The sequence below is a fragment of the Silurus aristotelis genome (genome assembly GCF_946808225.1).
Source record: "Silurus aristotelis genome assembly, chromosome: 21".
Lineage (NCBI taxonomy): Eukaryota > Metazoa > Chordata > Actinopteri > Siluriformes > Siluridae > Silurus > Silurus aristotelis.
The window spans coordinates 5,969,570-6,113,748 of NC_139594.1; the positions used below are offsets into that span (position 1 = coordinate 5,969,570).

General features: G+C 38.9%; 4 protein-coding genes across 23 annotated transcripts in view; 3 read left to right on the plus strand and 1 right to left on the minus strand.

The window, feature by feature from the left end:
• Nucleotides 1-435: 435 nt before the first annotated feature.
• Nucleotides 436-73,100, plus strand: pde4a (phosphodiesterase 4A, cAMP-specific). 2 transcript variants are annotated; one of them, XM_083524423.1, is made up of 15 exons: nucleotides 436-2,096; nucleotides 43,152-43,337; nucleotides 43,632-43,668; nucleotides 43,789-43,859; nucleotides 44,783-44,832; nucleotides 50,276-50,388; nucleotides 55,669-55,762; nucleotides 55,918-56,081; nucleotides 56,174-56,272; nucleotides 56,385-56,549; nucleotides 56,696-56,795; nucleotides 57,867-58,021; nucleotides 58,126-58,248; nucleotides 61,738-61,920; nucleotides 69,396-73,100. In XM_083524423.1, exons 1-15 carry the CDS (start codon nucleotides 1,804-1,806, stop codon nucleotides 69,876-69,878), a joined length of 2,316 nt encoding a protein of 771 aa, XP_083380549.1. In that variant the 5' UTR covers nucleotides 436-1,803; the 3' UTR covers nucleotides 69,879-73,100. The 2 variants fall into 2 exon arrangements, with proteins under 2 accessions (XP_083380549.1, XP_083380550.1); XM_083524424.1 differs by lacking the exons at nucleotides 436-2,096; nucleotides 43,152-43,337; nucleotides 43,632-43,668; ... (1 more) ...; nucleotides 44,783-44,832; nucleotides 50,276-50,388 and adding an exon at nucleotides 51,613-52,926.
• Nucleotides 73,101-76,189: 3,089 nt separating this feature from the next.
• On the plus strand, nucleotides 76,190-86,461 carry prkcsh (PRKCSH beta subunit of glucosidase II). 7 transcript variants are annotated; one of them, XM_083524496.1, is made up of 18 exons: nucleotides 76,190-76,333; nucleotides 76,666-76,804; nucleotides 77,870-77,986; nucleotides 78,100-78,195; nucleotides 78,514-78,571; nucleotides 79,070-79,187; nucleotides 79,431-79,560; nucleotides 79,850-79,934; nucleotides 80,031-80,109; nucleotides 80,192-80,272; nucleotides 80,607-80,780; nucleotides 80,889-80,976; nucleotides 81,151-81,220; nucleotides 81,324-81,413; nucleotides 81,914-81,988; nucleotides 82,096-82,195; nucleotides 84,826-84,990; nucleotides 86,270-86,461. In XM_083524496.1, exons 2-17 carry the CDS (start codon nucleotides 76,705-76,707, stop codon nucleotides 84,970-84,972), a joined length of 1,608 nt encoding a protein of 535 aa, XP_083380622.1. In that variant the 5' UTR covers nucleotides 76,190-76,333; nucleotides 76,666-76,704; the 3' UTR covers nucleotides 84,973-84,990; nucleotides 86,270-86,461. The 7 variants fall into 7 exon arrangements, with proteins under 7 accessions (XP_083380622.1, XP_083380618.1, XP_083380620.1 ...); XM_083524492.1 differs by having other exon boundaries at nucleotides 76,194-76,333; nucleotides 80,607-80,789; XM_083524494.1 differs by having other exon boundaries at nucleotides 76,201-76,243; nucleotides 80,607-80,789.
• A 238-nt stretch (nucleotides 86,462-86,699) lies between these two features.
• Nucleotides 86,700-103,216, minus strand: elavl3 (ELAV like neuron-specific RNA binding protein 3). 4 transcript variants are annotated; one of them, XM_083524573.1, is made up of 7 exons: nucleotides 102,767-103,216; nucleotides 97,175-97,391; nucleotides 96,639-96,742; nucleotides 93,857-94,010; nucleotides 93,414-93,639; nucleotides 93,015-93,053; nucleotides 86,700-92,276 (listed from the first exon to the last, which is right to left on the minus strand). In XM_083524573.1, exons 1-7 carry the CDS (start codon nucleotides 102,773-102,775, stop codon nucleotides 91,928-91,930), a joined length of 1,098 nt encoding a protein of 365 aa, XP_083380699.1. In that variant the 5' UTR covers nucleotides 102,776-103,216; the 3' UTR covers nucleotides 86,700-91,927. The 4 variants fall into 4 exon arrangements, with proteins under 4 accessions (XP_083380699.1, XP_083380700.1, XP_083380701.1 ...); XM_083524574.1 differs by having other exon boundaries at nucleotides 86,700-92,255; nucleotides 102,767-103,215; XM_083524575.1 differs by lacking the exon at nucleotides 93,015-93,053 and having other exon boundaries at nucleotides 102,767-103,215.
• Nucleotides 103,217-129,359: 26,143 nt separating this feature from the next.
• The window catches only part of dock6 (dedicator of cytokinesis 6), a 55,005-nt gene continuing 40,185 nt past the window's right edge, over nucleotides 129,360-144,179 (plus strand). For 8 of the 10 annotated variants that reach the window (XM_083524254.1, XM_083524257.1, XM_083524258.1 and 5 more), the window contains exons 1-5: nucleotides 129,361-129,597; nucleotides 136,160-136,247; nucleotides 140,525-140,700; nucleotides 140,868-140,936; nucleotides 143,561-143,687. In XM_083524254.1, coding sequence (XP_083380380.1) covers nucleotides 129,548-129,597; nucleotides 136,160-136,247; nucleotides 140,525-140,700; nucleotides 140,868-140,936; nucleotides 143,561-143,687 — 510 coding nt within the window. In that variant the 5' untranslated portion in view covers nucleotides 129,361-129,547. Of the gene's footprint in view, nucleotides 129,598-136,159; nucleotides 136,248-140,524; nucleotides 140,701-140,867; nucleotides 140,937-143,560; nucleotides 143,688-144,179 lie in introns of all 10 variants that reach the window. The other 2 variants (XM_083524259.1, XM_083524256.1) reach the window with 1 other exon arrangement.

Here is a 144,179-nt window from a genome sequence, read left to right on the forward strand (position 1 = left end):
TCGGTACTGGGAAAGGAACCCTGATATTTAGTGCACCTCTATAAATATGTAATTATGTTAATCTCCTGGTTTCTTTGTGAATGCAGAATGCAGATGCGACAGCTGTTTGCTGTAATAAAGATGGAATGTTGATCGTGCTGAGAGACGAGGAGGCGAAGCAGCAGATCGCGTTACTGTACAACACTGCGACAAAACCAACAACATGGCAACACGCTGGGCTTTTACTCCTGACCTTCAGATATGATCCAGTCATTTCCCATCACTATCTGTTTCAGCAAAGCGTCTCTAAGGCTTCGGGCAAATTCCAAGTGATCAATAATATATAATCACTCTTAATCTACGATAAACTGCAGAGTGCACACCTGGGAGGGAGAGAGAGAGAGAGAGAGAGAGAGAGAGAGAGAGAGAGAGAGAGAGAGAGAGAGAGAGCACAAATCCCCCTGGTAGTGGACTTCATCCTAACCCTGGAAAATCCAAAATGCATAGATGGCACGTCCTAATGTATGCTCAATTTCACTCAAGTAGGCGGAGACACACTCATACACACATGCACAAAGAGAGAGGGAGAGAGAGAGAGAGAGAGAGAGAGAGAGAGAGAGAGAGACACACACACACACACACACACACACACACACACACACACACACACACACACACACACACACACACAGAGGGAGAGACTGAATCCTGAACGAAAAGCTCGAGATAGCCACAGAAGTGAGAAGTGCACGAGCTGGCATCATGCTTCATTTTCACCAAACCTTCAGATGTTTTGTCTTTTTTTAAATCTTAAATTCAAGAAACAATAATTGAAAAAAACAAAAAAACACAACAACAACAACAAGGCGTTGATGGATTTGCACATCCCACGCTGAACATCTCGAGTCGCTCATGACACGAACCTGCGCGCGCGGAGCTTTCGCGCGGAGGTGCACGGAGAGCGTGCGGAGCGCGAGCGCCCCTCTTAATCTCGCCACTTTTATTCTCGTTTCCGCTCCAAACAGAATTTGTATTTATTTATTTTGTATAATATTTTTCCTTCTTTTTTCTTTTTTTTGTAACGTCCTCACTTGATGGAGTGATTCGGCGCAGACGTGTTCTGTGAGCAGCAATAAAACCGGAGCCGGCGGAGCAGCGCGAGCGCGCTGACTGCGAGTCTGCAATAACCAACATTTAGTACAAAAAAAAAAGAAGCAATAAAAAAAATATTCTGCGCCGTGAATGAACGAGATTCGTCGCTCCAGGACACAAACTTGAGTGGAGATATCGTGTGTGTGTGTGTGTGTGCGTGTGTGTGGGTGAGTGGGTGTGCGTGTGCGTGCATGCGAGAGCTCTGGTGTCCGTGCGCGCGCGCCTACATGTAAATGACCGTGGCCGCGTCTTCGTCTTGCCCCGGCGCTCGTGAGAGGGGCTTCTTTTCTACCCCCGAATCCGCAACTTCTGAATATCCGACCCCGTGCACATGTTCAGGAGTCAGGAGTCGGGAGAGCAGATCGTGTTCACCTGTTGTCCGCACACTGTGATGAGTTCCAGCATTTATTAGACTGAATACGTCTGTGTGATTTTTTGATGCTGTCTCTTGTTTATTTATTTATTTATTTTTTAAAAGAAAGAAGAAAGCACATAATATTATCCAAACTGCCTTGGACATTAGTTACTGAGAATATATTTCCACTGCCGCACATGGAGAAGAGCCAGCCATGGACCGGAACCGGTTTTATTTTTTGACTATTTAGGTCATAAATGAATTGCTTTTCTTACAGACCCTAGATTTGGAACAGGTCTTTTTTTATTTGCACTATCATGGAAGTGCCGCCGTGCTCTAAGAAGAGCCTGTCTCTCTCGTTGCCGGTGCCTCGGGAAGGTCAGGCGACCCTGAAGCCTCCTCAACACCTCTGGAGACAACCACGAACTCCGATCCGGATCAAGCACCGCGGCTACTCCGACACGGATCGCCATCATCACCCGCACATGGAGCGCGCCGACGCCATGGACACGAGCGACCGGCCCGGTCTCAAGAAGTCCCGCATGTCCTGGCCATCTTCTTTCCATGGTACCACAAGCACATCAACCGGGAACTGTGCTGGGAACAAACGGTAAGGGAAGACACGGCTCACGGGTTTGCGTGTTACCTGCTTTCGGGTTCTCCCCGGAACGCGTAACGGGGCCGGAACGGTTCTAAAGAGTGATGCGCACTGAGAACCGAGAGCGCACAGAGTGACTGACACTCCAGCTTTAGCTTTACATACCCGACTCCCCCCCTGTCAGTTCAACTTTCAGTCCTTAGTCATACACAAATATGTGGGACATCATCTGGTTCTCATCAGATCCCTGAACTAGAAAAGATTTAATGATGATGCAACTCTACACAACTCTATAGAGAAAAAGCCTTATCTCCTCAAGATCAAGTTTTTATCAGTATATGTAGATGAAAAACTGAAATCTTTCTTGCTTGGGAATCCACCTCTGAGTCACTGTTTTTTTCTCCAAGTTTATTCGCCCCACTTTGTAGCTGAAATGCCAAGAGAATGAATATGATGTAATTCCGAGCTCCTTCTTTCCAAGTTGAAAAATAACATTAAGTCGCCAAAAGCTACAAAATCCAATCATTCAGGATCTGACATTTTCTTACACATACAATTAAAATACAAAACAGGAGGCTCCCAAAAACCTGATCAAATCATATTTAGGAGACTGTGTATTTCAGTTTTTAACTTAATAGTTAAAAAAGAAATCAATTATCTTAAATTTACTCATGTATTTAACTCTTTATTTATTAAATTAGATGTTTATTTAAAGTACATTGTTGTTTTTTTTTTTTTTTTTACTAAATTACATGTATACTCGCATTAGTTATTTAACATTTATAGCATTTGGCAGACACATTTGAGCAGCGATGGGGTAGGGGCCTTGCTCAAGGGCCCAAGAATGTCAGCATGGTATGGCTGGGATTTGAACTCATGACCTCCACAGCCAAAGTCCAATGCCTTAACAATTAAGCTACCACCTTCCCCTGTACAGTTTATCACAATAACATTGCACATCATTATTGCACAACACTATCATCACGACAAAATTGAATTTGTTCAGTTTTTTATTACTCAAACAAATGCATTCAGTTGATCCAAAAAAGGGTCTGTGGGCAAACGCACAAGATGTTTTGAGAAATCCTTTCAAGACCTTTTTGAAAGTAAAGTGAATCGTTTTGAATCTAGCTAACAGCATGCTACATTAAGCTTTGAGCCCACTATATTTGATAAACTACACAATTGTAAGATAGGGTGAGTTCCCTTTTGAGTCTGGTTCCTCTTCAGGTTTCTTCGTTAGACCATCTCAGGGATCTTGCCACTCTCGCTCAATAGAGATCAACTTATGGGCACTGAACTCATAAATTCACACTTCATAGCATTTGTTCACTGTAAAGCTGCTTTTGGACGATTTCCATTGTTAAAACCGCTAAACAAATAGAAGTCCAGTTTTTTTTAGAAGTCCAGTACAGCTTTTTACAACAGACGTTGTCTTAAAGCAGCTTTACAGAATTTAACAGTTAAGGTGAATGGTGTGCATGTATCCCTAATGAGCAGCCGTGGCGACTGTGGCGAGGAAAAACTCCCTTAGATGTTATGAGGAAGAAACCTTGAGAGGAACCAGACTCAAAAGGGAAACCCATTCTCATTTGGGTGACATCAAGAGTTTGATTTTAGACTTTAACCAATACAGAACACTGGAGAGTGAGAACTAACATGAGCACTGGAGTGTAAGATCATAAGTAATGTTCTTTCTACAGTCTTATACAGTCATTGTGGTTTAAAAACTAGGAGCTACTGAGCAACTCATAAAATAACTCAACATTTGCGATCATCACAGATCCAACACCAGCTTCTCCATGCCAGAGCCTTTAAACACTCAAGGAGGTCTAATGTCAAAACTCCACACATGAAGTGGGATCCAATTGGCACTGGTACATCTCTAGATGGTTCGGGATGGTCGGCATCTACTTCTATAAAGGTCCATAATCTTCATGAGGTGGGAAGTGACTGGGGTTGGAGCAACCTCAGGATTCCTCAGGATGGGTAGAGAAAGAGAAGCAGTGGAGGGAAATTAGCGTAGCTGCTGTTCATGCTATTAACAGAACACGTTGATAATGTGCATTTGATCAGATGTTCTGGAGCACAAGGTTATGATATGTGTGTTATGTGTAGACTTTGCTAAAAAGAAACGATAATAGAACTGGATTGAATCGAATTTAGATAATTAATTCAGTGTGATGCTAATATGTTATCATGCAGTCTTTTATGTTAACATTCAGATCGATTGCTGAGTGGTTATCACATGCCAACACTGATGGATGGTTTGAATTCTGTTGAATTGCCTACAAATTCAGTTCTCACAACTCAGCTCTGGGCACAAGCCAGACATCCGTATACATTTCTACAGCTTCTCACACTTATTTAAATATCACTTCTAAATATCGTGTGCTCTTGTTCTCTTAGAGGAATGAGTGTGGGTGTAGTGTCTTGCGTTTGCATGTCGCTGTTGTACGGTGCACATACTGTACATCTCCACAGACACACCAGCTGTAGGCATAGAGGGGAGTAATACAGTAACACAGTAATAAAGGAACACAGTGAGAGGCCAGTTGGAGGTGAAGGGCCCAGAGCCTGGCTTATTTCCTGCCAGGTTGTGCACAGACGGCACACACAGCCGGCTTATGAGAGTGTGCCCAACTCCAGGCTTACTGGATTCAGGATACTGTTTCTTATACCAGGCTGCAGGCCACAGGCCACACGTACAGGTGTTACGGTTCAGATATTAGTGCAGCTGTGGTGACTCTACTTGCCCTGCTCTTTCTGAAGGCAACCCATCGGAGGAAGAATGAAGTGTGGATGTCGCAGCAAGCAGAATATTATGTCAGTAGCTGCTTTGCTCAAGTCATTGCACATCCATATGGTGTGTGTATTTGAGTGCATTCACTTGAAAAGAACCATGGGTGAGTCTGCTTTTAGAAGGTTTACTAGGTGTACTTGGTATGTGGTAGCTCAGTGGTTAAGGAATTAGATCAGAAGGTCACAGGTTCAAATCCCACCAACAACAAGTTGCTACTGCTGGGCCCTTGAGCAAGGCCCTTATCCATTAACTGCTCAAATGTAAGTTGCTCTGGATAATGGTGTTTGGCAAATGCCATACATGTAAATGTACCGTTTAACTAAGCAGCACTGTACCCCAATTATCTCAGAATTTATAGCCTAGTTTATATGCTGCATTTGATTAAATATAGTAATTCGACCTCAAACAAGGAAAAAAACAATGTGCCTCCTCAACTCGGAATTCCTACTCGGAAGCTCTTGACGGTCTTATCAACCCTGAGTTCAGCAAGTGGAGTCAAACCAACATGGCTACTTAAAACATATCCGACATTCCAGTGACTTATACTGTATTTATAAGCATTAGCTTCCACTACGCCATCATACAGATGGATTGGTTTGTCCCATTTAGCTTGCCAACTTGTTCATGTTTTTTTTTCCCCAACATTTCATACCTAAGATGCACAGAGAATGAATATGTTGTAGTTCGGAGTTCCTTCTATCAAGGGATATATATATATATTTACAATTAATACATATGAACAGAAAGCTCATCATAATTAGGGAGCCGTATTGTGAATTTTAAATAAACTTGTATTTAACCTTTAAGTTAAATTGAGTTCAATTAGATTTTTATCACTACAATTCTAAAGTGTTTTCCCCAAATACAGTTTAATGCAATAAAGTTGAACAATATCACTATCATTCATACGAAATTGAATTTGTTCAATTTTTCAAAACAGTCTACAGTATGAAGAGTAGATGAGATTAACAGACACTCCTTGCACAAATCCTTGCAGTAAGCAAAAAATACGGTTTTCTGAATGAAACGAGTCGTACACAGGAGCTCGAGGGAATCTATTTCTGTTACATTGAGGTAAAGTACAAATCCCTGAATATGATAGTTAAGTGTAGTAATAAAGGACATGGCCACCTCCGGGTAAAGGATATTGCAGATTGATCCTAAATTTGAATCATTGTTTCACAATCAATCTTTCTGACCGAGTGACTGATGTGTATCACGTTTGCGCTGCCATATTTGTTTATGGTATCTGTCAATTCTGTGCAAATTATTAAGAGGAGGCATTTTCAAGCCTATTATGATCTGATCTATGATGATATTGTGAAGAGCGAAAGGATTTTTTTTCTTGCCCCCAGTGCTGACACTTTCTGTTCTGCTCATGTTGTGCAACTGTACAATTTGCGTGTGTGTGTGTGTGTGTGTGTTTGTGTGTGTCTGTGTGTGTGTGTGTGTGTGTGTGTGTGTGTGTGCCTTCATTTACATGTAACGTGTATTTAGCATTAGAGTTTGAGTGTACATGTGTGGGTGTGTGACTGGAGGGTGCTGCATAGCAGAGGATGCTAATCAGCACCATCACCTCTATGCTCACATACAGGGTGGGTGGAGGGAGAACTTCTATTGTGCAGGTTCATTTTTTTGTTCTTGTTGTTGTCCATCTTCTGCATTTTATTAAGAGGTTGCTGGATGTCTGAGCTGCATAGTGAAGCCTGACTAACATGCAGGTCGAGATCGGCACATCCTCAGAGTGTCATCTGCTGCTTAAAGCCCGGGGCGACTCAAAGACTGCTCAAGAGTGATGCCGCCTCTCACACATCTGCTTCCTCGATGTTGACCGTTCAAGGCCCTTTCAGATGCACGAGGCAATGTCAAAAAAAAAAAAATCTTTCCTCAGGATTACCATCATAGCTCAGAATTTTTGTATTTAATTAATTAATTAATTAATTAATTATTATTATTTTTTTCATTTTTACAAATCTGGTGGAAATGAAAGCCTCAGGAGTGTCTAGTCACAGTGCAATCAGGAGGACCGATCTAAGCCAATCTGAAACAATCAGAGTACTCTCTCTCTCTCTCTCTCTCTCTCTCTCTCTCTCTCTCTCTCTCTCGCTCTCTCTCTCTCTCTCTCTCTCTCTCCCTCTCTCTCTCTCTCTCTCTCTCTCTCCCTCTCTCTCTCTCTCTCTCTCTCTCTCTCTCTCTCTCTCTCTCTCTCCCTCTCTCTCTTTCTGTAATGCCAACACACAGACTTGGCCACTAAATTCTAAATGATTTTTTCCCCACTCAACTCATCACTAGTGTGTGAAGCCTGATTTATCATACTTGTGCAAGCCTATGTTTCCATTGAATTATCCCTGAGCACAATGATTTCCAAAAACTTATCATACATCACTGTTTTATGTACCTACTCTAGAAGATGTACCTACTCTTCTTGGATATATAGTATATTTTAGTAATAATTGTGACTAAGTTATTCCAGTAGTTTCCATCATTCATAATTCATGACTCCTTACTTTTACTGCTTGTTTTCATTGATGCTCTAACAGTAGGACAAGACTTCTTTTTTATTACTATAATAATAATAATAATAAAAATTATTATTATTATTTATTTTTATTTTTTTCCTTAGAGTTGATTTGTTAGAAGCAGGAAAAATAGGCACGTGTCGGGATTTAAATAGAAAAGGGCTAAATTGTGATGGCTAGACGACTGGGTCAGAGCATCTCCAAAACTCAAAAAACAGAACATCTCAAACTACTAAAGAAGTTGATGCTGTTAATGATCGATGGGTCAGAACTGTTACGGCAGCAAAAGGGGGACCAACACAATATTAGGCCGATGGTCATAATGTTATGCCTGATCTGTGTATACTAAAATGTGATAGAAGGGTGAATGTGATAGATCTGCTAGAGTGAAAGGAAACGTGAAAGGAAAAATTTATTAGCCCACTGTGGGTCCTGCAATGTCGATACTCTAAACTTTTAAAGTTTGAACTCTGAACTAACCAACATTGCAGGTCTCACTACAGTCTTTAAACCTTAGAGAGAGTAGCATTGACACAAACACAGGAGATGGTTTGGTGTATATCGGGAGAGGAACGCTGAGGTTGGAGGAAAAGAGGAAGGCCAAGAAGGAGGTTTATGGATGTGGTGAGGGAAGACATGCAGGTGATTTGTTCTATATAGACGGAGTGTTCAGAAGCTGGTGTATGTGCAAACCTGTGTGTATCATTCTAGTGGAAGCACGGTGACAGATTTCAATTAAATTCTGGAGGTCCATAGTGGCGTTCGGGCAACCCGGGGCTCAAACCTTCTTCTTCTTCCATTGGTTTCTGTCGGATGTGTTTGTTTCTCAGTTAGCAATTTCTGTTGTATTTATAGCAGCCCCTGAGTCCTGAACCTGGACAAGGTATTGCCTTGGCAGTGCAGACGCTTTATTTTTTATATCCTATGTGTTCTGTGTGTGATCAGAATCCAGGGGAGAATACAACTGGCTCATTAATTTTTATTATTATTTTTTTTTGTAACACCAGGAGAAAAAGATGGCAGCAGAACACACAAAGCCACATGCCAACAAATGAAGTGGTTCCATGATTATGTAGCAGAATCGAGTACTTCAACGCAGAACACACTGAAAAACTTTGACATCGCTATGTAGGCAGCGGTTAAAAGCAGGAACAAGTTTCAGATATACATGTGTGGGTGACTTTCTAAACTGGATCCTCGCTATCATTAAATCATGATCGAAAAAAATTTGATTCTGTCAGACAGGCATTCAGAAGTTCTGTTTCATGTTTAGGTTGTCACCCACGTTAAGTGTTCCATGAATTTTCCTAACCAGTAGCATAATACACCCCGTTTACTGAGGCATAAAGTTCTGCATCTGCTGTATTCTGAAATGAATTGTTTCATATCACTTTTTTTTTTAAAAGGGACATCACTATACTTCTCATGATAACATACACATAAGAAAAGTATTGGAGCATAAATGAGAGAAAGAGCAGAAACAGAGTGAAGGAGATGGAAAGAGAGGAGATAGACAGAGAGAAAAAGAAGAATAGAAAGAATGAGAACAACAGGAAGGAGTGGGATAGAAAGAAGGAGAACAGAGTGAAGGATAAAATCAGGAAGGAGACAAACAGAAAGAATGAGAAGAACAGGAAGGAAAAGGGGAAGTGCAGATGGAATGACAGGGAGAAGAAGAACAGGAAGAAAGAGAACAACAGGAAGGAGAAGAATGGAGAAGAGGAAAAGAACAGGAAGGAGAAGAACAGAAAGCAGGCGAAAACCAGGAAGGAGACGTCCAGAGAGGAGGAGAAGAACAAGAAGGAGCAGAACAGACACAAGAAGAAGATCAGAAAGGAGAAGGACAAAGAGAACAAGAAGAGCAGAAAGGAGAATGACAGAGAGAATGGGAAAGAACAGAAGGAAGGAGAAGAACAGGAAGGAGAAGAACAAAAAACAGAAGAAGAATAAAAAGGATAGGAAGGAATAGAACCGAGAAACTGGTCTATAAGAGAAAAGAAGTAGAACATAGAGAACGGTAGAACAGATAGTAAAAGTAGGACAGAAAGAAGTAGAACAGAGAAAAAAGTCTAGTATCAAAATAAGGAACAGAAAACAAATAAGGAGGAAAGAGAGTGGATGAAATGAGCAGAAAAAAGAGACAGAGTAGAGAAAAGTATTCAGTCTTTAGAAACGCAGAACGATGATGGAGATAAAGATTCAGGCACAACGTCTGATTCAGTGTCCAAATCAATACTCTGGTACGAGAAAAAGAGAGCTGTTAATTGTACTTGGTGTGTCTGGCCCAAGAGAAGCTGCAATCTGCGTTTATGGCTTTATACAAAAGCTGTCAAACATCACTTCGTATCCTAGGCCGGTTCCAGATATCATTTTTCAGTGAAGAAAAGTACAGAGACAACAAGCCTTCACTTAATCAGCAAGCACATCCATAACACAAAGTCCAGAGAGATTAGAATCATAGCCATGAAATGGATATACCATACAATATACTGCCTATGACATGTGCATTATACACACAATAATACATAGACTATAGACTATACATACACAATAGAAGAAGGATCAGTTAAATAATAGAAGGTTGGGTAATAAAAAAAACAAAACGAATTGCCTTTCAGCTGAGCAAAGTGAGTACAATAGAGCAGTTGCACACACACAGAGAAACACACACACAGAGAAACACACACACACACACACACACACACACACACACACACACAAAAATGTCAAGAGCAGGGTAACAATGGTGTAAACAACACACACAATAGTGTAGCTGTAGGCTGTAAGATATTATTAATGAATGCGCTTCAAAAGAGTGTGACAGATAAAATGATCGATATCAATATACCGCTCGGTAAGCTCATTAATAACAGCATGCAGATTATTAGTATGGCCGGACACACACATATACAAATCCTGTTATTAAGCGTAATTTGAATGCAAAGGCTTTCGCATGTGGTGTGAGGGTGTGAGCCGTGTGCGACCTTGTGGGTGATGGTATTTACGGTGTCCTTTTGCTCTGTAAAATCTGTAAGGTGATAGCATCGACCAAGCACAAAGGTCAACAAATCTGACATGACATTTCTCCTTCAAGACTTTGTATATCCCCGGGGTATGTCATTTTTTTTTTTTTTTCGTCTAACAGCCTGGCCATATCCTTACCACCAATCCTTACAGATGGACACGCGCTGCCAGGGCTTAAACGTTACCCTGTTATTAGAGGTTGCTACGATTGTTTTCAGCTCTGTGCCACAATTTGTACTGCAGCTGGTCATTGTAGAATTCATGACATTCATGGCTTGTTAAAAATACTCTCAACTGGGCATTTTCATACATTTTTGCAGCCTCGTGAGATAATATGATGTAATCGGATCAATCGGACATTAAAAGTAAAGTATACTTTTATTCCATGTAACAATAAATTCCATTAACATGTAGAGTAATATGTATTATTGTGTAGATACAGTTGCACGTTTCTATATACTTTTCTGAGACACAAAAGCTCGACCATGTTATTATGATTTGGTCTGTATCTCTATATCATCCCCCCCACTGCTTTGATATCCACCGATCAGGCATAACAGTATGACATTATAACATTATGAGCGGTGAAGTGAATAACACTGATTATCTCTTCATCATGGCACCTGTTAGTGGGTGGTGTATATTAGGCAGTAAATAAACATTTTGTTCTTAAAGTTGATGTGCTGAAAGCAGGAAAAATGGGCGAGCGTTAGGATTTGCGCGAGTTTGACAAGAGCCAAATTGTGATGTCTAGACGACTGGGTCAGAGCTTCTCCAAAATTGCAGCTCTTGTGGGCTGTTCCCAGTCCGCAGTGGTCAGTATCTATCAAAAGTGCTTCAAGGAAGGAACAGTGGTGAAACGGCGACATGGTTGTGGGCAGCCGAGGCTCATTGATGCACGTGGGGAGGCTGGACAGTGCGGTCCGATCCGATCCAACAGATGAGCTCCTGTAGCTCAAACTGCTGAAGATGTTAATGCTGTTAATGCTGTTAATGCTGTTAATGATTGATGGGTCAGAACTGTTTTAGCAGCAAAAGTGGGACCAACACAATATTAGGCAGGTGGTCATAATGTTATGTCTGATCTGTGTATACTGTATATTATGCTGCTTATATGCTAGATAGATAGATAGATAGATAGATAGATAGATAGATAGATAGATAGATAGATAGATAGATAGATAGATAGATAGATAGATAGATAGATAGATAGATAGATAGATTATTTGTTAATCATACGAAGCTTTTATAACCATTAAAAGCTTCATATTCTGCCATTTTTGGCCCATTATCTTGGCCAGGAGTTTGCATTTGTGTGTGCATTTGTCTGTGCGTGTGTGTGTGTGTGTGTGTGTGTGTGTCTGTGAGCGTGTGCATGTGTTACTGAATAGGTGCTATTGATCATAAAAAAAGGCAGACCTGGGTACACCCTGCACTTGTGAACATTACATAAGCTGCGAATTCTTTGACTAGACGTTTTATTAATCACATTATAAATTCTCCTTCGTATTTGTGTGTCTGAATTCATGTGTACATGTGTACGGGAAAAATTATTCATGGCCTATGACCCAGTGTAATCTGAGTACTTACTGGTATTAATAAATTAAAGAAAATAAAGATTAAAAAAGGGAAAAAATTTAAAAGAATGACCGACAGTGAACAGAAGAACCGCTCAGCCTGCAGTTCTGTTGCTATGGTTACTCATTTTGTGAACGTGTAAAATAAATACATTTCCCCAAAAAGGCAAAATGAAGTCTTAATTCCTGATGTACAATGTGTTGTCATGACACATCAAGCCAAACGCATTTTATTAGCTGTTCGGAGTGAAGCCGATTTATATTTGCGATGTCTCACAGAGCCTAGAGGTGATATGTCACAGGATATAAGTTGGAATCTTTCATCTAATGTACGTTGCTATTATCAGTGTGGCATTTTAAAAAATAGAACTGTCTGTGGCTTTCAATAAAAAAAGCCCATCATGCGAAAAGAAAATAGGAACCATTATGGATTTCCATCAACTAGTGTTATGCAAATATTTTGAAGAGGATGCAGCAAAGATTAGATAATCAAAAGAGCACCAGCCGAACACGCTCCAGTCACCAACAAAGTGGAACACGGAGCAAATAGCATTTGTTGATTCCACCTCGGCCCAGAATCAAACATTATTCAAGTTTAACCTTTACCTAAAGACAAAACGTAGTTCATTTGAAATGCTCAGCAGCGTGTTAGCACCTTATCAGATTTGTGTGAGCAGTTGTACACACCTGTGAATAATTAGCTCGGAACTTGTAATTCGCATGTTGTTCGCAGGTGCAAGAAAATCCCGGGCCCATTAACTATAACCTAATGTTCGTGTCAGCAGGATAATTGCTCTGACAAATGCCTCTTTCACACAGCTTTGTCTTCTCTCGTCAGGATGCGGATATTCGTTTTTAAAGCCTCTTCGGGAACCTTTTACCCTTTTATCACCTTGGGCAAAGGTTAAAGGTTTATGCATCACCGTAGGCTGTTTGCATTATCTCCATTCTCAGAACTCACCTTGTACACACTTTCTTGTGCATTAGGGCAGACGGTGCTGTTTCTTTTGCTGTCTGTTCCCCCTGTCTTATTATTGGTAGCATATCTATTACTCCCTCAACTCTCATTCGTCAGGATGTCACTTGTGTACATGCGGTCAGGATCGGAGGCTGCTTGTTCCTCATTGAACATCTTTGCTGCCTCTTTTCATCTCCTTGTTTTCTAATTACACACCCTATAGGAGTCTTTGTTCTCCGTAATTACTGACTTCAATCTCTGTCGTAATCCTTCACTGCATTTCTCTTCTCCTTCTTGTGCAATTTTGTCTGATTTCCCTTTTCACCAGCCTTCAATTCCCTCTCGCTCTTCTTTTGTCATCACTTTTTCTGCTATTCTTCTCGACCCGTCCGAGTTACATTGTGGCTTATGCTCTTTCTCTTTCTCTTTCTCTCTCTCTCTCTCACTCTCTTTCTCTCTCTCTCTCTCTCTCTCTCTCTCTCTCTCTCTCTCTCTCTCTCTCTCTCTCTCTCTCTCTCTCTCTCTCTCTTGGAGCTGTCTCCTGTATTTACCACTGAGTTAATAACACATCTCGAAGTCTATCTTCTATTTTTTGTCCATTGTTGTTTGAAATCCTCACAGACCACCACTCCTCCCTTTCCATCATTTGTGAATAAGCCCTCATTCTCCTTCGTTTCACCAGTGTCTGAATAAGCTGGCTGCCGTTCGAAAATTCACTTATTGCTTTTCAATGGTCCCCTTGGGCACATCCAGCTAATGGTACCAGCACTGTACACAATGTTTCATCCTGCTCTTCGCCATCCATCAAAGGCCACAACAGCACTTTTAAGATAAAGTCAGCAGCCATGCAAACCCCGAGACAGAAATATAGCAGTCAATGGCTCTCACGCAACCCCCCTGTTGCAAACAGCCTGTTTAGATGCTTTGTTTAATTAGCAGAGCTATTTGAAATGTGTACAATTTCCAGTTCAGAGCCCCTGCCTCCAGTAAACAAAAATAATTCCAGACCTTCAGTTCAGACAGATCTCATGTGGCTTGCTGGGAAAAAGCATTGGAAATCTTATTAGCTGTGCCATGATGAGGAATCCTTGGTGTTTGCTCTTGGCTGCTATGACAAGGACAGGGGTTGGGTCATGGCGGTCATTTAATTGTCTTTTCGAATTGATTCATCCAGAGAGCTACAATGTCTTCCAGCAAACCAAGAGATTATTGTTCTGACAATGCATACTATAAGGTGTAGGATTTACCTTAGAGCATAAAATCAGATTTATAGCTTAACAAAACTTATTACACACCTTCCTGGAGTGGTTCCCAAACATTCTTTGTCAACACATAAACATATAGACAACATACAGTACAGACCAAAAGTTTGGACACACCTTCTCATTCAAAGAGTTTTCTTTATTTTCATGACTATGAAAATTGTAGATTCACACTGAAGGCATCAAAACTATGAATTAACACATGTGGAATTATATATGGAATTATATACATAACAAAAAAGTGTGAAACAACTGAAAAATGTCATATTCTAGGTTCTTCAAAGTAGCCACCTTTTGCTTTGATTACTGCTTTGCACACTCTTGGCATTCTCTTGATGAGCTTCAAGAGGTAGTCACCTAAAATGGTCTTCCAACAGTCTTGAAGGAGTTCCCCGAGAGATGCTTGGCACTTGTTGGCCCTTTTGCCTTCACTCTGTGGTCCAGCTCACCCCTAAACATCTCGATTGGGTTCAGGTCCGGTGACTGTGGAGGCCAGGTCATCTGGCGCAGCACCCCATCACTCTCCTTCTTGGTCAAATAGCCCTTGATGCCTTCGGTGTGACTCTACAATTTTTATAGTCATGAAAATAAAGAAAACTCTTTGAATGAGAAGGTGTGTCCAAACTTTTGGTCTGTACTGTAGATATAGAGGATATAGACAGAACCGTTTCTAGGCATAGGCAAACTAGGCGGTCGCCAGGGGCGCAACCAGCTGAGGGGGTGCCAGTGAGCTGCCCCACCACCACCTTCGCCCATTTATATACCTAGTATATAAATAGTATTATATACCTATATAATAGTTTTATAGTTATATATATATATATATATATATAAAGCTCAAATACCACTGATCGACTCACTCACTCATCACGAAATCTCAAAAATCACTGAACGGATTGCAATGAAATTTGGAACATACCTTCCTCTTGGGTCTTAGGTGCTCACTAAGAAAGGGTTTTAAAAAATTCGCCCTGGATCCCGGCTAACACGCGAAAAACGCGATTTCTCACGCATTGTAAATTCTTCGAAATAACATTACGGATCCTAATGAAACTTAGTACATTGTTTCTTATTAGATGTTAGATGCACGATAAAAATGATTTTCAAAGTAGTTCGCCCTGTATCCGTACTACAAAGGGGTAGTACATTATTTGTTGACGTTACGTTCTGATCTCTGATCATCCAGTCCTGCTCAGTGCTTACTGCTTATTGCCATATTGCTTAGCGTTCTGCCTTCCGTAGCGAAGCACGGGTACTTTCCGCTAGTATATATATATATATATATATATATATATATATATATATATATATATATATATATATATATATATATATATATATATCAATGTATATTTTATTTTTTATTTCTTATATTATACACAATTTTTTTTTGTAATTTGTGAGCAACTGCAACCTAACAATTTCCTTGTGGGATCAATGAAGTATTCTTATTATTTATGAATCTGATCCCCAACCCCCAACCCCAAAACCCTTAATTCCCCTAATTCCCAACATTTTCTCTACAAAGGAAGACTTATAGCTAATGTTGTCTAATGAAAGAACATTTAGAGAGTAGAACATTAATCCCACTACGGTGGCATGGGGGTTTCCAAGTGGTTCGATAGAAACGATCCTGCCCCGTCATCCATTCTCCATTAAGGGGCAAATATCCAAGAATGGTTTATTACTGTGTATGTTGTTTTTCTTGTTGTTGTTGTGTTCAAACGCTTCTTGTGGTCTTTTTTTTTTCACACCACTGTCCCATGGCTTTGTATGACAGATGTGAAGTGAGAGTTAGCGTTAGGTGAATTTAAGGAAAATAGCTGGCAGAGCAGGCATGGCGAAATGACGTCAGACACAATCCACACCTGTCATCTTTGTACAGTACTAAACGGAGTGCCACTGGTTGTGCAGAGAGCAGTTGTGTGAAAGTTATTCGAATTGATATATCTAAAATAATACATTATTAAAATGTTATTAAAAAAAATATATAAAAAAAGACTGAAAGATAATTTGAAACGAAATACAATTCTTACCAGATGCTGCTGAACATATCATACTGTGCTACACACAGAGAATATTTAGGTTTGAGAGCAAAAGATGAATACAGTCTTATCTTTATGATCTTATCTATGTCTATATTAACATTTCTTTATATTTAAACATTCCTTATATGTTAAACAGTTAGATGTGTTGAATGAGTTTCCTTTTGCGTTTTATCCCTTCCATTTGCCATGTGATTAAATATATTGACTATTGAAATATATCATGTTGAAACATGTGATTGGCAGGTGTTGTTCGCAGCCCTGGTGCTGCCCTGTTAAACCAATTGTTTAAACATAAACATGAATATAGCTTTTAATGTCTTCTCTTGGGTTTAAATGCTGGGTTTCTGGTTTTCAACTGTAAAGACTGCATTTGTTGTTAAAAAGCTGTCTATGGGACAAAAGGCAAGCCAGTGAAGCAAGCCTTTAAGCTGAATAAAGAGACCAAATCTGGAAAAAAGGGACAACTGGAGCCATAGAAAAGCATTAGGTATAGCCAAAAGAACAATCTAAATGTCTTGAAAAAGAAAGAAACCACTGGTGTACTAACATTGAACAGGTCAGCCTGAAATACCATGAAAATACCATTTTCAACCATGAAAATAACAGCAATTGACGCCAGAAATATTGTGAGAGCTGTAAAGAAAAATCCAAAAATAACAGCCAGTGGCATCACCAACAACCTCCAGTGGACACATGTGAAGATATTGCAATCCATCTTTTGGGGAAAACTTTCAAAGCAGAAATGTAGAGACAGACCACATACTGTTTAAATTCACATACTGTATGTGGGAAAAACACAATGTTTTAGAAACATGAATATAAACCACCTTCTTTAAGAAACATCTCCATGTGTGTGTATGCATGTGTGTGTTCTGGACCAATCCCTCAGTGCTTTCTCACAGGGTTGTCAGTATAATTTCAGCTGCACATCCTCCCTTCCATAAAGTCGGGAAGAAACAGAAATGCAACAACAACAGCAAGGCAGACCTCCTCCGGAAATGCTGTGTTACTCAGCTCATGGGGAAAAAGCTACTCCAGATCACAACCTTAACAAATCCGAAGCCAGCTGCATACTGTAGTATTACTTGGGGCTAGACAGGGGTTGGCCATGGAAGATATAAAATACCTCTGAATTGCTTTGCCCATGCCGGGTTTCCTCCAGGCCCAAAATCTTAGTGTTTCATAATTCACTGAGTGGCTGGCAGGAGCCCAATAACTTCAGTGTACTGGATTATTATGAGAAAGTGGCAGCCTTGCTTGGTAGAATAGGACAGATGGCTGGATGCTGCAGTATCAGCAGAATATGTTACTGCCTGTTATAACGGGTTTTTTTATCCATCACAATACAGTATTTATTTCAAATTTTCCCCTGTGCAGTTTAATAAATTAGTTTGGCATCACACTGCAGAACTTTGATCACATAATGGAACATCAATTGCAGCTAAGAGATTTTATATATCGATGTTTATAGACCTGGTTGAGTATGACAAAGCTTTCTGATAGGGTGTACTTATTGATTAGATGGGAAATCTTAGCCCACACTCTCACCAACATTTAATTGATTAGTTTGACATAACAACGTACAATATTTGTAATGGCGTTTGCTTTGCTAAAGTCTCTAAAATGATAGTTATCACATGTAGCTTCACAAATCCATTCAATGTTCTTCTAAATCTTAATTAGCACTGATAAAAAATATAAATAAAAGATGACCTAAAATGGATATATTTGGGAAGCATGATGACTGATAACAACATAGTCAAACCAATTTAAATTCATACTTCATATATCATATAATATCACAATTAATTTGCTATATCGCGTTATAAAGTAGCGTTCCTTCAGAAAGGTTCCCATAGTCCTTGAAAAACAGATGACTCCAGTTAGAGAGTAAGAGCTCAGAGAGTTATATCCACACAAACTTAATTGCTATGTTGGGTACAGATGTAGGTAGGTATTAATGTATATGGGTGTGGTGTGTAGGTAAGTGAGTGTAGTCAGACTGGTGTTGTTTTTTTTGCAGTGGATGAAATAGATCGCTGTTGTTTGCGTGATCGAGAAATTTAATCATCGATGTGTGGTCGTACATCTTCTCCTTTTCTGAGGGCTGCTGTTTGCTGTTCTGGCTTTTAAGCACATGACCATGAGCGGCCCACTGTGACATCACAGGGATTACGCACTGTGACATCACAGAGATAATTTATCATGACTTCACTGTAAAAATGTCCTCTAGTGGTGAAGCATGGAAATACAATTAAAGGGAAAGGCTTTCCTACACTGGTGAATTTTTTTTTATAGTCTAACAGCTATATTAAAGGTAATATCATTAAATTATTATCTGGGAAGTTTTAGCTCAATTTTCTTTAAAGCTACATTTCAGTAAACCCATAAAAACGTATGGGCAATTTAAGAAATTTCATGCAAATTTCTCATATACAGATAATCCGCCTTTCCCTCTCTCAATCTTTCTAACAATATAAATAATGATAGATACACTGTCTGCAAATTAGATCTCATTTTCTTTCGGATTTTATTCTGAAAATTTGCTATAAAACAAGACCGATTGGATGACACAGGCATTTACAGTAATGTCATGTTGTTCAAGGGGTAGGATAAATCCTGCCCCAGTGGGCCTCTTGTTGCAGCTCCTATTTTGAATACAGGGTGCAATAATAGCAGTACGGAGAATCTAAGAGGCAGGTGAATATATATGTTTTAATATATGTTCACTAACAAGAGGTCATTAATATAGAAATAAAGTTATATGGAGTTATGAATGAGGATTTTATGACATTTCTCTGTACTGTATGTAATACTTGGACCCAAAAAATTAAAATCGCTGCAGTCAAGCCTGCATTCTTTTGAGCAAACAAGGTCCTAATAACACAGCAGACAAGCTCTGAAATTTTCAAGGTCTTTCTGTGAAAGAATAAAGCACTTTTGCTGATGCACTTTCACTGTTCTCTTCAATTCATAGTCATTATACTGTAGTTAGCAGAGGACTGTGGACACGGTAAAGCACTTTCTTATTCACTAAGGCAGATCATGCCATTTGCTCGTTTGCCCTGAATGTGTGTGAACACTAATCTATCTCATGGCCCGGATCCTACCATGTGCCACCTCCCAACTTTGATACCTCACAGTTTGCGTCACTCTGTTTCACCTCACTGTATTGGGGTTTAATTCATCATCCACACTTCCAGTTGGTGCTGACTCTTGGGAAATGGATGACTGAGCTGGAGGTTTGATCAAAATACAGTCACATTCTGCTGCACTCCGGCTGGTGACAACAAAGCCAAGAGAATGCTCCTTTGATGACAGCAGGGAGTCCAGCACTGGATAATAACTCTTGGCTAATTTGTTTGTGCTGCTCTCGAATCTGATTTCATTTCATACTTGAAATTCATTTTATTATAGGCTCAGGAGCTTATCAGAAATTTTTATTTATCATAAAATAAATCAATGCAATTATTAAACGACCCCAGGCCTTGGCCTACATTACTTTATAATAATGCATAATTATTTATAATATGATTTATATAATCGTGTATGTTTTGGATTAAAGGACTACTGCAACATTTAAACATTTTGTTACGTCAGTTACAGAGATATACTTGTCTGTATAGAGGTATACTTCCACTGACTAGTCTAGTGGAAATTATTTCATGCCAGTGTGGGGTGAAACAAAGGAGCCTGCTTTATACTTTGACGGCGCTACGTGAGCGACATTGTTCACACACTCGCTATATATTTTATGTAGATTCAGAACATTTCAAAGCAACATTCCCTGGAATGCATGACAGATACTAATCATCTGTGTCCATCAGGTTTCCAAGTGGAACTGTAAAATGTTTTGACATTTTATACACTGATGCGCTTTGTGTCCTTTAAAGTTTCCTGCCGTCGTTGTCATTGTTATGAGCAAAAACTTACAAATTCTTACTTTACACGTAAGAATTTGCTACTCTAAAAAAAAAATACGTAGGACTGATTAACAAAGCAGAGATTTCTGTAAGGTTTTGAAGATGATATCATTTTTTTCCCAAAATTCAAACGCTTGCTATAATAGGCAAACCTGATTACTGTTTTATTACTGATTACTAATTAAGTCTGATTACTCCATAACAGTCTATAATAGTAGATTATTATAACGCTGGTTTGCTTAGATGGAACGTGAGCGGATAAATGTGTCTGTTTCTAATCCTGAGCTCCTTCCGCAATGTATTGTGTCAGGAGAGAGATGTACACTCTTACCTTAAATGAGGCATGTCTGAATGTGACTCCGAAAAGCAATTTTTAAATATAAGCACATACAGTCTTTAATAGCTCTAACATTCAATGAATAAAATAAAAGAGGAGAGTTTGTATGTCAAGTGACCCCCATATATTTGTAAAAAGAAAGGCCAATGGCTACATTCATCTTTGAAATGGCAGTAAACTCAGCTCTTTCTTGACTGTTCAGAATCACAGCAGAGCGTTACGCAATGTCTTGGTATAATTAATTATCAATTATAACAAAAATGCACAAGAACTGGTTTATCATTATTTGGTGACCAGAAAGCTACAAATTCTGCTAGTAGGCACATTTGTATTAAATTTTTTATGTGAAACAGACAATACGAACAGAGGTCATTCATATTATTAGAGCTTCTTCATGGAAATTTGTTAATTTGATGAAAATAAATTAAGCATGTAAACTGAATTTGGAACGCTTCTGGCAATTAATTGTATTGGACCACAGCAGTTTGCTTTCACTTTTCTTTTAATCAACTCTATTTTTCTTTGATTTTTGCGTAGTTTTGATAATGAGGCCTGAAGCAGCTTGACTCGGATCTTGGTTATCTTCATGCACCAGATGTTTTCCAATTATACCTGCATGATACAGCAGCCCAATTTTTCTTGTCCTAAAACAGAAGTGATTAAATACCGTGGTTGGCGACGGTGACACATGGAACAGTGGTACTCACCTCGGCCGCACACTTTCTGCTGATAAAAGGAGCTTATCAGGCGTGGTAGTGCAGGGCACTTGTCACTCGCTATGTTTAAGCCATGTTTACCGTGATGAGCTGCCAAAGGACAGTCTGGGTCTTTGTCGAGGGAGGCGTAGGGCTGAGGATAGCACAAATACCTTAAGTGTGAATAAAGACTGGGACAGAGAGAGCAAGAGACAGAGAAAGAGAAAGAGGAATGGAATTGTAGAAGTGAGGGTTTTGAAATGACAATGAATATTGCCATGAGCAATTAACAACAATCACCTACTTGGCCAAATCAAACCAGTACACAGCAATAGTTACGATTGGTCCACTGCACTGTCACTCAGGTCATTACAGAAGAGTGGTGCATTTGCGTAGGATGGCTTGCCTTCCTGTCAACGTACTATAAATAAACAGAAAAAAGGCCCAAGGCTTCCATTGGAATGACATTAAACCCAGCCAGCCTGAGCACTCAAAGTGTTTTGATATGACTTCAGATTTCTTGGTGTATTCTGCAACTTATGAATATAGCAGCAAGGGTACTTAGTCTTGGCATGTTTTTTTTTTCTTTTCTCTCTCTCAGCATGGGTGTATTTTTTATTTGGACGCTGGCTAGATGTACATTGGAAAAGAGACCAACAAATCCTGACTCAATTACCAATTTTATCTTCATACAAATACTGGAATTCTTTCATCTTGTCCACACACAGTGCAAGTTCCAAATCATTTCCAGTTGCACCAACCTTTTTATTGACGCAAGAGGGTGGCATCTAGATTTTCCCCGCATTTTGTCACGTACAAATTTCGAAACCGATTGATGTTTCCCAAATTTCAACATCCGAGAGTGTGTCAATGTGTATGTGAGAGACATGGTGAGTATTTGCATGTGCCTGGGGACAGAGTGGGAGACATCCAGTCTGCTTGGCCATACTGCAGCATCTTCATTTGTGATTACATACTGGAACAGCTTGCTGCGGAGAGTGTGCCTTTTTATTACGCAGTCAGCCAGGACTCGTTAGCCAATCGCTTAGCACTATACACCGCCATCAGCCAACTACAGATTTTTAACACACATTTTTCCCCCCAAGTCTATTTTTGTTTTACTACTGATAAAGTAGTGATGGATGCCCAGTGTAATAGGCACCGCCAATCTGGTAGGTCAAAAACCACACAGTGCATGTACAACTCGCTTCTGCGTCATGCTGTGAGAATGCTAGACTCTGTGCTAGACTCTGCCATATGATTGAGCGAACCTTCAACTGGCTCTGACTATTTTATTGTGACTCGAGGACAGAGAATGCTCTGTCTCATAATGTGCGTTATTCTTTTGATTTGCCACTGTGTCAATAAATCAGCTCTTTATCTTGGTTCAGAGTCTGTTGGCATTTTGCAGTATGTCTTTGGAAAGAAAAACATCAAAATGCGTGGAGTTCAACTGCTGATTTTCTTTTTAGCTTAAGTAAATATAAAAAATGCTAATGAGGTAATAATGAATGAAAGACAGTAAGGGATCGCTCAGGATTATGCAAATTAAATCATGCTATCTGGCATGCACTGGCTTTTAGTGTGAGCAAAATTAACATTGAGCAAGTAAAAAAAATATATTCCTTTTAAACTTTTACAGTGTCTCCCTGGGGGGATTTTTATTTATTTATTTAAATATAGTCTTCCAAACCTTTCTTTTATATTTCTCTTCCTTTACTGACAGATCTTCTTCTTCCAGAGGGCTGCAACTGTCACCAGAGAGGAATGGCACCGAATGTTTTAGGTGGATGATGCTCACATAATGTAACCTACATTGTGAAGCTTGGCTAATTGCCAATTGTTGAACCTAATGATCCGAGTTCACTGAAACCCTGAAAAATGCAGATTGGTGAGCATGGATTGATGCATTCTCTTTGCTAACATACCTTAAAGCAGTGCAATCACCCCATATTTTACCCAAATAAATCCCCCACTGGAAAAACAGTAGATGGCTGGGATTCACCCTACCAACCAGGAGGTTAGGGAAATTACAATTTCCATGCATAACAGAAAAGCATGCCTGTCTATCTCTCCCCAAAAAAGAATGTTAGTAGTTGTGTACAGGAGACTGCCAGCTACAGGAGGCTTTAACATTTGACACTCATCCAAAGCTCCGTTTTGTTTGAACTTGCTTTGTTTCTAGTCTTTGATCATTTGAAAGCTTTGTGAATGAAAGCGTCAGAGTAGCCTCTCCTATTCATCCACAGGCTAGCTCCGAATCAAGAGGTCTTTCACACTGTGTTACCTCACAGCTCTCTTTTGATGAATATCACAATGTATATTAGTATTAATGCAGCGCTTAGCTGTGCTCTCTCATATACGCTCATCAGTCAGCAATGAGTGAGCGATATGTATGCCTAAGCGAGACGCAGCAGCTGAATGACTGCGGATTGACAAATGACTGAGCAATTTGTGAAGATAGAGAGCAAAGGAATACACTCAGCAAAGGACAAACAAAAGGGAGAAAAGGGAGGGAGAAAAAAGGGGTGAACAAGATAAAACTGAAGTCTATAAATAGATCAGCCATTTTTTTGTTTGGCTATAGGTGTAGATTTATAGATGTATAGATTCCATAGATTCAGCATTTCATTAATATAGCTTCATATCCATGCACAACCAACCAGAGAAATGTGTAACCTACATTACCCTTTATCTAAGCGACTTTTTATAAGGTTCACTTCCTATATAAAGTCGACGCACTATCTATCTACTTCATTCATCGCCCGAAAAAGGCCACCAGTGATCAGATATAATTTGGGTGACGGACCGTTCTCGGTGTAGCAGCTAACACTGTAAAGTGAATGCTAAGGTAGACTGCATAGATCTTTACAGATTGATTTTGACATCATTCAATTCACCAGATACAGAAGATGAAATCTCTGCATGATGAAACATGGCTTTCTGAAAAGGTTCAGTGTGTGCATTTTTACAGGCACTCACTCCATATCAGCAGTTCCTGCCTGAAGGCCAGTAGAAGCCATGCTGCTTTTAACGACAAAACAATCCGCTCGGGAAACCTTTCCTTTCTTTCACTAATGACTATTTTTACTTCTTCTATTACTCTGTGTAATTTCGATGCCATTATGCTTCCTTTATTCACACATAGTTTTATATTTAAATATGTAGGTGTTAAAGTCTTGTGCCACAGACTTAAAAAAAAATAAAGTCTTTTTCATTGCACTCATGGCCATTTTGGGGCAACTTTCATTGTAGAGTCAAAGTAAATGAATTCTCCTACCTAGCAGGTTCTTCATCCTGTAATTGGATGGAACAAAATCAAATACGCCAAATCTAAATGATTCCCCAATTATTTTCTTGTATTTTCCATATTCAGCTCATATCCACTCGAGCATCCTTAATGTGCTGTAATACCCGGGAACCATATCAGGGAACCTCTAAATCTGCCGTGACAAATGAATTTTGAAGGTTGCCAAATAAGATACAACTCATTAATAAATTATTCATCACTGAGGAGAAACACAAATTTGGAAAAAGATGTATACCGGGGAGCTGCACCAGGTGTTTACAGAGTAGAGAGTAAAATCTTTAGACAATTGTTTTGTTGGATCTTGTTCTTGGCATGTCAAACAAGATGAATATAAAATGATCAGCATTTTCACATATTTGATCTGTTGACTCTCAAGTTTTTTGTTCATCAGCTACGATTAATAGTGTTCATTTGCGACGCATGCATACAAACACTGCATGCACTACACTGTGGAACAGTATTGTAATATGTTATCGATATCTGATATGAGATTTTGGAAACTATGTATTGAAAATGTATTATATTTATTATACTTGTTATTTTGAAACATAATTTCAAAAACCAAATAAATGTCAATATTTCAACAGAAATTTAAATAAATTACATTTTATTTGTACAGTTGTTTTTTCGATCGACATTTCACAAAAGGCAGTTTTACAGAAATCCAGATATATATTTTATTTCCTAATGAACAAGCAAAAGAAAACCGCTTTCTGAAGCACCTTCAGAGGAACCAGACCCCAAAGAAAGCTACCATTACTCTTATACTTCTTCTTCTTCTTCTTTTTCTTTCGGCTGCTCCCATTAGGGGTCGCCACAGCGGATCATCCGTCTCCATACCACCCTGTCCTCTATATCTGCCTCTTTTACACCAACTACCTGCATGTCTTCCCTCACCACATCCATGAACCTCCTCCTTGGCCTTCCTCTTTTCCTCCTACCTGGTGGCTCCATCTTCAGCATTTTTCTACCAATATAATTCATGTCCCTTCTCTGCACATGTCCAAACCATCTCAATCTCGCCTCCCTCACCTTGTCACCACAACATCCTACCTGTGCTGTCCCTCTAATAAACTCATTTCTAATCTTGTCCATCCTCGTCACTCCCAACGAAAACCTCAACATCTTCAGCTCTGCTACCTCCAGCTCCACCTCCTGTCTTTTACTCAATGCCACTGTCTCTAATCCATACAACATCGCAGGTCTCACCACAGTCCTATAAACTTTCCCTTTCATTCTTGCAGATACTCTTCTATCACAAATCACTCCTGTCACTCTTCTCCACCCACTCCACCCTGCCTGCACTCTTTTCTTTACTTCCCTAACACACTCTCCATTACTTTGCACTGTTGACCCTAGGTACCTGAACTCCTCCACCTTCTTCACCTCTTCACCCTGCAACCACATCACTCCACTGCCCTCCCTCTCATTCACACACATGTACTCTGTCTTACTCCTACTGACTTTCATTCCCCTTCTCTCCAGCGCATATCTCCACCTCTCCAGGCTCTTCTCAACCTGCTCTCTACTCTCACCACAAATCACAATATCATCTGCAAACATCATAGTCCAGGGAGACTCCTGTCTGACCTCGTCCGTCAACCTGTCCATCACCACTGCAAACAGGAAAGGGCTCAGGGCCGATCCTTGATGTAGTCCAACCTTCACCCTGAACCAGTCTGTCGTACCTACTGCACACTTTACTGCCGTCACACTGTCCTCATACATGTCCTACACCACCCTCAAATACTTCTCTGACACACCTGACTTCCTCATACAATACCACAACTCCTCTCTCGGCACCCTGTCGTACGCTTTCTCTAAATCCACAAATACACAATGCAGCTCCTTCTGTCCTTCTCTATACTTCTCCATCAACATCCTCAAAGCAAATAAGGCATCTGTGGTGCTCTTCCTCGGCATGAAACCATACTGTTGCTCACAGATGGTCACCTCTTCTCTCAGCCTGGCTTCCACTACTCTTTCCCATAACTTCATGGTGTGACTGATCAACTTAATTCCCCTGTAGTTACTGCAGGTTTGCACATCTCCCTTATGCTTAAAGATCGGTACCAGCACACTCCTTCTCCATTCCTCAGGCATCCTCTCCCCTTCCAGAATCCTGTTAAACAATCTGGTTAAAAACTCCACTGCCATCTCTCCTAAACATCTCCACGCTTCTACCGGTATGTCATCTGGTCCAACCGACTTTCCATTCTTCATCCTCTTAATCGCTGCTCTCACTTCCTCCTTACTAATCCTATCTACATCCTGCTTCACCAACTCCACATCCTCCAACCTTCTCTCTCTCTGATTTTCCTCATTCATCAGCTGCTCAAAATACTCCCTCCATCTTCTCAACACACTCTCCTCACTAGTCAACACATTTCCCTCTCCATCCTTTATTGCTCTAACTTGCAGTACATCCTTCCCAGCTCGGTCCCTCTGCTTGGCCAATCGGTATAAATCCTTTTCCCCTTCCTTAGTGTCCAACCTCTTATACAGTTCCTCATATGCCTTTTCCTTGGCTTTCGCCACATCCCTTTTAACCTGCTGCCGCATCTCCTTGTACTCCTGCCTACTTTTCTCATCACTCTGTCGATCCCACTTCTGTTTTGCCAATCTCTTTCCCCTAATGCTCTCCTGCACTTCCTCATTCCACCACCACGTCTCCTTGTCTTGCTTTCTATTTCCAGATGTCACACCAAGTACTTTTCTAGCTGCCTCCCTCATCACTCCTGCGGTAGTTGCCCAATCATCCGGCACCTCTTCACCACCACCAAGCCCCTGTCTGACCTCTTCCCTGAACCTCACACTACACTCTTCCTCCTTCAGTTTCCACCATCTTATTCTTCTTTCAAACCTTACTTTCCTCCTCTTCTTCTTCGCCTCCAAAACCATCCTACAGACCACCGATCGATGCTGTCTAGCTACACTGTCCCCCGCCAACACCTTACAGTCTCCAATCTCCTTCAGGTTGCATCTCCTACACAGAAGATAATCCACCTGTGTGCACCTTCCTCCACTCTTATACGTCACCCTATGATCCTCCTTCTTCTTAAAATACGTGTTCACCACTGCCATTTCCATCCTTTTAGCAAAATCTACCACCATCTGCCCTTCCACATTCCTCTCCTTAAAACCATACCTACCCATCACCTCCTCATCACCTCTGTTCCCTTCACCTACATGCCCATTAAAGTCTGCCCCAATCACCAATCGTTCTTTCCTAGGTACACCATCGACCACTTCATCTAATTCACTCCAGAATCTTTCCTTCTCCTCCATCTCACAGCCAACTTGTGGAGCATAGGCACTGATGACATTTATCATCATCCCTTCAACTTCCACCTTCACGATCATCACCCTATCAGAAACTCTCTTCACCTCCACTACACTCTTACTGTACTCTTCCTTCAGAATCACACCTACACCATTTCTCTTCCCATCCACACCATGATAAAACAGTTTAAACCCACCTCCAATGTTCCTGGCCTTACTCCCTTTCCACTTGGTCTCCTGAACACACAACACATCTACCTTTCTCCTCTCCATCATATCAGCTATCTCTCTCCCTTTACCCGTCATAGTACCAACATTTAAAGTACCAACCCGAACCTCTACTCTCCTACACTGCTCCTTTTCCTGCCGTCTCTGTAGACGCCTTCCTCCTCTCCTTCTCCTCCTTCGGCCAACAGTAGCCCAATTTCCACCGGTACCCTGTCGGCTAACGATACCTGTGGCGGTCGTTGTTAACCCGGGCCTCGACCGATCCGGTATGAAATTCTCATTTGTGATCCGCATATTTGATTTGGCACATGTTTTACGCTGGATGCCCTTCCTAACGCAACCCTCCCCATTTACCCGGGCTTGGGACCGGCACTAAGAGTACACTGGCTTGTGCCCCCCTAATGGCTGGGTTCCATTACTCTTATACAATTTTGGTAAATATGAAAAAAATAAATAATAATTATCTCGAAACCTGACTTTTCCAGCCATATGTGCTTATTGTGCATATTGTTACCATTAAGTTGGAGGCACACAATTGTATAGTATGTCTTTGTGTGTGTTAGCATTAGATTTTTTCTTAACTTGAACTAGAAAACCCAAACCTGTTCCAGCATGATAACACAACTGTGCACAAAGCCAGCTCTATGAGCATATGGTTCACATGGGTTGGAGTGAAAGATGGTAGAGGTTGTAGCTTTGTTATAAAGGGATTGAACTTTGGATCTTGAGAAAGGTCATGAGTTTGAGTTTAAATCCCAGCTACAGCAAGCTGCCACTCCTGGGCCCCTAAGAAAGGCCCTTAACCCCAAAGCTGCTCAGTTGTTTGCACAAGATAAATGTAAGGGCATCTGCCAAATGCTATAAAATATAAAGGTAAAATGTAAATCTTGAATGGCCTGCTTATAGAGCTCTGACCTCAACCTTATTGAGCACCCTACATCAGTGATTAACTTTACTAATGCCCTTGCAGCGAAATAAACAAACCTCCACAAGCACAATCCATAATCTTCTAGAGTGAAGGTTATAACAGCAAATGGAGACTAAATGTGGGATGAGATGTTCAGAAAGCAAACGTTTGTCCATATAATGTAATATAAAGTCAAATGTAATTAGTTTAAAATTTGTGTGTCACAGTCTTTATGATTTCAGCTTTCAGTTCGAGATAAATCTACATTTTTTGGGAAGTAAAAATATCAGGGATGTCCAAAGTCTAGTTCCATGGCCAAATGCAGTCCTTGGACAGATGTCAATTGGCCCCTGGCTTCTCTATTAGAATCTGAAATAGTTGGCCAACGGATGTAATCATTATAATTTTTGCTTTCTCCTGATAGTCACAGCAGACTGTGTTAGCTAAAATAAAAGAGCTTTTTTGGTCCTCTGACTACACATTTAAATAAATGGACATGTAGCTTGATATTTAGTCATGGGAGTAAACATAATGCTCAAAAGGAAAAGAGAGAACAGGGGAAATCATTCATTAAATTATTATTTACATTTCGTTTAGTGTAGTCAGGATAAGATTATAGAGCTTTGAGTCATGACTGACTGAACTACAGTTTGCAAGCTGACATTTTTCATTCTTTAAACCCGTGTATAAGTAGCAACTGAACCTATACAAATGAACGCAGCCAGCGTTTGTCGTCAACAAAACATATATTTTTGATTTTTTTTTCATAGTTTTTAATCTAAATCCTAATTTGCACATCTAAATTATGAAGCGCTAAATCAAATTTTATGCACCACTTGTTTTGTTAGTCCTGTTAGCCAGTGACTGAATAAACTTTCGATGAAACTCTGAGGGTTCGTTAGTCATATCATCAACAAATTGCTATTAAATGTAGATAGATGTGGCTGCCTTGGTTTATTTCGTCACTTTATTAATTCATGCTGGTTTGTTAGTTATAATACCAGTACAATAGCTTTGACACAAAAACAAGTCATTCGAAAAGAAAAAAAAACAGCCGAGGGTCTGTTAGAACAGTGTTCAGCAGATCAACACGTGGCCTTGCTACAGAACCCTTAAGAGTTCCATGTGCATGTTGGAAAGTGTATATATATCACCACCTGTGCCATCAGTGATGCACTTTTCTTTGGAAAAATCCTGCGGGAAATGATTTTGTGAAAAAATAAAAATAAGGATGCCCACCTTTAGATACAATCACTGATTTAGTCACAAGACATCCACTGAGGTAACTATCGAGGCTGTTTTGATCAGCCATCAAAATGGTGAATCAGGTTTTTCCTGATGTTTCAGTTACTTATTCAAATAACTATGGGAGAATATAAAAAAGATTTCTTTATAAAATTACAATTTCTGATGCTTGATTTGATGCTTTATTAGCTGTAAGCCATTTACTGTGAACTGAATTCAGCATACTCGGTACAGTACGTGCCTGTATTATTACATAATAAAGTGAATCAATAATTTACTTGGGACTGAGTGTCCTTTTCTCTAAATACTTAGCCTCGCATTTCAAACTAGTTTTCTCTTTGAATATATTTCGCCATTATTTTGCATTAAAAAAATAACTGTGAGGTAATCTCTCTTAATCAAAATGAATATGTCTGCAATAAACATAGTAACAATGTAGTGTATTTGAATGAAAACCTGATTAACTTGTGAGTGGAATAGAGCTCTCTACTCAAGAGGAGATCATTTCTAAGATTGCTAAGGTCTTTTCTTTTTTGACTCAAGCAATATTTCATTTCCAGTATTTCATTGTTGTCGAGGAGAAAACTATCGCGTAAATAAAAAGACTCCGAATACTATAAATATCATGTTACTTCTAATGGGTGTTTATAAATTTAACAGGAAATACAGAGATTCTGGTCTAATTTCAGTACTGAGTTTGAATTATAGCAAAAATCTGACCAAATGTGACTCATCTTAGTACCAAGACACAAAGAACACACTCCTGGCAAAGTAGTTCAGCCAAAAAGTGGAACAGTTCTATTCTAATGCTTTTCTAAACCCAACCTTCGTCTCAAATACTGAAACCGAGAATCCAAAATGCTAAAAAAGAGAAATAAATTGGTAGCAAAGAGAATGGCAGGCACCTGATATGCGTCTGGTTGCCGTGGCATGTAAAAAACATTGCTACTAAACAGGCCATTCATATTTAAACACAATATGTTAAGTATTAAAACTGTTCAACCGTTCAGGGTTTTTTCTGCTAAGGATAAAAATGGCATATCTGAGACACTGGAAAACATGGAGAGGTAGTGGTGGAGGGGAAGGCAGCTCTACAGTGAGACAAAGGTAGCTCTTGATGACTCACTCCCTCTCTCCTTCTCTCTCTCTCTCTCTCTCTCTCTCTCTCTCTCTCTCTCTCTCTCTCTCTCTCTCTCTCTCTCTCTCTCTTTCTCTCTCTCTCTCTCTCTCTCTCCAGTCTGGATTAAAATAACAGAACCTCAGCAGTCTCAGCCCGCAGAGAGGGAGTTACGCATTCCATCTCAGAGATAGGGTGATCGTCTAAAAATACCTCTTCATGTGTGGGTTGTACTTGGAGATCAGGATCGGGTGGAACTTGAGGAGATGCGTTCCAAATTACCATCTGACATAAAGTGCATGTAGCAGCGCCAGCACTAAAAGTCATTTACTGTGACTCCAAGGCACAGAAAATAAATCTATATTAACGGACTTCTCGTTACTGAGCTTGGGATTTTATCTGAGCCACTTTATTAGGCCATGTTGAATGTAGAAGTCAATAATCGATCAATAAGAAACATTTCACGTACCGCAGATGGATGGGTGTTATTGGAGGGCTTGCATGATGGAATGCCGTTCAGCATGCGTCTGTATTTATTTTGATTCAGACCACCTGGTTATGTGGCTCATGTTGTCACATTTTCATAAATGTATTCTGGAGGAAAAAACCTTGTATTTTTTTTATTGAAAAATGCTTGGCAGTCTGGGTTTTTTTTCTTCATTACAATTGTTTTATTTGCCAGTTAATCAATATATCTTAATATCGTATTTAGAAACGTTTTGCAAAGAGAGAGAAAAGCTAAATAGAAAAACATTATTTTGTTTGTAAAATACAGACACAAAATACCAAAGAATTAATAATCAAAACCTTTAAAAAAAAGGTTGTTGGTCAGAAGTCATCGTATTATTTCAATTTCCTTCTCTAAAGGACCTCTAGTGCTGCAGAAAGAATTTAAATGACCGGGTTTGGGAAGTCGGGGTGGGGAGTGGGGGGTGTTCATGTGAAATGTGAGAGCAAGAGGGAGGGAGACAGTGGGAGAAGTAGGAGTCTTTAGTATGCTGTTGAGCGTGTCACGAGCAATTAGTCAGGCTGCAATTGAAGATGCGAAATGGGTAACTGGTGGGACTGGTGGGAATCAGGTCGATGGCTTGTTGATGGAGCAGACACATACACAGTGATGCGAAAACATAGAGAGAGACGGTTTGAGAACAGCATGGGTCTGGGTGCAATATGATTTACAGTGAGCAAGTTTCTATAATGAGGTTATGGCCCAGTGGTATCTCTTCAGACTAGTGTTTTAGTATAGGACGATGCCGCACACCACATCCATCATAATACAAGCGTATAAGGAAAGGCTTCCTGCTGTGGAGGTTCAGGTGATGTTTTGAGGTTAGGGATTGATTGCAATGATGGGCTGTGCTTGATGTGGAGCCAAGTTTCAGCTATTGGAAGAGTTCTCTGAAAAGATTGATTTAATGTGAAATGATGGGTGTCTCTAGCGGCTTTCGCAATAATATAACGAAACACTGAGGGAATGGCAAACAGGTATTTGAGTGGGAATGGCAAAACGCTTGTCTGGGGAAGCCAGGCAGACACAGCCAAATGTCTGCTTGCTTTAAAATCCTTTTGAGGGCTTTATGGATTTCTTGAAAAACACAGGACAGAGCCTCTCGCATATTATGTCTTGAGAATGTCCAGAATGAATGATTTTACATATGAAGCAAAACAGCATGGCGATTTTGTGAGCTGCTGCTGGGTTTATGGTGCTGGGCTGCTTTTATTATGCAATCTCTTAACCTATATGCCACATAATCTGCTTTAATCCTGGCCAGCCGGTAATATAACAATGTGGCCATGCTGCCTGACTCTGTCCTGTACACTGTGTCTGAGGCAGGAGTCAGGGAAGGTCTCTAGACTTAGATCATGACCTTTGGCACTCATATGTCTGGGGAGGGAGGCAGTGCAGGTGGGCAGGTGGATGAGTGGGCTGGCAATACACATCATGTGCAGTTCATATGCGGCTTTAATGATGCTCTGGAGGCTAGAGAGAGTGGGGGAAAGAATGCACTTCTATGTCTTTCCTAAAATATACCAGTGAGTCACCATCGAGGCTGTCGAGCTGTGGCCTCGCTGTAATGTGCACTCGGAGTGGCAGTGCAACTAAATAGACCATTTCCCCCACTGCTCTAGATCAGCTGCAGCTCAGAACAGGGAGGCGGTAGACGGGGTGTAGGGGGCTTTGGTGCATACTTGGAAATCAGCATCTGTGCTTAGCTGTTGGAGGAAGCGGAGCTAGGAAATAACTGTCACACTCCATTCAGCTGCATGTTTGTGTGTGAGAGGTTAAGCACCAACTCGGATGAGAAAAATGAAAGGATTTCATTTTTTAAATGGCCAGGTTTTTAAAGCAGAAAAGTAGGCTTTTTATAAAACTATATCCTTTATATCCCTATTCTTTTTTTTGTTGTTGTTGTTAGGACATCACAAAAACACTTAAGAGCTCTATTATAAGTTGTGGCCAAGCTGTTTTTTTTTAGCAAAGCCTGTGGGCACTATGTTTTTTTAATGAACAATTAGTTAGGAAGTCATCTGAAAAAAAAAAGAATGTATAAAATAGTAAAGACGCTCCAAGGTTGAATTAATTTCCGTCAGCTCATTCAGTCCAGCTTCAAAGCATTAATATGTGGGATCAAATAAAATCCATTTCAATTTGCTGGATAAAATGTGAGTCCCTGTGGAGTTTCCCAGGCATTTTAAATAGCATCTAGAGATTTTATAGCCATGTTCAGTTTGTGAGATGATTATTATCCGGTGGTTGTGACTGTAATGATCAAAGGGGACAAATTTTCACAGTGGTTAGGGCATGTATGCTTGCTAGATGGTGAAGTATTATGTGGCATTTATGAATTAATGGATTCATAAACTAAACAAACATCCAAAAGTAAACCTTTGGGATGAACTGGAACACTGACTGGAACCCCAGACCTTCTCACCCAACATCAGTGCCTGATCCTACCTAATGCTCTTGTAGCTGAATGATCAAATCAAATTTTATTTGTCACATACACATACAGTACATACAGAGTACAACATGCAGTGAAATGATTTGTACGACCAGCATTTAAACATAATAAGGAATAAAATAAGAATAAAAAAAGGTAGATAAATAAAAATGATAAACTATATAAAATATATGAAAATATATGTATATACATGAATTAGTATGGCAGGTATTGGAAGTACAAATTAAAGTGATCCATGTGCAGTATTGTGTGATATAAAGTGGCACTGTGCTGTTCAAGTCCAGAGTTGAAGTGACAGTCCAGAGTTAAAGTGTCATAGTGCAAAAAAAGTGCAGAAACGAGTGACGATAAAGAGAGGAAGGTCCAGTACTGGATCCTGGGTGTTTCCTGGTTTGAACTCAGAATGGCCTGCTATCGTTAATTCCTCACAGCCACACTCCAGAATCTAGTGGAAACCCTTCCCTGAAACATGGGATCTTATAATATTCAACAAGCACATGTGCATGTGTTGGTCAGGTGTCCACATACTTTTGGCCACAAAGTGTAGTTCCAATGATATAGTGGTCTTCAAAGATCATGCCTAACTTAGAAAACAAAATACAGACATAAACTAATAAATAATATATATTTTTAAATGAAATACAAAAAGCAATGAATGCAATGGAAAGTGTTGAAAAGCTGAAGACATTTCAATAGAAAAGGATAATTTATGTGGGTCATAGATGCAGGTGTTTATTTTAGAACAAAAGGAGAGTCTTGCAGTCGGGAAAGGAAGAGGGAAAAAAGGAAGCACTGTGTTATACTTAAGATGAGATGATGTGTAGTGGCCTTAAATTTCCTCCATTTTCTCTCAGCACTGTTCAGTCAGAATGCAGAAGGTCAGACCGCCAGGAGCTGGAAGATGTCAGTCTGAGGACCTGCTGCAGGTCAGAGAGCAGAATGAGTACCGAGATGTTCTGACGGTAGAAGTGGCTATGTCAACAGGCAAATCTCAAAAAGAAGGAGTGGGCAGGATGACGGCTTAGTATAACAGAATAAGGATATAACAAAATAGGAATATAGCGGAATAAGGATGAAGACAGGCTTTTTTATTATTATTATTTCTGAAGACCAAAAGTGGTTGAGGATCAGTGGAAAAGAAAATGTCTTGGATACACAAAGAGTATGAGGTTTGATGTAGTTAAGATCGTAGATATCACAGATATGGTAATATATAGAAATAAGGATTTTAAAAAATATGGTAAATATGGTATTTAAAATAAATGCAAACCAATTGATATTCTGGAAATCATTTATATTATAATTATATTCATTATATAAACGTGCTATATGTTTTCCTTATTTGCTCTTAGTCCCCATTTTGAGTTTTACGGTGGAATATTAGGTCGTGCACATAAAACCTCTGTTTTTTATGTTATTAACATGAAGAAAGAAAATGAGAACACTATTCAGAAGCTATTTAGTTTTATTGCAAAACCAAATGTTCCAAAAATAACCTCCACTTTTCTGGGAAAAAGTTTCACTATATTTTGGAGATTTGTGCTCATTCAGCCACAAGGGTGGTAGTAAAGTCAGGTACTGATGTAGGTGAGGTGAGAAGGGCCTGGGGTGCAGTCAGTGTTTCAATTAATCCCAAAAAGATGTTCAATAGGCTTGAAGTCAGATCTCTACAGCAGGACACTCCAGATCTTCCATTGAAAAACCATGTAAAGCATATCTTCATGGAGCTGGCTTTGTCATTTATATCAATTAGTACATACTAGAAGAAAGGAGAACTATCTGCCAATAGAGCAAGACTATGAAAAGGTCTAGAAAAGGTTTAATAAACTAGAAAAGGTTCTTATATTTGCTTATTATAATCTTATAATAGGAATTACTAGATACAGTACGAAATTTTCTAAAATGTCCTGACCTACACAAACCAAGTAATGAATATAATACAAACCCATAGTGAGTTAGAATAATATTAAGCACAAGGAGGGCCATAATTAAAAGGTTTCACTTTACATTTCTGAAAGAGATTCCAGCAGGTAGCACAAACTCCTCACAGCTCCAGGGTTCCCAGTCCCATCAAGAGCTCGTGTTACAGACTGTGCTGAGTTTTATCGTTTCTGTACAATCTGCACATCATTACTCCCATGTCTGTGTGGGTTTCCTGAAGGTTCTTCAGTTTCTCTACATCCCTATGTGTGACTGAGTGGAGAATTCTTTTTTTTTTGGTTTTTGTCGTAACCACTTTATGGAGTCTGTGAGGAACAATTTGCAAACGTAACTTTTCAAGAAATATGAGAAGCTTTCTGAAACTGAAATTAATTTTGTGGCAAAAATTAACCATAGATAAGGTCTGTTCTTTGGCTTTTTGTTTTGAAATTGAAAACTATAATTGAAACTATAATAGTATAATACAAAAAATATACTTTTGTTAAAAAATGTAAAATATTTTAAATACGCCTCATTTAGAATTTCTCGTCATCCATTGTTTGACTTTGAGTTATTTAGTTTTGTGGTACTCATGAACAACACAGATGTAAAATAACCTTCAGCACATAAACTATCAGTGACTTCATACAAAATGATGACTTTGCTCTGAGAAGTTAATATCAGTCACTTAATACTTTTTAAAAGCAGCAAGAGAAGAGCAATAAATGTCCTCTTCTCACAATGTAATGCTGTGTTCAATATCTTCAGACATCTCATTACAGAACAACCCCCTTCCCACCATTCCCCTCCCCTGCCCCACACCATGTTCTACTAAATTGTATGCGATCCCTGAATTTTTGTATCACATAATGTACAATTTGAATAATCTTTGAGGGTCAGTAAAATTTACTATTACTTTCAGGTTCGGATTGTTAGATTAGAAATATTGTGCACTCTTGCCATTCTATTGTGAGACTTTGATTACTACAATTTGTGTAATTAAAAAAAACAGCGAAAAAATAATGACTTTTTTCTTTTGTGTATGTGTGAATTTAGAAACAATAAAAAAGCTGTTCTCTTCCTTTTTGCTTTTGATATTAGAAAGCATCATAATTCACATTTAGTTTTTCAGTTGCAAGTCAGTAAACAAAATGAACCCATTGTGCACAGACTAATAAACAGCATTCTAAATGAAAAATTATACTGATAAATGTACTGCCTGAGTTTTATTATTATTTTTAAAGTTTACATTCACTATTCTGACACAAACCTCTTGCGGGGGTGGGGCCTAACAGTGCTATACTCTCATTGGCTAGTGAGTTTTGGATTGACAGCTCCCAGAAGTAATTCAATTCAATATATTTTTCTGAATTCTGGATACGCTTCTTTCTATAGTTGCTGTGTTTGTATTTTGTAGTGTGTATCTGCAGTCATTAAAAAGTACTTATTTACTTTCTTTTTTGCAAACAAATTTCTAATCACTAGTCCAGGTGGGAGGAAACCAGAGAACCCAGAAAGAAAATGTGCCAACAATTGGAGAGCATTTAGAACTCACTGCAGGTAGTAACCTGAGCTCAGGATTGATCTAGCACTATGGGGCTCCAAGGCAGCAATGTTTCAGTTTTATCTCATTTTCTTGGTGCAAATAATTCGGCAGGGTTCTGTCCATGATCTAAAAAACAGTGATGCTGCCATACCTGCTAATGAACTAGGTAGTAACACTAATAATGAATGAATAGCTAAACAACTTGAACAAGTGCTGTGGTTTGGTTTGAGGAACCAAATACTTATACGCCTTATGGCATTAATAATACTGAATCAAAGCACCAGAATTGTGCACTACTGTCTTCAATGCAAGAAAAAATATCTATAAGCCAGTAAGATTATTTTAGATATACTCTAGTTCCATTAACCTGGTGAGACCTGAGATGTTGTATGGTTTAGAGACAGTGGCATTGAGTAAAAGACAGGAGGTGGAGCTGAAGGTAGCAGAGCTCAAGATGTTGAGGTTTTCGTTAGAAGTGACGATACTGAACAGGATTAGAAATGAGTTTATTAGAGGGACAGCGCATGTAGGACATTTTGGAGACAAGGTGAGGGAGGTGAGATTGAGATGGTTTGGACATGTGCAAAGGAGGGACATGGGGTATATCAGTAGGAGAATGCTGAGGATGGAGCCACCAGGAAGAAGGAATAGAGGAAGACCAAGGAGGAGGTTTATGGATGTGGTGAGGGAAGACATGCAGGTAGTTGGTTTGAAAGAGGCAGATGTAGAGGACGGGGGGTGTGGAGACGGATAATCCGCTGTGGAGACCCCTAATGGGAGAAGCCGAAAGAAGAGGAACACACTAGTTGTGTTAACTATTATATTAGTTTTGTTCGATTTTCATTGTTCAGCTAATCTTGATCAGAAAATATAGCCCTTTATCCTACTAAATTCATCCTGCTGCTCCTGACAACAGTCACATTGTCAGTAAATAAATGGGACCCAGTTTGGATAAGGTGGCATGCTCTGGATCATGAGAGTTCCTTTCCTTCTCTGTATTCTTTTATTTTTTTCCCCCATCATTATGGTACCAGTTGCTATTTGTCTCATTTGTCCTGTGGATGTTGCACAGGCTTTTTAGATGTTATTGGCACATTCTGATCTGGTCTTCCTGTTTTCGGGGTTAATCCGTGAATTACATTCTGTGGTGAATCCTTTGGTGAAGTCTTCTCTTGATTATTGACTTTGACACTGATACACCTACCCCCTGGAGGGTGTTAATGATGTGGCCAATTGTTGTGAAGGGGTTTTATCTTCCCCAAGGAAAGAATTCTTATTCTATTCATATTGATTTGGTTTGTTTGGATGTAAATACACTTAAATTGAAGCTTAATGTATGCACATTGAATGTATACTCATACAGTGGTATGGCAGAAGAAATAACAATACCTTAGTGTAAAAATATGCCTAATGGTTGTATATTGTTAGTTAATTATCTCACATTGAGAAATGTTGTTAAATTGTCAAGATTCCTTCCCCCCAGTGAATTCACACCTCACTTTCAAGGTATAAAGTATGTAAAAATACAAACGAACAACTGTCTTGAGTGAACGTGCAGTTTTAACTCGTTACGCCTTTCAGCAATTCTACTTTACGCTGTGCCCTTTCATGTACCACATGTCGAAGGTCTTATGAATCTTAACAAACCCTTCAGTTAGTCATCTCGTGTGGGATTTTTTTCTAGGGTTTTTTGTTTTGTTTTTCCCTTTCCACACATCAGTAGGACCACTCATCAGCCTGGTTGTCTGCTGCAATTATTGTCAGTTTCAAGACTTTCTGTAGTCACTCCAAGGTTAGTAATTCAGAGAGGCAGGCCAGGTACATTAAGCGAGGCAATCAATGTGCAAAGGTTTGTTTTCTGGGGCGGAAGGAAGCGCAGAGGTTAGCATGTTATCTTTCATAGGGAAAGATATCCAGCTGGCAGAAATCCTTTCCTCTGCGCACCCTCTGATCATCATGTCATTGTCCAGAGATCTGCTCTCCAGGGGTTGTCTTATCACTGAGTGAAAACGAGAGCTGCCAGCCTATAATCATTGTGTGCCTGTGTGTGTTTGAGTATGTGTGTGCGCATTCATGAGACACACAGGAGTGTGTGTGTGTGTTTTTCTACATACTGTTTTCCCCAATCATTGACTACTGGTGCATATAAATGACTATCTGTCAGGTGTATTCATTTGTGCCATTTGATTAAGCAGCAAATATATATATCCTGTGCCTACTTATTGTTGGCCTAGTTTAGTAAGGTGTGAATATATTTCTCTCACACACACACACACACAAACACACACACACAATGAATTGCGGCAATGCTATTCTGTTTTAAGCATCTACATAGACACTGTTGGACACAGTAGCTCATGCTTCATATTTAAGAATGTCATTTTTCTGTGGCTCGTGAGTATGATCCATGAATCTTCTCCAACCTACAAACAAACCAAAGCTGCAGTGTAGCAACACACGCTTGGCTCCTGCTTCTTTTTTTTCACCACTGAGTCATAGCGACAGAGGCAAAATTACAAACAAAGAGAAAGCGAGAAAGATGTAGAGAGACGTGAGCTGAAACAGATAGAGGTAAAGAGACACCAGAAATGGGGGGTGGGGGGCATGAGGATGCTGGAAACCAAGTTTGACAATATATATATATATATATATATATATATATATATATATATATATATATATATATATATATATATATATATATATATATATATATATATATATATATACACACACACACTGGCTGAGTGATGCTCAGTTTTTTTCACATGACTTCACTTCAGAAAGCATTAACATGGGACATAGGAAAGAAGGAGCACTTGTTTGTACCCACTCATTCTACCCCAGCCCCCCCCCCCCCCTCCCTCCCTCCCTCTCTCTCTCTCTCTCTCTCTCTCTCTCTCTCTCTCTCTCTCTCTCTCTCTCTCTCTCTCTCTTTCTCCCTCTCTCTCTCATAGTGTATGTGTGCAACTGATGTGAGTGATAAATGCAATTCGATCCCCAAAAAAAAGCAAAATAATTAGTTGCATTTAGGAAACTAAACTTTAAACTTCAACTTTTATATACACAGCGAAGGAAATCGCTTCGGCAAGTGGAAATATTGTGAATATACCCACATTTTCACTTGCAATAAGATTCCAGTAAACCGATAAGAATAAGAATATTAAACCGTATAAAAATATTTTGAGACTCCGCCCAATCCTTATCGAGCTTGTTTCATTGCCAGATAATTTTGCTAATTTTACTCATTTATTTCTAGAAAGAAGCAACATGATCTGCCGATAATATGAGACTATTTCATGGTTGATTTTAGTGGGAAAAAGGCTAGAAATAGGTTTCGTCATGGTTTAATCTGATGTCTAATCTCTAATATGAGATAAAAATGGTTTATATTGAAGATATTTCTTCCAGATAAAATATACATTTCTGCAGTGCGTTTGCTTTTCGAGTGTATGGAATAGCAAATCCAATCCATATCTCAGAAACGGCGTGTTCCTGACCTTGCCACAGTTCTTGTCAGAGAAAAAAAAACATTTCATGCTCCAGGTTTTTACGGTATGTAAATGTTTAGAGGCCTAAATCAACCCCAGCCCTCTTCTGTGGTGCCTTTAGTCTATTTCTCATGGAGATATGTTTTCTTGTTGCACGGATTGGAACCCTGTTTGCCACAGATAAGAAGAAGGGAAGCGAGAATGCAGAAAGAAAAGAATTTCTTTAGTGAGAAAGTAGAAATCAGACGCATGTCTGGAAGAAGAGGAGAGAGTGAGGAATGATGGATTGCTCTGGACTGGAGTGTGTCCATGTGGCGAGTGATGGAGTGAGCACCTAGCTTCTTTGGAGAGATAATAATAACACAGAAGTCAGAGACAGGCTTTTGATTGTTTGGTCTCTTTTTATCAACAGGAAAACAATAAACAAGTAAAGAAAATGGGTGGATCTGTAGTGCATTTCAGGTAGCACCAGTGCTCACTAGAATGACCCAGACTAGTGCATTTTTCAATGCATGAAATGAGTGGCCAGACTTTCCCTACTGCATCTGCCCTGTTTTTGTGTGTCTGTGAGTGTGTGTGTGTGTGTGTGTGTGTGTGTGTGTGTGTGTGTGTGTGTGTGTGTGTGTGTGTGTGTGTGTGTGGGAACAGGGTTATTAGACTCCTAGAGAGAGAAAAGGAGTGAGGGGGAGGAAGTCTGACTGACAGAAACAGAGAAAAAGACAGCAGGTGAAAAAAAAAAAAAATCTTGGCATGTTTCGAGCTCTGACACGAAATCTTCTGGCGTATGTGAGCGTGTGTTTGAAATTCTGAGTGCTGCAGCGTCCCCAGAATTCCCAGAGATGACTCAAAGCGGATCAGCATGCGCCAGCAAACCTTCCCACTTTACGCACTTCCTCCTACTCGTCTTAGGCCCTGACCCCCTGACACACCGGTCCATGCGGCTCAGCTGCAGCTTTTACAATTTAGCACTGAATAATACAACTCTGAATTATAGCTTCTGAAATGATATCTTGTGGTGAGCTTGCGTTCGTCTACCCGCCACACCAATCTGCCTGTTTTCCTTTATAGGACATCATGCTTGGCTGATAGCAGCCCTAATGTGTACGTGTGTGTGTGTGTGTGTGTGTGTGTGTGTGTGTGTGTGTGTGTGTGTGTGTGTGTGTGTGTGTGTGTGTGTGTGTGTGTGGAGAGATGGCGTGGAGGTGATTTGACAGTGGGAAGCTTATGGGCCATAAACACCTCAGCAATCATGGATGCCAATCAGCTCTCTTTATGTCTTCTGCTCACATTAGCACTGTAGCATGACTAAACAAACATACTTTGGAACCGGAAAGTGAACACCTTGTGCTTATCATTAGTATTTTTCCATTCACAGCTCTATAGCTGTTGTAGGTGTGTGTGTGTGTGTGTGTGTGTGTGTGTGTGTGTGTGTGTGTGTGTGTGTGTGTGTGTGTGTGTGTGTGTGTGTGTGTGCGCGTGTGTGCGTGTGTGTGTGTGTGTGTTCTGTGGACATCACTATTGTTTACAGTCAGGATAATGGCTGCATGTACCAGTGATTATTCTAAACAAGGCGAATCAGACTGAAGATCTTTTCCCATTAGGGTGCTGATGGTTATGCTAATGGGGAACACCGGATGGCTCTGAATCTGTCTGTCTCAGCGCTTTAAATGCTCGAATAATGTCTTCTATATGTGAGCAAAGAGAGTGAGAGAAAGGCAATCATGACTATCTTTGCTCACGACTCTCTTTGACCTGTCTCAAAGTAGGAGGCTAATACTGCCTGAAGTAAAGGAATCTGCACGATTGATCTAAATGGCAAGATGTGACAGGATTACCTCTTTCTCATTGTCTATCTTTAATCTTTTGTCGTTGTCTGTCTCATTGTCATCCTCATCCACCCTTTTTGCCTCAGTTTTGAAAGTGAAAATGGACCGTCTCCTGGCCGCAGCCCTATGGATTTGCAGGCGAGTCCGGGGCTTGTGCTCCATCCGTCCTTCCCCCAAAGCGGCAGGAGGGAATCTTTCCTCTATCGCTCCGACTCAGACTATGACATGTCACCTAAGACCATGTCCCGCAACTCGTCCATCAACAGTGAGGGGTAAGCAGCCTCGTCCACAAACCCATTCGCCCGACATGTCACACACATTTCCCTGCTCATTTTGCTCTCAAACACTGTGCAGTGTTACACATTTACCCCAAACAACCAAGTCTAACACTCGGTGTGTACACAACACAACACAACATCAAATGATGGTAATATACATCTGGATCTGAGTTTGTTTCTCCTCAAGTCCTCAAGACATGTCCATTCTACTGTATTGTTTCCACTGGATAAAGATAAAGGCCTTTAACTATGTATTTCATAAATGTCTCTTTCTTTGTTTCTCTCCAGCCATGCTGAGGACCTCATAGTCACCCCTTTTGCTCAGGTAAGATGTGTTCTAGTCTCCATATGAGACTGCATTTTGAATTTTCCTCAAGATTTACCACAAAGACCATGTTTGTGATATTGACCCCGCCCTCTCGTTACTCCCCTTTCTCTCTCCTAGGTGTTGGCCAGTCTCCGAACTGTCAGAAGCAACTTCACCATCCTAGCCAATGTCACGTCACCTACTGACAAGTTAGTGCAATGTCTAGAAAGTAGTCTATGTCGTTTTTCACGCACAACCGCCGCTCTGCATTCTCATGACTATCCAGGATGATGGGCAATCATTTCTCAGCACGAGCAGGCAGCCTAACAGGACGTTTTATGATTTAAAGCACATTTCGTAAAGGCACTTCGACGACATGCAGTAGGAATTATAGACCTTTGTCCTAAAAACGAGCCATAATTCTATTTTATAGCAACTCTTCCTGTCTCAGTGCATTGTTAATGAATCGCACTTACAGTAATTGTTGCTTATAAGCAATTCCAAGCGAACATAGAAAATATGAAGCTGTAAGCTCAAATCTTGCATTTCTTTTCAATGTATTTCATAGAAAATCTCACAGGAAATTACATTGTTATACACCAAATATTTGTGCACACACACCCACACACTCACACACACACACACACACACACACACACACACACACACACACACACACACTCAAACACACACACACACACACACACACACACACACACACACACACACACACACACACACACACACATACATATATATATATATAAACTATGGCGTATTTAAAATGTATAAATGCAGGATTTTTCTTGAAAAAAAAAATCTGCATTGACCTCGAAATATGAAAAATTTCGACAATCCAAAACTTGACTCCGCTGTGTCACATGTTTTAGACAATGTCAGTACACTTATGTAATATTCCAAAAATAAGATATTAATGCTTAATTGCGTATATTTTGCAACTTTCTGGATTGATATAATTTGGATTGTCAACAGACAAAGCAATAATACCTTATTAAAGTGTTCTCACATCGATCACTCCCCTGTTTTAGCAGAGATGACTATTGGGTTTATCACCAGCAGAGGGCACTATTCAGCCATGAAGTTGACTACAAGTTTCTTCTTTTGTCCACAGGAGGTCGCCAGTTACAAGCCAATCAACAGTTCCACCAGCAACGCTCTCTGGTATGTTTACTGTAATAAATATTAGTCACTGAAGAGTCTCTCTCTCTGGAGAGTCTCTCTCTCTCTCTCTCTCTCTCTCTCTCTCTCTCTCTCCCACACACTAGCGCTCTTCCCACGCACTGTCTCTCACATTTACTTGCACCACGCTTCCTGTTGTAGGCACTGCTGCCAGGACAAAATGAATTATATCACCGGACGCAGTGGAACCATATGGGCAACAAGGGCTGGAGGCCTACCAGACTCCTTAATCAGACTAAAACAGCCCTGGGTGGCTTGCCCCGATGATGTAAATAAATTACAAATTATTTGGTGCCTGCTCTGTTTTGCTGTGGCGAAGATAAACGCAAGCACATTTTCTTGAAGGCAACAATCAATATACCAACTCCCCATTTCCTTGATGCCACTCCTAGGGGTTAAAGTGGCATCTCAGTATGCTGAGGGATCCACACTTCTTTCACTAGTAGTAATAAGTCCTAATAATAGGGCTGAACAGTGTAAATAAAACACACTGTTATATCTGTGGGGGTTTTTTTACTAATCATTGCTGCCTAATTAAGAATTCTGAGGTTTATTATGTAGGGATTTTTTTGCCTATTGACCTCTGACTTTCATTCAGCATGTTCTCCAGCTACATGCTGTATGTAATGTGTTGTATAATGTAATACTGTATAATGTAAATATGATGTACGAGTGTCTTTTGAGTGCATCTATCAGCAGCCTCTTAAAGGTCCCCTGGTGGTCTAGTGGTTAAGATGCAGCGCTCCCACCGCTGCGACCCGGGTTCGATTCCCAGTCAGGGAACCATCCCCAGCCACTCTTAGTGCCAGTCCCAAGCCCGGATAAATTGGGGAGGGTTGCGTTAGGAAGGGCATCCAGCGTAAAACGTGCCAAATCAAACGTGCGGAGGATCCGCTTTGGCGACGCCTAACGGGAAAAGCCGAAAAGAAAGTTTTTTTTAGTTTATCAGCAGCCTCTTGTCAAAATAGTAACCATCAACCGTTACCTTGCAAAGCATTCGCCTCTTAAACGTGTAATCTTGCAATCTGGAATCTAAATAAATTTAATTGGTATTTTTCACTCTTGATTTACACAATATTTTTCTTGTGACTAATGGGTAATTGCCATCATAAGAACTGCTACTAGCTGCAGGTAGAGTAAGTTGTTTTGGTATATGACTCCATCTGTTTTGCACAATTCGTTATTTTTGCCTTTTTTTATTTATTTCTGTCTCAGACTGGATAGAGACTGAACAGCATTCTTACCAGTGATTCTCAATCAGGCTGAGATCTGGGCTTTGAGTGGGCCATGCTAACACATTTAGTTTATTTGTTTGGAAGTATTCCAGTGTAGCTCTCACAGCATTCTGAGGGGGTTATTATTGGAAGGTGAACATCTGCACCAGCCTTAAATCTGCAGACTAAAACAATTTTTATTAGGGTTGATCATGTTTAGTTCAATTTATTGTGCTGTCAACCAAAATATTTTCTCATTCCCTGCTGCTTCTGTCAGGATGAAGTGCTACCAGCACCATGCTTCACTGTGTAGATACTGATTCTCAGTTTATTGAGAATAGATATAACAAATATAACACTTTGTGCCAAGTCCAAATCTAAAAAGTTCAATGTTGTTGTCACCAGGCCAAGAGAAGTTTATTTTTAGATGTTTGGTGAATCAACATTCATTGTGCCATTGGCACACATCTCTTATGTCTCTTTCATTACCACACATTTTTTTTCCCATTTCCACACAGTTCCTATTGCATTTTCCCATTTCCACAAATTTCCTGTGGCTTCGTCCAATTCTTACACAGCTTTTTCTAAAATATTCCAAATATTGCTTGTGGCTTTTTTTTTTTATTCACACATTTTTAATGGCCTTTTTTTATTTCCACTCACTGCTTATTGCTTTTCTTCCATTTTCCACACATTTCTTATGGCTTTTTTCTTATTTCCACACATTTCGTATAACTTTTTTCCTATTCCCATGCTGTTTGTTCTGGCTTTTCCCCCATTTTCACACAGTTTGTATGCATTTTTTCCCATTTCTAAACAGTTTCTATGGATTTTCCAATTTCCACCCAGTTCTTTTGGCTTATTCCCCCCCCATTTCCACTCATTTCTCATGGCTTTTTTTTTCCACATTTCCATTTTTTTATGCCTATTTTTAAATGGTATCTTTCTCATGGAACATTCATTGTCTGATTTTTTTCTTCACAAGACATATAGCAAGAAAATAAATCAAGCAATATTCCAACATACCACTTTGCCTGCTGTTTACACTGGGATCATTATATTTTGATTCTGTTTATTTTGCCTCAGACCCACAAGCTGTAATATCAGATTACAACCAGGCCACAAATAGGTTATGAAAATATTTCAATCCTTGATCAGTTCTCATATTTCAGATAGATGGGATAACTTAAGGGTCATAGACTCAATGTAACTGTAAGGACACCATAATACTGTGCTCCTTTTAGGTACACAACTACGGTAATGTTATTTCAGCCACTACAATATCAGAATTTTAAAGACAACTTTAGAGAACACTTGAAAAACTGTGAGATTGTATACAGTGGTTTTAAATAATCTCATGGTCACTACTTTAGTGTGTTGTATGTACATCGCTCAGCCATAGCATTAAAAACAATATAGTGTAGTTCTCTTTATACTAAAGTCTATACACTATACTACACTACACTATAGTTTATAGTGTAGTTCTCCTTGTATAACCAAAACAGCTTTGACGTGCTGGGACATGAGCTCCACAAGATCTCTGAAGGTGTGCTGTTGTATCTGGCATCAACACAATTCCTTTAAATCCTATAAATTTAACTTACAAGGTGAAGCCTCCATGTTTTAGATTTGTTTGTCTAGCACATCTTTCAGATGCCCATTGTAGGAGTTTTTTGTGGTGTTGAACACGGGTTGGCATGGGCAATCTGTCAAGGCTGTATGTTTGGACACCCTTTTATCATAGCCACTGTTAATTCTATTTAATTTTGTATTAGAAATTTGTATTGCATACCAGAAACACTTGACATGACCTGATGTTTTGAAGATGATTATTTTCACTCCCACTAAATTCTTAGGGCCTTTTTTCCCACATTTTCACATATTTTCCTGTTGCTCTTTCCCATTTCCACACAGTTCGTATTGCATTTTTCCAATTTTCACACAGTTCTTGTTGCTTTTTTTTTTAAGATTTCCACATATTTCATATAGCGTTTTCATATTCCTGCACATTTGTTATAGAGCCCAGACTCAGTCAACTAGATATTAGCTCTATATATTTGCCCATTAATCTTGCTTCCAACACATTACCTTTGTGAACTTAATGTTCACCTGCTGAAATGTATTTATTGCACCCTGGACCCATTGTAAAGAGATTTCATTCACTTCACCTGCCAGTGGTCTAAATGTTATGGCTGATCTGCATACATAAAAGAGTAAAGAATCCACAGGAATAAAATGCTTTCCTCCCAGTGTGCCTGATACATGCATGCAGTGTCCTGGAAAAAAAAAGCATTACCGTATTTTTCGGACTATAAGCCGCTACTTTTTTCCTACTTTTTGAACCCCGCGGCTTAAACAACGAAGCAGCTAATTTATGTATTTTCCCTGGGTTTTTCCCAGTTTCACAAACTTTTTTTTAAACGCACGACGATGCCAAAAGATAAACTCCCGAGAGAAATAATTGTGAAAGGAAGGAGGAAGACAGTGAACAATGATTTTCTTGGTAGGCTACTGTTTAGATACAAGCCGTTATAGCACGTTGAGTCTGGGTGAAGGGAGAGCGCGCTAACTCCAGTTGCAACAGAAATCATATAAGCACAGACAGGTTTCCAAAACTCATGCTTTTTTATTTTTCTTGGCAACAGCGTTACGGTTTAGTCAAAGAAACTTAGAAATGAGCATCAGAAAATAATAAGGACATATTCCTCGGCCTTGCACACATGCAGTAATAGCGGAAAAATGAAGTTCGTTAAAGCCTGTGTAAAGTACACACCTGTAGACACCTGCGGCTTATAGACAGGTGCGGTTTAGTTATGTTAAAAATATAAATATTTGTAAAATTCAGTGGCTTATATAAGGGTGCGCTTTATAGTCCGGAAATGTTATTTTTGTTGTTAAAATATCTGTAAGTCATAATTACAAGAGCACCAGGGATGGCAAAAGTGCCCACCTCCTTCACTCAAATAGAAGTACAGATACTCATGTTTTAAAAAACTACACTACACTTTTTTATGCAAGTTAAAGTAAAGACGTTTGGGTTCTGACATGTATTCAAGAAAAAAAGTAGTCATTACTACTACCTTTTTTAGTGTCTATTATATTAATATAATAATATAATATATTAATACAAAATAATTTAAAATTTTATTACGTAATGAATGTATCCAGGCTGAACATCAACCATATAGAACACATGAACAGATGATGATCAGGTGATCAGGAAAGTCTCTGTTCTCCGTCATACTGACATCACTGAATCCCTCTATCTCATCCACGGTAACCCCATACTTCTTGTTGCTTTCTGTCTTGCTCATTGTTTACTTCGTAGGCTAGTTTATGTATGTGGTGTGTAAGAGCCAGGAAATTATAAAAAAAAACAAAAGCCGCACGATGACCAGAAATAGGTTGATGGGCTGGAAGTGGAGCGCAGTGAAAAGAAAAAACATTGATCATGTCACCAAATAGATTAAAACTAAAGTAACAGGCCTGGTTTAAAAATGTAAGAAGTAGAAAGTACAGATATTTATGTAAAAAATTAAATAAGTGAAAGTAAAAAGTTGTCCGAAAAAGTACTGATACCAGAAAAGTCTACTTACATAACAAAGTATTTGTACTTTATTACTTCCCACCTCTGAAAAACAGTAATTTCTTGAATAAATCCCAGCAGGTTTTCTTTGACCGTGAAAACTTTATATGTATTGTTGGATTTGGTAGCTTAGTGGTTAAGGCATTGGATCATGAGTTCAAATCCCAGCCACACCAAACTGCCCCTCCTGGGGCCCTAAGTGGCCGAGGCCCTCAACCCCATAGCTGCTTAGTTGTATGAATGAGATAAATGTAAGTCACTCTAGATATGGGTGTCTGCGAAATGCTGTAAATGTAAATTGTAAATGCATTAGAGGTCCAAATGAATGTGGTTATTAGGCTTTACTTGCAGTTGTTTATCAGCATTGTAACAATACTGTATTGACCTCAGTATTTCTGATCAGAAAAAAAAAGTTATACCTTGTTATGGTGTATAAAACAAAAATATCATAGACTTTCAGGCATAGAATTATAGCTAACCAATAAGAGCAAATTACCTGGGAAGGTAATGCCTATTGTTTTGATAATGCTGATTATAATGCTGATGCCGTGTGTTATAACATGGTTCTAATGTGTGAGTAAAACTTTGCTAATGGTGTTACTATTCCTGTGTCTCTACAATACAGAAGAGACATACCAACAGCTGGCACGGGAGACCCTGGAGGAGCTGGACTGGTGTTTGGACCAGCTGGAGACCATCCAGACACATCGCTCTGTCAGCGAAATGGCCTCCAACAAGGTGCACTTTCACGTTTATTTCTGCAGTATTGCCACTATTGCCACTTATTTTTCCCACAATTTGTACCATCCCTTCTCCCGTTTGTCACAGTTTATTGTTTATCTGGGATCAACTTGTATATCTAAATGTATATGATCTTTCCTGTTCAGGGTTACCTGCTTACAATGAAGTAACAGGGTTTTGTATAGCTATGACTCAATAATATGGCTTTAATATTTTCTGCACATAAGATCAGATGTTTGGAACCAGTGTTGTCTCGGTGTAGTGTTTTTATTTTTTAAGAGAGATAATCTCATTTTAATCCGAGTTGGGTTTTGTGTGTAGGTGGAACTAAGGAGCTGATTTAATATATATTTTACAACTGAATACTCTCTCTCTCTCTCTCTCTCTCTCTCTCTCTCTCTCTCTCTCTCTCTCTCTCTCTCTCTCTCTCTCTCTCTCTTTCTCCCTCTCTCTCTACTGCAATGTTTGAACATGATACAATATGTGCAACCAAATGTTCATTTGTGTGAATGTCAGGCAGCCTTGTCATAGACACTGGCTCCTCAGTTACAGAGAAAGATGGAGGGGAGAGTTAAAGGGAATGAACGAAAGATGAAGAAAGAGAGGTAGGCTTGAAAGAGTGAGAGAGAGAGAGAGAGAGAGAGAGAGAGAGAGAGAGAGAGAGAGAGAGAGAGAGAGAGAGATTGAGAAGGGGTGAGAACAGGGCACTTGGGTCCTGATGCTGTCTATGCTTTAACCTTGGTTGCTACGGAACTGCAGTAGGGTCTGCCCATCCTGCGTTATTATTGGCTGTTTGCAGCGACCACAGAAAATCCACTCTGTATATTAACCAATGGCATATCAGTGCTTCTCTTTGCTACCTTTTTTTCTTAAAGAAATAGGAACATTTTCAAATTTCTTTTGCTTATTGCCCTAAAAAGGGGTGCAATATACTGTGCTTTTTAGTGTTCTTTATTTTCATTATATTTCTCTTTAATTGTACACTGTGTACATAGCCATAAGAAGGAACAAAGGAAGACTTGTATACAGGAATATATTTTTGTGATGTGACCGAGACAGAGAGTGCTGATGTATTTTCGTATGGGAATAACGCAAGAATATTCTCACAAAGCCATTTATGGTGAAATCAGCAATAAACCACTGAGTCCTTTACACATGCACACTGACATACACATTCCCCCCTGACACACACACACACACACTAGCATGCCCTCTGCTGCGCATGCGCAATCAAGAGTGCACGCTCACACACTCACCCCACACAAACACACACATGCACGCTCCCGTCAGAAGAGGCTGATTAGCTTGCAAGAGCTGTCTACAGCATCCAGGGAGTCAGAGCTCAAGCCACAGAAACAGGCAGCAGTGGATTCGATAGCCAGGCACATCTGTGTAAGGATTCAAGCAATTGGTGCTGTGAAGGAAAGCAGCAGTTCTGGACAGACAGAAGCTGCAGCTTAAGCTTTTTGCTGGAACAGGATCGGTGCACACAGTGACAACGTGGGGCCCGGCTTAAAGCTCTGCTGTGGGGGAGGGGCATCAGACCCAAGGACAGCAAGCAAAAAACAAGCTGTTTTTCCAGACCCCTGCTTGAATAGGATTGCTAAAGGCCCTGGCTCTATTTCTGTTTCCTTGTTTTCTCCATTTCTATTGCTCATTTGTTTTCGGTGTACATTTTGGATCAAGTGATCCTGTTAGTAGCCAGCTGGCTGTGTTGTTTTGTTTCATTCTAGCCTGTCATCACATTCACTCTTTCCGTCTCATCCATCGTCGTCATTCTGGTCTCACTCATCTTTCGGTCATCCCACACCTCCCTTCACAGACTTTTCATCCTTTCACTACGCTGTCTCTATCCTGCTCTCCACTGCCTTCTCCTCCCCGTGCCCTTCAGACGGTCTGCCTTTTCCGGAATTCTCCATCTTGGTCCACTCCACTCCTCTCCCCCCTCCTCACACGGCTGGATTTGGGTCAGCTCGGCTCTTTTGCCTGGATGCAATGTAGCCCTCTTAGACTGCGGATCCAGGCGGCTCCTGGAGAGCCGTTTACAACCCTGTCCCACATCTAACACCTGCATGTAAAGTGCCAGGGAACAGGAAGAAAAGGAAGAACGTTTGGGTGTCTGGATTCTTGCCAATCCACACTCTGGAGTGGCCTGGCAGGGCTGGCTGTGGCCTCAGCAAGCACACCCTGACTGAGCCCGCATGCCGCTGGGGTACAAGTGCTGCACCTGCCCCGCTGCACTACTGTGCCTCCTGCCTGTGTCAGCGGCCCGTGCCACCAGTCTCACTCAGCATGGGTGTAGTGGAGGCAATCGAGCCAGCTACCTCACCTGGACCTTCACCTGGCCCTGCAGCCTACCGGCTGCCCCACTCCTCCAGCTACAGCAGCCTGCAGGGGAGGGGAGGGGCAGAGCTGGAGCTGGGGGCGGTTGGAGGGCTGGAAGGAGGAGGTCAGGCTGCTGATCGCAGGAGCCCCTTGATGGACCTGTTCTGTGAGACCTGCTCCAAACCCTGGCTCATTGGCTGGTGGGACCAGGTAGGGACAGGAAGCAGAGGCTTGCCAGACCAAATGCAAAGGAGTGTTTGTCGTGAGTGATTGTGAAAGTGGTCATTAAAAGGGTTTAAAAGCATAAGGTGAGGGCAGCTGGGTATACTGGGAAAAATCTTGTAAGACACCTGACAGGAAAGTTCAAAGGCAAAAGAAAAGTTTCTAACAATGACATATAATACTAACAATATTAGGCGAGATTTAGGCAGATATATTCTTTTATATATTTTATGAAAACGCTTTGTTTTCCACATTAGGAGGTCAGTAGGAAATGTGTCCAAACGTAACCAACAAATAAATATTAGAACATAAATGAATAAAATTTAAAGAAAAAAAAGAACAAACAACAAATAGAAAGACAAAAATTTAGAGGTGATTTTGTTGTTAGATATAAATATATTAGGCAATAGACCGCTTATGAAATAGAACTATCCTTAAAGCAGGTAAAACAGCCATAGACAAATTGTTTAAGATGCTTAGAACAACCTACTAACAAATTTCATAATAAAGTATTAACCTTATAAGCTGATGATGATCAAATAAAAATAGAAGCATTTTAAAAGCAAAGATAAACAAAGCAGTCACAACAATTTCTCTTATTTTTTAGTAATTAATTTGATATACAGAATGATCTGATATTTTTATTTAGAATTGAAAGCATCATATGTTTTACAAGACAGGGATTTTAAACAGTTGGCTTCTTTGCTTTGAGCTTCAAATCAGGTTTGAACTCTGAACCTGATCACTAACTTTAGCAGCATGTCAGAGCCATGTAAAAAACTGCCATTTTCAAGTGCATGTCTTTCTTTTGGCATACAGTATTTGCTCTGTTGTTTAGAGGTTGTCTCACTCTCACACTCTCAACTGCACTGCTCTTATCCCTTACTCCATCTTGTACATCCTATAAACACTCACACTATACCAGTAAATATCTAGTTCTCAACTTCTTAAAAACTCTCCCAGCATTTTAACCTAAAGACTTTGGCTTCAGACCATATGTGTGCATTAAAGTCGTTGTGGCCTGAACTGAACCTTATTTCGTTTTTCCAAGGTATAGTGTAATGGTAATGCAGAAGAAACATACTAAAAACAACTGTCACAGAATAAGTGCTGTAGCTTGACTTCTCATCATGCATCGCATTTGGGATTCTATGTGACTTAATGAATTCTAAATGAGTGTGAAAGCCATTGGAACCCACTGATCGCATTCCTTGTAATATTAGGTAAATAAGGGACTTTTGGTCAAAGGAATATCATCACTACTTGTACACAGTCTGATCTTTACCTATCAGGTTTCTAAAACTGTATTTGTTGATGTCTTTCTATTTGGTATAGTTATTTAAGCAATGATAATGTAATTCGGTAGAGCATTATGATCCATATAAATGGAAACATATCAGTCATTGGCAGAGGATAAAGAAGACAACAGGCAGAGTAAGTAAAGGCAGGCAACATGGCAGCTTTGTGCAGGGATGCAGCAGCGTAAAGAAAAAAAGAGACAGAATAGCACACGGAAATACATGATGTGGAAAAAGATTCGAGGTAGAAAGCGAGAGAGCAGGGGACATTAAGGAAGAGTGAGTTTCCGTATAGAGCGATGACCTTGGACGAGGTCAAAGACAGACACCTGCCTACTCTCTCTGACTGTCACCCAACCGGTTGACTCGCTCCTGTAATGCCGCAGGAGGGAGTGTGAGGAGACAGTTGCTAAGGAAACCTGCTGGTTGCCATGGAGATTGTAATGTGTGAAGGACCAGTCAGTGGGACCGCACTGGGGTCTCATCCGAATCCCACAGAGAGTCTGCCGGGTCTAGTTATGTCCTATGCTGTGTTTAGATAATTTTATCTAACCCTCGCAGTTATTTACGAATGTATTAACATATCCCTCTGGGTTTGAAAGATGTCACAAATATCTGCTTCTGCCGCGGCTTCTGTTGCGTAATTTTCTGCCCGGACTGTATGATCGGCCTGCATTTAATTAAAGTTTCAATAACTAGAAATGTTATTGACTCGATGCTAACACTCACAGAATAGTAAATGACACAGAATAGTACATGATGAGTTGTTTTTTTGACAGACTCTTTCTTTGTTTCATTTTTGCCTGAATTTATTTATTTTTAGATTTTTCTGATGAACACAATAATCCAGCTATCAGCTACAGGGCACAGGTCAAGGGTTGTCGGCTGGAAAGCTATTTCCCATCTTAAATTATTGATACATTAAACTACAGATGTATGAAATGTTATCCCTTGCCTCTTGTTGAGACTCTTGTTAGCAAAAGTTTGGTAGAATTCCTGCAACAAGATGAGCTCAATAGATTTTTGAATATATCCAAACAGGGTCAAGGTCAAAGCGAGGTTAAAAATTCCAAATAGTTATTCTTCAAAAGCTTTCTTACAGTTCGAGGTATATTCCAAATATATTTTTGTCTTACAAATTAGAAACATGCAGGACAGGACGTGTTTATTATTTGTTATCAAAGTCATTTAATGAATACATAAGAATAAATGCAGCAACATGGAATACACACCAGAAATCTCACAACCTGCTGTATTCACCCTCGAGCATGTTTACTCCCTGATTGTATCAAGGGTATATAGTCATGTGCGGTTTTCATATATTTTTGTACACTATTGCAAACCAAGTATTATATGTACTGTAATATCATCCAACACTCCTATATTATCTTTCATCAGAGGCATTACACATTCTCCTTTCTCTGTCCTTCAGTTTAAGAGGATGCTAAACAGGGAGCTGTCTCATCTGTCTGAGATGAGCCGTTCAGGGAACCAGGTGTCTGAGTACATCTCCACTACCTTCCTTGGTGAGTGAACTCGCTTGTTTGGTTGTACAGCATCTAGGCCAATTTTGCTTCTATTTTTAACCCCACGGAGCTCCAGCTTTATAGCAGCGAAAATGTCGCCCTGTTCCCTACATCTTTGTCGATTTAAACTTTGCTGGTCTGGGTATCTTCCTCAGACAAACAAAACGATGTGGAGATCCCATCCCCCACCCTGCGGGAGCGTGAGAAGCCTATGTGCCATATTAGTGGCGTGAAGAAGCTGACACACAGCTCCAGTCTGACCAGTACGGCCCTGCCACGATTTGGAATCAAAACAGAGCATGAGGACGCACTGGCCAGGGTACTGACTGGCTTCCTTAACACACAAAAATGTCTTTAAGTGAGAATAGCCAGGTGGTCTCATTAAAATAAATATTTGTATGCTTTCTGCAGGAGCTGGATGACTTGAATAAGTGGGGCCTTAATATATTCCAAGTGGCTGAGTTTTCCAATAACAGACCTCTGAGTTGCATCATGTTTGCCATCTTCCAGGTACCTAATGAATTTCTGGATTCTATGCTACTCCCCTGAATGGTTCCATAATAACATGCTAGAAGAAGCTATGTGCACCACAGTACATGCTATTTTGTTGGTCTCTTCCAAGGAGCGTGATCTGTTGAAAACTTTTCGTATCCCTGTGGATACATTTATCACCTATGTGATGACGCTAGAGGATCATTACCACGCCAATGTGGCCTACCACAACAGCCTGCATGCAGCCGACGTCACACAGTCAACACATGTGCTGTTATCCACGCCAGCACTGGACGTAAGTACAGCTTCCTTCCACGTAAGTACGGCTTTTCTTACACAGTTACTTCTCTGGGTTCATAGAAACTATACAATCCACCCGATCTGTTTACCGGCATTAGTCACGGTGCATTGTGATTAGATTCTATTATGTCTATTCAACAGGCTGTCTTCACTGATCTCGAAATTCTGGCTGCATTGTTTGCTGCTGCCATCCATGATGTGGACCATCCTGGAGTTTCCAATCAATTTCTTATTAATACCAGTAAGCACTCACAATAGAAAATAGAACAATTAAAGAAGGACACACATGACTATCAATATGATCAGTTTGAATGAGATCTTGAGTTTAACAATTATCAATATTCATTATTTAATAATTTAATATTCTATTGATACTGTAGGTTGTACAATTACCCTTGTAGCATCCTTGAGTTTTAACATCTTATGGTCAGAATTTAACTAATAAAGAAACACATAATTAAAACAAATTGTGCATACCAAGATGATCTACGATCTATAGACAGTATTGAGACATCTGACTTTTCTAGCCATATGTGGTTCTTCTCTAAACTGTTACCACAAAGGACACCCAATTTTATACAATATTTTGGATGTGGAAAAAAATCTTTCCTTCACTTGAGCTAGCAAACCCACACCTGTTCCAGCATGACAATACCCCTGTGCATAAAGCCAGGGGCATGAATATTTACTATACATCGATTGGACTAAAAGATCTCGATTGGCCTGCTACAGAGCTCTGACCTCATTACTATTGAACACGTTTGGAATGAATGGGAACACTGACTGCACTCCAGACCTCCTCACCTCACCTTCATCAGAAATTCACTTTACTTAAACACTTGTTTCTGAATGAAAGCACAATCCAAAATATTGTGGAACATCTTCCCAGAATAGGTGAGGTTATTAGAACAGCAAATTGGGACTGAACGTGGAATGAGATGTTTCTGTCTCTAAAAACATCACCTACCGCCAAACCTACATATGCAATATGGGTGCATTTAGTGTTAGGGCTCTTTGCAGGACACCAAAATTCATATCAGTTTATACATATCAGTTTGTACATAACCAATATATGACCTAAATTTTCTGCATCCAATAATATTTTTTGTGACTGTCATGTCTTCTCTAAAGACCCACACTGTAACTGTGGGACTTTACCTTGTAACTGTAGAATTTTTTTATGTGATTTATCACACAAACAACAATCTTTACAACGAGTGACAGATTCATAATTATGTGTGTATAGATTTATAATTATTTGCTGGAAAAACAGCATCACACATGCTTGACCTGCCCTTTGTTGTCTTTGTAGACTCGGAGCTGGCTCTGATGTATAATGATGAGTCAGTTCTAGAAAACCATCACCTCGCTGTGGGTTTCAAGCTCCTCCATGAAGACAACTGTGACATTTTCCAGAACCTGACCAAGCGGCAGCGCCAGAGTCTGCGCAAGTTGGTTATCGACATGGTAAGGCAGCGATGTGTGGTGCGTTTCAATATAATTAAGATCCTAATTCTAATTTCAGTTTCTTTTGATGTACATTGTGGTTGTTTTTTGGTTTGTCATCTAAGGTACTGGCAACAGACATGTCCAAGCATATGAGTTTGCTGGCGGATCTGAAGACCATGGTAGAGACGAAGAAAGTGACTAGCTCAGGAGTGCTTCTGCTTGATCATTACACTGATCGCATACAGGTAACCCAAGCCTTTCTGAAGTAATGCTGCTTTAATCATGACTGAAACCAAAAGCATGAGAGATATTGTTACCTTTATATATGAACGTATTATATTTTATCGTATTTGATCATTCCCACCCATTAGGCGGTTCTATTTTGTCCTGTCCCATGTCCTTCTTGAATCATATCTTCTATCAGGAAAAGTGTCCTGAGAAATGTTCAGAACTCATGTGACATCATAGGTATGGTGCTAAACAAGAATCTGAGTGTTTGCATGACTAAGTCCGGTTTGTGATATGAGACAGGAAGGGCAGTTTGTTGACGAAGCATTTCATGAGGCTGAATGTCAGATGGTGTGAGCTGAATGTTGTCCAGAGAGAGCACAAAGTCTTGACATGGAGATGCATCTTCAGGTTCATACAGCAGTCTAGACAGGGATTTTGTTTCAGCTAGTTAAATGCTTTGCATGATATGATGTCCACCCATCGTGTGGAGATCCGAGCAAGGAGTGGATGAATTGAGTGGCATCAGCAGAGCAGGGGTATGAAACCCATGTAAGGATAGGTCTTCACTGAAAGGAGGCTTAGATGGGGAACAGCATTGTGGTATGGAGTTTCTGCCAGACACTTAAGATTGTGTTTATTGTATTTTCTCCCACCTTCTAAAAACATGCTAATAGTTTAACCTTTGGTGAAAATAAGTGTGGAAATTGCCAATTATGTGATGTAAGTCAATGAATCCCATCCAGGGTTTCTCAGGCCTTGTGTCCAGAGTTCCTGAATGTGTCTACTGGGAACCTGACCAGGATAAAATGATTACTAAAAATCATTGAATGAATTTGATGTTGCGTGTATTCCAAGCATGACTACTCAGAGGATGATAACACCAGCAAGGCGTTGGTGTACTAGATCTGTTATACTGCTTTTGGAAGAGTCCAGAGACTTCTCTGTTAAGAATGTTTAAGCATGGAGGTGTTCAAATGCTTCTGCTGCTACTGTGAATGGTGGACTACGTGTTACCCCTATAGCAGATCTATACAGGTTGTGCTGGGGAAGTTGAGACTGAAATGGAAGTGCATAAAGTGTGCAGAGATTTTTTTCCCAGCTAATTTAGTCAGCACAGTAAGTGTTACGTAGATGGAGAAGTGCTCCAGAAGAGTCTCTCTGGTATAGGAGAGCCAAATCATTGCACGGCTAGAGTTTCATAGAGTTTCCTTAATCAAATACTACAATGCTAAAAACTACTGCAATAGCATTAAACCAAAATCTGATGAGTGAATGATTATGATGGAAATCTGAACAGGCATTTATGAACAAATTGGGATAAATTACTGCCGAAAAATATATAGTGGTCCTGTGCATCATATTATAATAAGTAGAAATGAATAGCTAATTATAGAATCTAAAAAAATTTTTAAATACTGTTTTTTTCTTACAATAATAAAAACATTGGCTACATATTATATCTATATGAAGCCTTTCCTTGGAGAGAGCTCTTTTATATGCTTTGGTTTTAATGTGTGGACTCCTTCAATTCTGACCACAGCCTAGTCATACTGTTTATTAAGATGTCATAGCAATACAATACTTTTGTGCTCCTGCAAACATTAATGTGTTGGTTTGTCAGTACATTTGGTGCCATTATCTTATTGAAATATCCATTTATAGCCTAAGTCATAACCTCTAAGTAGAGGCAGTCAGAGTTTGTTCTAAAATGTCCTGATATTAAAATAAATGTATTTCTAGATGAGAGAAGCAAAATATCCCAAGAGCAGCAATAACTCACCACCATGTTTACATTGAGAACAGACTTCTTTAAGCAATTTTGTTCTAAAATGGTTGATTTTGTCATCATCAGACCACAACACCAAAAAAAAGAAAAAAAAAGAAAAGTAGTGCTGCATTTAATAGGTTGCGCTCAGGAAATGCATATTCTGTCAGACTATCTGAATACTTGATTATAATATATATAATATATAATCTCAAACATCAAAGCATTTTTGGATCACTATTTTCCATTATTTACACAGTCCTTGTCATCCCATTTTATTTACATTTTATTTTAAGTTGTGTGCGAGATCTCATATTTATTGCCTGAGAGCATAAAAAATATTGAATAAATGCATAGAGTGTTGGAGCTTTCTTTCTCATGGTCATTTCATTTTTAGCATCTGTGAAACAAGAGACTGACATGACCCTGTTACGCTGTATCAGGTGCCGGTCTGTAGCAGTGATGGAGGAAGTACACAAAGCATGAACTTGAGTAAAAGTAGAGATACAGTAGGTAGAATATTACTCCAGTAAAAGCTGCACTGGAGATTCCCCCTTACTGAACTCAGTTCAGGACCTTTTCAGTACAATCACAGAAAACCTTTATGACATCACCTCAATTAAAGGTAACCAAATCTATAAGTGCTGTTTTACTACAATCCAACTAGACTGGTCAGGCTGTACTTGTTTTTTTGCTTCACACATTAAAATCATCTACATACTATAAATTATATTGTTATGCAGCAAAAAGAAATGTTGCTCTATATGTTAAAGCAAAGCAACACAACATAAAATAAAATAATTGCTATACAGTTATTAGCTTATTTCATTAAATGCATTGAATTAAATTACACCTTTATCTTTTGCTTTTCTCTTTTTTAAAATTGTATCCATTCCATTCTTCATGCCATTTCAGGGAGTTTTTCCCTCCCACAGCTGCAACTGGCTCACTCATTACGGGTAAACTAACAACTTTATAACTGCTTTATCTTTATAAAGCTGCTTTGAGACAGTGTTCATTGTTAAAAGCATTATACAAGTAAAACTGAATTGAACTGAATTGAAAAGTTTGGCTGGAAAAGTCGTGTCCCAATACCTTTGTCCATAAAATGTGTGTGGCCTTTAATCATCCTTTTTTAACCTTTCATGACCAGTGATGTCAAAGCTCAAAATCTGTAGCCAGCTTTAATGGAAAGAAAAAATCTTTTTGAAGATTGGTGAATTGAAAAGCAATATGTGGATCTGGCTGTAGTTTTGGTTTATTTCCTAGTAATAAAAAAATAAATATAAGTGAATGTTAGATTTTTATCATGCCCAAACGAAACTTAATTCTTGGAGAGGTTTTCCAAAAGACCTGCGATGCCCGTAGTGCCTTTCTGATCAGGGAAGAATCACACAGCACACAGCAAATGTTCTTCTTCGGTTTATTGCAGGCAGCAGACACGTATATATACACACATTGGAGAGAAAGCTGACCTAAAGTTGTTTCCTGTTTAGACAAGAGGATATACTAGCCCAGATAAAGACTCCCTGTATACCTTACATACTAACATCGTAAATATTTTATAGACACTGAACAGACAAAGAAATGTGTGCAAAGCAGTGTGAAAACCGTCTTAACACTAACAGTGAACAATGTTTTTTATGAATAATCACAATAACTTGTTGTACCTTGAGGCCTTTTATTTAAAAAAAGGAACCTCATATTTAAATATTCATATGTATGTGCTTGTGTGTAGGTTCTGAGAAACATGGTGCACTGTGCTGACCTCAGCAACCCCACTAAGCCCCTGGCAGTGTACCGGCAATGGACAGAGCGCATCATGGAGGAGTTTTTCCGGCAGGGAGACAAGGAGCGTGAACGTGGGATGGAGATCAGCCCCATGTGCGATAAACACACCGCATCTGTAGAAAAGAGTCAGGTACATACAGAATACACAAACACACACTCCAGGGATGTAACCAAATGTTATATGGGTTAAATGGAGAATGTTTAAAAAAAAAAATACAACTATGTATATAAATAACTGAAAATAGGCGGTGCTATACTTTTTTTTTAAGAATGCCCGGCAGAAGGCTTAGCTTGAGACTATATGTGCATTTCAGGCTAAAAAAAAAAAAGCCATGTGATGCACAAGGTTGAAAGAAACTTCAATGTTGCTTTAAAGGCAAGTGATAGTATGGAGTGTGTGGAGCTAGAGGTGCATGTGCATTATTGATTCATGTTGTAGTGCAGTCACTGCACACAGACAGCACATTCTGCACCGGAAATAGAACGCAACAACCTTCTAGAGAAAATGCCTCTAGAATGTTGTTGCGACTTGATAGAAATATATTATGGCCCAGTGTTTTGTGACTAAAGGGTTATGGATTTCTGCTTTACATAGAAAAATTTAGTTACTCAGGACATCTGTTAAATTCTATCATAATATGCTGTTATAATTACTTAAAGAAATATTTCTTTGGTGCACATTCAGCTAATAAAGTTCACTAGAGACCTTCTTTCACTTTAAATAACAATTTAAATAAAAAATATTTGGAGTATTTAACATATATATTCAATGGAAATAAGTTATCCCCAAACACCACACACATCTTTTTCTTCTTCCTCTTCTTCTTTTTTCGGCTGCTCCTGTTAGGGGTCGCCATAGCAGATCACCTGTCTCCAAATAACTCTATCCTCTATATCTGCCTCTTACAAATTAACCACCTGCATGTCTTCTCTCACCACATCCATAAACCCCCTCCTTGGCCTTCTTCTTTTCCTCCTTTCTGGTGGCTCGATGCCTCTTCTCTAGACATAAACAAATCAATTCAATCATGGCTCTCTCACCTTGTGTCCAAAATGCCCTATGGTCCCTCTAATAAACTCATTTCTAATCCTGTCCATCCTTGTCACTCCCGAATTAAATTGCAGCATCTTTAACTCGGCCGCCTCCAGTGCCGACTCCTGTCTTTTTGTCAATGCCACATACATCACATAGATTTACGCCACAGATTTGGATCCTGTGTATTGGCAAATTCAAATTCTGAGACTGAAACATGAATAATTGTTGATGTTCATGAATAACTAGGAATAATAATTATTATTTAAATTCATTTATTTATTACTAAATATTACTTTGTACTTTTCATGGTAAATCTGTTGGAAAATCAAAATGTTTCTTTCTTGCTTTTCAAACTCAGACATCACACATATTAATAGTAAGCAAAATTTAACTAAATTTTCATTAAATATTAATAGTTTTATGCAAGTTTTTTCAGCATTTTAACATGTATTATGTCCTATGTAAAATTGTTCCCTGGTGGTCTAGTAGTTAGGATGCGGTGCTCTCACCGCTGTGACCCGGGTTCGATCCCCGGTCAGGGAACCGACCCCAGCCATTAGGGTTGCACAAGCCTTAGTGCCGGTCCCAAGCCCGGATAAATGGGGAGGGTTGTGTTAGGAAGGGCATCCAGCGTAAAAACGTGGCAAATCAAACATGTGGATCCGCTGTGGCGCCCCCTAATGGAAGAAGCCGAAAGAATGTTTTATGTCCTATGTAAAATTACATACATATAATGAAAAGCACAGCCCATGTCAAAACTACATCACCATTTAAAGGAAAAGCTATTTAATTGTGTAACTGTGGTTCTAGGAATAATAATAATTAAATGCACACATACTGAGACTTCCATCAATGTCACCTAGTGACATAATATGGAATATTTGCTATAAATATGGCTACAGTGTCATTTGTGTCGCCTTTATTCTTAAAATTTTATGATATGGATTGTTGGGAATCTCCATATTAAACCAAAATAAACAGTCATTTAGCCAAAACCATGTGCAAGGCATACTTATCCCCAGGGCAAGCGATTCTCCCACTTTGCTAGCAAAAAAGACAGCTTTAAGAGACACCCATTAGAGTTTGGTGTTTTGCCTAGGCTTGTAAAGTGGAGCCTTCAGGGACTACAACAGAAGAGGGAGATCCCACGCCAAGTTCTTAGGGAACTGTGGTGGTTGTAAAAGTTTTGTTTATTTCAGAAAAAACTGTAATAATTTTGAGCACTCAGAGAAATGCTGTGCCTGGTGCTGTGGTACGCAGTGATGACTACCATATATACACCTATTAAGAAGGTGAGAGCTTTGCAGTCTCTGGAGAAAAAGTTTTTGGAATTTAAGAAATGATTTGGATCCAGCGAACATCCACCTGTGAACATGTAAACTACCGGTGAACTACCGTTTCTCCTTTTCAAAAGTGCTTCCTAAAATGCTGGATTACAGTAAACAAGTCTCCCAAACCACAGTGCCATTGGTAATGGATTTAATACCATTTCCTCTGAGATCATCTAATTAGAGCTGCTCCTTATTAAGTAAAGGGTGTGTCCAAGATTTTAGCCTGTTTTTTTTTAACCAGTATCAATAAAAAAATAAAAGCAAAACAAAAATCAGAAAACAGAACAATATAGAAAAATATATAATATGGCCTGTAAAAAATGATTTGATATTGACGTGTGTAATTTAAGACTGAAAGTGTATGTGTGTGTGTGTGTGTGTGTGTGTGTGTGTGTGTGTGTGTGTGTGTTTATATTGTTAATTTCTTCTGACTCAAATTCCATTTATGTTCATGACAAGAAGCAATTTTTGTTTATGCAGCAGTATAAGCATTAATAAAAGGCAGACACGAGAGTGTAACTCAACAACTTTTATATACTCCAGAACAGCCCAAACTCGCCCCAAACCAACAACAAGGCATGAGCAATCGACCGTCGATCGCATGATCCATTACATCCTGTAACATCCCCCTTTACAAATATGAACAAAGGGAATCCCCTTTTTTACACTAAATAAGAACAAAATACTATATGACTTTGGGCAGATATTTTTTTTTACTAACTGCCCTACTTTGCTTTAAGTAAACTGCCACAATAACATTTATAACATATTAAATATCCAGCCTTTTAGGTGGCTTGGACAATCGGCCAGCCCTAGTATACGTGTGTCCATCTGATGGTGAGAGTTTGACAAGGTCAGGTAAAGCCTGTGGCAAGGGCTTCACAAGAGATGAATCAGCAAGGGCTCCTGCAACGCTACTCTCCGGCATAAAAGGCATCTCGGGTTCACTTGTGTCCAATGCTTGTGTGGCGGTTGACTCTGCCACTCTCAAGTGCACTCTGTTTCGTCTATATATGGATCCATCCACATTACCAAGATAAGATCGTGGTGAGAAGATCGTGGATCTTCTCACCAATGTTCAGTTCTGGCAGATCACAAGCTGACCTGTCATAATAGGATTTTGCCTGCTGCTTTCGGTGTTAAAGCCTCTCAACAACCCCAGTGACCACAGATGGCTCCAGAAGCTTGTTTGTTACTGGAAGAGACGTTTACTGTCCATATTTTTAGTTGGGGTGTTTCTCCAATGAAGTATTGCTTTCCAAGGGTCAGTTCTGTCGTGCATGGCTTTGCGCAGAAGGTTTTTTGCAATCTTGACAGCTGACTCAGCCTTTCCATTTGATTTAGGATGTCTTGGTGAAGAAGTGACATGCTCAAATTCCCAGTTGGAGGCGAAGCGCTTAAACAGAGCACCGAACTGAGGGCCATTATCTGTGATAACTCTATCTGGCTGACCATGTCGAGCAAACTGAGCCTTGCAGCGCTTGATGACTGTCTCTGCAGATAGGTCAGGAAGATGTTCAATCTCCCAAAAGTCTGAGAAATGGTCCACAATTATAAGATAGTCCTTTTGTCTGTGACTGAATAAGTCCATGCTGACAATCTGCCATGGCCTGCTGGGGATGTCGTGAGATAGCATGGTTTCCTTCTGTTGGTTGTGTGCAAATTCATTGCAAGTTGAACAGTTACTCACAAAGTCTTTGATTTCTGCTTGCATACTAGGCCAATACAGTGTGTCACGGGCCTGACGATAACATGCGTCGCCTCCTATATGGCTTGAATGTATGCGTTTGAGCCTCTCTGGACGTAGTGATTTGGGAATGATGACTTTCTGACCACGGTACAAAATACCATCTTGCGCACTTATCTCATCTCTATAAGGCCAGTATTCTCGGATGATGTGTGTTGTCCTTTCTTTCTCATCAGGCCAGCCTGCCAGGACAATGGTTTTGAGAGCCTTTAACGCTTCATCCCTTTCAGTATGCTCCATGATTGTCCTCAACCGCTGGTCCGTCACATTCAAGTATTCTGCTTGGTTGATGAGTTGTACCTTTTCCTGCTCATTTTGCAAATGACATATGGCATGCCTCTGGTAAATGGCTCCCTTGCCTGTACAGTCAGCAGCTGCTCTGCTCAACATGTCACTGATGAACATTTTAGGCCCTGGCTTGTAGACAACTTTGAGACTGTAGTTTTGAAGTGTCATGAGCATGCTTTGAAGCCACTTGGGTGCGCTGAAAAGTGGTTTGCTGATTATAGTGATCAAGGGTTTGTGGTCTGTCTCTGCTGTGACCAACTCTTGTCCGTACAGGTAATGGTGAAACCTTTGACATGCGAAGACTATACTGAGACACTCTTTTTCGATTTGTGCGTAATTTTTTTCGGTGGGAGACAGTGCTCTCGATGCAAAGGCGACAGGCTGTCCTTCTTGCATAAGGCAGCACCCAAGACCGCTTTGGATGGAATCACTTTGTACTGTGACAGGCTTGGCAACATCATAATAGCGTAGCACAGGCATTGATGTGGCCATGGCTTTTAGCTTGCAGACTGAATCTTCATGTTTGGGTAGCCAGTGCCATGGGGTGTCTTTGTCGAGCAAACGCCGCAGTGGTTTGCAAACAGTAGACAAGTGGGGCATGAATTTGGCTTAATAATTAGCAAAGCCAATGAGATGCTGTACACCTTTAGCATCTGTAGGGTTGGGCATGTCCATGATAGCCCTCACCTTTTCTGGGTCAGGCTTCAAGCCCATGGATGAAAGAATATGACCATGGAACTTCACCTTGTTTACTTTAAATTGCAACTTTTTTAAGCTAAGTCGTAGCTTGACCTCCCTGCAACGCTCCAACAGGGCCTGCAGCTTGTGATCATGATCATTTTCAGCTTGCTGGTCCGTGTCACCGCAATCAACAACAAGAATATCATCTGCGATGGGCTCAATGCCCTTTAGACCTGCTAAGAGTTCATGCTGTTTCCGTTGATAGACCTCAGGTGCCACTGAGACACCAAATGGTAGCTTTAGCCACCTTTTCCTGCCCCATGGGGTCCAGAATGTGGTCATGAAGCTGCTCTCTTGGTCGAGCTTGCACTGTAAGAATGCATGTTTGGCATCAACCAACGTGAAGATCCTTGCTTTAGGCAATTTGTATAAAACATCCTCCAGGGTTGGCATGATATAATGAGAGCGTTTTAGAGCTTTGTTCAGAAACTTTGGGTCTAAGCAAATTCTCAGCTTGTCTGGTTGTTTTACTATCACCATGTTGCTGATCCAATCTTTTGGCTCTGTAACATCTGTAATATGACCCTCAGCCTGATATGCGTCCAGTTGGGCTTTGACTGTTGCTTTCATAGCAATTGGAACATTTCGTGGGGCACACTGTATCGGTGTACCACTGGGATCCAGCTCAAAATGGACCTCACCAGGCAGTGATTCCACAGGCAAGTTGAACACATCACTGTATTTATCAATTAACTGTTCCTTAGTCAGAGGCTCAGACCATTCATATCCAATTTTGAGCACGTCATCTGGTATTGTGATCTGCATCAGACCTAGCTGTTCACAAGTTGAGCCTGAGAGAAGTGGATTTTGATTCTACTATCTCAAAAGACAGCTGATATTTCTCTCCTTTGACCACACATTCTGTATCAAAAACGCCCATGGAGTCCAGCGACTCGCCTGAGTACAGCCGTAGTTTGGCGCTACTAGGGCGGAGTGGTGTGTGTGGAGCCACCTTTACTTTGTCCTTGCTTTGTCAAACATCACATTGCATGTTGCTCCTGAATCTAACTGACAACGCAGTGACTTGCTATGTAATTGCAGAGAAACAAACCATTTCTTTCCTTTCATGTGCACCGTGCTAATGGACTCAACTACGTAAATATCATCATCACTGTCCCCAACCGGCTCCTTAGAATGTTCAATGCAGTGAAGCTTCCCCTCCGTAGATCTGCTTTTACTCTTAAGGCATACTTTAGCAAAGTGATTGTCAGTTCCACAAAGTCTACATGTTTTGCCATATGCTGGACAGTAATCCCGGCCTCTTGAATGCACATTACCACAGTATCGGCATGTCTTGCTTGTGTCCAAGAGTCTTGGCGAATTTCTCTGCATCCGCTGATTAGGCCTGAATGGTTTTCTAGCAACAGTGTGAACCGTTTCGGCTACAGTAGGCATGAATGCTGCATCCATCGCTCTCATATGCATAGCGGTCTGTTCAGCTGTGCGACACATCGCAATGGCTGTGAGCAGTGTTGAATTTTTTTTACTTAACAACCTGCGTCTGGTTCCTTCATTTATAATGCCCAGTACAATTTTGTCACGAATCATTTAATTCTTTAATCCACCATAATCACAAGTCGTTGCTTTTTTTCTCAATCTGGTCACAAAATTTTCTATGGATTCCCCTTCCTCCTGTTTACAACAGCCGAACACATACCTCTCATAAATGACATTTCTGGCATGTTTGAAGTATGCTTCCATTGCATCTAGGATGGTTTTAATGTCTCTTTGTTGTTCATCTGTGAGATTCAGATTGTGCCGGTAAACATGTCTGCATCCAGATCCCATCACGCTTCTCAATGTAGCAGCTTGTACTTTCCTGGTCTTTTCAGCCAGGCCAGTGACCAGCGCATAATCCTAGAACTCGGCTCTGAATAAGTCCCAGTTAGCGCTCCAGTCTCCGTTCATGTTCATCGGTAATGGCGGAGGTATATTAGCCGGTACGCCGCTCGGCGGGCGAAGCCGACACGAGAGTGTAACTCAACAACTTTTATATACACCAGAACAGCCCAAACTCGCCCCAAACCAACAACAAGGCATGAGCAATCGACGCATGATCCATTACATCCTGTAACAGTTTTTTTCTATTTTTCATTGATTTTCGTTAGATATTACCCAGGAGACACTCTACTTTGCCTAAGATTATAATGTTAGCATGCAGCTAAGTCATCCTGTGCATTAGTACTACAGGGTGGGCTGTTAGTATGAACATCAAGCATTGTCATCAAGCAATTCAAGGGTTAGGGTTAGGAGTTTTCAATTCAAGGAGTTTTCTGACAGCTTCATTTTCTTAGCCATTTTGAAATCCAGATTTTACCTTACATTTAATGATTAGACCTAATATATTTTAACCTCAGTCTGAGTTCTCTTAGGGTTAGGATGACAGTAGATGTCATGTCCATTTTACTTACACTAACCAAGAACAGAACCTCATACCCTTACTTTTTTGCTATCTCTTTTAGGTGGGTTTTATTGACTACATTGTGCACCCTCTGTGGGAGACTTGGGGCGACCTCGTACACCCTGATGCTCAGGAAATCCTGGACACCCTTGAGGACAACCGGGACTGGTACCAGAGCACTATCCCCCAGAGTCCCTCGCCCCCACCAATCACCGACAAAGAGCTTGACTCCTGCACAGACAAGTTTCAATTTCAGCTTACCTTGGAAGGTGAGCCAGTTCAGGATCCTGGGCCCAATCACAATCATATAGATTGCATTGAACAGGAGGTGCCAAATGAGCTGAAGGTAGGCGAGAATCCTGGGGGAGAACAGGACGATGATGTTGAAGGGGAGGTTGTGGCAGTAGAGAGGGGCGGGAGGAGGCGACTGCAGGTTCAGTCAGTGGTCGAGGAAGAGGATGAGGAAAGACATTCAGATGGGAGTCCAATAGAGGAGGCAGAAGATGAAGAGGAGTCATCCTTCTCCCCCGGTGACGATACGTGAGACTCCGTAGCCGTCAGGAATGTCACAGGAGTGCAGGTGGTCCCATGAGAACTATCTCTTTTTTTTTCCTCTACCTTACCCTCTACTTCATGGTCATACCATGAACAAAATAATATTTCTGCACCAACTCAATAAAATTTTTCATTTTATTTTTCATATAAAGGGAAGACAATAATATTATCAGAGAAGTAATTCACACAGCAACTGTAGATTTGGTTTGGGTGCTGGGCCCCTTTTTAGCAGAATGTAAGAGTTTGCATGGAGGAATACAGTTTTAGTGGTGTTTCAAATGGGCCATTTACACCATGTAGCACTCTGGATTTTTTGGTAGGTCCCCATACACATGTGCATTTATACCAACATGTAGATGCACACTTGCATACCCACACATCCACAAAACCATTTCAGTTTAATCTATTCGAAAGTGCACACACCTGGGGGAACTTTGAAGTGATTTGGGATCTCTTTGGAAAAAGCCATCTTAAAAGGAATACCAATTACTTTCCATCTCAGTAGTTGTCTTGAAGCTCAAGAAACAGCGTTTAATGCGTTATTAACAGAGACTGAATTCCACAGAAGTTACACGATTGGTTCAATCAGACTGACTTATTTTCCATTTCTGGTGGAAAGAAACCCATAAGGACACCTGCTGCTTTGGCTGCTGCTGTGGAGGCGGGAGGATGGGTGTGTGTGTGGCACAAGACTGGATCTGTGACACAGGTCCAGCCCCCTTTTTTCCCTTTACCAGGAGTGCTACCAGTGCGAGATGGCCACGTGCCTTTCCGAACCATCAGCTTCAGCTCTGGAGCTGCCGTGAAGCAATGCATCGTGGGATAGTGGTTTAATTTTGTCTTCATTTCTTAATTGTTGCTTGTTTCAATTTCTCTCTCTCTCTCTCTCTCTCTCTCTCTCTCTCTCTCTCTCTCTCTCTCTCTCTCTCTCTCTCTTTCTCTCTCTTTCTCTCTCTCTGTCTCTGTCTCTCTCTCTCTCTCTCTGTTGTGCATAATTAGTGTGTATGTTGGAAGCCTTTCTGTTATTGTGTTAAAAACCTCATTTTATTATGTAAGGTCTTCCTTGGTTGCTTCCGTTCTCGTAGAACATTTTGGGGACCGAATTAAGGAACTAGCCATGGGAGTTTGCTCATGGTCTACTGTCTCCTGTCAAGTTTAATGCAAACAAGGATAGTCACTCTTTTGAGAATAAGCCATGTTATTCTTCGGAATTTATGATTTTTTGCCTTCTTTTTTGAATTACATTTCAGGATGGTCCTGTGAGAACAGCGGAAATCACAGAATCCTTTCAATAGCAGCACAGATTCACTTTCATCCGCTCATATAATGCAGCCATTGCTCCATCGCAGCCAATAATATTTTCCATTTTGGCTTACCAAAGGAATGGGTGGTAACTAATACCTTGACTGAGGGGTGTGATTAGTGGACAGTTGCAACTTGAACCAGTGGAACTGAGCGCAGGGAGTCACATGCAGCCATTATTAAGTTCGATGTTTTTATGCCTTAACACTGCAGGGTTTTTTTGTATGTGGCACTATGCTGACTGTCCTGAGGCTCATGAGAGATCCCAGAAAATCTGTGTTTTGTCTGTACACCTTCAATAAATGTCAAATTGTTTTGTCTGTACTAATAGTAATAGGTACTTAATTGAATAGCCCATAATTATCGGAATACATCCATCTTCTCACCAATGTCAATGAGAACGGATCATATTTCTGTTTTCCAGGGTCTTTAAATCTAGGTTGCAGTAAGCTGCATCAAAATAATGGGTTGTCTGTGACTCTGAATGTAAGTGTTGACTGGGAAATTGTGGGTATTTTGTGAGAAAACGTCTCTTCTGTGTATATGGTGATAAGCTGGTTTCTGCTGGTCAGTGCCCTAGCTTCAAGTGTGTGCCTGTTGCAACAGAACTTTGAGGTTATATCAATACAAATATGGTATCAAAGGTCTGAGAGGTTATGGCTTTGGTACCTTGGTGGATGGTTTGTATCAGAGTTAGATGTTAAACTGGCATCTAATTGGTGGATTTTAGACTTGTAACCCCAAGGGAGGTTGATCTGTTGTATGAACCGATGACATCCCTACGTACATTTGCATACGTTACCCAAGAAAATGCTTCTGTTTGTGGCTTTTTTGTTAATGAGGCAAGCACTTAAGCAAACAAATACTTCTTGCCATTTTAACACAATACTGTAGCAATCGTTTTTCTTATAAAGAAATGAATTACTTGCTGCCATTCTTTTTGAATATCAAAAAGAAAAGTTTTCTCTTTTTTCTTTTTCTTTTGGACAGTTTGTGTACAGTTTTTATTTTTGTATCATGCTGGTTGGTGATTGTGATTTTGAGGAAATGATTGCAAGACTATAAATATTAGACTTATCACTGCTTATTTTGTATATATTGTAATGTCAGTCTGTACATTTAAAATCACTTAGAATTTCTCATTCTCAGCTGACAGCTTATTATATTTAGTTGTAATAAATTGTACATGAATGGTTGAAATTTGCAGGAAAAAAACCTCTACACTCTTTTTTCCTGACCCTTCTGTTTTTTAAAATTAGAAATAGACAAATCGCACAACTGTTTTATATTTGAGTTTTGTTTGAAGGCAGCCTAATAATTTGTGAAATCTTAAAAACCTGCACTTTATTTTGGGTTGTGGGCTGGTTAGTCTAGGTTAAACAGTGTATAGATTTATTGTTTTTTATAGAATACAATAAGACTTGCACCAGGGAAGCACTACTCTTGGCTTGATCCCAAACCTTATGACCATGTCGGCTTTCCCTCCCTGCAACCTGACAAAAAAAATAATAAAATAAACGACTCTGCAGTAATACGCCACCTTGCAGAGGCTGGTTGTCATGAGATTCACAATAGTTTGACTGAAGATGTGTTTCAAGGCAGAGTCTGTGACAGAAATATTTGATAAAGATTGTGGCTGAAGTAGTCAAGGATTTATTTGTACTTTGTCACTTTCTTCTCATGAGAATCCTTTACGGAATGACTCTCTGGGCTTTAAATAATATGTTACTTGTTAATATATGATGATCATATAAAGAGAAAAAAAAAAACACAACAAAATGATTGTAATATTTGTAAATGATGTTGCTGTAATGTGTATAATGTGTCCAAGTTATTTTATATTATATTATTTTTATGAAAGTATGTCCTCTGAGAAAACATTTTGTGAATACAATGCTTTTAATAAGCAAATGACTATATATATATATATATATATATATATATATATATATATATATATATATATATATATATATATATATATATATATGTATGTATGTATGTATGTATATATATATATATATATATATATATATATATATATATATATATATATATATATATATATATGTATGAAACAAATATATAAATATATATCAGTATATTTTTCTTTTGTTTCACTGTTCAGTACTGTAAAGTGTGTTCAAAATACAAATAAAGGATGATTTTTAATAAATATGAAAAAATAAATGGTTAATTTTTCTGACAAGTTCCAGAGAAGAAATGTACACTTGTGTGAATTCTATTATTTCTGTTGCCATATCCTCCATGAATGGCTCAGTATTACTCCATATATTTAGAGAAACCATGTGCCTACTGACAAGGGCTAAGTTTTGATTTGAACTTCGTATATTAATCTACTATAGTAAACCATCATTTAATGCATTGTTTCTTACATCATTCACTATTTTGCCAAAGATAAGCATTAAATGTTTACATTCTATGGTTAAACTTAAATAATAAAAATAACAAACTTTTCTGTAAATCATTATAACATCTATTTGTAGTTGCCCTTTTGGCCTATATTGAGCTCAGATGCATCCTGTTTCACCTTCAAGTGATTGGAAATTATTTAGAATTGCAGAGGTGGGAAGTAACAAAGTACAAATATTTTGTTACTTTACTTAAGTAGATTTTACCTTTGGTTTTTTTTGGGGTTTTTTTTCTTCTCATTACGCGCTGTTTTTAGCCCATCAAACTATTTCTTGTCCTTGCGTGGCTTTTTTAACCTGCTGCTGGTGTAACATTTCCTGGCAATCGCACACCACAGAAGTAGGCTACTTTACAAAGCTAACAATGAGCAAGACCGTAGGCAATAAGAAGTCTGGGGATAATGTGGAAGAGACGGATGGAGTCAGCAGAGGTAGCAAAAGTTCCCACATCATTCACTTAAATATAAGTGCAGATACTCATGTTTTAAAAGACTTTGGTAAAAGTTGAAGTACTGACTATACCTTTTTACTCGAGTTAAAGTATAGTGGTTTGGGCTCTGACATGTCCTTAAGTAAAAAGTAGCCTTTACTGCTAACTGTTTTCGTGTCACACTGGTAACTGGACCTCACGTTATATTGTTAGGGCTGTCAATTAAAATATTTAATCACGATTAATCGCGTGTTTGTCGTGATTAACCCCCAATTAATTGTGCCTTAACTGCACATTTTTATCTGTTATAAATGTGACTTTAATTAATACTTTTCATGTGTTTAATACTCTAATAACCCTGGGCATGGACAAATATTAATGCTTTATGCAAATGTATGCTTATTATTAGTGAATCCATACCCAACATAGAGCATGAAGACAAAATATTCTTGGTAATATTTGAAAGTAATTATGGTGTTTTAAATTGCATAAATCATCTGGACACCAAACGGAACCTTTGCTGCGTCCACATAGACGGTTAATGAGGTGATACCAGAGAAACTACCTCTTCTAACTTTCATACGGATTACATAAGCAGAGAATATTTGTTTTTGATGTGTGGTTTATTTGAAATTGGAATTTCGATATTTCTATACATACATTTATTATGTCTGGGTTGTCTATGTTGGTTGTTTTATTTATGTGTCCGTGAAGAGAGATGACAGCGAAATCAGAGTGTCCCTTGTCTATTTTCTTGATATTACAAAAAATCTTTTGTAAACATTTGTATTGACGTGGTAATTTTGACATGCCTAATTAATATGTATGTGTGTATATATATATATATATATATATATATATATATATATATATATATATATATATATATATATATATATATATATATATATATGTTAATAATTAATATATAAATATAAAAAAGGAGGTGGAGCTGGAGGTGGCAGAGATGAAGATGAGATTTTTATTAGAAGTGACGAGGACAGACAGGATTAGAAACAAGTTTAATAGAGGGACAGGGCATGTAGGACGTTTTGGAGACAAGGTGAGGGAGGCGAGATTGAGATGGTTTGGACATGTGCAGGGGAGGGACATGGGGTATATCAGTAGGAGAATGCTGAGGATGGAGACACCAGGAAGGAGGAAAAGAGGAAGGCCAAGGAGGAGGTTTATGGATGTGGTGAGGGAAGACATGCAGGTAGTTAGTGTGAAAGAGGCAGATGTAGAGGACAGGGGGGTATGGAAACGGATGATCCGCTGTGGCGACCCCTAATGGGAGAAGCCGAAAGAAGGAGAAGAAGAAGAATACAAAGCGAATTTTACATTTTGTTATCTAATGAATATGACCAGGCTGAACATCCACCATATAGAGCACAAGCAAAGAAAAGATGATGACCAGGAATGTTTACATCACTGACTCCCTCTGTCTCCTCCACATTAACCCCATAATTCTTGTTGCCCTCTGACTTGCTCATTGTTTGCTTTGTAAACTAGACTAGATCTATGTGTAATAACCAGAAAATGTTACACCAGTGGTAGATTGAAAAAGCCGTGCAATGACAGGTAATAGGTTCATGGGCTAAAAGAATAAGAAAAAATGTTAACAAATAGATTAAAACTAAAGTAACGAGCCTGGTTTGTACATTTGTAATAAACTTTAACCTTGAAAATTAATTTTTCTTAAAATCTCGATTTACAACTTAAAAATTAAGTTTTTTTGAACTCGGAAATTCCCTGCCCCTCCCCTTCTAATGTTTTATTTTATTTTATTTTACTTTATTTATTTTTTTATTTTATTTTTTATCCCAAATTTGCCATAATACGCCGTCATAGGTTTAAAAATGTAAGAAGTAGAAACTACAGATATTTGTTAAAAAAATAATTAAATACATTACTTCGTACCTCTGCAAAGCAAGTACAAAAAATAATAATAAAAATAAAAATAAAAGAAGAAATAAAATTAAAATAAAAACACCCAAATAAAATACTAATATTTAAAAAAATTTAAATAATAAAAGTGTATACACTGCACATAATAAGAACAATAAACAACATGAAGACCATCTTTCACTCTCTCCTCTTCGCTCCGCCCCCATGTCGCTTTCCACCAATCAGAACAGAACACCGCAATGCACGTCACACGTCAGCGCGTGCGGGCCTCTCATCCCGGAAGTAGGTAATGAATGATTAGCTCGGGTCGTAATTTTGTGCACTTTCATAAGCTCTGGTGCAAAACTCCGGTTTATACAAACCACAGACACTGTGAGTAGAATAATTAGGTGATATTTTTTAATTTAATAATAATAATTATTATTTTTTCATGATCACAAGCCGAGAACTGGGTTTTACTTCTGCTAAGCCTGTCAGTGTTTTGCTAGGTGCAGCAGTTTAGCTAACCTGTTAGCTTTAAAGCCAAACGTATTATCCGAGCACAGAGGACGGAATTAACTAGATTAGGTGTTTAATTGGTGATTAATTAATTAATATATTAGTTTGTTTATTTGAGTGGTCGGTAATGTGTGTGCTGTACAGCTGAGATCTATACAGGCCAGTTAGACTCCTGTTTCAATGCCAGTGTTTGCTGTTTCTTTTAGGATATTCTCTGTCTTCACGTCCTGCATTCAGACTTCCTCATGAGTTCCACACATCTGCTCCTGATGGTGAGCCTGGGCCTGGCTGTGGGCTCAGCTGCTGCTGTGGAGGTCCAGAAGCCTCGGGGAGTCCCGCTGTCCAGTAAGTGAGTCAAGACATTTCCCCTAAACCCCATCATTACCTCCAGAGTGACGCCAGATGACGACATTGAGTTATTTGCATGATTATTTGCGTTTTAAATTAGGATGAATAAATTTTTTTTTTTCAAATAATAAAATAGAATAAAGGTTTATTGTAGAAATTGGTTATGACTCATTAAAAAAAATCTTTGATCACCTTAAATGAGTTTGAAAGGAAGAGCAAAAAAGCGTGACATCATTATGGCGATAAAGAAGCGTGACATCATTATGGCCATGAATAGGCGTGACATCATTGTGGCGATGAAGAGGCGTGACATCATTATGGCGAGGAAAAGCGTGACATCATTGTGGCGATGAAGAAGCGTGACATCATTTTCACTATGAAGAAGTATGAGGATAAGACAAACAGTGGTGAACAGTGATTGGTTGTTGGGAACATTCTGATCATACGATTGGTTGCAATCACACAAGAAGACATAACAGGTTGATCAAAAAAGTTACTTGGTTTGTTGCTAGTCTTTTTTTTATTTTATTTCCGTCTCGCCCTCTAGCATTAACAACGGCATATGTGGCGAGAGGATTTACTTCACATTCAGGTCTAACGTTACACAAAGGAGGGCACTCGATCAGAACCAAACATCGCTTCAAATATCACAGCGACTGAAATACGCCTTAAATATTAAACTCTGGACTAGAATATTTAACTATCATGAGCGCTGATAAAATAATTGTTATTTTTTTAGTGAGCTAAGCATTTACATGTTCTGCATTATAATTGGAGATGGCCAATGGTGATGAAGCTTGAAGGTGGGACAAACAGTGCTGATTGGTTGTGGGGAAACAGTGCTGATTATGTGTTTGGCTACACATTCAAGTCAGATGTTACACATTGATTAGGAAGTTCGTTGCTAGCCTTTTTTTGTTTATTTGTTTTAATTAAAAATAGTCACCAAATCTAGTGATGCACTTTCTTAATTCGGCAACAGAGCATAACAATTCTACGGTATAACTAACTAAGACATTCTGTTACATTCTCACCCATTTCCTTCTGCTTTAATTTCCACAGGACGACATTTCTATGACGAGAAAATCCCGTTCACTTGTCTGGATGGCTCCCGTACCATTCCTTTTGACAGAGTGAACGACGACTACTGTGACTGCAAAGATGGCTCTGATGAGCCAGGTAAAACTAAAAGACTTGCTCTGAATTTGTGCAAAGAATTAAACTGTTCTGTTTTTTATATATAATGCATAACACAGAGACGTTTTCATCATATACCTTTATTCGACCTCTAGGCACTTCTGCTTGTCCCAACGGAGTCTTTCACTGCACTAATGCCGGCTACCGACCCACCTCCATCCCATCTTCCCGCATTAACGACGGCATATGTGGTGAGAGCCTCCACCTCACAATCAGGTCTAACGTTACACACCGTCTCACAAGAATACGGACATTAACATCACTTCAAATCTCACTGCAACTGCGATATGCCTTACGTATTACCCCATTAAACATATTGATGAAGCTCATGAGTGTGTGTGAATACCAGCTAGTGTTGTTTGAGCCAAATGTTTGATTATTGGGTCATGTAAATTTAGCCATTTATTCCATGAGCCAAACATTTGTTTACATGTTATGTAATATCATTATGGCGATTGCTAATGTGTACTAGTTGTATACAAAAAAGATTATATATTTTTTAATCATAGATTGCTGTGACACCACCGATGAGTACAACAGTGGGGCCAAATGTGAAAACACCTGCAGGTCAGTATTTGGTGTGGCATCTTTTATTAAAAAGTTTATTCTTTTCTGTGTAAATTTCATGGTAATTATACAGTAAATGTAGTCTGTAGGAGAATACCAGGGCTTTATATTATTAGATGTTTTTTCATTATTGAATACTGTTGTATGCGTATTAAGTGCATGTTAGTTTAAAGTAAGTGAATGACACTAATAGCGGCTTTTATTATCCAATTCCAATCAGTGTTCCTTCAGGTAAATAATTACAAAATAAGCAAACATGAATGGCACTATGATGTCATAATTACCACTCGGGAACTTATATTTCCTGTGGGGCCAAGTTCTGTCAATAACATATGTAAATAAAAACAAAATCAGTCGAACTCTATTGTGCACCACTTGTTTTGTGCATTGCTACTGGATTATGCTGTTACAGAGCATGTAATTGTACAGATTGTTGGGTATTTCTCACCATGGATGATGTTTGATGTTCAGTTGTTGTAAAACTCTGCTGATTTTCAGGGAGATGGGCCGAACGGAAAGGGAGGTTCTGCAGAAAATGGCTGAGATCACCAAAGAAGGTTTTCTCCTCAAACAGCAGCTCATTCAAGAAACTAAGAAAACCCATCAAGAAAAACAGGTTTTAAAAACTTTTATTTATTTGTTTACTCTTTTCTTTTTTTATTGATTCAGCTTGAATTCCACTCCGATCATTTTTATTCTTTATGTATTATTTATTAAAAAAAAATTCTTATGCCTTTCATTTAGTAAAATTGTTGCTAACATAGTCGAGCTGTCCATATTTAATTTTTTTTTTACAGGCAATCGAGATGATTTTAAAATATTTAGTGATGCTGGAAACTCTCTGTTTTGTCTTTTACAGAAAAAGCTGACAGACCTGCAGACCAATAAAAAGGAGGTGGAGGAAAAAGTGGAGGCTATAAGGACCATTAAAGAGACCGCGGAACAGCCAGAGAAAGAAGCCAAGGAGCGCCATCTTAAGGCCTGGGAAGGTAAGTGTGTTTTTTTTCTTCTTCAATATTTTTCACATGATTACATTTTTACTTTAAATATTTTTTCCCCATGATCTTTGAATTTGATTTATGCAGAGCTAATCATTCTAAGAAAAAAAATAGTATTTTGATTACACATATTTGATTACATATAATATAATAATATAAAATTATATTACTTACCAAGCACCAAAATTCTAGTGAATCACTTAAGAATCAGTCCTGCTGATTGGCTTTTCTATCAGCTGGCCCATGTGACTCTGAGCTTCCTTCCTTGCCATTATTACAGAACAAAAAGCAGTGATTCGTATGGAGAAGGACAAAGTTAAAATGGCAGAAGCTTTTCTTGAGCTAGATGATGATGCAGATGGATTGTAAGTGCAGCTGTGTGTGAGTGTGTCGTTCTATGAAGTGGAGTTTTTTATTTATTTATTTTTTTTGCCCAGTTGCTAATTTTTGCCGTCTTTCAGTGTTTCTGTTGCCGAGCTGCAGACACATGCAGAGCTAGATTCAGATGCAGATGGCACTTTTTCTGAGACTGAGGCCCAGGTATATATTTTGAATTAATTTTTTTTATTTCATCCTTTGCACCTTTTATTTATGATTAACTTCAGTATGATTTCTTCACCAGGGGTTGCTTGGAGGAGTCCAGGCAGACACAGCAGCTTTTGAAAGTGTTTGGAACAACATTAAGGAGAAGTATGTCTCAGAGGTCAGTGAATGTCAGTCTAATAAGCACGAGAGGCACATTGAGCATGGGTTAGATATTTCCTGCCTTTTCCTGTATAGTGCTACTTTTTCAGGCACATGGTGAATGGTTCACGAGTGTCTTTTACAATATAGGCAATTAAAAATAGGGTTGTCTCTACCCATCAGTATTTTATATGAACTGCTTTATATAAGATCTGCATAACAAATATAACATTTTATTGAACACTATTCATTGAAAATGTTTAGCAGAACTTACATTCTTTTATTATTAGGTGATCAGGTAATATTTCCCCTCATTGCTCTGCATTTATAGTTCATTTTATGCTTTGTTGTAGTCTCAGCCTAAAGAGCCGACACCAGTGGACACTCCAGCAGAAGAAAGCAAGGAACCTGTTGTGGACAACGACCCTGAGCCATACCCCGAAGATGATGACATTCCAGAAGATGAGGATGAGGATGTTGATGATGATGATGATGATGATGATTATCCAGAGGAAGATCTTGATAAGGTAAGGAAGGTGAGCAGTATATCCGTCTCCACAGTCAAGTGACTGAACTGTCCGGCTGTTCTGTGCTTTGCATTTGTTAACTGCTTACTATTTGGATATTTTGTACAGAGTCCTCCCAGCGTCAAGACTCCAGAGAAGACTGAGGACGAAGACACTATGCCACCTTATGACTCTAACACTCAAGCTTTAATTGATGGTCAGTAGGGATTTTCTTTCTTTTTTTTTTGCCAGACAGCTTTTAAATGCTACTATGTTCAGACTACTATTATTTATACCAGTGCAGAGCATTAATGGTATAACCAACTCCATTTATATTATAGCAGACAACCCAGTATATGAACAAAATAAATAACATTGCTTTGATCCTCAGCCGCTCAGAAAGCCAGAGAAGAATTTGACAAATCAGAGAAAGCTCTGCGTGAAGTGGAAGATCAAATCAGGTTGGTACAATGACACCACTCACATATTTGTTGATTTATGAAAGTTTTAAAGCTCCGTGTTTGATGTTTGATGATCTGTGCATTGGTCTGCTTAAATTTACAGGAACATCGAGAAAGAGCTTTCCTTCGATTTTGGGCCCAGTAATGAGTTTGCTTACCTTTACAACCAGTGCTATGAGCTCTCCACTAGCGAGTAAGTTCCTCAGAGACAGCAAAGACTGCAGCTGGATTTGAAAAAGGGGTGTTTTAAACTGGAAATCTGCACACATACATACATACATACATACATACATATACTGTGTGTGTGTATGTGTATGTATATATATATATATAATGAGAATATTTTTGTACTTAACTTTTAATATATTTATACTTTGTACATCTAAGGTTTTTCTTTATTTCAAACTGAGAGTTTTACTGGTTTGGTTAAAAAAAAAAAGTTGAAGGCTTAATAATTTTTAAAGAAAATGATACTCAAATGGTATCGGTATCGACTGGCACTCCAGGTTTTAATATCTGTATCAGCGAAGAAAAAGTGGTATTATGACTTCTATTATTAAAATACTGATGCATGAATAACATTAAACATCACAATTTTTGTATCATGAAATTGAAAAGTCAAATTTGATTAACCTTTTCTGTTGTTATGTAATGTAAATTCTTTTTTTTTTTATTATCATATTCTTTTTATAGATATATCTACAGACTCTGTCCTTTTAATCGTGTTTCCCAGAAACCTAAGTACGGAGGCTCAGAAACCAATCTTGGGTAAGAATGCCTCATAATGATTTAATGATTTATTTGGTGCGCTTAGGAATTGGTTATGGTTGTTGTTGATTATTGATATCTTTCTGTGTGTGTGCATGCATGTGCAGAACATGGGGAACCTGGGCAGGGTCTGAGGACAATAAGTATCTTGTGATGAAGTATGAGCATGGCACAGGTTGCTGGCAGGGGCCGAACAGGTCCACCACAGTAAGTCATTGTTTCTACTCTTACGACTGTGTATTTCTGTTTTACATTTTAAACATTGTGCATCAGCACATGTTTGTTTGTTTTATGAGTGATGAGGCAGCAAGCACACTTAGTTATAGCCAAGTATTTCTTAACCACTTTTGCGACTCGCAGCTGAAATGACCTACCTAAATTAAAATGTTAACAGTTTCTGACAGAAGTGTGCTACATGCACAATGTTTGGAAAGAAGACACTTTGGGCTTTACTATACATCATCCAGAGTTGCTCAAAAAGATTTTTTAGACGCTGATGTTCCCTGGACATTTTTTACAGCAATAAACGTGTTTTTATTTCATATATAAATGCATGAAATCAGTCCTGGAAAAAGTACAAAAAAAACATATATTTATATTCCAAATGTAATGAAGATATCATGAAAAATTAGATTCCAACAAAAAGAAATGTGAGACTATAATAATATTCACTTTTATTTAAGGACATGGTCCTAAGGGGTACATCAATACAAAAAAAAATACAAAACAATCATATTTGACAATATCATGCATTTACATACAGACTAAAACGCCAGTGGTTCCACGTATTGGAGAAAAATTCGACAGCTTACGTAATAAAGCAGAGCAGGTTGGCACACCAACGATGACAAACATTTGACTTGTACTTCTTCATCGTTTTGAACACACACTAAATTTCCTAACCAACTTATTTGCTTGTGCATACATCACATGACGTTGTCTGAAGATGTCCCGATCATCAGACAAGTCATCGGTTATCTAACGTCCTAAGTATTTAACCTAGTTACATACTTTAAGGACAATACCAGAGAGAAATGTCAGGAAATGAAAGTTTTCTGTCCTCCCTACTCCTGATAATCATAATATTACTCTTCTTTACTAGTTCTGCCTGATCTGAGCCATATTGAAAACAAACCCTTAATAGATGTTGAAGTCCCGCAATGTATCAGCAGAAATTCAATCAAATTGTTGATAATGGTTTGACCAACCATACAACCTGTTCCACAATTATTTAGCAGCTTTGATAAGCAATCCATATAAATGTTAAAAAGAACAGACACAGAGCAGACACACGATTACCCCGTTTTACATCCATTAACTGATGAGCGTACCAAAAAGCCAGAACTCTCACTAAAAATCTAGGAACCCCTCTGTCGTGTAGCTTATATATTTGAATTTATAATAATTTTACATGATTCGCACAATCAAAGGCTTTAGATCAATCAATAAAACATAAATATTGTGGAATTTTTCCTAATATACAAATCTAAAATCTCTTTTAAAGCAAAAATACACATCCGTACTATGTTTAGATTTAAAACCAAACTGATTATCAAAAGTCAAAACAAACTGTTTCAACTTGTCTATTAAAATTCTCTCAAAAACTTCGGATACAATAGTGGCCATGGCTATAGGCCGATAATTATCCATACTATTTATTTTTCCAGGTTTATCTTTAATAATTTGCACGAACATAACCGATAAGATAGAATCAAATAAAATATGTTAGGTCCTTTTCTCCCTCTCTGTCTGAGGAACACACCTGTGATACAGACTGCATTCATATTGATGGCCAGGTAGCCAGACAAGCTCTTGTTATACTGTTATGACCATTCATACAGCCTGCATTCAAATAGACACACACACACACACACACACACACTTTAAGCATTTCTTCTATAAAAATAAACGGACATTCTATAAAACTCTAAAATGAGATATAATGTAACTCACAGATGTAAAATAGGCTCAAATTCTCTATCCACATGGAGATCACCAGGTAGCTGTTATCACTCCCCGAAATAATATTTTTCTCATCGCTGCTTCATGCAGACTGCAATAAAACAACCTTTTTTTTTTTGGACTTTCCCTTTTTTTTTTGTTTTTTTTTTTGTCTTGTTTATTTTTGCAAACAAAACCCAGTTAGCACCAGCTGGATACAATTGTTTGTGCAAAGAGCCGAGACAAGCATGTGATGCACTCTTTGACCACTAAGAGCTTCTAAAGAGTAATAAAAAAGAAATCACCCATTTGGGGAATATAGACCTTCTATATATGGTTACAATCATGCACTCATTGGCTTCATTTTCCATCATGTTGTTTCCATAACACTACTTTCTGGAAATAAAAGGTTTCAAAATATGGGTGGTGCATATCAGAATCACACCACAAACAACTGCTGTGTTTGGCTGTTTAGGGACAAGATTCTATCTTTGACCTTTTTATTATAGTGCGTAGTCTTATTTTGTTACTATACTATACTATAGTAAACTATATTTTACAAAGCATCTTGCTTTTTTACCATTAAGATGAAATTTTTTTATATGCGAAAGTTATTCTCGAAACAGATACAAACGATACTTTCTCTGGAGTTTTCTGACGTAAATCAATAAATAACCATCTATATTGAAACACTATTGTGGTGGTTAAATTATACATTATACACCCTTATACACTGATTGGTAGCTCATGGATTGAGATGTTGGACATCTGAACAAAAGGTTGTTCAAATCCCTTGAGCCCTTAAGTTGCTCTCGATAAGGGCGTCTGCCAAAAATGCTATAAATGTAAATATTTCTGGTACATCTTCATCATTAGCAGTGTGTTTCTGTTTTTAGGTAAAGATGACATGTGGTAAAGAGACGACAGTCACAGCCACCTCTGAACCGAGCCGCTGTGAGTACCTGATGGAGTTCATCACGCCTGCTGTGTGCCAGGAGCCCTCACTTGTCGACCCGACCCTGCCTGAGCATGATGAGTTCTAGTGGCCTGCGTCTCCAGCAGTGAGTTTGTTTCCTACTGAACCTGCCTTTGAGTAGCATTTATTATAAGCAACAGTGGGATGTACACCAACAATGATTCATCTAGTTACATTTACAGAGGAATGGCAGACTGATTTGATGGTGTGAGCTCTTTCATAATGCATAGAAATCAGAAAAAGGGAAAAAAGAAAAGATGTTGTGATGGATGCCAGGTGGAGATCAGCAGGAGCAGAGAAGAAAGTTTTGTGCTAGAGCTGGAATGGCACATAAACCATGTGTATACTTATCTTCACCTTTGGTGTGTACTTAATTTTTTGGCACAAAAGTGAGTATACCCCTCACATTTCAGCAACTATTTTAATTAAAAAATCCTCAAAGTTGACATGTAAGAATCAGGAAGAATCAGCGAATTTGGCCAAATTGTGACTGCTAAACCACTGGGTCAGAGCATCTCCAAAACTGCAGCTCATGGGGGATGTTCCCGGTCTGCTGAAGAAGTTAATGCGGTTAATAGATCATAGTCATCATAGTTATGCCTGATCATATTCATATATATATATGAGTGTGTGTGTGTGTGTGTGTGTGTGTGTGTGTGTGTGTGTGTGTGTGTGTGTGTGTGTGTGTGTGTGTGTGTGTGTGTGTGTGTATCAAAGTTTTTACTGACAGAAATCCCCATAACTATAAAATAAATGTTATAGGCTATTCGTATATTAGCCTCATTATTTAAATTTCATCTCGGCCCTTTTTGAGACACACTGATCTGTATAATATCTACAGAAGTAAATGTATAAGGCAGGTTACTAGTGGTTTAAATGATAGACACGTATGGTGACATTACATCTTGCCCACTCAAACAAAAGGAGAGTTTACTTTTTTTCATCCTAGTACATCATCTCAAACAAAGTCATTGTTATTATCTCAAGCATGTGACACAATTGTTGTGTGCCTGGAGAGTATAACATTATTTTATGATTAGTATTTTTTTATGGTAAAAAAAAAAGTAGTTACACGCAAGTAGTTGCTATTCATTTCAATTTTTCTTTTTGCTCATTTCTTTGAGGGGGTGCCAATAGTTCTGGAGTTGGTTGCATTTCCTTAACAGCTAGAGAAGTATGCAAAAAGTCTGCATGCCTGGTTTAAATATGTAAATAAAATGTGTAGTAGACTTGATATTAGAATATATGATCTTGTACGTTCTCAGAATGAAGGTTTTTCATATTAATATTGTGCACATTTATTTATCTGGATATAAAACACTTTAGATTGGTTAATAGAGTTGAACCTTTTTCTCTGTTCTCAGTTTCTAGGTCACACTGTGGGGATTGTGTCTGTTCCATGGTCAGCAGGTCGGCGCTGTCTGACTCGTCTCTGCTCAATGTTTCAGTGAAAAAGAATTAAGGTTGAGTTCTGATTTATGTTTGTTTGTGGGTTTTTTGTACTGAAATTAGATTCTGCTCACATTCCATCACAAATAAAGGCATTTTAATCTATGGCCCATATTTCTTTCTTTCTCTCTCTCTCTCTCTCTCTCTCTCTCTCTCTCTTCAATCCTCTCCCCCCCCCACACACACAAACAATAACCATAGTATTTTCAGAGCACCTTCGGAATAAATGACAACATTGTGTACAAAGAAACATCGAATTCTTCTTTAGCTACAGTTCGCATGCATCTGAGTTAAAATATTACAAATAAAATCCAGCGAGACGGGAAAACGACCAAGACACCAGGGTTCGCAACTTTTATTTTATTTTTTCTGGCATGTAAAGTACAAATAATTAAATAATTCCATGAAAAAGTCCTCAAGCGTTTTTCAGCTGTATTCCCAGTAATAAATATCCTAAACTAAACAGAAAGATATATTTAAATTTTTTTTCCTTTGTTACATCGTTGGTTGTTTGGTTTGTGTTTGGAACTATGAGATTTTTGTCACTTTTGCCCTCAAACTGTGACGTCGGAGGCTTTTGTGGTTAATCCGTTTGTGTTTTCGTATTATTGTACCATGAGAAATGGTGTAAGAAGAACATTTGCTAAGTAACTCTGCATCCCTTTCTAAATTAATCGATACAAAAATACAATTAGTTGAGGAACAGAGGAACCACTGACCCCCGAACCCCCCCACCCCCACCACCACCACCACCACCCTCCCATCACTGCCTGCTACTGGAGTTATGAATAAAGGCTTCAGCTCTTCAACAATCTGAGAGCTTCTAAAAGAGTCTGCTCAAACACAGCTTCAGTAACTATTGGTCTCCTCAATCCACTTCCTCATCTTTTATCTTTCTAGCTTTCACTCCCTCTCTCCCTTCCTTCCTCCCTCCTCCCTTTCACAGGGGGTCTGAACGTGGCAGGATAAAACAAGACTGTGATTAGATCAAATAATCAAAAGGTTTTCATTGAACAAGACAAACAGAACACAGGCAGTAAAGGCATAACATCTAGAACACAGCATGTATGTTTACACGTTCAGTTAGTTTAATATAGCAGTGCATTCTTTGCCTATGGAGAACTTTTCCAAATTGTAATTCTAAAGCTGTTTTTTTTTTTGTTTTTTAATTCTATTTGTTCCCTTTTTAGAAAGAAAGTAAAACACAAAGGAAAAACAAATGGGGAAAAAAAACCGAACAAAACAAAACCGAAAAACAAAACTGTGTAATCCACATTTGGCAAAATTAAAGTTCTTTTAAACTTGCAAATATGAAATAAACCATAAATATACACAAAACATACTTTTATACGAGGCAATAATAATAATAATCATAATAATGAGAATAAATAGTTTTTAAGTTAACAATAAGTTAAAACTACAAGCTTAAAGTCGCCCAAATAATACAAGTTCGTTGGCGCTATATTGAATTTTTTTTTCCGTTTAAATTATTTATGTTGCAACGAAAGCTACCACAGACTTTTACGAACACAACTGAGCACAGTTTGATTGAAATCAAAAAATCTAACTAATTCTAAAACCTGCATACACTGTAGGAACAGCAACTAATTTTTAAATAATGGAAAAATAGAATAAATCGTACCCAATAAGCAACCAAAAGAAATATTCAAACCCATGTATGTTCTATATGGCAACGTCAACGACACAAATACGCTAAGTTTAACATGTGAGTCTGATATGTGAAAGAAATCAATCAAGTACAGGAAATCAAAAAACGATATTTGGAAATCGACATGGGCTAAAACTGATGAAATATTAGACAGTATTCCTTTCACGATCTTCAAGAATTGCTCTTTATTTTGTTCCACATTCTGGCTGCTTGCTTTACCATGCATGGTCAGAGCACTAATTCAGGGGCTACGGAAGGGATAATGAACGTCATCAGAGATCAGAGCTCTTGGTGTTCGTTTGATTCCTTTTATGAATCTGTTAACACTTTTTTTTTGTTCTTTCTCTTTCTCTCCGTTGTTTATCGCGTTTGATCCTTTTTCGCTATTCTGCAAACCACTTTAATGTGATGTTTAATTTCTTTTTTTTAAAAATATATATATCTTTTGTTCTCGGTCAATATAAAAACGAAGCACATTGCACTTACTGTTCCATAGGAAAAATTTTTTGTCTTTTTCAACGATTTCTTATTGTAGTTTTGTTGCTTAAGCGGTGCAGTATGTGTGATTCTGCCATTGTTTCTGGCTTTTTACTATATTGTTTTGTAAAGGGGGGGGTTTGAACTAATCCACACTGGGTTTCTGGGCTCACTAAGGGCTCTACTTTTTTTTCTGCACCAAAACCCTCTCCAGCTACTTCCTTTGCAAAAAAGAATTGCCCTGGGTTTGCCCCTCACCTCCCTGGCATGACATGTGGAGGGCAGTCAAACACTTCATAAGGCAGGTTCAACATTATTTCATGGTATTTGGTGCCTTTACATTGGCATATTGTCAACTAATAGAGTGGGAAAAATTAGCCAGGATTTGTTTACATGAGTTTTTAAATGTGTGCATCTTTATGGTGCCGTGAACGCAAACAAAACAAAACAAAAAAAAAAAGCCTTGAGATATGATATGGGGACATTTCAAAGCGAGAAACAGCAAGAGACACGATGAAACAATGCATGGATATGCATATAGATGTGATCTGGAAATATATGATATGAGCAGTGACAAAGCTGTGACTCGGCAGGTCGGTTAGTGCTTAAATAGAACGCAAAAAACGAGCCGAGCTTCAGGAAACAATGTTTAAAGCTGATATGATGTTAGAAAGCAGGTCAGGTCTTGGAGGGCTAGAGATCACCACAGATTTGTGTTATTTCTCTTCTTGTAAGAAGCCAAATTCAGTAGGTATTTGATAGCAAGGCCCCCATTAGACCTGGAGTAAACAATATTGTCTTCGCAGGCAATGAATATGTACTGTTGGTATGATATGATGTACTGGAGGATATAATCAGCCAGTTGTAAGATGTGTAGATTATATGAATGAACTGTGCAGCTGGAATGGATCCCAAATTGAAAATACATTCTTTGGTGCATTGAGCATGGTTTAAATGAAAATAATAATAAGGATGGGTGACGGATTCTTTTTGAATCTAATCTGCAAACTAAAACTTGAAGAGATGCTTGGATATAAAAAAGTGCCACTATCAGTTTGCAGATATCGAGCCTTTGTGGAACAGATTGCAGCTAGTTCATAGTGTCCTTATGTTAGTTACAGCACAAGGTTTCACTGCACCGCTGCTGAAGCAACTTCAGAGAAAATGCTTCTTTTTTTTTATTTATTTATTTATTTATTTCCCCCTAATGCGTACATTTATCCGTCTGATTATTCATTTTTAGCGTAATGCGAGTTTGCTTGTTTTTTGTTGTCGTTTGTTGTATTTAACTTTTTCATTTTTTTAATTATGTAATGGTTTCACTGCACATACTGTACGTTTATAAGTCCCCAACACTTCAGTCCCCTCCCAGACACCGCAGAGAGTCAGGCGCTCTCTCCCCTAAAAGCTGAAAAGTCGGAAAAATAAAAGCCATGCGGTGTGTCCCAAAGGTTTTTTTTTTTTCCACGCTTTAAGAATCTGTAAAAATGTTGCACAAGGTCTTGTTTTTTTTTTCTTCTGTAGATATAAAAATATATTAATCTCTAATGTAATCCATATTTTCAAAGAGATCATTGTCCTCTTTGGCTAACACAGCGTTATCAAGAAAAAGCAAAATGTCATTCGGTTTAAATGCACATTTTTTTTTTTTAAACCCTTCTCTTTCATGTTAAATTCTCATCTGTCGTTCTTTTTTTTTTTTTTTTTTTTTTTACAGCAACGTCTCTCCCTGGAACAGTTTTTTTTTTTTTTTATGGGCATTCGACTTTCTGGTAGCGTTGTGGGCATAGTCATTCAGTGCTTTTTTTTTTTTTTCTTTTTTCTTTTTTTTTTTAAAGGGGATTAATAAATATTCAGTGGAGGTGAATGAAGTGCTGATCATTGGGCTGATCAGGTGGCCCCGCCTTCAAATGGCTGTTAGATACAGAGTATCCTAGTTTCCTAGAGTTGGAGGCATTGATGGTCTGTGTTTGCATGAAAACTGGTTAGGAGTGTGAAGTTCATCAGTTTGAGAGATAAGAATGAGTGATTGGGTTGCATCGGAGAAGGGTAGCGACTACTAAACCCTTCTCTCTGTAATTCTCACAATGTCATACTTTAGACATCAGCTTTTTAAAAAAGTGTTTCCAAAGAGAAATTAAGACAGCCAATGGCCTTCTTAGGAAATTAGATTATTTTTAAAAATTTCTATATTAATTTGCTTGTCAAGCTTATTTATAGTGCAAAGTGATTCTAGACGTACCTCTTGTTTTTTGTTGTTTGTTTGTTTTTTTCCCCGAAAAGAATTTTGCATACGCCATCACCATGTACAACACTGCCAGACTGCTCCCAATGACAGCTGTTTCAAACTATACAAACTAGAGTGGAAAAATACAGGGACGTTTTGCTTCAGGTTACTTTATCATCTTTGCTGCATTCGTTATATCGAAAGAAGTGTGTGTGTGTGTGTTTTGGCTTGTATTTGTAATTGGGTTTCTGATGCCTTGTTGTGTCTATAGTGAAGTGACTATGAAGACCTTTGAATATTCCTCAGACTTGTGGGTGCTGATATGCACATTATTAAACTAGCTGTTGGATCGGACCTTTAATGGAGGGTCGGTACAGCGCCCTAAAGCTAGAATGTAACCGTAGGTGAAGCCAGGAAACCGTAATAAAAGTTCTAGAAAATGCTTACATACTTGGCTATTATAACCACCTTAAATATTGAATATATAGTTATATAATAATATATATGTATTTATATATATTTATGAGAGAACACTGTTTTTATTTTTTTTTCTTCTTAAATCTAAAAAAAAATTCCACTGATTTAAAATGCCCAAGTGTAAAAAAGAGACTACATGCTCTCCATAAATACAGAAGAGTTACTGGGGCAAGAATTTGGGTAGGTTTTATATATATATATATATATATATATATATATATATATATATATATATATATATATATATATATATATATATATATATATATGCATATGCATAAAGATCGATTTTTGTTCAGTGTTGCTTCTAATTTGCCTGAATTAAACCGAAGCACTTAACACACATTCTGCGTCACATTCATTAAAACTGTGTCCCTCGCAAAAACAATCCCACCCACTCACCATGTAGCCACCTCTACTAATTCAATCCAGGCAAATGTAGGGAAGGGTTCGCATGAGAAACCAAAAAAACTCACGTGTTTGTCATTTTTGGAGACTCTGGCTAGATGTGTGTGTGTGTGTGTGTGTGTGTGTGTGTGTGTGTGTGTGTGTGTGTGTGTGTGTGTGTGTGTGTGTAATATTTAAGTGTAATATGTGTGATAAATGTGTGTCAAAGAGAGACTCAGTCCAGGCCCATGTTGAGTGAATGTGCAGGGAAGCTTAGTGCCCCCTTTCCCCTTTGGGATAAAAGGGGTGGTAATGGCCAGGCCACACCTTTCTTCTTTAAGCCTTGTGCTGCTTGCTGGTCTTGAAAGAGACCTGCAGCACTCGGTCACCGAGGCGGTAGCCATTAAGGCTGGCGATGGCCATAGCCGCCTCATCATAGTTGGTCATGGTGACAAAGCCAAAGCCCTTGCATTTGTTGGTAGTGAAGTCGCGGATGACCTTGACATTGGTGACAGCACCGAACGGCCCAAACAGCTGCCACAGGACACTCTCATCAGCCTCAGGAGAAAGGTTGTAAACAAAGATGCACCATCCAGCGCCAGTGGGCCCCGTCAAGTTCACGCCCGCCAGGGTGGTCATACTGTCGATGGTGATGGGAGAAAACCTGGGGAGGAGAGATGGACAACTACCATGGGTGTCATTCTGAAGTTCCATGCCACATGCACTTCACAATTTTTTACGTTCATGCTCCCTTGCCATTTGTTAGCTATGCCTTCAGGGCTTGACAGCCAATCCTCATCTCCACTACCCCAGCTAAGGAAAGGAAAAAAAAAAAAAAAACTGCTTTACTCTCTAAAACATGTTAGCCCACATTCTCTGAGTATTTTAGTCATATTCCCTGGTGACCAAAGCCTCTGTAGAAACAGGACACAGGAATTACGATGTTCAACAGAAATTTCACAATACTGAGGAAAACACAGAAACCTAGAGAGGGATGAAAGCGAACAAGAAACAAATCAACAAAACTGGAGCCAACAGAAGAGACGCAAACGGAATCTGGTATGTCCATGCTGGTGGAAAAAATGGACATTAAAGCAACTGAAACTGAAAAGAAATTAAATGTTAGTTCAATAAAAAATAGATACTAATCAGTTCAATCGAGTAATTAACCAAAAGAAGAAGAAAAAAAAAAGATTCAACAAAGCCATTCCAGAATGTCCTGCTGTGCCACAATGTCGAGGTTTTTTTTTTTTTTTTTTGCTTCGCCCTTTAGTATTTATAGATTATGGTGGCTATGGAGTGCGATTTTGCATTGCAAATCACCTAATTCAAGCTTAATTCAGCAGGGGGCATTCCGGTCACTTTGTTTGAGGCTGTTGTTGGCATGGATGCTTTTGAAAAAGACACCTCTTTTGGAAATTACCTCTTGACTCCGTAGGTGGCGTTTAGTAAATTGTCGAGTCTGCAATGCAAGAGGGAGAGTGAAGTAGGTGGAGACATTAGTGGCAGGATCTGACAAACCAGAGAACAGGGTTTTCATTTAACATGCAGCCTGTGCGGCCACTAGAGGGAGCACTACATAGTCTTTAACCTGTCACCATATAGGACTCATCCACTTGTGCAGTACTTCCAGGGCCCCCTGGTGTAGGATTAAATGTACTGCATGTTACGTGTTGGATAAAATCTATATTGTAACTCAATATCGAGAGCTTTGTTGGTTATATTGTTGTCCTTTGTTCCCTCTAAAGGCATGACAGTACTGCATTTTAAACAAAATGCCAGCAGAGAGGAGCAGAGATAGGTAATAGGTGGCAGGCAGTACCTGAACCGCTGAGTTTGGTGGTGCAGGGGACCTGTATAACGGCGGGCTGCGGTCTGGTACAGTTGGGTGAGCAGTGCCTGGCCTGTCTTCTGGCTTGGGTTGTTGGCAAACTTGACAGTGATTGGCTCAGCAGCGCCCAGTGGCTTTTGGCCATTTAGGCCCTTGATGGCCTCCTCAGCCTCATTTCTCTTGTCAAAGCGTATAAAGCCCACTCCTCGTGATATGCCTGTGCCAAAATGCAAAACAATGTAATGTACAGTATATGCGTTCTTCACATAGAAGCAAATTCGACATTTTTCCACCCATAATTTCTTGTGTTCAATTCTAATTGCTCTCTAATAGATGTCTTTTATTATTAGTCATGATCACATACATAATCACAGAGCTGCATTTCTATACAGGTTTTGCAGGAATGTAGAAAAAGGGTTAGGGTTAGGCTGTACCTGTGACCTGGTCCACCAGGATGCGGGAGGTGATGATACGGCCATACTGGGAGAATAGTTGCTCCATGTCCTTCTGGCTCATGGTCTTAGGCAGTCCGCTCACATAGAGATTAGCATCACGGATCGAGGCCGAACTGGGTCTGGCATACGAAACCTAAAACACAACATATTTCTTTAAGAGCCTTCAGTAAAATATTAAAAGATGAGGAAATACAATTTGCCTTTTAGTGTCATTATTGTCTTCGCACACAGTAGGTACGTATGTGTTCCCTCCTGGGTTCAGAAGATTTCCATCTGCCCAATTCCCTTTCTTTCTCTTTCTTCAATTCTTCACATCCAATGCTCTTAAGCAAACATGCTCTAGTACCCATATTAAGCACTCCAGCAAAATGCCTTCTAAATTTAGTTCCTTTGGTCTCTACAAATCCATTCCTGTCCTTATAGACATATAAATATAGAGTCCTTACTTCTCCAGTGAAGATGATGATGATGATGATGAGAATTTCATATTTTCCAGCATTTTTTTTTTTTTTTAACAAAATGTTAAGGCATAAAAAGTTTACAAATAAGTGTAGTGTATAAACTGAATTTGAAATCATATATCTGTGTATACAGTGTCTGATTATAGAATTGCTCAGAAAATTTATAGTGAAAAATTCAAGAAAAACTGGTGTTGTGGGGATGGCGTTTGTCTGCATGGATTGGTTCCACTTGTCCCCTTAATGCTGAGGGTCACTGCAAATCAATACAATCTGATTCTGTCCCAACAATGAAATAATGTCAATTCCTATGCAAATGTCCTACGCAATGTATCATTACCGTATCACAACCCATTTGACCGCATTTTGATTTTAAATTGACAAATTTTTTCCCAATCACCACTAACAAACAGTAGCTGAGCAAATATCATTTTTGAAGAATGATATTCATCCCTCTAGTTCTGTTCCAGATAAATCTCTTTAATAGTCTTTAATAAGGCTATTAAAGCTCCTATGGTGGCTCAGCTAAACCTTCCTTTCATTTGCCACGGGTTTGTATTTATTGATGAATTTGGGGCTGACAGAGAATGAATGTGATTGATGGTAGCAGTGTGAGAGTGTGTGTTTTTGTGTGATAGAGAAATCGTCCCCTCCCTCTCCTCCCTCCTTTCTTTGTCTTGTCCCTCAAGGGGATATTGCTCCTCTGGCAACCAACAAACCAAGTAAACAGCTTGCAATATGTCCAGAATCCATGAATCCATGAACACTCACTAACTCAGCTCTTGTCCTCCCAAAATACTCCTTAAATCTGACATGCACATTTCTTTTCCACTGTATAAATTGTGCTTCAGTTTAACTGTATGATGTGAGCCTGTGTGTTGAGATATAAAACTTACATTTTGGGCATTTTTAAACATATTTTGCTTTTAATGGTAACATTTAAGCGCCTTGAGCATTTAGTTTTTCTCTTGATAAAGAATATAAAGAAATGACGGGGAATATAAAGAAATGAATCGATATATATATATCGATTCATTTCTTTATATTCCCCGTCATTTCTTTATATTCTTTATATTCCCACATGTGTACTGTAGAACACTAAGGCTAATTGCTAGCTGGGTGTGAATGGCGTAGGCTCCATGCCTGCATCATCTGTGCATGTATACATGTTGGGGGGTGAGTATGACTAAGCAGCTGTATTGTTGGGGTCTGGGGCGTTATTGTTCAGCGAGTGGGTGAGTGTATGGTGGAGATTGGGCTGCAGTCTGGAAGGGCGGGGCAGAGTGTTTTATTAGAAGACTGGATTCTGCCCTATAATTAACCCTCTCCCTATCTCTCCCACACTACAGATGGTGCCTGCAGCCCATATGGCCTCTAATCCTGTCATTGGCATTCTGCTCGCAACGCTGCCTCCTCTAGCCTTTGCTCCTGCTCCTCCTTTTCCTCCTCCCAAGTCCTCTCATCTCTCTAGCAATGCCTTTTTGACATGGAAAATATGACATTTGCTCAGATTAAGGATTCGGATGCACTAAGCACAAATATGATGAATCAGGGAAATCTGGCGGGAAAGCGCAATTCAATTTTATTATAAAAATATAGATTTGAGTTTAAACAAATGCCATAAAACATTCAAAAAGAATGATGCAATGTGGAGCACCTTCCTAAGGAAGGCGATTAGCACGGTGCGATAGTATATAACCGTGTTTATGTAAATGACATTTGTATGTAATTTGTGAATTGTAAAATAATGTGAATAATGTGAAATAATAAAAATACATGGGTCCGATGTTCTTTTTTTCAATGCCACTCTCTCTTGGTTTGCACTTTGACACAATCTTTGATCTGCTGATCAGGTGGGGTTAAACCAAGCTGAATTGTTTAATTTCTTTCCTCTAAACCCCTCCTTCTACTTAGTAGAAGCCTTTCGCCCTATCCCCTGCTGAATTTGGAGACAAAGAAGGCCCTAATTAGCCAAGATTGGAGGCAGATGGGGCTTCCTGCACTGATTCAGCACCCCCCACTCCCAAATGCCATGCACTGCACCTCCCTGATTACATTTCCATCACAATCACCTTTGCACACAGCCCCCTTGCTTTCTGACCTCTGCTGTTGCCGCTCCCTCTTTCCTTTCTTCTGCTCTCTTTGTGCCTGCTGTTGCCTTCCATGCCCTGGGTCCCACCCTTTCTCCACCTTTCCCTCTGTCCCGTCTGTCACTTCCTCACTTTTTCTTCTTTGCTCTTGCTTGCTCTGCGACCCTTCTGTCAGTGCGATGATGCAGGAGCGTGGGGTCAAGGTGCTCTTACCTTGATTGTTTTTGTCTGCAGTTTGAGACCGTTGAGCGTGTTGATGGCCTTGTCGGCGTCATTTGGGTCAACATAGTTTACAAAGCCGTAGCCCAAACTCTGACCTGTAACGTAACAGAATACAGTGAGATGTTGCTTGAAAAGAGGGATTATGTACAATAAATATCTGTAATAATTCTAATTATGTAATAGTAATCCATGAATGATATGCTATGCTGTTATACATTGTGGTGTGCAAAAATGTTGCTAAAATATGATTCTAAATAGGTAGGTAGTCTCTCAGAGAAAATGCTCATAGGATGTTTAAAGCTTGTTCCTCTATGGGGGTGTTTCTTTCCTTCTTTTCTTGAAAAACGCTTAATTTTTCAGGATTTTACATGGAACCTTTAGGAAGGGCAGAAGAACCGTTTACAATTCCAGATTTAACTACTATATTTCGATAGGACTGTGGAAAAATGCTTTAAATTAAATGCATTGTTTGAATACAATATTATCATTTCGAATCTTCTCATGATCTTATAGTGAGCTTGCATCACCTGTGATTTTGTCTCTGACCAGCTTGCAGGACTCGATCTCTCCGATGCTGCCAAATAGGCTCTTGAACTCCTCCTGGGTCATGTTTTGAGGCAGGTAGTTGACGATCAGGTTGGTCTTGCTATCATCTGTGGCTCCGTTGGTGCTAATGACCGGGCCGTTAGGCATGCTGGTTCCGCTCGGACCGTTGGACACCTGAGTTTCCATGGTGCTGATTATCTGTGCAGAGAAAAGAAATCCGGAGAGATATTCAGATGCTATATTTTGTGTGTGTGTGTGTATATATGTATGTGTGACTGTGTAGGTGGAATTGTCCTCGCTACTGTCAGTGTGTGAACACTGGAGAAACTTAAAAACAATATTCAACAACTTCTTCATCTCATCTATATTTGGATATTTTGTTTGTCCAGTCTTGCTTTTTGCTCCAAGAACTGTAGATAATTTGGTGATTGGTACCCTGCCTGCTGTTTCTCTAGAAAGGGTGAAACAGTGTTACATTAGTAGTCAGATGTCTGAAGGATGCGAAAGTGACATCCTGCGCTGTAGACGCTCGAACTGGTGACATATGAAGATAAATTTGGAGGCTTTGCAAAGTTTGAGCTGCTAATAGTAAACATACTGTGTGTAATGGAAGTGTGCCATTATTGTGTGTGTGTGTGTGTGTGTGTGTGTGTGTGTGTGTGTGTGTGTGTGTGTGTGTGTGTGTGTGTGTGTGTGTGTGTGTGTGTGGATGTACACATGTCTACTGTGGTTTGTCTGTTGCTCCGGACAACACAATGTTGCTTAATTTAGCCTGTGGGGAATTTTCAAAGAGCAGATGTAGCCTGGTCAGTGCTAATTCATTTTATTCACTCCATTCTATTACTTTGTCACTGGTGGGAAATATTATATACTGCTATTTTTTTTTCTTTTTTTTTCACTTTTTTCATTGTCATATGACAAATTTGTGTCTTTTTAATAGTTTTTATGAATTGCATGATTTTTTTTTTTTCCTGTTCTGGAGTATTGCTTGGCCTTGAGAATGGTTCAGTAGAGAATATTTTGTGATCTCTAGATCTAACTTCTTTTCACACCAAAACTCCTGAGGTGAAACCGGTAGGCTCACACACTTAATTATCTGCATTCTATATGATCATCTGTATCAACAGGATGAACGATCAGTTATTGCTCTATTGGTTTCCCTTCATTACCAGTTCATTAGACTCCTTTTGAAAGCATGTCTTCATAAAAAAATAAAAAAAACGGTAGATCTGACTGACTTAACTGGCATCAGACTCCATCAGACCACCGCCCTTCTGCACAGTGCACCGCCCTTCACCACTGCATGATGACTTTTTCCTCCATGTAGGCGTGGTCCATTGTTTTTCCCTTTCCATTTTCCTCTAATCCATCTCGAACACTTTCCCCCCATGGAATCATTTCTTCTCGACTTGAGTCTTACCTCTATTCAGGTTGCCCAGGTAACAGCTGCTTGACAACAGTTGCTATCGGCTGGCTTTCATGACTTTTAGCACCGTGTTTATGTGTGCATGGATGTATATTCTAATTTGTGTTTATCAGTGTTTATTGTGGAAAAAGGAATGCAAATTAGTCTGGTTATGTCCATTTAAAATTACTGTTCATAATGGATAAATAAAGTAAGACTTCTGTTGCTGACATAAATATATAGATAGATAGATAGATCTCAGGCAAATTAACCCTGACAAGGAGAACACATCAGCAGATGTGAGTGGGTTATTACAGCCGAAAATAAACCTCTGCAAACATGGAACTAGGCAGAACTGCTGGCTCAACATGATGAAAAATCTTGCTGACCTCTGAATATCACCTTTCTCTGTCTAAAAGTTATTTTAAATCCAGAAATATTTTACACTCGTAGACACTACCAGGACTCCTACAAGCAAAGCTACAGGATTGGAACGAGGTTGGACTAGACTGAAATAAACCTTCCCATGGCAGGCGCCAATCGCTGGCAATGAATGCAAAATGCTGCATAATGTGCAGGCAGCTTTTTCTGCCCTTAGGCCCTTGCTGTTGCCAAAACAAAGTGGAGAAAGATGAAGAAAAAAATCGTTTAATCTAAAAACACCTGATTCACATAGACAAGTCTACTGCAATTCATCCAAGCTGAAGTTTGAGTACCAAGCGCTGACATGGCATTCCTCAGGAACCGGCATTCCTTCAGGCTTACCTGAAGTTTCTCAAGGGTCACTGACCATGTATTAACAAAACACATTATTCAAAATAACAACTGGCTTCACTTGTTTTTCATTTATCTTTGACTTTTCTATTTCTAAGACAATGTTCACCCAATGCAAACTTGGCCATATGACCACCTTGCACCTTTTCTCCCATTCATCTGAGAAATAAAACCAAAATATTCATTATCAACAATTAAAAGGATATCAGAGCTGAATTATTATTATCATATGGAGGCATACTTAAAGTTTATAGGCTAATTGAAATCTGTCTTATATCTTTAGATGTGAGAACAACTTGCACGGTGTCGGAATTGCACTTCATTTTAGAAAAACTGTGATTTCCCAAGTAATGTCTCAATGTGAGTTCTTACTGAAATGTGGGAGGATGTACACCAACATCTGATTGGGTAAAAACAACTCTCATTTTAAATCACGTGTAAAATTTACAAATGAAGATCTGTGATGTCATTTCCATGTCGTCTTTTTGCTAACAGGAAGCCATTTTCTGACAATGTCTGCCTTTGTTATTACAATGCTGTGACTGACCAAACAGATTTAGATTTAGTCATTGTTTTGAAGTCATTAATTAGGTGTGTTTGGACGGAAACTACAGCATAATAAACAGACCCAGTGCCTCAGCACTTTCCTGAAAAAATATTTAATAAAATAGCAAGAGAAATTCCTCGTTTTCAAAATCTCAATGAAACAAGTGAAAGCTTAGATCGCTATTACAAGTCGTCTCAGTAACTCCAATTACAGGATTATTCTAAACAAAAGGCCTTATCCACGTTCTCAGTGCAGCTTAAAGGATCACAGTGGCAGCTGGAGAGCTACAGGACACCAGGAAACATGCATCATCATTATCAAATGCCACACAGATCAGTTCGCTTTCGAATTTCATCCGGTCGAATATATCAAATTTGTAGTCTGTTTAACATATCAAAAAAAGATTTTCAAGAATATAAACAAATTTCCACAGCGAGCCTTTGCACCTTCATGCAAGCCAAGTGTAAACCAAATGCAATTTTCTGCGGTATGAGGGAAAACTGAACAGACATGTTTCATGATGGTGGAGATTGTGTAGTAGGTCAGGATAGCATCCTGTCTCTATCCAGAGTGCTGAAACAGACTCGGCACTGAGGCTCTGTGTAAACTCAAAGCCGAGTTTTTAAAAATTGCTTAAATAAATAAACAAACGAATAGAATAGAATAAGATAAAAACCTTCGCAGCCTAATTTGGTGCCTCTACTGGAATCGCTTAAATCGTTATCCCCTCTCGGTTTTGATTGAACAGGGATCTGTGCGCTCTTTAGGCATTCATAAAAAGCGAGCCCCTTTTGCGCTGAATAAACGTATTGACACGCGCGAACAAAAGAGCCACCCGTTCCTCCTCGCGCTCGCAGGCCTCGGCAGCGCTATGAATATTAATGTAAACACTAGCGCTTTGTGTTGCGGGCCTTTCCGGGAACAATGAGCACCACAACTTTACCTTTTTTTTTTTTTTTTTTTTAAATCAAGAGTCTCAGTGACACTCACATGAATATTACTATATATATTATTGCATGCAAAAAAAATCACGGTTTTCTAATTTGGAAAATTATTATTCCTAACAGTGTTTGTCATATAGGATGTGTTTTGTCTGACACGTCCCTGTCGGATCTGTGGACGTTCTCCATTTAAAACCTCACCCACTGTAGATGTAACAGTATACTTTTTGCGCTGAGCTTGTGTCCTGTCTGTCTGTGTGTTGTGCTATGCTTCTCTTACTATGTCCTTGTCCTTGAAATGTGTAAGAGAAGGTTATCTGACTCGACGCTTTCGATTTGCTTGGCACTGCAGTACAGAAGGATCACTGAGGACTGTAGAGCTCTGATTTCAACATAAACACATTGCTGATCATTGCTCTGGACAGGTAAAAACATTTTGAATGTGAAAAGTGTTCAAACCCGGGTCTAAAGAGTGAATGGGTTTCTACCGAAGCACGAGCGGTCTTTTGTAGGTTAATAACAGCGTACCGACCTCAGTCAGGATGCTAGGCTAGAGCTAACAACCTGTACTGTCACTGGGGTGGCCCAGGCCCACCCTCTTAACATAGACACCTCTATAATCAGGCTCTTCACAAACCGTTCCACGTGCAACCAACCTTTCAATCAGGCATAACCGATAACATCATATCATTTATTTATTATTTGTAAACCCAAACAAAAAGGCAGACTGTTGTCCAAAAGGGGTCATTTTATTTGTACAATGCGCAGCCCAAGAGTCTTCACACTGCTAAGGGTGAAGCTGGAAAAGATCACACTGAGCATGCATTATGTATGAGATCAGTTCGTATATCTGCTCAGTCAGGACTGAGATTTGTGCAGGCGCTGCCAGCGCGTGCCGTCGTCTTCGAGATAGAACAAGAAGAAGCCACGCCCAAAATGCTCGCACTCAGGGCCTGTCCATATTGCACACATTTCTCAATCAGATCATCCACAATAACAACAACAAAAAAAAACCCTAATATTTAAAATTCTGCACCGGTTCTTGTTTGTCTCGTGCTCCTGGATATTTATTGCCCCTGCATCGCAACGGAAAGCGCTTTAGGAATTTTGAAACGTCTGATTCTATCCGAGGCAACGGATGCGTAAAACCCCCCTCCTTTCCTCTGAGTGACTCGACCCTTTTCTTTGAGCTTCTCTCTCTCTCTCTCTTTCTCTCTCTCTCTCTCTCTCTTTCTCTCTCTCTCTCTCTGGTCGGCGAATGCACACAATTTGTGTTTTGTCTCAGAAATGTCCTCCTCTCGCCCCGCTCACGGTAATGCGGTACTGTGCGGCCTCGCACCCAACGCCCTTCTGCCTTTTCAGCACATCTCTCCTCTCCCTGCTCTTGCGGAATGGCCACTGAGCCGTGTCTACTATGGGATCAAATGTCATTAGCGAAGTAAAAAAAAAAATTACATGAAGGAATTTCAAATGATATCCATCTAAACAATAATCTGTATAAACCAAAGAAAAAAAAACAGTAAATAAATAACAGGACGGGATGCTTCACCAGAAAGTGTCGCGAGCGCAAGCTGGAGTGTTGCGCATCCATGGATCACGTTTCTGAAATCCGCCACTGCTCGTTAATCTTGTTTACACAATCCGCTTTAAGGGAATGTCAGTGAGCAAAAGGCCACATTTTCCTCGATATTATATTAATATACAAAGCCGCCTATACAAATGAGATTAATCCGAGTGGGATGCCAATTTAAAACCTTGAAAATATTCACCATTTCAAAGTCTTGCAAAGGGCTTGAGGATTCGAGAGCTGATAATGCTAAAATTTTTGTATTGTTCAAATAGCTGGCGTGAGAAAGACCAAAAAATAAAAGATAAGATATATTTATATATATATATATATACGTACAGTAACCATTCTTGTACGAAGATGATAGTGATCTAGTTCCTTCGATGTGCAGGTCTTCTCCGGGGCTTGCTGGAGGGTTTACTCTGGTCTTTGTAACGTATGGCTTGAATGAATGCGTCGCTTTCCGGAATGAAAAGAAAAAAAAAGAAAAAGGAAAAAAAAAGAACTCGTCTTCAGGGATTCTCAGCCCGTGTGATTGTAGGTGTCCTCAAGCAGAGTGAAAATGAGGAGAAAGGGATTTTCTTCAGGATGATGATGAGGATGAGAGAGATTTCTCCCTGTGCGGCGTGGGCGATGGTTCAGAAATGAAAAAAAAAAAAAAAAAGAGAAGAGAAGCAGTGATCCCCAGTAGGGTGTGTCCAGAGGAGGGTGTTCTGGTTCTGTTGTTGTGCGTGTGTGCTAGTGTGTATGTGTATTTCCCAGCTCTTCACAGTCTCCTTCTGTGCCTCTGCTGCAATGTTCTTCTTTTATGTGTCCTTCTGCCAGTCAGAGGCGACCGCTGATTGGCTAATTGGGTAGGGAGGGCACTACACGGCAGCCATTGCAATGCGTCGCTCTCCTATTATCCCCTTCAGGAGAGATCACCAGGAGCCCCCCTCCACCTCCCACCCCTTCATCTCTTCACTTCTTCTCTCTGCCCTCCCTTTTCTTCCTGCTCCCACCCCCACCCCCACCCTCTTCCCCCAACCCCCTCCTACTCCACACACACATGCAGAGATGGGTGAATAGAGCTCCACCTGCACCATCAGAACAGATGGGTGCAGAAAGGCAGGAGCCATGTCTCCTCTTTTTCTCTCTTTCCTCTAACTCTTTCTTCCATTCCGTTTTTTCTATTCACTCACCACCCACACCATCAAACTCATCACACCATCCTATCTACAAGCCTCACCTCATGCCATGTCCTTGGGCTTGGCAATTTCAAGAGCACATTTCTAGTGATTTATAAATGACGAACGAATAGGAAAACGGAGCAGAGTTTCTCTGTTCAGATATCAGAATAATGTTATGCCTTTGCCCCGTATTCCTAAACTGCTACTTTGGTCAGTGAGCTAATATTAATGGGTTTTTTAGTAGTGTTTTTGTTGGGAAAGAAAGGATAAAAGTGCACTTTTGCATGCATTTAAGTGAAATCACACTAACTTCCTGCATGAAACAGCTTAGTTATAGAAAATATAATATATATATATATATATATATATATATATATATATATATATATATATATATATATATATATATATATATATATATATATATATAAAATGCATCGCAGTGACTAATAGGGTTGCTTAAACCATATATTTAGACAATTGAGCAATCCAGATGACACTATTTGATGATGTGTTGTGATCAGAAACGAGGTTTGTTACATGTGACTCATCATCTAGGTTTGGGTTTCTTCCTGAAGATCACAGTGTTGTTGGTTTCAGATGATCTCACTGAGGCCTTTGGTAATCAGTATGTTGTGTTGTGTGGGTTGTTTTGGGGGGATTTTGAATTATGGTGATGAAATAGCACAATAAAGCTTTCATCAAAGTAATGATTCCTCAGCAGAATTTATATTTATGGCATTCTTCAGATGCCCTTTTCCAGAACGCATTACAGTGATCTCATTTATACAAATGAGCAGTTAAAGATGAAGGACCTTGCTCAAGAACCTAGTGGTGCTGGGATTTGAACTTAGGACCTTCCAAACAGTCCTTTCAGATCCACCATCTTAACCACTGAGCTACCACTTCCCAATAGAGGTTCAAGTATATGTGACATTCATAAAATACACCATCATGCTATAGTTTTTTATTTTATTGATTCGTTCACATTTTAAATCAAAGTAACGCGACGTTACTGCTATAAGTAGTAGCTTTAAAGTTTTTTTACCTAAAAGAAAATCACTTATAATTAATACAGTTATTATTATATACAAATATTTTATCAAATCAGTGCTACCAACTGAAAAACTGATTTCTTTATATGTAAATACTTTACTATTTGTTATATGATGTAATGTGCCATTTTTTTTCAGTATCTGATCTAATTCTGATGCTGATATTAGACTGATAATAATACTAGATATTTAGTGCAATTTCTAGAATTATCAGGTTCTTTCTGGATAAAGAGCTTTTTGTGATATGGACATTAATATTTTTTAACTCTTCAGTTATTTAAACTCTGAAGTACAAGCATTACTTTTATTGCTACATTTAATTGCATTAAATATATAACTAATGGTAATACACTCAGCAATCAAAAAGCAATTTAAATGTATTAAAATGGGGTTCAATTGTTAAATTAAATTTAATAAAAATGTAAATATGTTTGCTCCAATTACAAATGTTTTTGCACAAGCATTTCCTGAGATTTTCCCTTTTAAAATCCGAATTTGTCAGATATTCGATATTAACAAAAAATTTGAACAACTAACAGGCCTTCAGTCCTCGGTCGCACTTGAAATCATCAGGCAAATGATTTTGTTGAGCAGATAAGAGAGTTACTGAAGGACGCACTTGCGATGCTGCTCAGTATCAGGATTCAAATTCAACCTTTCCACTCAGTCCTCTAAAGTCTTATCTGCTGAGTGACCTCTGTCCTCCAGTTTATTACAACAAATATAGTTAAATAATGTCAGTGATATTTAATGATCATATTGTTCATTAATATGCTATACAGGACACTGCAGGCTTTCTTGTGTGAGAATGTTTATACACTGTGTAATTTAATTCCATTCCATCCAAATTCCATTCCACACAAAGCAGCTTTGCAAAAATAAAGTATACATTTTAAATTCATACATTTGTCCAGATAAGGTTATTCTTAATCACTGAGTCAGTGGTGGCGGTGGTGAGAGAAAAACTCTCTGTGATGATATGAGGAAGAAACCTTGAGAGGAAAAGAAAGGGAAACCCATCCTGATCCAAGTTTTCACAGTGAATATCCATTTATTTTAGTTTTATCATTGTTGAGGTTATCAACTGTTCACTGAAGGACACTTGAGCTCCAAGCTTTAAAGAAATATTTTACCAATAAGATCTAATAAGAATCTGAGGAAAAATATATATAATAAAATACTAAATAGTTTATGTGGTTAAAATATTTATATACATGCCTTATAAGATTTTATCTGGATTCTTGGATAAAAAAATGAGACATTGTGTGTTATTTCTATAAATCATAAAATGCACTATTATACTGTAGAGCACAAAACATTTAGTCAAAAGCAGAATTAGTGATTTGGGGGCACTAGGCAAACTGCAAGAATGCTTCTCTATGTTTTTAATTAAATTGGTTTTCTCCTTCTTTTTTTTTACTCTGGGGATAAACAGACTTTTAGTTTAAGCTTCCAGATCAGTTTGTGTGTACATGTATCATTAAGGATCAAGATTGTGCAAGACGTGCAAAATGTTGAATGAACATAAATGTTCAGTTGGATGAAAAATCCTCAGACTGTAGAACATGTAGAGAGAGACACAGAGAGAGAGAGAGAGAGAGAGAGAGAGAGAGAGAGACTACTGTTTAATTCTGTAATTTTGTAAATATGTACATTAAATATTATATTATTATTTCTTAATGTTGTTATTGTTATTGTTATTATTAATACATATAATTTTCATAACTAGATCATTACTACATTATTACACACACACACACACACACACACACACACACACACACACACACACACACACACACACACAAATATATATATATATATATATATATATATATATATATATATATATATATATATATATATATATATATATATATATATATATATATATATATATACAGTACAGACCAAAAGTTTGGACACACCTTTTCAATCAAAGAGTTTTCTTTATTTTCATGACTATGAAAATTGTAGAGTCACACTAAAGGCATCAAGGGCTATTTGACCAAGAAGGAGAGTGATGGGGTGCTGTGCCAGATGACCTGACCTCCACAGTCACCGGACCTGAACCCAATCGAGATGGTTTAGGGGTGAGCTGGACCGCAGAGTGAAGGCAAAAGGGCCAACAAGTGCCAAGCATCTCTCGGGGAACTCCTTCAAGACTGTTGGAAGAACATTTCAGGTGACTACCTCTTGAAGCTCATCAAGAGAATGCCAAGAGTGTGCAAAGCAGTAATCAAAGCAAAAGGTGGCTACTTTGAAGAACCTACAATATGACATTTTTCAGTTGTTTCACACTTTTTTGTTATGTATATAATTCCATATATAATTCCACATGTGTTAATTCATAGTTTTGATGCCTTCAGTGTGAATCTACAATTTTCATAGTCATGAAAATAAAGAAAACTCTTTGAATGAGAAGGTGTGTCCAAACTTTTGGTCTGTACTGTGTATAAATATATATATATATATGTGTGTGTGTAATAATGTAGTAATGTTTCATACTACAATAATGTTGTAGTAATCTAGTTATAAAAATTATTTTTTTTATTTGAAAAAAAGGAAGGTTAGAAGACTACTGAGAGAGAGAGAGAGAGAGAGAGAGAGAGAGAGAGAGAGAGAGAGAGAGAGAGAGAGAGAGAAAAAGAAAGAGAGACTACTGTGCAATCGTTTCATTTTGTAAATATGTATATTAAATATTACATTATTATTAATGTTGATATAATATTGTATATGTATGTATGTTATAATATATGTATAATATTATAATACTGTATTATACTACATCATTACTACATTATTACGCACATTATTATGTGTGTGTGTGTGTGTGTGTGTGTGTGTGTGTGTGTGTGTGTGTATTCATCTATACGTACAACATTTAAAGTACTGTGCATTGTGCAATTGTCCAATTTTGTAAATTTGTGCATTAGTGAGTCAGTAAAACAAATTCAATTTTTAAACATTACTTTTATACAAACAAACTGTTACAAAAATGCTTATTTGTCAGGAAGGAAAGTTTCCTGTTATGTAACAGACCAAAAAAAAAAAACCATAATGAAGGCAGTGTTGTGCTGCAGAAACAGATGCATGTAGCAGTGTCAAAGTCTCAACAACTGTCACAGATTTTCCAAAACTCTCTGTAAAACTAATTTCTTCAACAATCTGCACAGAATGTCTCTGAGAATTAAAACGTTTTCTATTGATTTTGTTCAGTTCTTTATGGTTCACTGCTCTTTAGATAATTAATTAAATGTAGTAATGTTTGAAGGCATCTGTGAAGACAGAAGTAAAAAAAAAAATAATAATTTAAAATTGAGTAATTCTTAATAAAATATATGGAATAATATAATGAAATACAGCATAATACAGAGGATGTTTTCCTACTGGGGGAACTATTGAATGTTTAGTATTTTATTCCTGCATTGACTCTGAAATGGTACCAAGTTAAACACATCTAACTGTAGATGCTTTAGGAAAGTGTATAAAGTTGGAAAGTTACTTGAAAGCAAGGGGGTGCTGATTAAAATGCTACATATAGCATGTAGCATCCTAAACGATAATTTACCTATATCCGCTATATTCCATTATGTCAATTTACATCAGGGGAAATGGGGACAGGACAGCAACCATACAGTATCTCAGTAGTCTTTTAACCTTCCTTTTTTCATTCTATCTTATTTTCTCTCTTTCTTTCTTTCTTTCTTTCTTTCTTTCTTTCTTTCTTTCTTTCTTTCTTGCTTTCTTGCTTTCTTTCTTTCTTTCTTTCTTTCTCTATTCCCAGAGTGAAGTTAAATCCTCTACTTTATCAAATCTAGCATTTGGTGATTTAGATTAAAAGATGTTCTTGGGCTTTAATGAATGCAATCCAATTATGTGTATAATGTTAGAACAATGAATGGCAAGTACACATTTTCTCTACAAGCCTTCAAAGAACAGCACATGTGCTATGTAAATTATAGTTGAATACTGCATAGCATAGCCGGTACAATACAACCGAGATACTATTACTAGCAATGTTAAAATTGCTTATTTATTGATATAACAGAATTCTTCCTTGGAAGCTCTTTCCACTGAATACAGTAAGTGTTGTGTCTCTACCCTACCCTCCTCCTTCTTTCCTCCCTTCCTCCCTTCCTTCCTTCTTCATCCTCTTCTTTCTGAGAGGTCAGATCTCACTGAGATGAGCTATTTGGTCTCATCTATAATGCAGTTCAGGCCCCAGGACATGATGTGTGACAAATGACCTATTTCTGCCCAGTCACCCTATCAGGCCTTGACCTCAGGGTGTGTTTGTAGTGTGTGTGTGTGTGTGTGTGTGTGTGTGTGTGTGTGTGTGTGTGTGTGTGTGTGTGTGTGTGTGTGTGTGTGTGTGTGTGTGCATATGCAAGATCAGATAATGGCTAATGGTAATGTCTAAAGCTACAGATGATGTATTTTCATATGTGTATGTAAAAATCATTCGCAAATCTGTGTTTTTTTGTGTGGGTCCTCAGTAATAATGTAACGTTGGCAGACTAGCAGCCTAGTTTTAAGATTCTCATTTTTATTTCAGTCTCCTTGCCTTACTGCCTTAAGTAGTCAAATCAGTCATATCAGTCGTGATTATACAGATTGCTGACACTCACAGCCCAGGTAGCAGCAGCAGAGCTCATATGAGTGGATGGATTTGTTTGCATGCAATGAGCATTTAAATCAAACTCATTTTCATACAGTTCTGCCATGTATGTGAAATCGGGAGTGGTGTTCACCTTCTGATCAAAAATCCAGTGACTTAACCGCTGAGCTACCACCTCCCCTATTATAGGCACTTTGACTTAAACTATATATTTGTTACTGTAAAACATCACAACATCTTGCTCCTGATTAAAATTGTTTATTACATTTCATTATCTATCCTGCAAAGAAATGTATACTTATCTTCTGGTCATCATCTCAGGTTCCAACTCTCCAAGTGGCTAATCTTCTCCATTCTCCCTTTCTAGCCCTGATTTATGTTCTTTTTTAATTTTTTAATTTAACTAACATGTTTTGCCTTTCAATGGCCACGTTATTATATTACTAACACACTGTTATATTGTTATTAATGTGTAATAATGTATCCTGTATGTATCAACTGTATACTGATTTGCTCTGTTGAGTTTTAATAAGAAATCAGTGACACTAAAATAAAACAAAAATTAAAAAAGGAGTATAACATTAGAAAAGTATAGTAAAATCTGGCAATGTCCCGCTTATCAGCAACTGTTTTTCCCTTCCCGCTTGTACTACGCATGCACACTGTGATGTTTGTTTGACCTAACTGTGGATGCCATAGTAATGTCTTTGTAAGAAGAACAAAAAAAAACAGCACTTGCAGCAAAAAAGCAGTGCGCCAGTCCATCCTGGCCCTCACAATCCTCTTTCTTTCATTCCCTCCTTTCACACTTAGTATGAATAAACAACCTTAATTGCAAAGGCTCATTAAGGGCTGGGCAGCTGAAGGCGGTCCCCGAACTGAAGAGGTCATGTGAAGCACCTATTCGGTGCTCCGAGCGTGCCAGTTTGCTTAAAGCCCTTGTCACTAATTTTGTGTGATTATTTTCAGGAGCCCCTCCACAAGAGCAGATTAACAGCCCTGGTGCTTTATTCCTACTAGACATTAGGGCAAAAGAGACACTAAGGCTCTCTAATTGCCTTTTCATCCATCGTTGACGTTGATTTTGAGCAAGCTTTTTTTTTTTTTTTGTATTGTTTACCAGCCCACTTCGAAACAGATGTTGTATGTAAGTTGATAATGAGAAATAAGGAAATATGAAACAATCTAGAAAATAAAAAATACCTGCGAAAATACCTGAGGATGCATCTGGCAATATTTCTTTTCTAGCTGCAGTGTAGTACCACTATACTTAATACAATACTTAAATCTAGATAACGTGTGTGTGTGTGTACATGTGTATATATCATAATATACACCTTATATTTTTCAGAATATATTAAAAAGACAGGAAATGTATTATTTCATGCTGTGAACATTAGATGCTCAGGGTGAGTGTTTTCATGAAGCTGAACATTCACATACTCAGAATTTGGGTCAAAGGGTTACACATTTTTTCATGATGTCACATCAAAGGTTTAATGTACCTATAATGTGTTTTTTATACATCGCATGGCAGAAAGCACTCGAGACTTGTGGCGATATAATTGCTTTATAATGTATGTGTATTTTCAGGTTTAGAGTTTATTACCTTTGTTTTGGTGCATTTTCTGGATTTTATTATAGTATTGTTGTGTGGGATTTTTCTGCCATATTTAAATGCAAGCCCAAAATAATTGTATTTCTTATTCAAACTTATACAGCCTTTTACATTATGTTCTTTTATACCCTTTGTATTTGTGTTGAGAAAAGTAGTTCTGTCTGCACAATTTCTATTGATGTGCTCTATAGAATGTAAGTAAGACTTTTTTTTTTATGTTTTATAGTTGACATGGCGTTGACTTTTTTTTTTTTTTTTTTGAAGGAGACAAAATCATTATGGAAGCATTTATGGAGGGAGACTTCAGTTTCAGCCCCTTGTACCAATCAGAGGTAAAGTTAAAGCTTAGCCATAAATAAGATACTGTGTACTATGATTTTTTTATAAATAAATGAACAAACATACAAATAAATAAACAAATAAATCTTTAGAAGTTAAGGGTTAAGAGAAATGAAAGGAGGTAAATGGGTAACATCACACCATCATGTTTATTTTTTTTTAAAGTGGTGGATAACGTACACTCATTCCTGCAATTCAATAAAACACAAATCCCCTCTTTAAATATTAAATCAATCAATATATTAAATATTGATTCATTAATATTATAATAAATTCATTCATTTAATTAATAATTAATTCAGTAAAAAGTACAAATTCTCCTTTTACATTTCTACTATAGTGAATCTACTTGCTTTCTGATGAACACATGGAATGACAAATGTATTGAAGAATGAAGGACAAAAGTATTGGGACACCTGTAGCCCCAAAGTTGAAGGCACACAGCTGTATAGGATGTCTTTGGATGCAGTAGCATTCAGATTTTCCTTCAGTTGATCTAGGATACCAAAACCTTTTCCACAGTGACAGATCTTGAAGAGTTCTGTCCTCAGTCTTATTGAACATCTTTTGGGATAAATTGGAAAGCTGACTGCACCTAAGGACTCCACATTAAAAGAACAAATCTCCGCAAGCACACTCCAAAATCTAGTGGAACATCTTCCCAGAAGAGTGGAGGTAATTTTAACAGTAAATGGGAACTAAATGTGGAATGGGATGTTTAAAAATCTTATAGCCAAGTGTTTACAAAGTTTTGTTAATATAGTGTACTTAAGTGCATTAGTTCTATAAGAACTATATTTGAATAATTAATGCAATTTAGCATTTTAAGTCTCCTGCACATTAGATTTTTACTGTATGAGGAGAGACTTTTCTATTGTTACATAGAGAACCCTTACTCCACTCTCTCACCAGGACCGTAGGGTTACGCTTGTAGTCTCTTGACAAGTTCTCATTTAACATAATTTATGTATTCACTTCAAAGTAGCGAGGAACGACGTGATTTTCTGAAATGTAGTGGAGTCTCCTTGTCTCCTGTTTTTTGCACAACTTTTTGTGTTTTAATTTTTTTATTTATTTACAAGTACAGTTCTGTATCCAGTTCTCTTTTGCACATTGTACTGAATATTATACAGTAGGTTTACTGGCAGCACTATTTTGTGTTTTGTGTATTTGTCTGTCTTTTGTCTTGCACTGTTTGTCTTGCACTGTTTGCACCAACTAATCGATTAATACACAGCTAAGAATACAGAAAATTAAATCTAAGATTTTACTAAGAGGGGATCAGGGGACTGGGCAGCATATGAAAAGACAAGGGAATTTTTGCAAGTAAGGAAAAAAAAAAAACAAGCAATCATAACAAAAAGGTGTGAAAATTGTGGTTGTTTTTCAAGTGGTAAAATGCATGATATGGGGATTTTTGTAGACGAAGGAATGGTCAACATCAGATGTTTACGGTACATGTAAATTTGAAATGTATGGAGGTGAATGAGGCCTCCTGGAAAGGGGTGGCGTTTTACCAAGAAAAGGTATAAACTTAACAGAATACACGTAAGAAATGCCTTCTAGGACCGGGTTGTATTGACTGCAATAAAGTGATTTGCTCCTTCTCATCTCATGACTGGAAGATTCTTCATTTGGTCTGGCTGTTTAAATATTTGGTATTTTTAGACTTACTGGTAACTGATTAGTAATTGCTCGAAGCTGATTAGCTACTAAATTGATGTGCCCGCTCTGGCACAGGGTCTGAGTTCCGACATTGCACATGATGCACTTTATTTGGCTAGGACACTTACTTCAGTCCTTAGCTCTGTGTTCTGTTATGTAGCTTTATGTTGGTTTATGTAGAAACCAGGTTCTGCGTGAGATATATAGGGTTGAAATGACAATAAAAGCTTCTTGACTCTTGACGTGACTTGAAAAGTAAGATATTACACATGTAGAAGAAAAAAAACGTGAAAAATGAACTAAAGTACAGTAACAAAGTTGAAGCACCTCCTTTCTTATTGTCATTGTCAGGAACAGCATGCCATGAAGCACGGTACCAAATGCGTATTGTTTATTCTGTTTCCCTGACATCTGTTGTGACAGCCTTCACACAACACAAGATCTACTAACATTTAATTTCACAAAATGTAAACAGAGACTTTTTGGCACCTAATGTGAGCGCTATTACACTGCGTCATGTCACGTATGGTAGCAGGACTCTTTAAAGCTATTAATCCACCAAATGTTACATGCTCGTCAGCTTTGTCATTGCTGTGGTCAAGTACTTGCATTAGCATACGTGTGGTAAATGATACTTGTCACTCAGGTGCTTGTGGTGAAAAGAAGCGTAATGGCTGTGCTTAGCCACTGATAGGCAGTTCGTGTCACATTAAGGCATCTGGTGCTTGTTTTTGTTTAATAGAATAATGTAAAACTATAGAAATAATGGTCACAGTTGGTAGCATTTATATCTATTGTCTATGTTTTGCTGAGTTTTGGTGAGTGACTGGCTCTGTATTCAGGCTGAGGTCTCCGAATCGAGAAAACGATTCAGTTGATTAAACCTACTACTAAACCCTGATGTGTGTCTGGTTATGGGTAAAAAACATTGCTCTTATATAGCGGTGAATTGTGTTTGGCATTTCTCTCAAGCTGACTTTGTTCTAGTGTTTCTTTTTCTCCTTCTCTGGCCCTCGATGGTGTCTTTGGGTTATTATTAGAGCAGACAGGTGGGTGGGAGGAAGGCGCTCGAGTAAACTCCTCTTGTCATCTTTTTTTACATATCGATTTGATCCATCTTTTCATGCCATGGTGTGTGTGTGTGTGTGTTAGCTGGTGTGCATACAAGAGTCTAGAAGTCAGTCTAATAAAAAACACAAGGCTTTGTGTTTTGATGTATATTAATGTTAGTGGTTTGTTATTGTGCGTGTGGGAGAACAATGCAAGAATAGTATGGAACCGGAAACCGTATATCAGCAGGACCGTGTGTCATTATAGATTTATACACCGACTTTATTAAACTGACTGGGATTGTTGGGAGCGCATCATGTGGTGCTGAGAGCATGTCTTACTCTGAACCCTGTTAAATATAGAGACATACTGATTAATTTTTTATAGAGACCCTTCTGTGGCTGTATCTAGGGAAAAAAAAAACTTAAATACACAAAGCAATGTGATGCCCTCTTTCTTTTTCTCTTAGTTTCTTTCTTTTTTAACTTCTTTCTCTGCATCCTTTTTTATTTGCACAGCTGTTCTACTGCCTCATTGCAACACACAAATACAAACATTTAACAGCAATCTGTACCAAGCCTCGGGAACAAGGTTCTGTGTGTGTTCTTTTTTTTAAATTGCAGTTGAACACATTTTGCACACTTTAGTTTTCAGTTAATAGTCAGTTTATAGTTGGAGTTTCAGATTGAAAATGCAGGTAAGAAGCTGTCGGGGAATGAGAGACAGGCTTGAAAAAGGCTGTATGACATACTTATACTTCTCTGATCCTAGATCAAAAACCCAAAACCAAACAAACAATGAGATAATTCCATTTTTCTACTCCTTCCCTTATCATATTTTTTTTCAACTCTCATTCCACCTTATCTTTCTCCCCCTCACCTCCTTCTCTTCCATCCATCTCACCCTGCTTTTTCAGTCTATACTCACTCATCCTTGCTCCTCGCTCCTTTTCTCTCTCTCGCTCTTTTTCCTTCCCCCTACCGCAGTAATAGGAGACTTGCAATCAATAGCGCATTAGTCTGGCCGGAAACTCTGGCTGAATTAAATATGAATGACTGAGATTGCTGCTCTACCTGCCTCTCCTCAAGAGCTGAGTCGAGCCCCAGCGGGAGAACAGCTCAGTAAGTACCTCTCTTATAGAACAAATCATAAGGGTGGAGAATAATAGCTTGTGATACAGTAAGCTTTGTTAAAACAATTCTGGAGCTAAAACATTGTCATCCAACATCACCGAACAATGTGCTCTTTTTGCTTGTTATTTGCATGGGAAAAACAAGAGTAAGGCAGTAGGATGTGCGGTCACATTTTCCATGTCATCTGAAATGCTTTCAATAACATTGGAGACCACTGTGTACTCTGAGAAGCAAGTAGTGGGAATGGTATGGCACTTTAGAGGGTTTTAAGGTCTGTCGGCAGAGCTGATACCAGGCAAATGGAATTAATGCACGGTTTGGCTTTTTGTGACAGATGGACTGATATTGTTCTCCTTCTACAGCCAGCCCTCAAACTGGTCACACCCTCCCTATCCTCTCTTATTTGACAGATGCAGAGGGAGGACCAGGGCCCTCATCTCTTTCTGCCCATTGATTTGGGTGCTCGAGGCTCCAGGGATGTGAGCAGGGGGTTGATGACTTCCTCTTGGTAAAGGAAAAAGAAGAAATCAGAGCAGGCACTTTTTAAGTGCCAAATTACACGTATGGGAAAATATATGTGTAAAAAACACAAAACGCAAAGTAAGACACTGAACTCTGGATTGGTGGACAGGCTTTGGCTATATACATTAACTCCCATCATCCTATCTACAATTTCATGTAAATGTTCCTCCCCATTATCCAAATCCGATCCACAATCTTCTAAAGCAAATCTGATAATGGTCTCCAACATAGACATTTACATTTACATTTGCGGCATTTAGCAGACGCCCTTATCCACAGCGACGTACAAAAGTGCTTTGAGTCTCTAGTAAAGAATAAATCTACACTGGTACGTGTAGATTACAAACTTAATATTAATATAACTCTTGAATTCTACAAACTTGGAAAGTGCTAATTTGAGTGTTTCTGGAGGAAACTGAGGTAAATGCTGAACCACTCAGATCCTGATCTTGTCCAAACCTGTGGACTGACTTGAAGCGGATCATGTACTGAAGAGTTGATGAGACATGGAGCATATATTTTTTTTTGAGAAAGTAAATCTGATAATGGCTTCCAACATAGGAAGCTGAGCTAAATGCTGAACCACTCAGATCCTGATCTTGTCCAAACCTGTGGAATAACTTGAAGACAATCATGCACAGAAGAGTTGATGAGACATGGAGCATATATTATCATAAGAAAGCATGAAGTGAAATAAAAAAAAAAAAGATATGCTTATTCATTAGTTCTTACCCAAAATGACTGAATGCCATATAACAGATGATTGGCATTTTAACAAAACAACCAGAAATACTAATATTAATACTTCTATTAATAACCAGGTTTTTACTTGATTTTATTGGTTACTGTTTCACACTACAGGAGGAAAATTATCAGACATGATTAATCTGAATTTTACTTTTTTACATCACAAAAAGCTGCCCTGTTAATGAGTACTGTTATGTGTATCTTGAATCTGGTTTATTATTAAAAAAAATAAATAAATAAATAAAAATCAGTACAATAAATATTACCACCTTAAAGTAGAATTGTTTTGTTAGCCCTTTTTCTCCCTAGTAATACCATAATCTACTTTCAAACTCAGGGTTATTAGTTTTAGTCACTGTAACAGAAATCTACTATACACTATACTAGAAATAAAAATCAATAGATTTCATTTAAGGTCCTTCAAAAGCCCATTTTTGTATTTTGACACCACTGCATCATCTGTATATTCACTAGAGACTGAAGATTTGGATGCACATTTCCATTACAACCAGATCAGTATGCTTACTAGTTCAAAGAAAGAGAGAGAAAAAGAGAGAGAGAGAGAGAGAGAGAGAGAGAGAGAGAGAGAGAGAGAGAGACAGAACATGTTAACATCAAATGGTAGAGGCCTGATTTCATTTCACAGCTGCTATTCTGAATCTCGCTACATGTCCCTGTCAAGTCAGCACATGATAACCTCCAGAGAACTTTCACATTCACGAGATAGAGACATGCCACTTGTACAGAACTGTGGAAAAGTCAGAGACCACCATAACCATTTCTTTGGCATTATTTGGTTGCAAACAATAAAGGAATATAAGAATCCATGCAGGACTTGTATGCAGGTCAATCAATTTAAAAAACGTTTGAAAATGATAACTCAATAGTAAATAAAAGTTTTCTTTGGTTAAAATAGTGATCTTCTGTTTAAATACATGTCCAAATCACCCTTCATTAATGTTCCATTCATAACTAACCCAAAGGTGATTTTCAAGACTAAAAACTGTTCAATTGTATCAGTATTTGATTTGAATGCTGTTCCGTTGGATTGGAAAAGGAAGTAATATACTGTATATTTTTCCATCACTATTAGTTGTCAGCATATAATAAACAATAATGGCCAATTGATTGAAACCCGGTGGGTGGTCTCTGATTTTTTTTCATGGTTTTATACTTAACAAAGGTACAAATAAAACTGGGTTTGGATGTAATGTCTTGCCCGGGAAATTCTTTTCTGTGGAGATGCCCTAAAAGAGAGTGCAGGGGTAAAGGATAAAGTGGTAGTATGGCTTGTGAATTGATTAATCAAATTTTAACACATTCAGTGGTCATTAACCCTGCCCCCCACCCCCTTTAGCCTCTCTCCAGCCCAGCCAGGACAGTGCAAATTCCATTAAGTGACCAGCAGCTGTCCAGCGACAGATGCCTCACCAGTCCTGGTCCTCTCTTCCTGCTCCCTGGAGGCATGGGGGTCATTGTGAAAGGGCTGGGGTGTGGGTGTCCAAATCCAATACAGTCCTGTGGAGGAGATGTGATGATGCTCTTAGCTCATCACCATCAAATGAGCATCTGCCTTCTTCTCATGCTTGAGCAGACATTACTGCAGGTTTGTAAAAGCCTCTCTGTTGCTCTGTATCAAATGATGAATGGGTTAAAAAAAAAAAGAGCACCGAAAATAAGCATGGTTTATGAAGGATGTGTAGATCTTACTGTTCTTACTCTTGTCTGATCTCAGTCTTCCATGAGTTTCAGAAACTGTGCTACAATAAAACAAATTGATATATATTTAATGAAGCTTTTGTTTAAGTTTTTTAGAATTTGTATTTTTTTTTTTACTAAATAAAAAAGCCTTGAGCCAGAGTTGAATTCAAGGGAGTTCATTCGGATGCTTCCCATGGTCGGGATCTCTTGTAATGAGCATCTTGTTAGTTGAATATAGGTCTTTGAAAGTTTTGCGTTTCTCATGGTGCTTTTACTGTCATCTTTCCACTTCTTATTTTTTTTTTTCCTCCTCTACTTATTCTTATTGTTTTTTTTTTTGTTTGGCACCAAACGTCATGGAGCTGAAGCTTGGCTGCAGCAAGCAAGCAGTTAAAGATTTGAGCAGGGTCAGACGACTGGAGGCGTAGGAGGGGGTGGAAAGGATCAGGGAGGGGAGGCGTGTTCTGAACATAGGGCGCGTGGCGAGTGAGCAGGTGGAGGACGGGCAGCTGAGGAGTGGTGAAGGGAGGGGGCCACATCCATTTTGGAGGACTCTTGGGGTTCAAAGGGACCCTGGAAAAAAAAGGAAAAAAAGAATAAGGCAGCCCCATCTGGAAGGGTGGTGGGGGTTGGAGTGTGAAAGTGGTGTCTGACACTCTCTCTTTTGTTCTTTCGTGATGCAGTAGGGATGGGGGGTGTGCTCTCCTGCCTGTATGGGGCGGGGGAGGGGCAGGGAACAATAGTGCTGGCCGAGGAATCGAAAAGCCTTGCCTATGCTACTGAGAAGAGAATAAGAGAGGACAGGAGAGGCAGGAGGAAAGCTTTCAGAAAAAGAATGGAAGGGACATTATTTATTCTATCTGCATATACTGAGCCAGGTACACAAGGCTGTTTTAGAGGAGTAATGTATGCCTGTCATGTGACATTAGGCTTTAAGAGATTACACACCACACTCATAAGGGATATCCATGTTTGTAATCGCATTCGTATTCATATTTCTTGAATAGATTGTGTTAAAGCATCATAGCTATATGCACCTGCTTTTTAGCTGCAATGCGATTATTTCCCTACCGTAATAGCTGCATTAAAAATCCATTAATCTCTGATGCAGTCCCTTCCTGGTTGAGTACAATGGTCATCCGTTACACCCCAACCCCTGATATGCTTTACTGTGGAAAAATATGAACATCACAAGAATCTCAATAAGCTGGTGGCAAAACTCAGTTCAGTGCCATGGCACCAGAATGGAGAGTGTGGCGCAGATGTAATAGGTTTTTGTGTCTTTTACATTTGGTTACGTGGCATGGCATTTGTGTGTGAGGATGGGGAGAGGAGGTGGAGAGGAGAAAGATTCATTTATCTTCATTAGAGTGTGCTCTGGACAAGACTTTAACCTGCAGGGAAGGCGAGAGACATGGAAATACATGAAAAATCTTCCCCCCAAAAATTGAAGGCTCCTTTTTTTCTCTGTCTACCTCTTGGTCTCCCTCCTTCCAGCACAACACACATTCCTTAAGGCCAGTGTAGGTGTGGACTACCTGCAGCAGCAGTAGCAGCTCTCCGTGGTGCTGAATAAATGGGCTACATGGAGAGGTTTGTCAGTGCTCTGTGCTCATACACCACCAAGTGGTGGGGGGAAGGGACCCAATTACAGCAAGGCGAGACAGAAGAGAAGGAGGGTTTCACTGGCATCTTACAAACGAGTGCTTCCTGAACATCAATAGGTTAAAACGGGGAATAAGGACAAGTAAAAAAAACAGAATTCTTGCTGAAGCCATAATAATATTCCGATGACACTTTATTCGAGGTGCACCTACTCAGTGCATTACACATTCATAATCAGTGCATGAATATTTTATAAAGCAATGCTAAAGTATTTATGAAAGGCTTTTATCATAACGACAAAGATTCGATTGAAGCAGAAAAGACATGTTGTTACTGTCATTTAAGGAAAAAAGTCTATATATTGTAAACTATTTGCTTGAAAAAAGGATTAGTATGTATTTGTCTATGTCCAGATTTCAATAACCTCAAACTCAAGTGTTAATCAAATGTTCGTGTATGAAACTTCTATGAAGCATTATGTTTACCTTTTACAAATTAGTCATGAATGTGTTATTAGTTTGTTTGTTTTTTAAAGCAAGTGAAGAACATGAAAATTATGGATTAAAAAGCTAATTTCAGTAGCACAGTATATCTCAGTCTTAAAGCTTCTAATGATGGTTGATGGTTGTTTTTCCTAAGTATCTAAAAAATCATATCCTCTAATATCCTCTTAACACAACCCTGACAACTATTGAATATGCACATGTTCATCAAATAAAATGTCAACCAATATTTTTGATTACCATGATTTGAACCATGCATTTCTCTTCTTCTTTTCTTATATTAATTGCTGTGATACTGTGAAGGAAGGACTGAACGTGTAAATGGGATTCCCTGAGATTTTTACATGTAAAATCTGGACAATAAACAGGACAATAGGTGGAGTGGTAGATCATGCGGGGACACCGCCTTTTCAGGCTCCTCCGCTTCTAACACTTTTGGTGTATAGCGCCTCCTGGTGGCTACACACACTACTACCTAACACACAGGCTCCCAAGGCTGGTTCTAAAAGGGTGGTGATTTAAATGCTTTAACACACCCACTACAACTTAACCTGATTATCTAAATGTATTAGAGCCGAAAAGACATTACAATTTACAGGATTACTTCAGATCCGGGTCATGGAATCCATATCCTAAATAACTGTGTTATTCACAGAGTTTGATTTTTTCTTCTTCTTCTTTTCATAACAGACAACCTGTTGTGCCTTTCCAAATTACTCTGTTGTACACCAAATGCCCTGAGGACTTTTTAAAATGACATGGCATGCATTGGTCTGGACCGTATTTAATTCAATTAAATTCCATAAATTTTTATTTGTATAGCACTTTTAACAATGAACATTTTCTCAACGCAGCTTTACACAGATAGTGTGTTTACAAAGAACGAATAAGAATTCCTATTATAAGTGTAAGTTTGTCCCTGATGAGCGAGCCGGTGGCGACGGTGGCAAGGAAAAACTCCCTGAGATGGCATAAGGAAGAAACCTTGAGAGGAACCAACCCTAATCCATCCTCATCTGGGTGGCACTGAATATCCATTTATTACAGCTAAATGATGTTGAGGTGTGCAGTGATGGTGATCAAATGCAAACTGTAGTCCTGAGTCAGTGAAGCAGAATGTTGACATTAAGTACAGTTTAAATCCATCTTTAAAGCTCCTGTGTTACTTTGTAATTTCATAGATCCCCAGGCCATTGATGTGAAACATCTCCAGCTTTTCAGAGTGGCCTCCATTTGAAGAGAACACCATCCAGTCCCTATACCAGAATAGTACAATTTCCAAATGCTTTGAAATCGAATATCAGTTTTAGACAAACATTTACACTAGGTGCTAACATTTGGTATAAAGAGAAACTAGCAAATACAACTCTAAATAGTTGTATTCATTACACAGACAATGGATGCAATTGCTGTTGATCTTGAGAGCACAAAAGTATTGCAGGCTAATTGTTTTGTTTAAAAAAAACCTCATGAATTAAAAGAAAATGCAGAACAAACAAAAACAAAGGAATTTCAATATTATGGAAATAAATATCTGTGTAATTAAACCTGACATTTTGTTAAATTTTGCAGAATTTCCAAACATTATTCTTCAAAAACAAAAAAGGAACATCTGCGACTGATTATTTCCAGACTAAAAAAAATAATAAATTGAAATGACTGAAAAAAATAGATGCATTTGTGGCAGTCAAAGTCTCCAGAATAACTTCAAGAGATCCTACAAGATAGTCACTTGAACCTGGCAGCTCATTCTCTGCAAAATATACTGAACACAAATGTTCTTGAGACTACTAGGATAAAGGAAGTAAAGGTGTAAGGGAACTGATAGCTCAATGGTTACTGACTGGCAGGTTGGAAGTTCAAGTCCGTGCAAAACCAAGGTGCCACTGGTGGATCTTCCTCTCTGCTACTAACCCTGTACTCTGACCCCAGCTTCCTAACAAGCTGGTATACATGAAGAATGAATTGCAATGTGCTGTAGTGTACATGTGACAAGTAAAAAGCTGTTTTTTTCTACTGATGTATTTCAATTCAAACACGTGTCACATCAATTATTAGATGTATTGATTTTATAACTGTTTACTGCATTTTGCATTCAAATTACAATACAAATTTGATTTGTCACAAACATAGACACACAATACGACATGCTTTTGCTTGAAATTTTTTAATGACTGTTAGTGACGTAAAATACTGTAGAAAAAAGTAAGGGCATACCATACAGTAGGGGACGTGATATCTCAGGGGATAAGATGTTGTCTTGCTGAAGGTCTTGGGTTCACTGCTGAGCCCTTAAACAATAATAAATTACATAAATGTAAGTTGCTTTGAATCAGAGCTGTAAATGTAAAATATTAGTATTTTATGTTTTTACAAAAATAAATAAAAATAATCAAAATTAAAAAGAGCAATACAAATAGAATAAATAAATAAATTAGATTTTATAATAGTGTAATAATCACAGTGATTTTATTGTGCCTGTGCAGCATTACCTGAGCCAATGCCCTGAAGAAAAACTATTGTTTTATGTCATCTTAGACATGATAATGAGGTGCAACATTGGTGAAATGCTGTATGCTATGAAATGTACTGTCAGGCTGCCAGCTATGGATGCAAGAGCAGGATAAAAACTTTGTTTAATGTAGCAGCCAAAACAACGATGTAATACAGTAACAGAGTCAAGGTGCAGGCAATGGTCAAGCGCTCAACAAATCAACATAAACTATGGAAGGCAAGAGCAAGTCAAGGAAAAATAAACAATATCAAGAATCAAGACAGCTATCAGAATATTTTGGAATATTTGTAAAAGGCTTGATGATAACTGGATCTGATGATTTAGTTATTAAAGGTTCTAGAGTGTCTACTTTGCAAAGCGAAGTAGTATTAAATGTACACTGGCGAACAAAATTAGAGAACAATTTATAAACAATTGAACAATTCTGAAATAATGTCATCTTCACTGCTCAACAGTTGACGGAGTTTTTGTCCTGTCTATACCATGCTACCAGAACACCTATTCCACAAAATAACTAAGGCATTTCCAAAAAAAACATTATTTTCCAGAAAACACAATGATCAAAATTAGAGAACACTTTCAGATACCTCCCAGTTATTGGTGTTAATCTGGCACCGGGTGCTAATTTCCTTGATTATCTGTCAACCCCTATTTAACTGGCAGCCTAACTTCCAGTTTCACTGACTCTGCAAGATAGTGGGCCGTTCTAAAGTTACTGAAAGCCTCTGGCAGCAGGTTGTCCAGATGAAGGCCAAAGGGATGACCCTATCAGCCATAGCAAGACAAGTTGGTCGTTCCAAATCTGTGATTTCAAGAATATTGAATCTTTACAACATCACAAACTCATTCAAGTCCGCCAAGAAGGCTGGTCGTCCACGGAAGACAAATAAAAGAGAGGACAGGATACTGCGGAGGATCTTAATGGGCAATCGTTTCCACACTGCAGCTGGAATTGTTTACCAGTTCAGCGCTGAACAGGGTAAGGATCTGTCTCGTCATACAGTGTCTCGACGTTTAAGAGCATTTGGACTGAAAGCCCACTCTGCAGTGACCAAACCTCTCATTGGCAGAAAGAATCAAAAGGCTAGACTAAGCCGAACATTATGTTCGGCGACAAACTGGAGAAAGACTGAACCCAAAGTGTGTAAAGAAGTCAGTGAAAAGTGGAGGAGGAAGTGTCATGGTTTGGGGCATGTTTTCTGCAGCAGGAGTTGGGCCTCTTATACAGCTACATGGCAGAGTGAATGCAAATGTTTATCAGAACCTTCTTCAACAACATATGGTTCCTTCCCTGCGTTCATCACCCAATCAGCCCGCAGTGTTCATGCAGGACAACGCTTCATGTCACACAGCAAAACGGGTAAAGCAGTTCCTTAAAACTGAAAACATACAAAAAATGACATGGCCTGCCCAGAGTCCTGATCTCAACCCAATAGAGAACCTCTGGAAAATCCTTGGCGACAAAGTTATGGCCAAGAAACCCACTACAGTCACCGAACTTTGGAGGAGACTGGAAGAAGAGTGGACCAAAATCACACCAGAGCAGTGTGAGAGACTAGTGCTGTCCTGTGGCCGCAGATGTGCTGAAGTCATTCAGAGCAGAGGCCTCTACACTTCCTACTAATTGCTGACTGTTGTAACCTTCAGAACATTTTGTTGTAATCTTTTTCCATGCTACAGTCATTGTTGTTCTCTAATTTTGATCAGTGTGTTTTCTGCAAAATAATGTTTTTTTTTTTTAAATGCCTTAGTTATTTTGTGGAAAAGGTGTTCTGGTAGCATGGTATAGACAGGACAAAAACTCCTTCAACTGTTGAGCAGTGAAGATGACATTATTTCAGAATTGTTCAATTGTTTATAAATTGTTCTCTAATTTTGATCGCCAGTGTAAAAAAAAAAATATATATATATATATATATATATATATATATATATATATATATATATATATATATATATATATATATATATATATATACAGTGAGAAAAATAAGTATTTGAACACTCTGCTATTTTGCAAGTTCTCCCACTTATAAATCATGGAGGGGTCTGAAATTGTCATCGTAGGTGCATGTCCACTGTGAGAGACATACAGTGGGTACGGAAAGTATTCAGACCCCCTTAAATTTTTCACTTTTTGTTATATTGCAGCCATTTGCTAAAATCATTTAAGTTCATTTCTTTTCCTCATGAATGTACACACAGCTCCCCATACTGACAGAAAAACACAGAATTGTTGACCTTTTTGCAGATTTATTAAAAAAGAAAAACTGAAATATCACATGGTCCTAAGTATTCAGACCCTTTGCTGTGACACTCATATATTTAACTCAGGTGCTCTCCATTTCTTCTGATCATCCTTGAGATGGTTCTACACCTTCATTTGAGTCCAAAAAATTTTTATTATACTGATTGGACTTGATTAGGAAAGCCACACACCTGTTTATATAAGACCTTACAGATCACAATGCATGTCAGAGCAAATGAGAATCATTAAGGTCAAAGGAACTGCCTGAAGAGCTCAGAGACAGAATTGTGGCAAGGCACAGATCTGGCCAAGGTTCCTAAAAAATTTCTGCAGCACTAAAGGTTCCTAAGAGCACAGTGGCCTCCGTAATCCTTAAATGGAAGACGTTTGGGACGACCAGAACCCTTCCTAGAGCTGGCCGTCCGGCCAAACTGAGCTATCGGGGGAGAAGAGCCTTGGTGAGAGAGGTAAAGAAGAACCCAAAGATCACTGTGGCTGAGCTCCAGAGATGCAGTCGGGAGATGGGAGAAAGTTTTAGAAAGTCAACCATCACTGCAGCCCTTCACCAGTGGGGCTTTATAGCAGAGTGGCCCGACGGAAGCCTCTCCTCAGTGCAGGACACATGAAAACCCGCATGGAGTTCTCCAAGATGGTGAGAAATAAGATTCTCTGGTCTGATGAGACCAAGATAGAACTTTTTGGCCTTAATTCTAAGCGGTATGTGTGGAGAAAACCAGGCACTGCTCATCACTTGTCCAATACAGTCTCAACAGTGAAGCATGGTGGTGGCAGCATCATGCTGTGTGGGTGTTTTTCAGCTTCAGGGACAGGACGACTGGTTGCAATCAAGGGAAAGATGAATGCGGCCAAGGACAGGGATATCCTGGACGAAAACCTTCTCTAGAGTGCTTTGGACCTCAGACTGGGCTGAAGGTTTACCTTCCAACAAGACAATGACCCTAAGCACACAGCTAAAATAACGAAGGAGTGGCTTCACAACAACTCCGTGACTGTTCTTAAATGGCCCAGCCAGAGCCCTGACTTAAACCCAATTGAGCATCTCTGGAGAGACCTAAAAATAGCTGTCCACCAACGTTTACCGTCCAACCTGACAGAACTGGAGAGGATCTGCAAGGAGGATTGGCAGAGGATCCCCAAATCCAGGTGTGAAAGACTTGTTGCATCTTTCCCAAAAAGACTCCTGTCTGTATTAGATCAAAAGGGGGCTTCTACTAAATACTGAGCAAAGGGTCTGAATACTTAGGACCATGTGATATTTCAGTTTTTCTTTTTTAATAAATCTGCAACAGTGTCAACAATTCTGTGTTTTTCTGTCAGTATGGGGTGCTGTGTGTACATTCATGAGGAAAAGAAATGAACTTAAATGATTTTAGCAAATGGCTGCAAAAATTACATTGCAATTGTTTGCAATTACAGAGGTCAAACGTTTCCTGTAGTTTTTCACCAGGTTTGCACACACTGCAGGAGGGATTTTAGCCCACTCTTCCACACAGATCTTCTCTAGATCAGTCAGGTTTCTGGCCTGTCGCTGAGAAACACGGAGTTTGAGCTCCCTCCAAAGATTCTCTATTGGGTTTAGGTCTGGAGACTGGCTAGGCCATGCCAGAACCTTGATATGCTTCTTACAGAGCCACTCCTTGGTTATCCTGGCTGTGTGCTTCGGGTCATTGTCATGTTGGAAGACCCAGCCTCGACCCATCTTCAATGCTCTAACCGAGGGAAGGAGGTTGTTCCCCAAAATCTCGCAATACATGGCCCCGGTCATCCTCTCCTTAATACAGTGCAGTCGCCCTGTCCCATGTGCAGAAAAACACCCCCAAACCATGATGCTACCACCCCCATGCTTCACAGTAGGGATGGTGTTCTTGGGATGGTACTCATTCTTCTTCTTCTTCCAAACATGTTTAGTGGAATTTTGACCCAAAAGTTCTATTTTGGTCTCATCTAAACACATGACTTCCTCCCATGACTCCTCTGGATCATCCAAATGGTCATTGGCAAACTTAAGACGTGCCTGGACATGTGCTGGTTTAAGCAGGGGAACCTTCCGTGCCATGCATGATTTCCAACCATGACGTCTTAGTGTATTACCAACAGTAACCTTGGAAACGGTGGTCCCAGCTCTTTTCAGGTCATTGACCAGCTCCTCCCGTGTAGTTCTGGGCTGATTTATCACCTTTCTTAGGATCATTGAGACCCCACGAGGTGAGATCTTGCATGAAGCCCCAGTCCGAGGGAGACTGACAGTCATGTTTAGCTTCTTCCATTTTCTAATGATTGCTCCAATAGTGGACCTTTTTTCACCAAGCTGCTTGGCAATTTCCCCGTAGGCCTTTCCAGCCTCGTGGAGGTGTACAATTTTGTCTCCAGTGTCTTTGGACAGCTCTTTGGTCTTGGCCATGTTAGTAGTTGGATTCTTACTGATTGTATGGGGTGGACAGGTGTCTTTATGTAGCTAACGACCTCAAACAGGTGCATCTAATTTAGGATAATAAATGTAGTGGAGGTGGACATTTTAAAGGCAGACTAACAGGTCTTTGAGGGTCAGAATTCTAGCTGATAGACAGGTGTTCAAATACTTATTTGCAGCTGTATCATACAAATAAATAGTTTAAAAATCATATATTGTGATTTCTGGATTTTTTTTTTTAGATTATGTCTCTCACAGTGGACATTCACCTGCGATGACAATATCAGACCCCTCCATGATTTCTAAGTGGGAGAACTTGCAAAATAGCCGGGTGTTCAAATACTTATTTTCCTCACTGTATATATATATATATATATATATATATATATATATATATATATATATATATATATATATATATATATATATATATATATGTATATACACACACACACACACACACACACACACACACACACACACACACACACACACACACACACACACACTTATATATAGACTATATATGTAGTTTAAGTCAAAAGTTCAGACACTCCTTCTATTTTTTAAGTGTAAATAAGTGTACATACTGAAGAAATACAAACTATAAAAGAACATGTATGGCATTATGTAGTAAACAGTAAAAAAAAAAATTTTTTAAGTGTTTTTACCATTACAACCCAGTATGTTTTATATTTTACACTGTTCAAAGTAGGTACATTTAGCTCATGCCATTCTTTCATCAGTTTCATGAGGAAATCACCTGGAATGCTTCTCAATTCAAAGGTGTGCTTTGTCAAGTGTTCATTTGTGACATTACTTGTCTTCTTAATGTGCATTAGACCATGGATTGTCTTGTGCAGAGGAAGGGTGGATACACAATAGCCCAATTAGTGCTGCTACAAATACTGTACAAATCCATATTATGCAAGAAACATTAAGTTAATTAAACAGAAAAGACAGTCCATCATTACTTTAAGAAATAAATGGTGTCAATTTGAAAAAAATCTCAAGAACTTTAAATGTATCCCCAATTGCAGTTGCCAGAACTATCAAACTCAAAACTCAAAATCTATAATGAACCATATCTAATGGGGACCATCTTAGGATAGAAAGACCAAGAGCTACCTCTGCTACAGCGGATATGCTTCTAAGAATTACTAGCCTTAGAAACTACTGTTTCTCATAAAAGCGAAGGAACCTTTACTTCAAAAGCACAACAAGAAGGAGAGACTTGTTTGGGTCAAGAAACACAAGGAATGAACATTAGATCAATGGCAAACTGGTTGGATGAGTCCAAATATAGAGTGTAGAGTGTGTGTAATCTAACAGTTCCTAAAAGTGTGGTTCCCACTGTGAATCATGAAAGAGGAAGAGTAATGATGTGGGTGTGCTTTTGCTGGTGACACTTTTCTTGTTTTAGTCCAAATTTAGTGCACACTTAACCAGCATGACTACCACAGCGTTTTGCAACGACATGCCATCCCAGCTAATTTGCACTCAGTCGGACCATTATATGTTTCCAATAGTACAATGACCCCAAAAACACACCTCTTGGTTTATGTAAAAGCTATTCGAGTGATGGAGATCTGCATCAGACCTCTAAAATCACACGTTTGGGATGCACTGGAGGGTGAAGGAAAATCAGCCAACAAGCACTCAACTTCTCTGGGAACTCCTCAAGATTGTGGGAAAACTATTCTAGATGACATGAGGCTGAATTTAAGAATGCCAGGAGTGTGCAAAGCTGTCATGAAAGCAAAACGTGGCTACTTTGAAGAATGGGAAATAGAAAACATATTTTAGGTTGTTTAACAGGGTTTTGTTCGGTATTCTTGTTCAGTATCTTCAGTATTAATGTACAATAGGGAAAATAATAAAAACAAAAACAAACAAAAAAAAAAACACTGGGGAATCTGTGTGTGTGAGTGTGTGAATGTGTGTTATACAGGAAGTAGAATGCTGTTTGCTAATGGGACTGGGCCTGGGTGTTGGCTCAGAGCCAGAGACAGGTGCGTCAGCGGACCGGTTTGGTGAGTAGCTCGGGAGAGGCGCTGTGGTGCTCCGGCCGCTAGGAGGATCACTGCGCGCCGCCACACTGCACCACAAAAAAGCGATGTCCGTCCAAGTAGCCCAGATCACGGTCAGAACCTAGTTCCACAAAGAGTTCCCGTACAGCGGCTGTGTTTTTGGACAGCATGGCCACTCTGACAGGCGACCGGAGGGCTTTTGCTCACAAGATTAACAGGTCTGTACGAGTTTTGTGTCTACGCTAGCTGGCTAACGCGACGCCGCTCTGCCTCCCGCACGCCCCGCGTTCTTAACTCGGCTCCAGGCGACCGCGACAGCTGGACTGCGCTTTCATTACCGCTCACAATTGTGTCTCCGCACAGCTTTCAGAAAGACTGATCCGGGGATTGGTGCTTATAATACAGAAAGCGCTTCACAGATTCCTTCTACAGCTGGTTTATTATTATTATTATTATTATTATTATTATTATTATTATTATTATTATTATTATTATTATTATTGTTATTATTATTGTTATTGTTATTATTCTTACCTCTGACCGCGCAGTGGGAGGGTAGAGTACAGTACAGTACAGTGTAGTGTATAGTAAAGTGGAGTATAGGCTGGTGTGCAGTGTAGTATTGTGGAGTACAGACTGTAGAGTTGTGTATGCTGGAGTGTTGTGAAGAGTCTTGTGGAGTGTAGACTATAAAGTGGTGTGTAGTGGAGTATATTATGGTGTATAGTGGAGTATTGTGGAGTGTAGACTATAAAGTGGTGTGTAGTGGAGTATATTATGGTGTATAGTGGAGTATAGTGAAGTGTAGACTATAAAGTGGTGTGTAGTGGAGTATATTATGGTGTATAATGGAGTAAAGTGAAGTGTAGACTATAAAGTGGTGTGTAGTGGAGTATATTATGGTGTATAATGGAGTATAGTGAAGTGTAGACTATAAAGTGGTGTGTAGTGTAGTATATTATGGTGTATAGTGGAGTATTGTGAAGTGTAGACTATAAAGTGGTGTGTAGTGGAGTATATTATGGTGTATAATGGAGTATAGTGGAGTGTAGACTATAAAGTGGTGTGTAGTGGAGTATATTATGGTGTATAGTGGAGTATAGTGAAGTGTAGACTATAAAGTGGTGTGTAGTGGAGTATATTATGGTGTATAATGGAGTAAAGTGAAGTGTAGACTATAAAGTGGTGTGTAGTGGAGTATATTATGGTGTATAATGGAGTATAGTGAAGTGTAGACTATAAAGTGGTGTGTAGTGTAGTATATTATGGTGTATAGTGGAGTATAGTGAAGTGTAGACTATAAAGTGGTGTGTAGTGGAGTATATTATGGTGTATAATGGAGTAAAGTGAAGTGTAGACTATAAAGTGGTGTGTAGTGGAGTATATTATGGTGTATAATGGAGTATAGTGAAGTGTAGACTATAAAGTGGTGTGTAGTGTAGTATATTATGGTGTATAGTGGAGTATTGTGAAGTGTAGACTATAAAGTGGTGTGTAGTGGAGTATATTATGGTGTATAATGGAGTATAGTGAAGTGTAGACTATAAAGTGGTGTGTAGTGTAGTATATTATGGTGTATAGTGGAGTATTGTGAAGTGTAGACTATAAAGTGGTGTGTAGTGGAGTATATTATGGTGTATAATGGAGTATAGTGGAGTGTAGACTATAAAGTGGTGTGTAGTGGAGTATATTATGGTGTATAGTGGAGTATAGTGAAGTGTAGACTATAAAGTGGTGTGTAGTGGAGTATATTATGGTGTATAGTGGAGTATTGTGAAGTGTAGACTATAAAGTGGTGTGTAGTGGAGTATATTATGGTGTATAATGGAGTATAGTGGAGTGTAGACTATAAAGTGGTGTGTAGTGGAGTATATTATGGTGTATAGTGGAGTATTGTGAAGTGTAGACTATAAAGTGGTGTTTAGTGGAGTATATTATGGTGTATAATGGAGTATAGTGTAGTATTGTGGAGTGTAGACTATAAAGTGGTGTGTAGTGGAGTATATTATGGTGTATAGTGGAGTATTGTGGAGTGTAGACTATAAAGTGGTGTGTAGTGGAGTATATTATGGTGTATAGTGGAGTATTGTGGAGTGTAGACTATAAAGTGGTGTGTAGTGGAGTATATTATGGTGTATAGTGGAGTATAGTGGAGTGTAGACTATAAAGTGGTGTTTAGTGGAGTATATTATGGTGTATAATGGAGTATAGTGTAGTATTGTGGAGTGTAGACTATAAAGTGGTGTGTAGTGGAGTATATTATGGTGTATAATGGAGTATATTATGGTGTATAATGGAGTATAGTGGAGTGTAAACTATAAAGTGGTGTGTAGTGGAGTATATTATGGTGTATAATGGAGTATATTATGGTGTATAATGGAGTATAGTGGAGTGTAAACTATAAAGTGGTGTGTAGTGGAGTATATTATGGTGTATAATGGAGTATAGTGGAGTGTAAACTATAAAGTGGTGTGTAGTGGAGTATTGTGGGGTATTGTGGGGTATTGTGGAGTGTAGACTATAAAGTGGTGTGTAGTGGAGTATATTATGGTGTATAATGGAGTATAGTGGAGTGTAGACTATAAAGTGGTGTCTAGTGGAGTATATTATGGTGTATAATGGAGTATAGTGGAGTGTAGACTATAAAGTGGTGTTTAGTGGAGTATATTATGGTGTATAATGGAGTATAGTGTAGTATTGTGGAGTGTAGACTATAAAGTGGTGTGTAGTGGAGTATATTATGGTGTATAATGGAGTATAGTGGAGTGTAAACTATAAAGTGGTGTGTAGTGGAGTATTGTGGGGTATTGTGGGGTATTGTGGAGTGTAGACTATAAAGTGGTGTGTAGTGGAGTATATTATGGTGTATAATGGAGTATAGTGGAGTGTAGACTATAAAGTGGTGTGTAGTGGAGTATATTATGGTGTATAATGGAGTATAGTGGAGTGTAGACTATAAAGTGGTGTGTAGTGGAGTATATTATGGTGTATAATGGAGTATAGTGGAGTGTAGACTATAAAGTGGTGTGTAGTGGAGTATATTATGGTGTATAATGGAGTATTGTGGAGTGTAGACTATAAAGTGGTGTGTAGTGGAGTATATTATGGTGTATAATGGAGTATAGTGGAGTGTAGACTATAAAGTGGTGTGTAGTGGAGTATATTATGGTGTATAATGGAGTATTGTGGAGTGTAGACTATAAAGTGGTGTGTAGTGGAGTATATTATGGTGTATAATGGAGTATAGTGGAGTGTAGACTATAAAGTGGTGTGTAGTGGAGTATATTATGGTGTATAATGGAGTATAGTGGAGTGTAGACTATAAAGTGGTGTGTAGTGGAGTATATTATGGTGTATAATGGAGTATTGTGGAGTGTAGACTATAAAGTGGTGTGTAGTGGAGTATATTATGGTGTATAATGGAGTATAGTGGAGTGTAAACTATAAAGTGGTGTGTAGTGGAGTATATTATGGTGTATAATGGAGTATAGTGGAGTGTAAACTATAAAGTGGTGTGTAGTGGAGTATTGTGGGGTATTGTGGGGTATTGTGGAGTGTAGACTATAAAGTGGTGTGTAGTGGAGTATATTTTGGTGTATTGTGGAGTATTGTGGAGTGTAGACTATAAAGTGGTGTGTAGTGGAGTATATTTTGGTGTATTGTGGAGTATTGTGGAGTGTAGACTATAAAGTGGTGTGTAGTGGAGTATATTTTGGTGTATTGTGGAGTATTGTGGAGTGTAGACTATAAAGTGGTGTGTAGTGGAGTATATTTTGGTGTATAGTGAGATATTGTGTAGTGTCTCTGAAAGTTTTGGAACTGTGTGGTCAGATATGTTCCATGTGAAATCTCTACTTTCTGTTGCATTGTTAATCAGGCCAGTGTTGTCACCTCCACACTTCCCTTACATCAGGTTTCATTTAGTCTCAGTGTTGTGACTCGGTTGTTGTCACGCCTATCACCAAAAAAACGAAAACAGTTCTCTTTTTATGTTAACCAAATTAATTTCGTTTTTATTTTTACTTCTAATTTCTACTGTACCAGTACTGTAATCGCCTCATCAAGCAGGACTCTTCTGAGCCTTTTATTTCCTCTGCATTGTAGCAGTGCAGGAACCAGTTAAGAGATTAACCTCATCCACATGCAGGTGAAGTCAGTGCTCAGATTGCAGAGGAATCTCATGGTACTCTTGGAATGTGACAGGAACATGATTCCCCTTTTTGCCTTTACGTAGACCTGAAAATTGTCACATCAGGTCACATATTCAGGTGAAGCCTAAACTTACAATTACATTCTAACTCACTGTTGTTTTTGTCACTGTGTTGTTTTTTTTTGTCTTCTGTGAGACTGAGTTCATTGTTTGAGTGCAGGATACAGGAAAAGGGTGGGTGATTGTTGCATTTAAAGGAGGAAAGTTTCCTTTTTCCTCTTTAAGTAGGAAATGGATTTCCATTGAGCATGCAAAGCTCATGAATAGGATCAATGTATTTCTGTACCTGTTTCCAAACAAGGACGTTTGTAAGGATTACAACGAGTAAAAGCAATACAAAGTTGACCCCATGAACACATCCACACATTGTGCCGCTACATGATATCTGTTTTTCTCTACACTTTTTGTGAGATGAGTCAGAGTGGCTGCCTTACAGCTTCAGGCTCCTCGTTTAGATCCTGAGCTCAGGTTACTGTCTGTACGAGGTTTAACTCCTACTGTCCAGAAACTTGCACTGGCTATGCTGAATTAACCCTTGGTGTGAATGTTTGTCTGTGAATGATGGATTTTTGCTCCATTCAAGATTCCCAGATTAAGTTTAGGATCCACTGAGATTCTAAAACATAATCCTGTAAAAATTGTGAAATAATTTGGAATGATTTCTCTCAGTACACATGACTAGGCCTCAGTACCATGTTGTAATTCTTTTTCTTTTTCTGCACATACAAGCCAGAAGTGCATCAGCTCAGGAAATAAGTTGCTGGCCAGCCAGAGAGGAGTGACCCCTGGGATAGTTCCTTCATCCGGTTCACAGGAGGGGTGTTGCATTGCATGGCTTTAAAACTTGCGAAAGTTTTAGTAATTGCGCATTTACGAGGTACAGACAAACCGACGGTAGAGTGCGATGGACAGCTTTGTTTACAGGGGGTGTGTGTTTTGTTGCCATATACAATGAGCAGCAGGCATATGGAGAGAAAGAATGTCAAAGGGGGAGCCTAGAGCTGTGGCAGCTGTGTGTGTGTGTGTGTGTGTGTGTGTGTGTGTGTGTGTGTGTGTGTGTGTGTGTGTGTGTGTGTGTGTGTGTGTGTGTGTGTGTGTGTGTGTGTGTGTGTGTGTGTGTGTGTGTGTGTGTGTGTGTGTGTGTGTGTGTGTGTGTGAGTGAGTGAGTGAGTGAGTGAGTGAGTGAGTGAGTGAGTGAGTGAGTGAGTGAGTGAGTGAGTGAGTGAGTGAGTGAGTGAGTGAGTGAGTGAGTGAGTGAGTGAGTGAGTGAGTGAGTGAGTGAGTGAGTGAGTGAGTGAGTGAGTGAGTGAGTGAGTGAGTGTGAGGAAGTGGGCCAGTCTGTGAAGGAGCAGCTGCACACTGTCTTGGACAGCATGCGGAGGACGTTGCGGGGGTCTGGGGCTGTGTTGGGCCATAAAAGGAGCAGAGTTTTGGCATAATGTCTGTTGTCTGTCTGAATTGCAATCTACAGTGCAACTCGAATGATCTTGCAGCTAGTCGTTAAATGATAAACGTGTTTAGATTTCAGCCGTGTTAGTGTCAAAATAGAAGCGGTGAAAACTAAAGTGTACACCACAGAGCTGTGGATTTCTCCAACTGACCGTGTTCATTAATTCCCGAGAACAGAGGCCTATGTTAATGTCATCGTTCTAGAACATTAATATAAGGGAGTTGGATGGAGGACTCTACAAAAAGCAAAAAAAAAAACGTGTGTATATTTGTATATACACACTATATGGACAAAATGAAATGAGGACATCTGACTTTTCCAGCACAGTTGAATAGAATGTCTTTGGATGCAGTAGCATGAAAGTTTCCTTTCATGTGAACTAGGAGACCATGCCCCCTGTGCACAAAGCTAACTTCATGAAGATATTTTTTGCAAGGAAGATCTCCCGCTATAGAGCTCTGACCTCAAACCTGGTGAACATCTCTGGGATGAATTGGAATGCTGACTGCACCCCAGGTCTCCTCAACTCATCTACATCAGTACCTGATTTTACTAAAAGCCTTGTGTCTGAATGAGCACAATCCAAAATCTGGTGGAACATCCTATTTATAAGAACAAATCGGGACTAAATGTGGAATGCGATGCTCAAAAAGCAAAAACCGTACTTATGACCGGGTGTCATAAGTCAATATAGTGCATGTTAAAATGATTTTTGTGTCTGGCTTGTAGAAGAGATTAGGCTGATAAGTCTTCAGGACAGATGGCTTTGTGCTTTGCTTTTTTTGGTAATATAATAAACTGCTATTATTGCTACTATAGCGATAAACATAACTATAATGAGATAAGTTGGTAAAGAATGACAAGTTGTTTGGTAATGCATTTCAAAAAAAGTTTGCTTTGGCAAAATGCTTTAGAATAATAGGAATATAATACTGCTGACATAGGAAAATATGTAGCTCTAGGCTGATAACTGTGCTTCCTGAAGTGTTTTATTCCTGACTAAAGGAATACTTGACTCAATTCTATTCTCTCTCTCTCTCTCTCTCTCTCTCTCTCTCTCTCTCTCTCTCTCTCTCTCTCTCTCTCTCTCTCTCTCTCTCTCTCTCTCTCTCTCTTTCAGGACGGTAGCTTCAGAGGTCAGGAAACAGGTAACTCGTGAGTATGGCTCCCCTCAGCTCTCCAAAAAACGAAGTGGAGCCCATCAGTCGGTGAGTAATAGCACTTTCATACCGAGCAATGCAGCACAGACAAGTGCATGTGTTAAGATCATATAACCTTTTGTAAAAAAAAATAAAATAATAATAATACAGAGAAGTATGAGTGCAAATTCTGGAACTAGATCTCAAATATCATGCTGCACACTTCAAATAGGGCACTAGATAGGGTGTATCGCTTCAATCTGTTTTTACCCACATTTTAGTAAGAAATACAGAATATCTCTAAATAAATATCCTCCGTCATCTCAAGGCCGTGGAGAGACCTTCAACCAGATCCAGAACGCAGCTGCATGACTTGTTCTCCACCTTCCTTTCAAGTTTGTTTTTAAGTTCTCCCATATCACCCCTTCGCAAACGCTCCCCCCGCTGGCTTCCTGTAGATGCCCACATCAGATTTAAAACACTGATGTCTGCCTACAAAGACAAAAATGGACCCCTCTACCCCACAATCCCTCCATTCTCTACCACTGCTCGACTGTTCCCACCATCTCTGAGGTCGCATAGTAGGCATGATTCCAGACAATCGTTCAAGAAGGTTCTGGTGCCTGAATCAGCCGGTATAGAAATGACGTCTACAGACCTATCTTTTCCAGCAGTACTTTAAATGAGCACTTATCTTATTAAAAGTACTTCTTCTGACAGAGTTTTAGACTGATGGCAGTCCTGGTCTGTGTCACAAAGCACCAGTATTAGAAAGTATGCATTGATGGAGACTTTAAAGCACTTTAGGGAAGCTCTGGATAAGAGCGTCTGCCAAGTAAGCTGATGATCAAATTGGGATAGTGCCTATTTAAAATAAATAAAACACTCACTTCAGTATTGAAGTTTTTCTTCAGTAAAGCCATTTCAGACAGATTATTAAATTGCTTGAAAGTCATCTGATAAATCCTATTTTATCTCAGATGTCTAGATGTCGAAGTCTCGACTGTGACTCCATCAATACAGATTATGCAGGATTTCGGCATCTCATCTGCCAAAATAACATCATTTTGCAGCATGCATCAGTAGAAAAAATGGTCACTGAAGGGTTAGCAACAAAAGTTTTTGGACACCTGACTATAAGTTTCATATGTGTTTTTTAAACATCCCATTCGACATTTCATTCCCATTTGCTGTTATATAAAGCTCCACTCTTCTGGGAAGATGTTTGATTTAGGAGTGTAGTTGTGAATTTCTAGATTTAGACACAAGGGTTTTAGTAAAGTCAGGTACTGATGTAGGTGAGGTGTGGAGGCCGGGGTACAGTCAGTGTTCTAATTTATCCCAAACACAAAGGTGTTCCGTAGGTTTGAGGTCAGAGCTACTTGAGATTTTCCAACCCATGTGAGGCAGACCTTAATGGACATGTGCATTGTCACGCTGGAACAGGTTTGAGTCTCCTAGTTCAAGTGGAAGGGAAATTGAATGGTGCCACATCCAAAGACATCCTGTACAATTGTGTTCCATAAAAATTGTCGTAAAAGTTTGCGGAAGAATCACATATAACTGGAAAGGTCAGGTGTCCCAATACTTTTGTCCATATCACTCCAGCATAAATTTTCTCTCTATAAATGCGCACACGTGTTTTTTTTTTTTTTTTTTTTTTTTTAAAAGCTTACTGAGATATAACATTTATTCACTTTTTAAACACATGTAGTTTACTTATTAGTTGGTAATTGTAATAAATGATGTGGGTATATTGTAGTGTCTCTACTTAATATAAGGAAATGATTCAGATTCTGAGCTACAAAGTGCAACTGCAAATTTATTGCAAGCTGAAGAAATGCTTATTTTTGTATCACAATCGAAATGTTTATCTCGCTGTATACAGTGCTGTGAAAAAAGTATTTCTATGTCTGGATTTTTTTATTGTTTTGCATATTTATCAAGTCAAGTTTATTTCTATAGCACTTTTCACAACGAACATTGTCTCAAAGCAGCTTTACAGAATTTAAGAGTCAGGGTGAACGGTGTGTATTTATCCCTGATGAGCAGCCATGGCGACTGTGGCAAAGAAAAACTCCCTTGGGTGTTATGAGGAAGAAACCCTGAGAGGAACCAGACTCAAAAGGGGAACCCATCCTCATTTGGGTGACCTCAAGAGTGTGATTATAGACTTTAACAATACAGAACACTGGAGAGTGAGAACTAACATGAGCACTGGAATGTAAGATTGAGTAATGATCTTTCTACAGTCTTATACAGTCATTTGATATTATGGAACCAGGAGCTACTGAGCAACTCATAAAATAGCTCAACATTTGTGATCATCACAGATCCAACACCAGCTTCTCCATGCCAGAGCCTTTATTAAACACTCAAAGAGGTCCAATGTCCAAACTCGGCCTTGAATGATACAGATCAAGCGAATTGTAATGTTAAACTTTACAAACAGAGCAAATACAAAGTGCCTTATTTATTATTATTATTTTTTTTTTTAAGTAATTTTAAAATCATGAATGAATTGTGATTAACTACATTTTTGGAAAGCTGAGTTAAATTTCACATGCCACACCCAGGCGTGATTACTGCCAGACTTGTTGAATCAAAAAAATCACTCTGTCTGACAATGTGCAAGCATTCTAAAAGATCCCAAAAATCAACACATCATGCCACAATCGAAAGAAATTACTCCGAAAGCACAGCCACAAGTCATTCAGGAGCTCATTAAAGAATTCAGAAAAACATCTAAAGAACGGCAGGCCTTACTTACCTCAGTTAAGGTCAGTGTTCATGATTCAACAATTAGAAAGAGACCCTTACGAGGGAAATATCAAGGTCCGTGACGTCGGAGTGACGTGGGGCCGCCTTCCCGTGGGCTCACCACCTGCAGGAGGGTCCGTAAGGGACGGTGCTGTGAGGATTGGGCAGCAGTCAAAGGCGGGGGTCTGCTTAGACTGCTGCCCCCGCGACCCGAATTACGGATAAGCGGGAGAAAATGAATGAATGAATGGGCAAAGATAACATTCATGGGATGTATCCCCAAGACCTCTGGCCAAATATTTTATGGACTAAAAAGACAAAAGTTAAACTTTTTGGAAGTTGTGTGTTTCATGTGGCATAAAACTAAGCTTTTCATAAAAGAACATCATACTAACAGTCAAATGTGGTGGTGGTTGTGTGATGGTCTGGGGCTGCTTTGTAGCTTCAGGACCTCAATGACTTGCCATAATTGATAGAAACATGAATTCTCCACTCTACCAGAAACTCCCAAAGAAGAACATCCGGCCATCAGTTCATAAGCTCAAGCATACTTGGGTTATGCAGCAGACCAATGATCCAAAACACACCAGTAAGTCCACCTCTGAATGGCTCAAAAAAAATAAAAAAAATACACAAAATTAAGGTTTTGGATTGGCCTCATCAAAGTCCGATGGGGATGCCGTGGCATGACCTTAAACAGTCCGTTCATGCTCAAACCTTCTGATGTGGCTGAATTCAAACAATTCGGTGAAGAAGAGTGGGTGAAAATTCCTCCACGGCGATGTAAAAAAAGACTCATTGGCATTTATGCCAAACACTTGACTGCTGTTACTGGGTGGTTATTACAACCGGTTATTAGGTTTAGGGGTCAATTACTTTTTTACATAGGGCAGGTTTGGACAGCTTTATTTTAACATTAATAAATGTCATTTAAAAATCATTTCAAAACTGCATTATGCATTCAGGTTGTCTTTTGTGTAATATTAAAATTAACTTGATGATCCAAATCATTAAAGTGTGATAAATATGCAAAATACTTTTTCATAGCACTGTAATATTGTGTTGCATGAGCCAGTGGATAGTAAAAAACAAATCTAGGAGATGATTTTGTAATAATGTTACCCTGAGCTGAAATATAATATAATGAAATATAATTGGGCCTGAAAGCACTTATGTTTGTAATCCTGCCTGTATTTTACTTTGTCTGCTGATTTGTAATTATTTTTGGCACATGATATAAGATTGTGAAATTTCAAGATTTTTGCGTGTCCTGGCATCCCAGGACGAGCGTGCTGCAAACTCGGGATCTCAAAATACCACCTGAATTATTGTGTAATCGTGCGCTTTATTTACTTGACAGCTTTCAAAGTATCAAGTCAGATATAATGTCGAAGTGATTTTTACTACCTATGAGTGCAGGCTGATTTATGAAACGAAGTAAAAAAGGGAAGTGGTGATTATTTCAAACCGTAATCGCTTTTACTTCTGCCCGTACCATTTGCACTATCCGCCCTCCCTCGGCTTTCCCCCTCTCAAAGTAGATTTGTTGTAGGTTAAAAATTTAGAATAGTTTGTGTTTGTGTCAGGTGCCCCTTACGGAAGTAGTGGAGCCGGTTGACTACGAGGAATATGTGAGCAGCCATGCCCCTATCGCTGAGCCCGGGCCACTCAGACAGCTCCTGGAGTTCCCCTCTGATGACCTGCAGCTCATCCTGCAGGAGAGAGAGTGCACCACGCTGGAACCTGCCCTGCCCGAGGAAGAGTGAGCGCTTTCACTAGACACACAGAAACATGTGTATATACAGAAGTGTAAATGTAATTTGATCAGCTGCTCTGTATGGATTAGATTTCCCGCTTCACTACATTCAGTAGATTATTATTAGACTTCGCAGTAGCTGTGCGTGACGCCAAGTTCCTTTGTGTCTGCAGTACACTGGATCCGAGAGTGAGAGATGCACTCGCGGTCTACACCGATGATTGGCTCATTATCCAGAGAAAGTAAGTGGGATGATGCTTTATTAACTTGCTTATGTGTGAGAAAAGAAAATACCGCTGCATTCCAGTAAATTCAGGATGGTGATTTGAAAAGTCCGAACACGTCGCAACCTAATTTTTCGCCCTCTGAAAAACATTGAATGCATCAGAACTGAAAACATCTGTGATGAGGGCTTTATATCTTTCTTTTCAACACGGTGAACTGTTCAACATCTAACAAGCAGTTAGGCTGGTTGATCCAGTGTATACAGTATAGCCCAGACATGTCAAACTGAAGGCCCCAATGCCACTTCCCCTCACAGATCCATTGCAATTATTTGCAAGGTAATATAATTTTTTTTATTATTATTTACTCTGTGGGCACGTTTTCTACGCTTCATCCAATTCAAATCAATGTTTTTTTGTTTTGTTTTTGTATAGCACATTTAACAATGGGCATTGTCTCAATGCAACTTTACACACAATGTGTTTAGAGAGAATGAATTAGATTGTCCTTCATAAGTGTAACAAACAAACACCAAACCTGAGTGAACACATAAGCGTGAGGGGACAGCAGAGTACAAATATCCCAGTTCACTGAACACTCTATATGCATGATCTTTCCAGATCTGCTCCTTCTACTGCTCCTAATCTACTGATAAAAGGCCTGACTAAATAAACATGTTTTTCAGCCTTGACTTGAACACTGAGACCGTGTCTGGGTCCTGAACACTAATTGGAAGGCTGTTCCGTAACTGTGAGGCTTTGTAGGAAAAAGATCTGCCCCCTGCTGTAGTCTTCATTATTTGAGGTACCAACAAATAGCCTGCACCTTTTTGATCTAAGTAGGCATGGGGAATCATAATGGTACAGAAGTTCACTCAGATACTGTGGAGCGAGACTGTTAAGTGCTTACGTCAGTAGTAGTATTTTATTAACAATGCGAGATTTGACGTGGAGCCAGTGTAGACTGATTCAAACAGGAACAATAAAACAATGCCTCACCCGACACACCCCTCCGGCTGCTCCGACACTCTGCATGTTTGGAAGCACATATCTGTTCTCATGTACACTTCCAATCTATCCTGAGAGTTGCCTGAGAACAAAACCAAACCCCAAACTTTCATGAACCGACAGCCAAGAAAAGATCCTGTTCAGGAAAATGTGCATTACGGCAGAATGTCATTTTCGCACTTTATTCTCCATCCTGTCAATCTTGTTGTTCATTAAATGCTGAAAGTGTTTGGAACTCTACTTTGACCCAGTAGTAAATTTGAACCCCCTCTATAGTTGAGTTTAACACCACTGGTATAACCCATTTACTTGTTTACTGTGATGACATCACTTGCTGAACTCGTGGTTAAGATGAACGTCCCGAATGGGACAGTGGAAATGAAGAACGGCAACCTTTGTCGAGGTCAACAAATGATCATTTAAAAGGCATGTGCTTCCTGTATTCAGTGCGTTAATACAGCTTTCAAACATCATCCAGAATTTGCTCATCCAATGCGAAACGATTGAAAACGCTTGCATCTTCGTAATGCCCATGCTTTTTTTTTTTTTTTTTTTTTTTAATTGACACCACTATAAAATTGCTTGTTTTGAGTTGAATACGTCCAATTACTAAATATTTAACCTTTTTTTTTTTTTTTTTTTTACGTTTTTCTCTTTCTCAGTCTACACCAAAAAATGTAAAAAAATATGATTTTTACTTCAATATCCACTTGGGAGTGTTTTCGAAATGCTCTGTTTTTGCAGACCTAAATGTCCTCTGGGCCAAAATGAAGAGAAAAAGATGTTTAAAAACGTATTATTGCTTCATATTCAGCTGCAATCTATTTAAGTTGGTTTCACAAACCAGCATGTTCCTAATGCAGAAAACAAATCATGTCATCGCCGCAAGCTGGTGAAAGAATATCGTTCTATTGTCAAACTGATGTTTGTACTGCAGCAGTTGACTGACCACCATCGATGTGCCTCACATTACAATAAAGTAAAGTACCAAACGTACAAATTATTTTCCTGCAATCTATTTATTTTTTCCTAAATCTATTTTCAGATTATACAATCTATTTTTTTTACTAACCCAGAAAATTAAATCTGCTTGTTTCTGTTGTACAGCTAAAGATTTGTCTGTTCCTGCATTGACATGTCAAGAGTTAAGTTATCACAGGAATATCACAGGACGGACCATGTAGTTACATAAAAATAATCCACGCGAATATTTTGCTTAAACCCCATACCATTTGTTCAATTTATTAATGAATCTCCTCTGTCCTGAAAACTTTGCCTTTCTGGGAAACATGCAAAGTACCGTGACTATAGGGAAATTTCCTAAACTAGAGGCTCCTTCCTTGACAAACCTTTTCTAACAGGCAACCAAACGGCCGAACGTTTTGATAATTTGATAAATGAAATTGTATTAGATTTTGTGGACCGCCTGCAATTATTGAGTTGTTACTATAAAACAAATAATATAAATCTCCTGTTCATGTTACACTCGGTACTGTCTAAGCCACACTGCTTTGCGGTTGCACAGAAATAACGCAAGCCTCACGAGATTCGAGAATTTAGCCGCACTGTGGTTTAAAGCACTTGAAACGAAACTGCCATGTATAGTGACTGTCACAATGGGTTTTCTGCCTTAGGTATCAGTGCTACAGTACCATCCAGAGTTCTCACAATGCTGAGAGGCACAGGGAGAAGCGGAGAGGGCTGGTTAAACAGACGTTCGAACTCGACGAGGCGGCGGCCATCGAGCGTTCGGATGACCAGGTAAGAAGGGTGGTCTTGCAGTCCTTTTGTCTTTTATGGAAATAGTGGAAATTTTATTAGCAAATGTAATGAAGGCATTTTTATGTTAAATTTTTTTTTGTCTAGTGCAGTAGGATAGTATTGCTTATTCTCCTTCGCACTGCTGATTTGTGTGCATATGCGACTTCATTAGAGTTGATGATACAGTGCACACACTAGGGATGTGCATCTCCATAACCGAGGCCGATGCGAATCACATCTAGATGCATAGCCGACGATATGATGCGTTAATGATACATATGAAGCAGCTACCAGTGCGATGCGATTCACCCCATCACGATGCAGTGCGATCGGATTTAGATTTGATTCAATGCAATACGATACAATGGAAAACTATATGAGTATACTTTTACTTCTTTGGTTCAGACAGAAAGCAAATCATCAATTTACCGCATTTTTCGGACTATAAGCTGCTTTTTCCCCACGTTTTGAACCCCGCGGCTTAAACAACGA

Excerpts from the sequence above, each read along its gene's own strand:
- pde4a (XM_083524423.1), top strand. The coding sequence starts at position 1,804 with ATGGAAGTGCCGCCGTGCTCTAAGAAGAGCCTGTCTCTCTCGTTGCCG. Across the intron at positions 2,097-43,151 it reads AACTGTGCTGGGAACAAACG|TTTTGAAAGTGAAAATGGAC; the intron begins GTAAGGGAAGAC and ends TTTTTGCCTCAG. Across the intron at positions 56,273-56,384 it reads TCATGTTTGCCATCTTCCAG|GAGCGTGATCTGTTGAAAAC; the intron begins GTACCTAATGAA and ends GTCTCTTCCAAG.
- prkcsh (XM_083524492.1), top strand. The coding sequence starts at position 76,705 with ATGAGTTCCACACATCTGCTCCTGATGGTGAGCCTGGGCCTGGCTGTG. Across the intron at positions 79,188-79,430 it reads AAACCCATCAAGAAAAACAG|AAAAAGCTGACAGACCTGCA; the intron begins GTTTTAAAAACT and ends TGTCTTTTACAG. Across the intron at positions 80,273-80,606 it reads AGGAGAAGTATGTCTCAGAG|TCTCAGCCTAAAGAGCCGAC; the intron begins GTCAGTGAATGT and ends GCTTTGTTGTAG.
- elavl3 (XM_083524573.1), bottom strand. Across the intron at positions 94,011-96,638 it reads TGCAGACAAAAACAATCAAG|GTTTCGTATGCCAGACCCAG; the intron begins GTAAGAGCACCT and ends GTTGTGTTTTAG. Across the intron at positions 93,640-93,856 it reads CCTGGTGGACCAGGTCACAG|GCATATCACGAGGAGTGGGC; the intron begins GTACAGCCTAAC and ends ATTTTGGCACAG.